General features: G+C 37.5%; 9 protein-coding genes across 18 annotated transcripts in view; 8 read left to right on the forward strand and 1 right to left on the reverse strand.

Annotated features, from left to right (window-relative positions):
- Positions 1–541, forward strand: part of LOC104099539 (CASP-like protein PIMP1) — a 3,084-nt gene extending 2,543 nt beyond the window's left edge. Inside the window, exon 3 of the mRNA XM_009606566.2 lies at positions 227–541. Coding sequence (XP_009604861.2) covers positions 227–430 — 204 coding nt within the window. The 3' untranslated portion in view covers positions 431–541. The remainder of the gene's footprint in view (positions 1–226) is intronic.
- A 32,355-nt stretch (positions 542–32,896) lies between these two features.
- On the forward strand, positions 32,897–35,178 carry LOC104099536 (CASP-like protein PIMP1). The gene is made up of 3 exons (XM_009606562.4): positions 32,897–33,113; positions 34,548–34,683; positions 34,887–35,178. Exons 1-3 carry the CDS (start codon positions 32,926–32,928, stop codon positions 35,088–35,090), a joined length of 528 nt encoding a protein of 175 aa, XP_009604857.1. The 5' UTR covers positions 32,897–32,925; the 3' UTR covers positions 35,091–35,178.
- A 1,459-nt stretch (positions 35,179–36,637) lies between these two features.
- Positions 36,638–40,064, reverse strand: LOC104099535 (PHD finger protein MALE STERILITY 1). The gene is made up of 3 exons (XM_009606561.4): positions 39,761–40,064; positions 38,588–38,912; positions 36,638–38,112 (listed from the first exon to the last, which is right to left on the reverse strand). Exons 1-3 carry the CDS (start codon positions 40,059–40,061, stop codon positions 36,744–36,746), a joined length of 1,995 nt encoding a protein of 664 aa, XP_009604856.2. The 5' UTR covers positions 40,062–40,064; the 3' UTR covers positions 36,638–36,743.
- Positions 40,065–63,922: 23,858 nt separating this feature from the next.
- On the forward strand, positions 63,923–64,420 carry LOC138909365 (uncharacterized). The gene has a single exon (XM_070200561.1). It carries the CDS (start codon positions 63,923–63,925, stop codon positions 64,418–64,420), a length of 498 nt encoding a protein of 165 aa, XP_070056662.1.
- A 477-nt stretch (positions 64,421–64,897) lies between these two features.
- LOC104099534 (pentatricopeptide repeat-containing protein At1g03100, mitochondrial) lies at positions 64,898–78,984 on the forward strand. Of its 10 annotated transcripts, none has more exons than XM_009606558.4 (5): positions 64,898–65,004; positions 66,254–69,382; positions 77,956–78,013; positions 78,368–78,547; positions 78,637–78,984. In XM_009606558.4, the coding sequence occupies exon 2, from the start codon at positions 66,296–66,298 to the stop codon at positions 68,624–68,626; it is 2,331 nt and encodes a 776-aa protein (XP_009604853.1). In that variant the 5' UTR covers positions 64,898–65,004; positions 66,254–66,295; the 3' UTR covers positions 68,627–69,382; positions 77,956–78,013; positions 78,368–78,547; positions 78,637–78,984. The 10 variants fall into 10 exon arrangements, with proteins under 10 accessions (XP_009604853.1, XP_009604846.1, XP_070055754.1 ...); XM_009606551.4 differs by having other exon boundaries at positions 78,414–78,547; XM_009606552.4 differs by having other exon boundaries at positions 64,901–65,004; positions 66,260–69,382; positions 78,414–78,547.
- Positions 78,985–79,463: 479 nt separating this feature from the next.
- LOC104099533 (G-type lectin S-receptor-like serine/threonine-protein kinase At1g11330) lies at positions 79,464–83,832 on the forward strand. The gene is made up of 7 exons (XM_009606549.4): positions 79,464–81,240; positions 81,819–81,923; positions 82,006–82,148; positions 82,216–82,426; positions 82,715–82,952; positions 83,105–83,255; positions 83,359–83,832. The coding sequence occupies exons 1-7, from the start codon at positions 79,950–79,952 to the stop codon at positions 83,665–83,667; spliced, it is 2,448 nt and encodes an 815-aa protein (XP_009604844.3). The 5' UTR covers positions 79,464–79,949; the 3' UTR covers positions 83,668–83,832.
- A 26,129-nt stretch (positions 83,833–109,961) lies between these two features.
- LOC104102490 (protein BASIC PENTACYSTEINE2) lies at positions 109,962–112,423 on the forward strand. The gene is made up of 2 exons (XM_009610205.4): positions 109,962–110,116; positions 111,280–112,423. Exon 2 carries the CDS (start codon positions 111,287–111,289, stop codon positions 112,133–112,135), a length of 849 nt encoding a protein of 282 aa, XP_009608500.1. The 5' UTR covers positions 109,962–110,116; positions 111,280–111,286; the 3' UTR covers positions 112,136–112,423.
- Positions 112,424–139,844: 27,421 nt separating this feature from the next.
- Positions 139,845–141,309, forward strand: LOC104102491 (putative clathrin assembly protein At1g25240). Its single transcript, XM_009610206.4, has one exon. The coding sequence runs from the start codon at positions 140,056–140,058 to the stop codon at positions 141,229–141,231; it is 1,176 nt and encodes a 391-aa protein (XP_009608501.1). The 5' UTR covers positions 139,845–140,055; the 3' UTR covers positions 141,232–141,309.
- Positions 141,310–143,138: 1,829 nt separating this feature from the next.
- Positions 143,139–144,179, forward strand: part of LOC104102492 (IAA-alanine resistance protein 1) — an 8,470-nt gene continuing 7,429 nt past the window's right edge. Inside the window, exon 1 of the mRNA XM_009610207.4 lies at positions 143,139–143,775. Coding sequence (XP_009608502.1) covers positions 143,154–143,775 — 622 coding nt within the window. The 5' untranslated portion in view covers positions 143,139–143,153. The remainder of the gene's footprint in view (positions 143,776–144,179) is intronic.

Consider the following 144,179-nt stretch of genomic DNA (forward strand, 5'->3'; position numbering starts at 1 on the left):
TAGTAATATTTTATGAATTGACCAATTTTTATAATAAACTACTTATAAACGGACTGTTTCCCTAGATGTTATAACTGCGATTTATATAACTTAAGCCCTTACTTAAACATACAACTATTCAATGAGAACAATGAACTGCACCTCAATAGTTTAGTTGGGGCCCACAATACGAATCTTCAGCCTGAAACTAGTTGTATCAAATAATAATTTCGTGAAATTCATGCAGATTATACTTTGCCTACTAGCAACTGGAGCTGCTGCAATGTTAGGTGCAACCATGGATTTACTGAGAATTCGTTATGAAAATGACAACTCCAAAAAACATGACTTCTTGAACCTGATGTTCATTCCACCAGCATTCCTTTTGGCTGGATTTGTGGGCTCTGGAATATCTTCTGTCTTATCATCCTTTAGTCTCCATAAAGAATGAATAATTAAGATTGAAACAAATAGTGCTTCCCCTATATGTTCTTACAATTGTATTTTTACTAAAATCAGAATATATAGTGTGTATCCAAATTTACATGATTGTTGTTTTATATTGTATCCAAATTCAAATGTCTATTTGTTTTAAATTAATGTTCAATGCATATATTTGGTGAGATGTTCATTGCTGAGGCATATAGGAGCAACATTTTTGTTTCACTACTAGAAATTCGGCAAAGACCAACCAAGGTCGACCGACCAATTTTGGTCGGTCAAAAAACCGGCCAAAAAATCGACCAAAGTTGGTCGGTTTTTCAAAATATTTTATGTTTTAATTTTTTTTTACGAAACCGACCAACTTTGGTCAGTTTTCTTTGGCGCAAAAATGCGGGAAATTATTTTTGAGTCCCACGAAATTTATTTTTCAAGAAACCGACCAACTTTGATCGATTTTTCAATCAAAATAAATAAAGATTAATATTAAAAAACCGACCAAAATTGGTCGGTTAATTCGGCCGGTCATTTTAAAAAACCGACCAACTTTGGTCGGTAATTTTATTTTTTAATAAAACGATCAACTTTGGTCGGTTATTTTCATGCGAAAATACAATTAAAGAGTGTAAATCAAATAAAAGACAGTCTTACAACAAAATGCACCAATGGTCTAGTAGTAGAATAGTATCCTGTCACAGTACAGACCCCGGTTCGATTCCCAGATGGTGAATCTTTTGATTACATAATTAAGAAAACGACCAACTTTGGTCGGTATTTTTTGCAATATTTTTTTTTTGAATTTAATTGACCGACCAACATTGGTCGGTAATTTCTGACCAACTTTGGTCGGTATGCCTTTCCAACCGTCAAAATACCGTCCACACATAAATGATCGCATTTTGGTTGGTAATTGATCATAATCGACCAATTTTGGTCGGTGTTTAGCGTATTTCTAGTAGTGTTTGATAAAGTCGATATTCGGGTTAATTTGTGCACATTTACACTATTTCATTGACCTTGTTGCTTTCCGTCAACATATCGGATAACTCTATTGTGCTTACCAATCAAGGTTTAAGCAGATGAGAAAAATTTATCTAATCATTAATTAGAACTTTTATCTCCTATAATTTTTACCAATTCAATTAACCGCTTGTAACGAACCGACCGGTCGTTTTGAGCTTTAGTCTTCTGTTCGGTGGTTTAAGGTCTCGAGTAGCTTCATATTGTGTATAATGCTTGCGTTCATGGTCGGTTTTGGTTTTCGTGCATTTCGGAGTTGATACGGAAGGATGGTTCTCATTTTAGAAACTTAAGTGGTAACAGTTGAGCGGAGTTTAACTTTTGTGTACACGACTCGGAATGGAGTTTGATAATTCTAATAGCTTCGTATGGTAATTTTGAACTTAGGCGTGTGTCCGGATTTGGATTTGGAGGTCAGTAGGTTGATTTGATACTTTTTGGCGAAAGTTGGAAAGTTGAAGGTTTTGGAAGGTTGAAAGGGTTAACCGGGAGTTGACTTTGTCGATATCGGGTCCGTATTATGGTTCCAGGAGTTGGTATAGCTCCGTTGTATCATTTGGGACTTGCATACAAAATTTAAGGTCATTCTGAGTTGATTTGATATGATTCAGTGCGAGTTATAGAAGTTGAAAGTTCACTAGTTCATTAGGCTTGAAGTGAGGTACGATTCGTAGTTTTGATGTTGTTTGATGTGATTTCGGGCCTAGAGCAGCCTGAGTTGTGCTATGAAACTTGTTGGTATGTTCGGTCGGGGTCCCGGGAGCCTCGGGTGTTTTTCGGATGGACTACGGATCATTTATCTATGTTTTTGAACTGATGATTCTGATATCTGATGTTCTTCATCGCGTCCGCATAGAGATTTCATTGGAGGCTGGTATTTTGTTTTTCGCGGTCGCGAAGAGGCGACCGCATTCGCGAAGCTTGGAAGACATTTGTCTTCTCGTTCGCGTTCTAGGATACGCGATCGCGTATACGGATAGCTGGAAGAGGCATCGAGGATTTGTTATTCGCGTTCGCAAGTGTGCTGAAGATTTGTGAGTCACGTTCGCGATTTTATTTTCATGTTCGCGAAGAACGTTTGGGCAGCTGTTGAAATTTGTCTTCGCGATCACGATGGTCTTTCCGCGATCGCGATGAGTAAATACCTGGGTAGAAAATATAATAGTATTCTATTTCGAGGGTTTTGTTATTTTATCACTTTTTGAGTTAGAGAGCTCGGATTTGGGCAATTTTGGAGGGGATTTTCACGTGTTGGATTGGGGTAAGTATTCTTGACCCGTATTTGATTATATTTCACGATTCTATCTTTATTTTGTCATTAAATTAGTGATATTTTTAGTAAATATACTACTAGGTTGTCTACCTAGTAGCTGATATATATATATATATAAAACAATCCCAAAATGGGTCGAAGTCTTATAATGCGACCAAACAAAACTAAAATGAGTAAACAACCACTAGCTATGACAATAAGGAATGTAAACAAACTTGGTAAGCTATCTATTACATGGATATGAATGTAAGCTTCTATAGAAGAATGATGCAAGTGAATCCATACGCCAAAGGCAATAACCAAATTAGTAGCACCTCTAATACTCTTACCAGGCGCCAGGTTATGCATTCCAATGGACAAGAAGCCACTGGACAAGGCAGTATTGGATTCCAAACAAATGCATCTCTACATAGAAGTCATCCAGAAATCCCAGAAACATATGTAGCTTCTGTTATTCAACCATTCATTCTTGATATTGCAGCTTGGACCTCTCTCCAGCAGTATGTGAAGCTCTTGTTTGTTGTGTATCATACAACAATACAAACCAATCCAAACGAGCTAGCATGTGCATCACTACCATGGTGATGCATCTTAGAAAGCTTGCACCACTGCCTGTATTGCATTTCAAATCCATATAGTATCACACCATCTCCAGATTGAGCATGGTTACCTGCTAACACCTCTGAATGATAGTATAGTACACTCCAGTAGATAGCATTACACCCATAAGAATCCCATAATTTGATCCAGTTGCTAATAGTTGTTAATGAGGATGCCCACTTGCCCTAACAGTTCTATATGTTGCCAAACCACCCCAGACTGTGCATGATAAAATGCTAACATTAGTGGGAAGTCATTTAACAACACACTGAAATCAACAACATAAAAGCATGAGGGTATCTCACCTGATCATGTCTGGGCATAGAAGAGGTATATTTGATAACCAAGGGTATCTCACCTTTGCTAAATAATGTAGTGTCTTATTCACCTCATGCACAATCCTAGGAAATGATATTGTGCCTCCATTTATTTATAGTATTACTCCTCTTCCAAAACTCTCATGTGATCATAGTTGGTACTGCCTGAAACAAAGGCTTGAGTTTGGGACAACATTGAGCATTCCACCATGTCCTTACAGCTTGATGGACCTGCACCAAATTCACAACTATACCTGCTACTTGTAAAAAGGTCTTCCATACCCTGAATGCAGTAGAACTTATTAAGAACAAATGCTGAAAAGTCTCCTCTTGTGGTTGTAAACAACACAAACACTTAAAGACATTCAAGTAACCATTCCTCCTCCACAAATCATCAGTAAATATATTTCTTTTCCATAATCTCCATAGGAAGAAAGAGATTCTGAAAGGCAATCCTTTGGTCCACACATCTTGTATTCTGGATTTGTAGGTGCTCTATGTCTCAGAATTTCTCGTGCACTACTCACTGAAAACTTTCCTGAAAAAGTTGGCATCCACCTAGGTTTGTCCCAAAATTCATCATCATTTTGAAAGTACATCTCATGACTTATATGCTCGGCAATATCATATGGGAAAGACTGCTCCGGTAGTTGTTCATTCCAGCCATTCTCATTCCTTAATTCTGCTACTTCCTAAAGCTCTTCATTAATGTAAAAGTTTGGAGGGAGTACATGATACAAAGCATCAAGGCCTGTCCAATTCTCATGCCATACGTATGTAGAACCCCTATTCGTGTCCCAAAGTATTTCATGCTCCACCTCCTCCCTTGCTTCCAACATTTTCTTCCATACATGTGACCCCTCTCTAAATTAAATCACTGTGGGTATATCCTTCTTGCAGTATTTGTTCCACATGAAATTGAACCATAAAGATTTGGAGGTCCTGAACTGCCACCATAACTTAGCAAACAATGCTTTGGATACATCAAACAATGACCTAAAATCTAATCCACCCTCATCTTTAGGTAGATATAGGTTTTGCCATTTAGTCCAGTGCCTGCTCCTGCCTTCTTCCTTTGTACTCCAGAAGAACCTAGCAAATGTCATATGTAGAAGCTTCAGGATGTTGTCAGGTGGATCCAGCACTGAAAGAATGTGAGTAGGCATACTTTGAAGCACACTTGAGATCAATGTAGCCTTACCTCCATAAGACAGTAGCTTTCCTTTCCATGAGTGAAGTTTGGCTTTAACTGTCTTGATGAGATCATTGTAATAGTCTTTCCTCCTTCTTGTATAAAAAATAGGACAACCAAGGTAAGTAAATGGAGATTCACCTTTTGAGAATCCAGTGATTGCCCATACAAAATTGCATAAGGCTCCAGTCATATTAGCATGCATATAAAATGAGCTCTTAGCCTTATTAATCAACTAGCTAGATGTGTACTCATACTTGGTCAGCACCTTAACTATCTTCTCTAATGAGTATGGATCTGCAAAAGCAAAAGATGATAGTATCATCAGTATAGGCTAAGTGATTTAATGGATCAGTCTACTTAGGCATGCCATAACCCTTAAACCTCCTATCTTTAAACAGTTTATTCAAATATCTAGACAGTACCTCAGCTGAAAGAATGAACAAAGCTGGTGATAGAGGATCACCTTGCTTAATCTATTGTTGAGTGAAAGAAGCCTGAAGCTTGGCCATTAATCAACACTGATACTAATTATTAGCAATTAGATTCCAGACCATGTTGATAAAGCATTCTGCAAACCCCATTCTCCTCAACACATGCAGCAAATACTTCCAAGACACCCTATCATAGGCCTTTGCAATATCAAGCTTGATCACCACATTGGCAGGCTTACCCCTCAACCTTATATCAGTGACTATCTCCTATGTTAGTAAGATGTTATCAAAGATACTTCTCCCCTTAACAAATCCTAATTGATTGGAGGAGATCAAAGATGGAAGTATCTTCTCCAATCTATCATGCAACACCCTAAAGATCACCTTGTTTATAAAATTACTTAAGCTTATAGGTCTTAGATCAGAGAAGGTCTGGACCATATGTTTTTTAGGTAAAAGAACAAGGTTTATATGTGTTATAGATTTTGGCAAAGAACCTCCTCCACTGAACACCTACAGCATGTTGTATATATCATCACCTACTATGTCCCAGCATTCTTGATAGAATATGCTAGTGAAGCCATCAGGACTACTAGCACTCTCACCACTTAATGCAAAGAATGCCCCTTTGACCTCTTAAATAGTAGGAAATCTACAAAGTTCCAATTTTTGCTCAATAGACACCATAGCAGGAACATTGTTGAGTAGCTCAAAGTTTGAAGGATCATCTTCTTGTGTGAACTACTTCTGGAAAAATTCTATTGCAGCCTCAGCCATAAGATCTTGTGAATCAATCCAAGCACCATCTCTATTTTGAACTCTCTTCAACTACAGCTTATGCCATTTACCATTGACATAGTTATGAAAAAATCTAGTATTACTATCTCCTTTAGCAAACCATGCCATACCTGCTTTTTGCTTCCAATACCGCTTTTCAATACTTAAATACTTCTTCAACTCAGCTTGAACTTTTTGAAGTACTATTCTATTCTCCATAGTTTGTTCCTCCTCAAACAGTATCTCCTTCAGTCTCACTACATCCTCCCTAATAGCCAATTGCTTGAAGATATCCCCATAGGTCTCCTTGCTCAACTTTTGCTTGAACATAAGGAAAGGATCTCCAATGAAGTCATCCACCTAATTCTGCCTAACTATGTCACGACCCAAAATCCACAAAGGTCTTGATGGCGCCGGATACCACTGTCAGGCAAGCCAACAATAAATACTTAATTAGGTTCTCTTTTTTTTTTGTTACTGTTGAAATCATGTTTTCCTTAAATTTAAATCGTAAAAGATGAAGTTTACAAAAATAAATAATAATATCTTTAAAATTTCCAATACAGCACAACCCATAATCCTCCCAAAACCTGGTGTCACAAGTGCATGAGCATTAACTAGGAGTATAAAATAAAATACAACAGCTGTCCGGAATACAAAGTGGACAGGAAAAGAAAATACAATACTCTGAGGGAGACTCTGTTGGCTGCAAATCGTCGTAAAGAATGCAGCTCACCTAAGTCCCTGCCATCATCGCGCCTCTGTGCCCCCAAGGCCGCTAAACATATGTGTACCTGCACAAAAATGTGCAGCAAGTATAGCATGAGTACGTAAATCAATGCATACCCAGTAAGTATCCCGCCTAACTTCGAAGAAGTAGTGACGAAGGGTCGACTCGATCACTAGCTATGGGCTATAATTAATATAGCAATGATATGATTGAGCATGGATCACGTAGAACGACTGTAAGCCCGATATCATGAAATAAGTAAAAAATTTCTTTTGTTTACAAGATGTTTCCCAAATTCATGTTCATCATTATTAACAGTTTATATCTCCGGAAAATGAGGCAATATCAACTATTATAATTTCCGAAGCAATTAATACAATCATGCGCAAATCATGTCGAGGTCGTACGGCCCGATCCAACAATAAAAATAAACTGTGCACTGCCGAGGGTCGAACGGCACGAACCATAGATGCATCTATAAATTTTCCCACTCGCAAATCATACATGTGACGTGGTCCCCGCTCACGAATCATACATGCGACGCGGTCAAATATAAATTTAAGGAGATACCCCGCTCGTGAATCATACCTGCGACGCGACCAAATATAAGTTTAACATTTAAATCATATCTGTTTCTTGATTCTTTTTAAAATAAGGGAAATTCAACTTGAAGCTTTATAAGGAAATTACCCCGCTCGCGAATCATACATGCGACACAGTTACACATAGATTTCTTAAGCTATTATAATATTTCTCAATTCTTTTCGAAATTACGAAGTTCAAATGAAACCTTTTAAATTTTAAATTCTTCAAATTTCCATTCTTTCAAGACAATTATTACTCAACCTCAATCTTGCTTCTTCTTAAGGCAAACAATAACATAAATCAACAACAATGTTAACAAGGCATGATGTAAACCTAGACTACCCGGACATAGGCATAACTAGTAGCTACATACAGACTCTCGTCACCTCGTGCGTACATAGCCTCCACAATTAGAAATATATATTAATTAATTTTACCTATGGGATTAATTACCTCTTATAAGGTTAGAAAGGAGACTTACCTCGCTCGTAGCTACTTAACAGATTCCCAAGCCCTTCCGACGACTCAAACAGATGATCAACGCTCCAAAACTAGCCAATAAATATACAAACCCATAAAAATATACTTTAAAACTCATTATAATAAAAATCACCCTCGGGCCCACGTGCCCGGATTCCGAAATTTTTCGAAGATAAAGTTTACCCATAGCCTCACGAACTCAAATATATAATTTTATGCCCAATTCCATACTCAAATTCGTGGTAAAAAATCCAAAAATATCAAATTCTAGGTTTTCTACCAAAACCCCACAATTACTACTAATTTCCATATTTAAATCCTTATACAAACCATGTATTTAACTTATAATAAGTGGGAATCACTTACCTTGGCATTGATGACGAAGAATGAGCTCCAAACTCGCTCCAAGACCGGCTCTCATGGAGGAAACAAGGTAAAAATGAGCCAAGCCCTCGTTTTTAAAGAACACACTGCCCAGCCCCGTCCTTCGCACCTGCGGCTTCGCAGGTGCGAGAAACCTTCCGCTTCTGTGCCTGCTTCTGCTTCTGCGAGGCACTTTCCGCTTCTGCACTTACGCAGATGCGGCCAAAAGCTCTGCACCTGCGGTCATTCACCTGGCCAGCCTACTCCGCACCAGCGACTCTAATGTTGCTTCTGCGCCCTCTGCACCTGCGGTCAAAACCTCGCAGGTGCGAGTACACCAGATATCAGCAACCTCAACTCTTCTTCAAATTCCAAATTCGATCCGTTAACTACCCGGAATCCACCCGAGGCCCTCGGGACCTCAACCAAATATACCACCACGTCCCAAAACATGTTACAAACTTAGTCGAGCCTTCAAATCACATCAAACAATGTCGAATTCATGAATCGCACCCCATTCCAAGCTTAATAAAATTTAGAATTTCAACTTCTACATTCGATGCCGAAACCTATCAAATCACGTCCGATTAACCTCAAATTTTGCACACAAGTCATAATTGACATTACGGACCTACTCCAACTTCCGGAATCGGAATCCGACCCCTATATCAAAAAGTCCACTCCCAGTCAAACTTCTCAAAAATATCCAAATTTCCAACTTTCGCCAAATGACCCCAAAATGACCTACAGATCTCCAAATCCACTTCCGAACGCACTCCCAACACCAGAATTATCATACGGAGCTATTCCTAGGCTAGGAATCCCAAACGGACATTGATAACATTGAAATGCACTTCAACCCAAATTTATGAAACTCTTCCAAAATGCTAACTTCCACAATAGGTGTCGAAATGCTCCCGGGGCATCCAAAACCCGATCCGAACATATGCCCAAATCCGAAATCATCATACGACCTGCTGGAACCTTCAAATCTCGATTCCGAGGTCATTTACTCAAAATTCATACCTTAGCCAATTCCTCCAACTTAAGACTTCCGAAATTAGAATTTTCTCTCCAAATGAAGCTGCTCATGGCCTCAAAGTACCGAACGACGCGCTAGAGCTCAAAACGACCGGTCGGGTTGTTACATTCTCTCCCACTTAAACGTACAATCATCCTCGAACGTGATAAGAACTACTCTGGGGTTGTCCAAAATCACTGTTTAATACCTCGTGCACTTACCCGTGCTACCACAACTCAGTTGAGCACACTAGCTCGGGCCATTCTGAAGAATATCCTTTTTACTTAGCCAAATAAGCCTTTGAGTCTTATTCCAACATCCGGAATTCTCTTCCGGGCCTGTTCCCATCATACGAACACCGTGTCAATCACTACACGATGCACCGATACATGATTGCATACCTTTGCTGAATTCACACTATGCACTGCATAACTCACATGACCATAATAATATCCTCTGATAACCATAGCCGAAATTCTACGAATTTGATGCTCACAATGCACCTCATGACATAAATAAGTCTTGTTCTAACTCTTGCAATACCGCCATGATGAAAGAGATGTGTAGAAATTCATAACCAATTGCATAGTCAACAAATCATTGAATCTCTCCCTTTGACTAGAATCATCACCCCTTTATGAACCAAATAATGATATTTGCTCTTTAATATACTTCATATAATCCAATCGCACTGATCCCAGATCCAAAAATCTCGTCTCACCCAGTATAAGCTACTCAGGCAACAAGCCACCCCAGACATGACCAAAAGTCTCATATGATGCCGCAAAGTGCCACTAAGCTACAAACTCGAACGTGATACATAAGGAAAATAAATCTCTGGAAGGGACTACTCAACCCACACAACTAATTAGACAACCGAAAAGGTGTTATGAACCTTTCCTAGAAAATGGAAAACAAAACACACGAAAATAGATATAGGGGACTATAATCAACATCCCACTATTGCAGCGTGCAACCCGATCCAAACAACATACTCGCGGCGGCATGCCACCCGATCCACACATAAAATCTAAATAAAGATATACTTACCGAGCTAGAATGCTCATTACTACAAAATACCCGAATATCGGCCACAAGCACGCTAAGTGCATAATAACATCCCTGGGGAGACAGATAGCACCATACGCTACAAAACTAAAGCACAACTAAGGTGCGTTATATGATTTGAATCTCGAGAGCCATCCGGCTCACATAACATCATCACTATGCAGAACCTCAACACATAAGAAATTTACCAAGCCGTTTCACAACTCATACGGCACAATATAGTATTACATGAAATAGATGACGACGAAACGACATCCAACGTCTGAATACTCCTCCATAAGGAGCGCTATGCTGAAATGAACACATTCGTCCTGATATAGAGCCTACATTCATATTTAAATCCATCCACAAACCTCAAGTCGATTCTGATCGCACCGCACTAGGCTAATAACCTTACAAGAATCCATAATAACCCTTTTTCCCATAACACACAAGAACAACCATCATAACCGGAACAAACTTCCACAGTCCACAACCAAGTGAATCGAGCGCCTCCAGGCATAAACTCTCGAATCAACGATATTACCACAATCTTCATACTTAGTTTCAATCTTCACTCAATCAAGTGACTACATGCCACTCTTACATAATCTTTCCGTGGGACACGCTCCCACGACCTTCCGTACTAGGTAACAAGTCTGCACATCCATACCACCGGCCACACTAATGTTGTAAAGCATATCAAGAATCCGCAATCAGTACGTAAAGCCTCTTACACAGGGCACTGATCTTAGGTGACGCTGGACACAATACCAGCTTATTCTAAACATCTAAATTGCTCTTCCTACTCCTTCGAGCTCGTGACATCATTGTCAATACCAAACTGCAACCTCAATCCCTAATCTTTCAAATTTCATGCCGCTCACCGCACCTATCTTACCAATACACGAGGACCCAAGAATTGCATCATATCTCATAAGCCAGTAATAGGATACACACTTCACTTTGTAGAAACCTTTCACTTTACTCGTTTCAGGAGAATCATTGTAACATATGACTGAATTCTCATAACCTTAGAATACACAAATCCTCAAGTAGTGGTCTAAACCACCATAACTCTTCCGAGATCCATCTACACATAACATGCCATAATACTTGAATTCCTCCAAATAAAATCAATTACGACGGTCGTCAAGCCTCGCACGTACCGCCATAAATCACCTGCATAACTCAATACGCTGAAGGACTGATCATTGCCACCATCACGCCAATTCAACCATTGTTAGCCGACTCGTCCTTTCCCAATTTATTCTTAACTTGCCTTAGAAATAATAATAGCTCCAATTATTACATCATGAACCTAATTCGGCACTCATCCTGAGTAACCTTATTCTACGATACCACGTTGTCTCAAATCCGGTGAACCATCTCATACCCTCCTTGTGCGCATGTTCGCATCTTCAACTGTTACACCTATTCTGGAAAATCCCTCTATGAATCCGAAGTTATTTTCTTCCATTCCTCCAATGCTACACCGCAACCCGAAGATAACGTAGAACACTCCAAGCCCCTTTTATAATCTGTTGCAAAAGCTCGATACTTAATTATACTATAAGCTCGAAATCCTTAGGTACCGCACTTTAGCTTTTGAATCCACTAGGACCGTTGTTGAGAGTCACCCATTCCGACCTTGTCCCTGATATAATCAACTCCAAGGCTCTACTAGAACATGAACACTCTCTCAATAAGCACCCGGCTGAATCACTTTCCTTGTACATCATATCTACACAAAACATAAACTCTGAGTCTTCTCGAAGCCTGAACATGAATCGATAAGGCAAAATATAGCACATATTGATCAATTTCTCCGCTCGAATTACCCCTGATGTTCCCCTTTTTTAGTCGTAATAACCCATGAATATATCGATAACCAAAAATCTTACAAATAGACGACCATTCAATCCAACTGTAGGCGGTGGGACTCTCCCACTTAGCTTGAAGCTACCATTGCATAACTCTAGAACCCGCCAAGATTCTTTCTTCATCGTTGACATGATATTGCACAATCAACCCACCAAATTCCTCGAAATATTTCTGTTAAACTCTTCATAGCCACTCTGAATCACTAGCAACATGCACATATTCGACCTCTTCCTGAATAGTCAGTAGAAATTCTTCGTAGAAGCTTCGTCAACACCACGCGACTGCTAACCTGCTCATAGGAGATAACCCACCTGTGAAAATTACATGCCGGCATATTCCCACAACGTTGCACCGAGTACAATTACCATGAAGCCAACAAACCATCCTGAGCCTGTGCTCATCCACCAGCTATACAAGCCTATTCACTCCTCATTGGCATCAAATAAACGTGCGACAATACATTCCAACCCAAAGTCATGTTGTATCCTTTTTCATATTAAGCTACCCTCCTCCTGTCACACCCAATCTTCCTCAATATAGCAGTTGATATTCCAAATTAAACCTATAGACCTAGTCACTGTCCACCATGAATACCAATCACTCCAAACTTTCCTCAAGGCGTGTAGCTATCCTACCTCGTAACCCATATGCTACCTTGCCACTCTCTTACTTTGGTCAAACCCTCTCCTTTAAACAACTACTCGACTTCTGTTTCTCACACTTGGCCTTCTAGGAACTTAACCACCACAAGACACCTCCCACATGTCCTTCCTCATCCTTCGCTGCCTAGTTGTTGCCTTAAATCAAAATCTACCTCTGTAGCACTTGAACCGATAGACCACTATCAACTTTAAACCTTTCCGAAGATCATCTTCCTCGAGCCCATCAACATTAAAAATATCCACCGGATTCCGAAATTGTTACACTCCGCTACCTCTGACAACCGATTCTCTGGCACCATCTCACAGATCAAATTCTACCACACTCGAAAATACCAAGTCTCATTGCTCCATCAACCCATATGTGAACCTTCATAGGCCAATTTCCTTTCCTCCGCCGGAAATAAATACTGAACCTCTGAGTCATGCACTGAGTAAAACCCTTTCCAAGTCATTCATTATTCTGACTCATATACAAGCATCCTACCATTACACAAACGATGTGCAATAGCAACGCACAAATCGTCATGATATCAAAGCCAAATCTTGAACCTTCGGTAATACTGATGCTGAGCTGAAACGACAGAACGACCTTCCATAAGGCGACGACAATCGTCCAAAGCAATTACGTAGGGAGGAACATCCTGCACCACATCTGTAGTACCATTACAATTCCTCAAATTCCTGATTTATAACAAGCGCTTCACGTCACATAAGATTTAATGGGAAGGAAATGAAGGCATAAACCTCAAAGGAATCAAATCGCACGATGAGGAATCAAGAAGGGAAGTGCTCCTAACAGCCCTATATCCTCTCGAAGATAAGTACAGACGTCTCCATACCGATCCGCAAGATTCTACTAGACTTGCTCATGACTCATGAGACCTAAGTGAACCTAGTGTTCTAATACCAGGTTGTCACGACCCAAAATACATAAAGGTTGTGATGGCGCCGGACACCACTATCAGGCAAGCCAACAATAAATACTTAATTAGGTTCTCTTTTTTTTGTTACTTTTGAAATCATGTTTTTCCTTCAATTTAAATCGTAAAAGATGAAGTTTATAAAACTAAATAATAATATCTTTAAAATTTCTAATACAGCACAACCCATAATCCTCCCAAAATCCGGTGTCACAAGTGCATGAGCATTAACTAGGAGTGTAAAATAAAATACAACAGCTGTCCAAAATACAAAGTGGACAGGAAAAGAAAATACAATACTCTGAGGGAGACTCAGTTGGCTGCAAATCATCGTAAAGAGTGCGGCTCACCTAAGTCCCTACCATTATCACACTTATGCGCCCCCAAGGTCGCTAAACATATGTGTACCTGCACAAAAATGTGCAGCAAGTGTAGCATGAGTACGTAAATCAACACGTACTCAGTAAGTATCTCGCCTAACCTCGAAGAAGTAGTGACGAGGGGTCGACTCGGACACTTACTATGGGCTATAATTAATATACCAATGATATGATTAAGCATGGATCACGTAGAATGGATGTAAGCCCGATATCATGAAATAAGTAAACAATTCTTTTGCTAACAAGAAATTTCCCAAATTCATTTTCATCATTTTTAATAGTTTATATCTCAGGCCAATGAGGCAATATCAATTATTATAATTTTCGAATCAATTAATACAATCACGCGCAAATCATGTCGAGGTCGTACGGCCCGATCCAACAATAAAAATAAATTGTGCACTGCCGAGGGTCAAACGATGCAAACCATAGATGCATCTATAAATTTTTCCGCTCGTGAATCATACATGCAACGCGGGTCCCACTCGCGAATCATACATGCGACGCGGTCAAATATAAATTTAAGGAGATACCCCGCTCACGAATCATACCTGCGACGCGGCCAAATATAAATTTAACATTTAAATCAAATCTCTTTCGTGATTCTTTTTAAAATAAGGGAAATTCAAGTTGAAGCTTTTTAAGGAAATTACCCCGCTCGCGAATCATACATGCGATGCGGTTACACATAGATTCCTTAAGCTATTATAATATTTCTCAATTCTTTTCGAAATTACAAAGTTCAAATGAAACCTTTTAAATTTTAAATTCTTCAAATTTCCATTCTTTCAAGACAATTATTACTCACCCTCAATCTTGCTTCTTCTTAAGGGAAACAATAACATAAATCGACAGTAATGTTAACAAGGCATGATGTAAACCTAGACTACCAGGACATAGGCATAACTAGTAGCTACGTACGGACTCTCGTCACCTCGTGCGTATATATCCCCCACAATTAAAAACATATATTAATTAATTTTACCTATAGGGTTAATTCCCTCTTATAATGCTAGAAAGGAGATTTACCTCGCTCCGAAGCTCCTTAACCGGTTCCCAAGCCGACGACTCAAACCGATGATCAACGCTCCAAAACTAGCCAATAAATATACAAACACATAAAAATATACTCTAAAACGCATTTTAATCCAATTTGTAATAATTTCTAACCCCGATCGAAAAGTTGATAAAAATCACCCTCGGGCCCACATGCCCGGATTCCGAAATTTTTCGAAGATAAAGTTTACCCATAGCCTCACGAACTCAAATATATAATTTTTTGCACAATTCCATACTCAAATTCGTGGTAAAAAATCCAAAAATACCAAATTCTAGGTTTTCTACCAAAACCCCACAATTACTACTAATTTCAATGGTTAAATCCTTATACAAACCATGTATTTAACTTATAATAAGTGGGAATCACTTACCTTGGCATTGATGACGAAGAATGAGCTCCAAACTCGCTCCAAGACCGGCTCTCATGGAGGAAATGAGGTAAAAATGAGCCAAGCCCTCGTTTTTAAAGAACACACTGCCCAGCCCCATCCTTCGCACCTGCGGCTTCGCAGGTGCGAGAAACCTTCCGCTTCTGCGCTTGCGCAGATGCGGCCAAAAGCTCCGCGCCTGCAGTCCTTCACCTGGCCAGCCTGCTCTGCACCTGCGACTCTAATGTCGCTTCTGCGCCCTCCGCACCTGCGGTCAAAACCTCGCAGGTGCGGGTACACCAGATATCAGCTGCCTCAACTCTTCTTCAAATTTCAAATTCGATCTGTTAACCACCCGAAATCCACCCGAGGCCCTCGGGACCTTAACCAAATATGCCAACACGTCCCAAAACACCTTACGAACTTAGTCGAGCCTTAAAATCACATCAAACAATGTCGAATTCATGAATCGCACCTCATTCCAAGCTTAATGAAATTTAGAATTTCAACTTCTATATTCGATGCCGAAACCTATCAAATCAAGTCCGATTGACCTCAAACTTTGTACACAAGTCATAATTGACATTACGGACCTACTACAACTTCTGAAATTAGAATCCGGCCCCGATATCAAAAAGTCCACTCCCTGTCAAACTTCTCAAAATTATCCAAATTTCCAACTTTCGCCAAATGACCCCAAAATGACCTATGGACCTCCAATCCACTTTCGGACGCGCTCCCAATACCAGAATCTCCATACGGAGCTATACCTAGGCTCGAAATCCCAAACGGATATTGATAACATTGAAATTCACTTCAACCTAAATTTATGGAACTCTTCCAAAATGCTAACTTCCACAATATGCCGAAACGCTCCCGGGGCATCCAAAATCCGATCCGAACATACGCCCAAATCCAAAATCATCATACGAACCTGCTGGAACCTTCAAATCCCTATTCCGAGTTTGTTTACTCAAAATTCACACCTTAGCCAATTCCTCCAACGTAAGGCTTCCGAAATTAGAATTTTCTCTCCAAATCAACTTCGAACTTCCCGAAATTCAATTCCGACCATACGCATAAGTCATAATACCTGAAGTGAATTTGCTCATGGCCTCAAACTACTGAACGATACGCTAGAGCTCAAAATGACTGGTCGGGTCGTTACAAACTACCTCCTTAAATGTATCATGCTTTGTCTAGAAATTCAAGAACTTGAATTTGATGAATTGCATTGCCTTATCTCCACAGCTCATCAACATTAGAGCATGATCTGAGCCTGTTCTTATTAGATGCTCCATTTCAATACTTGGAAACAAGTTCTGAAATGGTAGATTTACAAAAATTCTATCCAACCTCTTGAAGATATATTCAGCATTGGGTCTCCTATTTCACCTTGTGAAAGGGCTCCCTTTGTATCCAAGATCAAACAGCCCACATGAGTTAACACAAAAAGAAAAATCTTCATACTCTGGAGGGTAAACTGACAGGCCTCCTATCTTCTTATCTTCTTTAAGAACCACATTGAAGTCTACACAAACCACCCAAGGCAAATCCATATCACTAGGAAGATAGTACAGATTGTCCCATAATTTTAATCTTTCAAGTATTGAATATTTAGCATACACAAAGGTCATCATAATGTGCTTACCAATATCTTGATGATACACCTTAATAGTCACATGTTGCTCAGTATCCATCAACAATTCCCAATCCACCACAACATCAAAGTACAACAATATTTTGCCATTGATATTTGATATTACAATTTCCATTCCTAACCTTCTCATGTACCTCTGAATATGTCTAGAGTTATGAAAGGTTCCATGAGTGCTACAATGAAGAAACCATGTTACCTTTGCATGTTGATCATCCTCTGAAAGGCATGTTGAGTATTAACAGACCTTATGTTCCAAACTAATGTCTTTATCATCATTTAGTTTGTGAGACTGCCTTTCTGAGCAAATTTCTTGTAGGTTGAGCTGCCTCTTTACTCTATATCTATTTTCGTCCTTCCCTACCACTCTTAGCACTGGCTCTAGCTAATAAGTCAGCTTCCCTAGCTACAACTTTGAAATTCCTTGCAGTTGACTCATCATCACCCTTATCTTCCAATTGCCTTTGCTCCACTAACGCTTCTTGAATGTCCACTGGGTGACATTATGTGTGATAAAGTCATGCGGGATATGATTTGGTGATTTCAAGATGACATTGATTTGAATATGCATTAGTTGCCAAATACCTGAAGCACATGACATTGGCATTGCTTCAATTGAACCATTATTTTTGGGGAAAATAGCTTGCTCAATTTGATCATGTGCCTTTATTGTTGCATACTTTAACACCATAGAGTTTTGTTCCATAACATCCAAAGCCTCTTGAATCACTTTAAATTGGAGGTTATATACAAAACCTAAGCTAGGGTTTATTGTAGCTGGTAGTGCAGGAATCACTATTTCATTAAGATCAAAAGTCTTCCCATCAGTTGTTTCATGGTCTGACCTTAATGTATACTCTAGGACCTTAACATTATCATCTCCAACCCTATCACCACCTAAAACCTCCACTGTATCATCTGAATTACAGCCAAAAACCTTGACAATTTTCTTAGGTTTTACTGTACCATCGGGTGTATTCTTCCCAGCTGCATCAATAACTAATCATCCATTGATTTTACCTCCTTCTACTAATCCTTTATCAACTCCAACTGGTTGCATTGCATGTTTCTTTCTTGTTCCTTCAAAATCTTCAACTCTAGTTCGTAGTAAACTAGGGTTTACTGTAGCAATCTGCCCTATATTGTCAGCTTGTGCTTTAATCATGCTACTCCTTTGATCCTTGGTCTGGGCATTAAAATTAGTTCTTGTAGTGTTCTCCATTAGCTCCACTTAATCACCCCATGAAGAACTAATATTATTTAAAGCTTTAGTGTTTTCAACTGCCTTTGATGAGTCTTGTGTCATTTGTTAAGGTACCTCCTGACAAGCCTGGTTCATGTTAACATTAAGCACTTCTTTAGGAGCCCTAAATCTCATATTTACCCAATCAATCATCCTCTCTTTACTTGTATCTACCCCAATCCCTGTAGAAGTAGGATTAGTGTTCCAGTTTTTGCCGCTATAATAGTCCCAGTTGCCCTAGGATTTGAGCTAGAAATTTGAGAATTGTCTAGTTGTGTCTTCTCCTGATCCTTATTGGATTCCTTCTCCAGTTGTTTCTTCTCTTTTTCATTGTAATTCCTATCCCCTTTGAAATCAGTGATCCTTTAAGTTGGTTGTTCTATTTCTTCAATCTCCAGTGTATCAAATTTATTCTTAGTTTCTATTGCATCATCAATGGCCTTCCTCTTCAATTTGTCATCCTCCTTCTTCTTTGTATTATCTATAATATGGCCTCTTATATATCTTTGATATTTATTATGTATTCGTTGCATCCATTCTTGTTTTGCGGGAATAGGAAGAGGCTTTCCAAGAACTTTCCACTTGTGAGCACCTTGGTGGTGTTAGCTGCAGTACCCACCACGTCTTTGCCTTTACTACTTTCATCAACTTCATCAAACTTCATGTGTAACTCAGGATGAATTACCCAGCAATCCAATTCATTATGCCCTTTCTTCTTACAAGTCATACAATACTTTGGCATGTAATCATATTAAAACTTCATCCACTTAAATTCCTCAGGACCAGATTCATCTTCCTCTTCTACTATTTTAATTCGTTGAGGAAACATAGCTAACAAATTAACCTCAACCTTAACTTTTGCACAATTAGGTCTAGTACCATTTTGAGTATCAAGATGACTAGTCAGTGGCCGGAGAAGCCACTAATGGCCTGTGGGAGCTTTGTGCTTGAGTCATCGCAAATCGCCTGTTGCCAGAGCTCTCTCCTCACGCATTTTTGGGGTTTTTGGTTTAAATTAGTGATTTGAATTGGAGAAATTGGGGATTTTTATAAAAACTTTCTAAAATGTAAGATGATGATTTGAAGGCCAATTTGATATCGAAATTGGATAATTTTGGTATGGTTGGACTCGTATCAGAATGCGTGTTCGAATTTTGTGAGTTTTGTCGGGTTCAGAGGTGCGAGCCTGGGGTTGACGTTTTGGGTTGACTTTTTTGTTTTCACTAAAAAATGAAGCTTTATTATCCGAAATTATTTCCTAATGCCTTTTTTATGATATTAAGTTATTTTCGTTAGATTCGAATCGTTCAGAGGTTGTTTTACACGAGAAGATCATTTTAGCGTATTGATTTAGTTTTATTGAAGTAAGTATCTTTCCTAACTTGTGTGGGGGAAATATCCCTTAGGATTTGGGCTGATTGTGTTATTTGAATTATGTGAAAGACGTGTACGCGAGGTGACGAGTGCGTACTCAAGCTTATATGTGGAAATTAACCAGTTTAGACTCTTAGGCTTCTTTCATGTATTTATTTGAAATTGTCAGCACATGTTATATCTTTTATTTATCAAATTTACTCTTATATGCTTTATTTGAAGTTGTTACCTCTTTTATTGTAATGTGACCTTCTTTATTGTTGAGTTATTCTTAATTGAAATTGTTGTTACATGATATCCTTTCGTTGTCGGGTTATTCTCATGTATTTAGACGTAGTTTCTAGTTCATGCCATCTCTTTTATTGTTAGCTTATGTTATACACTAGAATTTGAAGTTTGTCATTTCATGAAAATATCTTTATTATTGAGTTTATTCGTAAGCAATTAATTGAAGTTGAAGTCATTAAAAGTCATTAACCTATTTTAGTTGGAGTTGTTGTTAAATGGGGTATTGTTCATTGTTGAGTTACGTTCCCCGCTCATTTTATTGCTATTGAGATTTTGTACACATCGTGTTTGAGCAGTGGGCTATGTGTTATGGTGATATTGGTATTGTTGTTGTTAAGAGGTTGTGGCAATGTGCACTTGTGGTATTAGTTGATATGTCGTGTTGTTGTGAAGTTAGCATATGTGAATTTGTTATGTGAGTTGATTATTATTATGCGGAACATAAGGGTGGCATCTCACTGGTGTCGTTATGTGGAGCATAAGGGTGGCATCTCACTGTTGATGATTGTGATGAGTGATACAGGTAGCTAATAATATTGTTAGGGTAGAGTATAGTGGTTATCGGAGTGATATGGGTGGCTACTGATAGTGTCAGGGCAGAGTGGTACGGGAAGCGATCTAAGTGATATGGGTGGCTACTATGTTAAATGTCTGGGGGAGCGATAATGGTGGCTATTATGATATTATCAATATGGAGAGATAAAGGTGGCTATGTCAGGGATGATATGTGATGGCCTTGGGGCATTATGTTGATGATATTTGTGTGATGGTGTGATTTTTCTTGTGTATGTCATGCACCTTACATGACTTGTTGTGTTGCTTTCAATGAGCTACTTGATGTCTTTGATATTACTTGATGACTTGGACTATAGTAGTACACTCGTACAAACATACACTGTAGCATGCCACTTATACCAGTTCAGGAGTATGAGACTTGACATTCATTGATCATGCCCATATATTCTTGTATTATCTACTTTCATTTTGGTATTAAGCCTGTGACCATGCCGGGCGGATTGTGATTGTGAGCCCGTGATCACGCCGGGCAAATTAAAATATTGGCACTTGAGTTATTTGTGCGGTTATGATTAATAATGTGGGCACAATGTGCCGTGAGCATATGATTTGTGGTTTGAGACTCGTGACTTGTGTTTATGAGATGAGGTATCTCGGAGTAATTCTGTTGTGAAATTTGTGTTAGAATGGTTTGAGTATTCGGTTGTCATTGTTTTTCCTTAATTGGTTTCACTAGTACTTAACGGTGTTCGGTTTACTTTACGGTTATATCACATGTTTACTCTTTGTTGTCATTTACTATTCAGCCTACTGCCCCTCTCTAAGATGCAGAGAATCTAACCCTAGCCGACGTTTGTTTCACATAAGAAACATTAGGAAAAAACCTATTTTTTCTACAGCAGTAATGTTGTATTTACCAGTTATAAGTAGACTTATTAATAAGCTTATGAGTAATGGTGTATACCAGTTATAAGTAAACTTATTAATAAGCTTATGAGTCATCCGGACCCAATAATATTTTCCAACAACGAACATAATGTAATCGCTGATATGCCCCTAAACCGTTCCTCCATATTTAGTGTACACGAAATTTGACTCCTTTATTGCAAGTTGCAACTGCATAATTACGTAAGCACAGGCTCTAGAGACAGATCCAAAATTTCAAAAGGATGAGTGTACTGTTGTGAAAAAATATATCTAGAATTTGCATTTGACAAGGTTTAGCTTTAGTCTCTACCATGAACTCACTATACTTTTAAAATTATAGGTTCAAAATTATATTCTTTTTGAAATTTTAGTAATTTTCACATATATATATCTATACTTCGTATATATATATATATATATATATATATACTCCGTACCGAAATCAAGATCATTCAAAGTGGGATTTGAACCGCCAATTTCAATTGTAGAAGTGCACCCAATAATAATTACACCATAAGAGTCTTTGAGCATGAGTTCACACACATATATTTAAATAATTTTAAAAAAATATAATATTATTATATATAATTTAAAGAGAGGAGTATGAGATCACGTGAACCCATATTCATCAATGATACGCCTCTGTCTGACTCCATCTTAAGTCCAATTCTTCACATCTCAGAAGCAATTTCGTCATCATTATTTTATTTGTTTATTTATTCCTATTCCGATATTCCTAGACCAATTTCTTATGTGTCTTGTTCTTAGTCTTGGTTTTCTCAACTTGGACAAAAGACAAATATGAAAATCGAGAAAAAAAAAATGATTCTGGAAAGCGTGTGCGAGTGTGTAGCTAAGTTTAATTGAATTTATTACTATCGTTCAGATTACGTGTACGTATATAAAGAGAAAAAAAAGTACATATATAATAAGACTGCATTATTCTGATGGAAAATGTACATATATATAAAAACGTACAACGGCTTAATTAGTTTAGCAGCGCCACGATCCAAAATTCCGCCTTAGATATTGTGATGACACCTAATCTCTAAAATTAGTTAAGTCGATTACTTATAACAATTAAGCCAGTTTAATAATAATATTTTAAAACAGAGTTTAATATAAATGCCGAAATAAAGGTAAAATTAGCCTACGCGACAATAATCACAACAACCTCCCAAGATTAGGTAATACAGAGTCACGAACTCTAGCTGAATACATAGAAAGATTTCAGAAATTGAAATACAATACTGTTCGGATAACAAACTGACAGTACAATAAAAAGGGAAAGGACTCCAAGGGACTGCGACGACCAAGCAACTCAACCTTGAATCCTCGCGATCAAGAAGCTAACTCTGTCCGAATCCGATATCTCCAATATCTGAATCTGCACAAAAATATATAGAAATGTAGTATGAGTCACCACGGTCGGTACCCAGTAAGTATCAAGACTTACCTCGGTGGAGTAGTGACGAGGTACAAGTAAAGACACATGCTAGTTATAATAACATGTGCAGTAAATAAGTACAAAGTTAATGATGGAAGCAATAAGCAGTAAATGACAATAATGAATAAACATGTGATATAACCGTAAAGTAATTCGAACACCGTTAAGTACCAGTGAAACCAATTAAGGAAAAATAATGACAACTGAATACTCAAATAGTTCTAACACAAGTTTCACAATAGAATTATTTCGAGATACCTCATCTCATAAACACAAGTCACGAGTCTCAAACCATAAATCATATGCTCACGGCACCTTGTGCCCACATTATTAATCACAACCGCACGGACAACTCACGTGCCAATATCTCAATCCGTCCGGCATGATCACGGACTCACAATTACAATCCGCCCGACGTGGTCACAAGCTCAATACCAAAATGGAAGTAGATAATACAAGAATACATGGGCATGATCAATGAATGTCAAGTCTCATACTCCTGAACTGATATAAGTGGCATGCTACGGTGTATGCTTGTGCGAGTGTACTATTACAGTCCAAGTCAACAAGTAATATCAAAGACATAGAGTAGCTTATTGAAAGCAACACAACAAGTCACGTAAGGTGCATGACATACACAAGGAAAATCATACCATCACACGAATATCATCAACATAATGCCCCCAGGCCATCACATATCATCCATGACATAGCCACCCTTATATCTCTATATTGATAATATCATAATATCCACCCTTATCACTCCGCCCCGATATTTAACATAATAGCCACCTGTATTACTCCGATAGCCACCAGTATCGCTCCGCCCTGACAATAACAGTAGCCATCCGTATCACTCCGTCCTGAAAATATTATTAGCCACCCGTATCATTCCGCACAATGATTAACAATGAGATGCCACCCTTATGCTCCACATAACAACAACCAACTCACACAACAAATTCACATGTGCTAACATCACAACAACACGAGACATCAACTCGTACCACAAGTGCCCATAGGCCACAACCTCTTACCAACAACAATACCAATATCACAATATACACATAGCCCACGGCTCAAACACAATGTGTACAAAATTATAATTGTAACAAAATAAGCGGGGAAAGTAACTCAACAATGAACAATACCCCATTAAACTCCAACTCCAACTAAAATAGGTTAATGACTTTCAGTGACTTCAACTTCAATTAATTGCTTTAAGAATAAACTTAATAATGAACGTATTTCCATGAAATGACAAACTTCGAAGTCTAGTGTATAACATAAGCTAACAATGAAAGAGATGGCATGGACTAGAAACTACGTCTAAATGCATGAGAATAACCCGACAGCGAAAGGATATCACGTAACAACAATTTCATTTAAGAATAACTCAACAATAAAGAAGGTCACATTACAATAAAAGAGGTAACACCTTCAAATAAAGCATATAAGAGTAAGATTGACAAATAAAAGATATAACATGTGCTAACAATTTCAAATAAATACATGAAAGAAGACTAAGAGTCTAAACCGGTCAATTTTCACATATAAGCCCGAGTACGCACTCATCACACGTCTTTCACATAATTCAAATAACACAATCAACCCAAATCCTAAGGGGTAGTTTCCCCACACAAAGTGAGGCAAGATACTTACCTCAAAAAAGCTAAATCAATACTCTAAAATGACATTCTCGTGTGAAACAGCCTCTGGATGGCTCGAATCTAAAATAACTTAATATCATAAATAAAAGCCACAGAAAATAATTTCGGATAATAAAGTTTCGATCTTTAATAAAAACCAAAAAGTCAACCTTGCGCTTGCACCTCGGAATCCGGCAAAACTCACAAAATTCGAACACCCATTCCGATACGAATCCAACCATACCAAAATTATCCAATTCAGACATCAAAATCGGCCTTCATATCATCATCTTACATTTTAGAAAGTTTTTACAAAAATCCCCAATTCCTCCAATTCAAATCACTAATTTAATGATAAAATAAGGAATCTTTACACAAATAACTGTGTCACATTCATTGTTTACTTTTTTTAGCTATATACATAGATTATACATTCATTATATATAATTAGACACATATAATACACAAATTATGCTTACATTATACCTCCACCGGCTATTTTTAGTTTAAGCAGTTGGGTGTGCGGTTATTTGGATTAATTTTTCATAAAATAAAGATGGAATCATGAAATATAATTAAATTCGGGTCAAGAATACTTACCTCAATCCAACACATAAAAATCCCCTCCAAAATCTCCCAAATCCGAGCTATCTAACTCAAAAAGTGATAAAATAAAAAAATTCTCGAAATAGAGTACTTTTATATTTTCTGCCCCAGTGTTTACCCATCGGGATCGCAGAATGACCATCGTGACCGCGAAGACAAATTTCAACAACTGCCCAAACGTTCTTCGCGAACGCGAAATAAAGTCGCGAACGTGACTCACAAATCTCCAGCGCACTACGCGAACGCGATGCCTCTCACGCGAACGCGAATAACAAATCCTTGATGCTCCTTCCAGCTATCAGTATACACGATCGCGTATCCTAGAACAGAACGTGAATACAAAAGTCCTCCAAGCTTCGCGAACGCGGTCGCCTCTTCGCGACCGTGAAGAACAAAATACATGCCTCCACAGAAATCTCTATGCGAACACGATTGCTTCATCACTAGCGCGATGAAGAACATCAGATATCAGAACCATCAGTTCAAAAATATAGAAAAATGACCCGCAACCCATTCGAAACACACCCGAGGCTCCCGAGACTCCGCTAGAACATACCAACAAGTTCTATAACATAACGCGGACCTGCTCGAGTCTCCAAATCACATCAAACAATATCAAAACTATGAATCGCACCTCAATTCAAGCCTAATAAACTAGTGAACTTTCCTCTTTTATAACTCGCGTCAAATCATATTAAATCAACCCGGAATGACCCTAAATTTTGCATGCAAGTCCCAAATGACACAACGGAGCTGTACCAACTCCCGGAACCACAATCTGAATTCGATATAAACAAATTCAACTCCCGGTCAGCCCTTTCAACCTTCCAAACCTTCAACTTTTCAACTTTCACCAAAAAGCATCAAATCTACCTTCGGACCTCCAAATCTAAATCTGGACATACGCCTAAGTCCAAAATCACCATAAGAAGCTAGTAGAATACTCAAAATTCCATTCAAGAGTCGTTTACATAAAAGTTAAACTCTGGTCAACTCTTACTACTTAAGCTTCTAAAATGAGAACCATCCTTCCATATCAACTCCGAAACACACGAAAACCGAAACAGACCATATATGCAAGTCATAATACATAATATGAAGCTACTCGAGACCTTAAACCACCGAACGGAATGCTAAAGTTCAAAACGACCGGTTGGGTCGTTACATCCTCCCCCTCTTAAACAAACGTTTGTCCTCGAACGTGTCAAGAACCGTTCCGAAGCCACGCAATCACTAAATGAACTTGCCATAGATATACTTATGGGTGATCCCACATAAACCCAATCCACATAGGTCCGACAACACTATCTCAACTGAAGATTATTCCTTTCACCCATACTGATAAGCCTTAGAACCAAATTTTTCAATATCCGATCATTTCCCAAAGACCCGATTCACATATAACACACTGTATCAACCTCAACCAACTACAACAGCTCATGTATATGCCCACAAGGTTAACCACACGACGTAACACTTCACCTATATGCCCAAAGCAACAACTCTGATTGTAATAACTATCCATTACCAAACTCGGTACCGGTAAATAGCCTCATATCGACAAGAACCTTGTTAAAAACCTTCATAACACTAACAATAGTGCAAAAAATATGAAGACTTCATAACCACTCACCCAAATCAACAAGTCACACCCAACGCCATCTGGGCACAAACCTCGCAATCTTAACTCACAAGCACAACTTAAATATGACTAAATATGGAAAGAGAAACACATGAGAGAACTATCGAACAAGTCCAACTAGTACAAATCCCCATCGATATCATACTACGAATCTATTTCCCCACGGAAGAACAAAACATACAAACTAATCACAAGGACCTCATCCTAATATAACTCCACCGCAGAATATTGCCCGGTCCAAACATATCAATCCACATGGAAATACGAGGATCCTAACCTCAGCTATGAATCACAAGTAGAATACATATTACACCAACCAAAACCTTCAACTAACTTAATTTCGCAAAATAAAATCACAACATGTAACGAACTTCTCATACCGGTAGAGCACCTAAATCACAAATCGTAACCAAACCATCCAGAAATCACATCAAAACCTACCATAATGAGTAATAGAAAATTCATCCTAGTCTCATGACTCTTAGTAGTGAACAAACCAGAATGGTAGACACGAGCTACCGCTATTGAATTTCTCAATAGAGGTAAACACATAAACATAGTACAAGAATCACGAAACTCACCCATATATGAGGCAGACAGGAGGACTCGCACTGATAAATAAGACCGGATCAAAATAAGATTGATGCTCCTATATGACAAATCGAAACTATACCTGTAACGATACCATCTGGTGCAGCGGCCTCAGCCCTACCATGGAAAATATATCAACGGGTTGGGCCCCCTTTAGGGCGCCCTCTACCCGTCTGTCCTCCATGCCTAACTGGTTGTACATGTAGAGTAGCAATTGGAATGGAGCCCATAGCTTGAGTGCTCTGATGAAATCCACATCTCCCGAGCCTGGGACAATCTCTCATGATGTGCCTAGTATCACCACACTCATAACAACACCTCAACAGGCGTAGCTGCTGGTACTGAGTCTGTGCCGAGTAACTGGAATAACCACTGTAGGAACCTTGTGCAGGTGGAGCACTAAAAGATGACTGCCTCATATGAGTACCCTGAGGTCCCTGACTAACTGAGCACCGCAAGTAGTCTGAAGTGTGGACTGGACTGGCCAACTGCCTGAGCCTCCGCCGTGATAGGTCATAGATGAACAGTAGAATCCATTGAATCCTCCAAAACCTCGATTCCTCTTGGCCTTATTATCCTCCCTCTCTTCACCCTGAATACGCCTTAACCTCCTGGCAATATCCACAACCTACCTCTACCTCGACCCCGGTCTCTCGCAGCTCTAGCAGGGCGCGCAGATGTCTGCTCAGCTGATTCAGCAGTGTGTGTCCTTACTATCCGTGAGAGAATAGAGATACAAAGGCTCAAACTTCGAAATTAACAAATCTGCATGACAAGAATGAAAGAAGTGGAATTTTCCTAATAGATCTGCAGCCCCTTGAAGATAAGTACATACGTCTCCATATCGATCCGTAAGACTCTACTAAACTTGCTCGTGACTCATAGAACCTATGAATCTAGAGCTCTGATACCAACTTATCACAACCTAAAATCCCGCCTTAGGCGTCGTGATGGTACTTAGTCTCTAAGACTAGGTAAGCCGATTACTTATAACAATTAAGTCAGTTTAACAATAATATTTTAAAACGGAGTTTACTATAAATACCAAAATAAAGGTAAAATAAGCCTACGCGGCAATAATCACAACAACCTCCCAGGACTAGGTAATACAAAGTCACGAATGCTAGCTGAATACATAGAAAGATCTTAAAAATTAAAATACAATACTATTCGGATAAAAAAATTGACAGTACAATAAAAAGGGAAAGGACTCAAAGGGACTGCGACGACCAAGCAGCTCAACCTTGAATCCTCGTGATCAAGAAGCTAACTCTGCCTGAGCCCGATATCTCCAATACGTGAATCTGCATAATAATATGTAGAAGTGTAATATGAGTTCACCACGGTCGGTACCCAGTAAGTATCAAGACTAACCTCGATGGAGTATAAAGCTAATAATGGAAGTGATTGTTGCAAATTCCACTTCCGCTAAGGAGAAACCCGTGAGTTTCCTGTCTAACATTTATGGGCTAAATACTACATTCATGATAAGAAAGTGTTGAATATCTATCACGATCCAAAATCCCACCACAGGCGTCATGATTGCACCTAGTCTCTAAGACTAGGTAAGCCGATTTCTATTACATTTTGAAGCCATTTTTTTTAAATCTAACAATAGAAATAATTACAATACACAACCTCCCAAGACTGGTAGTACTGAGTCACGAACTCTAACTGAATATATGGAATGATCACGAGGCCCGAATATACAATACTGTTTGATTATAAATTAACAGTACAATAAAATGAAAAGACTCCAAGGGACTGCGACGGTCAAGCAGCTCTACCTTGAATCCTTATGATCGCGCTTTAACTCTACTCAAGTTCGATATCTTCAATACCTGGATCTGCACAAAAATGTGCAGAAGTGTAGAGTGAGCACACCACAGCGGTGCCTAGTAAGTATCAAGACTAACCTCAATGGAGTAGAGATGAGGTACAGTCAAGACACTCACTAGTCTAATAACCTGTGCAATATAATATACAAAATAATAGGAAACAAATAATAATAAAGGCAAGATAAAACAACCAGTGATATGCGTAACAGACAACAAGAACACCATTAATATCACTCAACAATTAATAAACACAATTACACCCAATTAAATCAAGCCCTTCAAATAAATGTCTTTCACATAGTTTTTTCAGATAACTCTTTTTCAAATATAATTCTCTCAAATAATTATTTTTTTTTTCAAATATAATTCTTTCAATAAATCTTTCCAAATACAATTTCCTCAAATAAATATCTTTCAAAATACAATTCTTTTATATGATACTTTCTAAGTAAAAATCCCTTCAAATAAATATTTTGAATATAATTCTTTCAATTAAAAAGTGACCATGTGACACCTCATTTCAAAATCATCAAAATACGGGTCTCAGCTCATTTTTATATTTTTCATAAATACGGGTCTCAGCCCATTTTTATATTTTCACGGCACCTCGTGCCCATAATTAAATCATCATATTTGCACGGCAACTCGTGCCCTCATTTCATATCACAACTGCACGGACAATTCACGTGCCAAATATCATTATCATTTCATCACAGCACCTCGTGCCCATATTTTATATCGCAACTGCACGGACAATTCACGTGCCAATATCCCCATTTCATATCACAATACACGGCACCTCGTGCCCACATTTCATTTTATAAACCGTCTGACAATAGCTACAGGCTCCCAATTTCAACAAAATCAGATTATTATCAATTTACTAACAACAAGACATGTTGCACAAGGTATAAAAATAAACACAAGAAAATCACAACATCACATGAAAATTTTCAACACCACAACCCCACATCATCACATAGCGTCCCTGACAATAGCCACCCTTATCGCTCCTATTGCCACCCTTATCGCTCATATAGCCACCCTTATCGCTCCGCCCAGACAATATCAATAGCCACCCTTATCGCTCATATTGCCACCCTTATCGCTCCTATAGCCACCCTTATCACTCCGCCCAGGCAATATCAATAGCCAACAAACACAACAGTGAAATGCCACCCTTATAACCACATAATATCAATGGTGAAATGTCACCCTTATCTCCCCAATATAACAACTCACACAACACAACAATTTACACGGGAAATTATCACAACAACATAACAAAAATTAATTCATATCACAATTTGCCCAATGGCCACAACCAAATTTCAAAGCTACAACCAAGTCAATTAATTTCACAGCAAATAGCCAAATGCTCTACACAATATGTACAACACCCAAAAATAATTAATAGAGATAGAAATTACTCAACATAAAGCAAAGTCTTCATAAAAGATCAAATTTTCAACAATTATATAAACACCTCTTCTTAAGCTCATTTAATTAATTATTTGCAGAGGAAAAAATCCAAAATAAAATTAAATTCCAATAATTATCAAGCCAGCAAATTCACGAAATTTCATAAATAATCAAATAACAATCACATCATATTGTCATATAACAACAGAGTCAACAACAACGGTTTAGGCACGACAAGTAGATGATAAAATATATGCCAATAATTATTCAATTTGCTACACAATATGCTCAAGACTTTAGCTCAATAAAATTTGCACATATAAACCAAGTACGTACTCGTCACCTCGCGTACATAGTTTTCAATTACCCAAGTTGCACATAAGACTCAATGCCTAAGGGAAATTTCCCCCACTCGAAGTTAAGCAAGACACTTACCTTTTTGAAGTTAGGTCGATATTTCAAAATAGCCTTCTTGCTTGAATTGACCTCCGGACAGCTCAAATCTATTCAAATTAATTGTATAACTTCATTAAAATTTATCGAAAATAATTCTGGATAATAATACGTCGACTTAAAATTTTATTCCAAAAAAGTCAATAAAAGTCAACGCGGGACCCGTCTCTCGGAACCCGACATAATTTTCATGAAATCCAAACACCCATTCCGATACGAGTTCAACCATACCAATTCTATCGAATTCCAATAACAAATCGACCTCCAAATCTTAAATTTAAACCAAGAGGATTTTCTAAATTTTTCAACCCAATTCACTAATTTAGTGATAAAAACAACAATAGATTTATGTAATTTAACCAAAATCAAGTTAGGAATTCTTACCCCAATGTTTTTCTTGAAAAACTCTCGAAAAATCGCCTCACCCGAGCTTCCTTGGTCCAAAAATAGAAGAATGACATGAATTTGGACTTATTCTGCTGCCCAGGGGTTTGTTTTTCGCGTTCGCGAGACTCCCCTCGCGTTCGCGAAGAACAAATTCTTCAAATGTCATTTTCAAACTCTTCTCAGACAGCCTTTAGTATAATGGTCATAACTTTTTATACAAAACTCCAAATGATAAGTGGTTTGACTTTCTGACAACTAGACTCCAAGGGCTATAACTTTTATTTGTTGCTCATCTCTCAATTCCTTATATATTACGAGATATAAGCTTCCAAAGTCATCCCTGTGCAACAGAGATTTCCAAACTCTTCCCGGACAACCTATAGTATATCCACCATAACTTTTTGTATGCAACTCTAAATGACAAATAGTTTACCTTTCTAAAAACTAGACATAAAGGGCTACAACTTTCTTTTTTAGATCATCTCCAAATTCCTTATAGATTACGAGATATGAACTTCTAAAGTCAGCCGACGAACAGTAAAATTTCCTTCTTCGCGAACGCGAGAAACTCTTCGCGAACGCGAAGAACAAAGTCCTAACAGCAAAATCCTTCTTTTGACATTACGAAGCTATTTCAATTTCCAGAATCGGATTTCGGCCCCGATATCAAAATGTCAACCCCTCGGTCAAACTTTTTAAAAATTTATTTTGCGCCATTTCAAGCCAAATTTCTCTACGGACCTCCAAATAATTTTTCGGACACGCTCCTAAGTCCATAATCACCATACAGAGCTATTGACATCATCAAAATTCCATTCCGGAGTCGTCTTCACACAGTTCCGACTACGGTAAAAATTCTAAGACTTAAGCTTCCATCTCAGGGACTAAGTGTCCCAAATCTCTCCGAATCATCCGTAAATCAAACTCGACCGCACACGCGGGTCATAATACATATTGCGAGGCTGCTCAAGACCTTAAGTCACTGAACGAAGCGTAAATTTTTAAAACGACAAGTCGGATCGTTACAATACCCCTAATCTCTACACTTGGCAAGGTTCAAATAACTTTTGCTCCAATTAGCGTACGTAGCCGGCAAAGAAAATAAAATAACATAGTATTTGAAAGCTATCTATTTGTAAATCCAAGAATCCAACAACAAAAGGACTAAGAAAGCAAAAATAACAAAAAAGACAGTACGTACTTTTAGATTTAATCGATGTTGCAGGTTCAAAATATACTCAATTAGAAAAAGTTAACATATAAAACACTCAATATTGGGACTCGTTTTAGAGAGTATAAAAGGACCATTAGATTAAAGAAGGGATATGTTAGAAAGGCTTTGAGTTTAGGAAAATGTCTAATTATCCTCAGTATAACCTTGATGAAAAACCTTCCTCTTCATCAAAAATACCATTGATTACATTAGGTGCAAGGGTGGTAACTCTAGCTACTCTTCTGGTATCATGGGGTGTGTTGCAGACTAGTGAAGTGACTTTTGACAATGGAGCTAGACTTACCTACGATTATTATCGCTCATACAGGTATATTCCCCCTCTCGTCACGATGACTGTTTTAAAATTCAAATATTTCATTGAGCGGTGGGTAGAATTCTTTTCAAATAATTTAACTATATGATGGAGTGTTGTAAGTAGTAGAGCGGCCTTCTGCCGCGATCCACTAATTAAACTTAGTCATTTGTCGCTCGGATTAAAAAAGAGAAAATGATCCTCTATAGTCCCTCAAAATTTTAACGGCTCATGTTTTTCTTCATTGATCCGAAATGTCCCTCCGATCCAAGCATATTATATTTAATAGCCCGAAATATCTATTTTGTATATTTTTTTATATAGTGATAGTTTATTTTGTATATTTTTTATATAGTGATAGTCTATTTTGTATATTTTTTATATAGTGACACTCTATTGTATATAAATTGTACATTGACCGTCTATTTTGTATAGTGACATCTATTTTGTATATTTTTTATATAGTGACAGTCTTTTTTGTATATATTGTATAGTGACATTCATTTTGTATGTTTTTTGTATAGTGACAGTCTATTTAGTATATAAATTGTATAGTGATAGTCTATTTTTTTATATAGTGACAGTCTTTGTATATATTTTTTGTATAGTGACAAATCTTTTTGTATATTGAATGACTACACATTTATAAAATCAGTCATTACATAATTGATGTGATGCATCTTACTGTAATTTTTAATTATTTATAGTCTGTTAGTGTATCTAGGAATTGTAACAAATGGAGTATACTCCATGGATCCTATGTTTGAACTTACGTAGTATTATATAAGTAAAATTTTCAGTTTCTAATTAAAAAAAAAAAAAAAAAAAAAAAGGAGTACACTTCACAATTCTTAAAAAGAAAGATGCAAAACAAGCAAAAACAGAATATTGATTTTTATTTTTTTTGGCAACTAAAAATTTTCATCATCAATGGAGTAATGTACAGTAAAACATCCCGTCATGTATAGCGAAATTTTCTTCTTTTTTTTTTTTTTGTGTAACCATATCTTGACTAAAAATAAAATTTATTAAGTGCATGTAATATCAATCTTACTACGGGAACTATCAAATTGAGAAAGTAAAGACTAATATTTATGATGGGTTATAATTGGATGGTGGAGTTGGACGTAGCAAAAAGGCAGAATGAAAAAGATAAGGTGGGTTAGCGAATATTTTGTTGTAGCTAATGCAATAAGTTTTTGACTATAACTTGCAATCAAATATAATGGGCTAGCGGTTGTCTTAAGTTTGCCGAATGGTCAATTATGTCAGAACCTCAAAAAAAAAAAAGTTCCCTCTCCCATCGATGTTATAGTATTAAAGTAAGGATATTTGAAACTATTTGAGGACGTATCATTAAATGTATAATACATATTATATTTTTTTATAGTATAGCAATTAGACAAGTACTTACTAGAATGATTCTTCTTTTTTCTTTTTCTTTTGCAGCTATACGCTTTTTGCTGTGATAGCAGGAGCTGTCTACAATCTATTGCACATTCCTTTTGCAATATATTTCCTCATAAGAAAGAAGCGATTGATAAACCACAAGGTTTTTCGCCAGATTGAACTCTATGGCGACAAGGTTAACAACAATTTCCACTAATTTCGTTCATCTATATAGCTATCAAGAAATAAGAAAATGAAAAGTGAGTCTTATTCATGTTCTCCTAAAAGACTTAATTTATATATATGGATAGCATAAAGATTTTTTAGACCTTTAGCGTATTTATATATATACTACAAGTATCGTATTGATTTTAAATTAATTTCTTGAAATTCATGCAGATTATCTTCGGCATAGTAGCAACAGGAGCTGGTACAGCATTAGGTGCAACAATGGATCTACAGAAAATTGTTTACAACGACGATAACTCAAAATATCATGACTTCTTGAACTTGATGTACATCCCATCTGCATTTGTTTGGGCTGGATTTGTGACTTGTGGAATATCTTCTATATTATCATCTTTGAGTTTCCATAAAGAGTGAATGAACAAGAATATTATGGAAACAAAATGCTTCCCCTATTTGTAGAGACAATTCTAGTTTTAAATAATGTAGTGTATCCATTTTTACATGTTTGTTGCTATGCAGGTATTGCCATTTCATTTTTGTTATTATCAGCAATTTCTTTTAGTTAGTTACTGATATAGTTTTTGTACAGTACGACATCCAAAATAACGAAGAGATGTGTATATTCTATAGCCCAAGGAATCTATAATCAGGGAAAATATGAATATATACCCCCTTTGTCCCAATGTTTGTCGCACACCTCAAATTTTTAAGAGTCAAACTTTTTAATTTTGACCGTGAATTTGGATATAGAATCATTAAGTTTTTTGAAGTAAATAAATTACATATTTGAAAACTGCCTATAAAGTACTCTAAGTTACGATAGTTATTAATTCAAAATATATAAAGGATATATGAAAAATTTACGATAAAAAAATACGATAAAAAAAAATTACGATCATTTTGACTCTCGAAATTAGAACTCTGCCCGTAAATTGGGACATAGGGGTAGCTTTTTAGGTACGGTCAAGACTCAAGTGTTTGTACACGTGGGTAAGTAGATATCAACATATATATCTTTTCTTCACTTGTGTCATTTTCTGCATTCATCCTAATAACTTTTATCTCCATTAGCTGAAAAAATGTTGGTTAATTTATCAGTCAAGGATTAAATTTTATACACTAATAATATAATTATCTTTTTTTGCATCATCAAAGTTAGCTTAATATGTCATAACAGGTTATTTACTTGGTTAACTAAAAATTGTCATTTTATTAACCTGAACATGACATTTAAGTTCTAACTGTTAAACATAACTTAAACTAGTCATTCAATTGGATTTTTAAAAAAAATGGATAAAGGACATTTGGACGTGGCGATGTCCCCGATATTATTTGTGAGAAGAAAGGAGGAGGTAGGATGTGATCTTTCTAATAAGAGCTTATATAATGCATCCAAAGAGGTATGGCCTAGTGATTAATAGAATAGGTTAGAGAATTTGAGGTCTTATGTTCAAATCTAATAGACACAAAAATACTAGATGATTTTTTTATCGATAGCTGTGTTGGTATGAGATAGTAGATAACTCTTGAAATTAATCGAGCCAGGTGAAAGAAATATTTATATAAATGATGAAAGACAAAACTAAAATGACTGGAAAAACAGACAAGTAAACTATATAGTCCGCGCAAAAGCTATTGAGTACGTTAGCTTGTGATCCAGATCGGTCATTGTATCTATAAATATTTGACTGTAAACTTAGTTATTATTGTCTATTAACTTGACGTTACTATAGGAGCCTATAAATTTTAAAATCCCAGCTAGATCAGCCTATTTAGATAAGCTTTAAATGGATATCCTAATATATAATTGGTGGAGATCCCATCTGTTTACATAGAACTTGTACATGACAAACAAGATATATAGATCTAGAAGATTATGACAACTATTCTCAATTTCTCATTACTTAGTTTTTTTATTTCAACAAAACATGCAATAGTATGAAATGGAGTAGTATTATAACTCCCATATCCATAAACCAGTTCTTCCTACTCAAATAGTAGTAAATGCATAAATAGTTCTGACATATATTAACTACTATTTCAAAAGAACTTTTGCTTATAGATTAGCTAAGGCAGTGAAGGAAATTGTAGGATATCTTGCTCACACTTACTACAAAGGAATATATCTGGAATAGCTTCTTGGTTTGGGATATTAACACAACGAGTGTGTTGCCAAACTTCACAAATATCACAACAAACCATCCTTTCACCATCTTCGTCTTTTGTCCCACAAAGGCAATCCACAACAATATTATCCTTAATTCCTTCAAATATCCCTATATTATTATGATCAATATTGGACATAACCCCTCCTAAAACAATCTTGTTTCCAGGTTTCATCACATTAAAAACCAATTCTGTACCAATAATAGGACTCAAATTGTTAATTGATCTTATGGCAAAGTTCCTTAGTCCCCAATAGATATTCCCAAATGTTCTTTCCACTTCAATCATTAGCTCATCAAATGTGACATCTTTTCTTAATATGAAGCACTCAAATGGGGTCATTACTTTTTCTTCAACCCCAAATCCATTCTTGGTTACCAACATAATTGCACAATAAATCTTTGATTTATCAACTTCAATTCTTGAATCGGACTCCCCTTTATATTCCTTGAGGAAGTATTTCGCGTCCAAGATTATTCGAGAAGTTGTTGGGATTGCAGCAAAGATGCCTGTGTAATTAGGCATTCCCTTGATCTCTTTTAGGATATTCTTGTACAAGAAATATATGTCCTTCATAAGTTGAACCCATGTAATTTTGTATTGTTGATTCCCTTTTGAGTCATTAACCCAAAAACCTTGATCATGCTTAGGGAATGCTTTAGATATGTCCTCTAAACAATATTCCAAAACTTTGGTTACTGGATTTAAGCATCGACGAACTAAATACTTCCCAACAATATGATTTCCCAATGACTTGAGCACGAAATCTAGTAATCCAGTGTCACCAATGTAAGCACGAGCAGCATCACGAACCTCTTGCCTAGAAATCCACCGCGATTCAGCTCTTTTTAGGGCTTCCACAACAACCCTAATAGCCATCTCAACGCGTTTAGGTGACCATCTACATGTGTTATCTACCAATAGCCCAGGGTAACACGAGCTAAGGTTACTTTCTTTTGGAATTCGCGATTTGAGCTCCAGCATGAAATGAAAGGTGTCACAAAGTGTGACTAATGTGTGACCTGATAACATTTGGTACCTTGATAACACTGTTAATATCTCATGATTATTTATGTGATGTGCTAATAAGGCTAATGGCATGTTTTGTATGGCATTGATTGCACTTTGATATGTTTCTTGAGTTACTCCAAAGCTTCCACGGCCAAATCTATAGCCCCAATGTCCAAACCATGGCTCACCATAGGCCACTGTGTTGAGTAGCCTTAGATCCATGCCTTTCTTCTGTGAGATATCCCTTAAGCTCACTTTCCTTCAAAATAAATAAAATATTAGAAAAATTATTTCTGCATCTGATCTCAAATATTAGTCGTTTTGGTAATTTAAATTTGTTTTAAAAGTTTGACGTTTTAGAAAAATAAGAAATCATTTAGTATTACTGTTTGTTGATTTGTCCTTATTGTATTAATTAAGTGAAACGTTTGAAAAAAGATAAAGAGTAATTTAGACAAATATTTATATGATTAAGACAGAGGAGTGTGTAAAAGCCTTAAAAGACAGATAATATGAATAAGAGAATATCATAAACTTGGAATATTATGTAAAGGTTAAACCTCTTGCTTAATTTATCAGAATATACATCTCTCATAAAATTAGACACAAGCTTTTATTTAGTCGTTGAGAATTGACTCTATCTAAAGATAATTTGAACTTTTACTTGACATCACCCATATGGACAAAAAAATCTAAATTGTATGTCCCGTCAAATAGGTTCGCGGATAACAAACCTTGCACGTAGTCCAATGCAAAGGCGATCCCAGAAGTCCATGATAGAGTGGCCAGGCAAGTCAGAACCAGTCTCCAAACCATTGATACATAGCAAATGCCCAAAACCATTAGAGTGAAACACACCATGCATTATATGACCCTCTAATTCAATCAAATTCGACGACTTACTTCTAATTTCTCCTACTACTGCACCACCATTTGTATTATAAGTGTTTTGGTTACTGCCAGCTCCTTGATTATCATACCTCAAACAAGCTGCTACTGTGTCCTTTGAAGGCAACAGGAAATGGTACTTCTTGTTGCAGATCAGATGGTTTCCCCAGCCTGTGCTACATTTTAATTACTACAACCATGAGAATATAAAAACAACCTACCTAAAATAAGAACACAAGATTACAAAGATCTTCTTCCTTGATGCTAGCAACTCTTTTTTCTCATATTATTTGACATAATTAGGAACTAGTCTAATTACTTTAATACCCTTTGTTATATAAGAATCTTTACAATATAATACCCGAAAAATAATTTATTGGTAACCATCTATAATAATTGAGATTAGCAACCTAAAAAATACGTATTTTGTGGTGAAATTAAAAAATACGTATTCAAATAAGTGTGATTCACTTAATTGTTTTTCCTACGTGTATATATGGGGACAGATCACGTCCATTTTTCACCAGACACAAACCTAACAATGAAGTTACATGTTACGAAGTATTTCTATTCTTAAGTACGTTTACTATTGTATCATTTGCAATATACATATATAGTTGACAACATAAAGACTTTTTGCACTATAAGTGTTAAGGGCAGAGCCAGCATATCCGTTACAGGTTCGATCGAACCCAATAGCTTTGGTTCAAACCCTATATTTTATCTTGAAAAATTCATTGAATATATACAAATTTTTAATTTAGAATCCAGTAACTTAAAGAGATTAGAATTCCGAACCTATAAAATTCAAATTTTAACTTCGCCTCTTATGAGTATACCTTAACATATTATAGCAGGTTAGCTACTATTTTTTTATCTACTATGTTTTTATCAGGTTAGTCATGATAAATATTTCCTGAATCAAGAAAGTTAAACAAACTGTTACAATATAATTACACAATGATCAAATAAAGTTGAAAAACAAACAGTAGTTCTCAGATATGGAAGTTTGTATATACCTATATATTGACAGTGTTTGCAATGAGGATTGAGGGACAATTCAACTGGTTCTTCAACAACAAACAGGAATATATGCATCGGCGGATGTCGATGAACTTCCAGCTGAAATGACCAGATAGCCATGGCATGATCACCATTTTCTTCTGGCTGTGCAAATTCCAAAAGAAGTTTAACATTTTGTTCAAAGTTACACTCTATGAACTCTGTAGGAAACCCTTGTTCACCAAAAGTCTTGAACTTAAAAACCCTTTGGTCATTTCTCTTCCTTTTCTTTGATCCACTTAGATCTAAATTCGACATCTTAATTTTCTCCTTCATGTACAAACAAAGAGGAACCAAAATAACATGAATTTCAAGAAAATTTAAAGGGAGTTAGTAGTTACCACTTACCAACCTCTCTAGCTAGCTTAGGTTAAAAAAATTAAAGGAAACTAATAAAAAGGATCACATGTACTTTGCCAAAAGGACTAAATTTATAAAAGATTTTTACAAGCCTGTTGATAAGCATGAAATGTTTGTAGAAATTGGAATTGTTGCAAATCTATCGCAGAAAGCAAGAGTTACTTACATGCATGCAATTAAAAAATAAAGCCATGCTTTTGGCCATGACAAATCTTAACCATTTAAATTGCTTTGTGTCCCGGCAAATTCTAAGGTCAGTTGAGGCACGCTGAAAGTTACGTTATTTAGTATGAAAAATAACACAATATTACTGGCCAACTACTTAGCTAAGTCCTTTAATTTTAAGTAAGATTTTAGAGTTTAAACTCTTAATCGAGACATATAATCACTATCAAATTAAACACTTATTGTTCATGCAAAGCAAACCGTGAGGTATATGTTGGAGGTATTATGCGCAATAATAAAGGTGAATGAATCGTTGGATTATAAAATTTATAAATAAAAAAAAGTCCGGTAAAATACTCTTACTGACACTACTAAAAAGATAAGGATTAGCGACAGACAAAATATGTAGCTAAACAGAAAAATCTGTCACTAATTATATTTACCACTAATCAACAACAACTTTTCAAGAAATTATGTTAGCTACAAGCGTTTTAGCGACGAACTTCATAACTAATTTCAGCTTTTTTGGTAGTGTGTATTTTGACGAACCACCTAGGTTATACTTAAAAGAATGGGATAATGTACCAGCTAGACTCTCCTTATGTAATACTTCAATTTAATATCTATAATATTATCTTTTTTATGTAATATGAATAGTGTTCCAAAAAGCTATACATATAATAGTCCTTCTAAGTGAATGAGTTTAATTTGGAGTATGAGTGTTAAAGCATCTTATTTGCACCATGAATTCAGACATAACTTGTTTAATACAAAATAAAATTTATAACCTCAGAACTTTCAAAAAAGGTACTGTAGATAATAAACATTACTGTAACAAAGTATTTAAGAAATCATAAAGGATAAGATAAATTGTTTCACCCTCTAAATAGTTTTGAGATAAAATGTGTCAAAGTATATCTTTCGGACTTCTCTGGAAGGGAAAAAAAAGAGTTTTACACAGTAGCTGCCCCAAAATAATAATCGATAAATGTATATTTTTTATATATATTAATGTATCTATATATATATATATATATATATATATATATATATATATTTATTTATTTATTTATTTATTTTGGGGGAGGGGGGAGGGGTGACTGTAAGTGTATATTTGTTTATATATTTAGCTAACGGCTATAATTATTTTAGGTTGATATGCCAAATGTGCTCAAAGCCCAAAAAAATAGCAGACTATTAAAAACATAATACAAAAGATTAGCATTAATTAATAAATAACAAATATGGCAGTAAAATATTTATACATATAGCGTATTTCATTCAATTCAAATCGGCAAGAATCAAGCTGCTTAAAAAGGCAGTCCTAGTATTTAATATCTTTCCCTATTTTTCTCTCCATTCCATAACATGTTTTATATTTTCATTGGAAACCAATCCATTCCATAACATATTTTTTCCTTTCCATACATGGACCTTTTTATATAATGTAATGTAGCGAAATTATACATCTTTATATTGTGATGAAATAAAATACATATATTTCATGAAAAAAAATATAATGTATGTTTGTGGTATATATATATATTATAAATCATGTATTTTTTAGAAAAATTCATGTATATATGCATAGGTTGTTTATACACGTCTTTATATTTAAATATATATCATCGATCCATTTTATAATAGATTTTTTTCCTTTTTATACATGAACCTTTTTATTCAACTTAATCCTAGCAAAATTATATATCCATATATTCTAGTGAAGTAAAATACATATATTTCGTGAAAAATATATAATGTATGTTTGTGGTATATTATAAATCATGTATTTTTTTTTAGGAAAAATCATGTATATATGCATATGTTATTTATACACTTATTTATATTTAAATAGATATTATTAATATACCATTTATATTCTGCACTAATATAACGTGCATATTTGTATAAATTATCAGTATATAAACAGTATATGTGACATATTTGTTTTTCCTTCTATATACATATTAGTGGCATGTTATTATTTTAGATTAAATTTTATGTAAGGTATTTTCTAGCAATATACTTTGAATAATATCAATATAATAATGTATTATGATGTGTGTGTGTGTGTATATATATATATATATATATATATATATATATATATATATATATATATATATATATATATATATATATATATATATAAGTTATATATGTGGTACAAATACATATAAAAAATATATACGACATATTGATGAAATATTTACATTATAAATTATCACAATATAATATACTTAAAATATATTAAAAGTATATTTTGAGTTAAAATAAAATTGTACAGAAAAAGGTTTAAAACTCAACAAATAAATGAAATTCTCATTGTGTAGAGGGAATTATTTTTGAAATATTCTTCTTTCAGAATCTTTTATATATTTGGGTAAGTGTTATTTATGGAAGAGAAAAAAATTATGAAAGACTTGGAAAAGGAAATGTAGTAAAAAGTGTCCACCGCAATCGAAAATATCCAGTAATTTTGACAAGCACATGAAGACCACAACCGTCAATGAGCACCCTAGATGCAGCAGAACCAAAGAAATACACCTCAAAGACATAGTACCAACGCCAAAACTCCAATTATGGGTGGAAGACAAAGCACTATGAATATCTCGAAGCCCTCATTTGCGGCCACAGTTCATACCAGTCTGGCAAGTACCTCCGACTCTAAGAAGCAAGTGGAAATCAGACATGAACTCATCTTGGTAAGCCTGCTGTCTTTTTCAGTGATGAGGACTATTTTATGAATTTAGCCGAAGATTGCAAATGGACAATAATAGAGAAATTTACCAAAGGAAGACCAAACATGGAGGAGATGAGAAAACTTTTCATCAGCCAATTCCATCTCAAAGGACCTGTTAAGATTGCATACAAAGATCATAAATGTATTTATATTGATTTCAATAACGAGGACGATTATAATCATATTTATCTTAAGCCATACTTAGTTCTTGGAGGTCACCACATGAAAATACTCAAATGGACTACAGATTTCAAACCGGAAGTTGAAACTTCCATTGTACCTGTTTGGATACTTATACACCAACTGCCTTAGCATCTATTTATATGGGAGATAGTTTCAAGAATGATTTCAGCTGTTGGACATGCAATTGCACCTGACCAAGACACATACTCCAAATCTAGGGGTAATGTGGCTATGGTTAAGGTTGAAATAGATCTTCTTAAGCCTAAATTAAATGAACTTTGGCTAGGTTTTAAAAGGCTCGATGGCAGTGAAGATGGAGAATGGCTTCAGATAGAGTATGAAGATGTCCCAAGTTATTGCAACTATTGCAAACTTCATGGGCATAATGAAATCCAATGTTGGACAAAGGCCAGGGATGAGAGAATTAAGAAACAGATGGAGGAAGTGCAGAGCAATCCTGTAATCATTACTCATGTACCAAATGTTAATAGTGATGGCTTTCAGAATGTGACCAAAAAGAAAGGAAAAAGTTCAGGTAAAAAGACTGTGGGTTTTGTTAATGAGAATATGGTTAACATAAATACAACTCAAAATTCAAAGACAAGTTCTATCCAAAATGTTAGGGAGGCTTCAAACCAAAATGACAGGGAGAAGAACACTTCAGGAACACAAGAGAATAGGGTTCCTTCTTCTTGAGAACAAGGGAACAAAACCGCAGCAAGTATCGCAACAAATAAGGAGATTCAAGAAGAAATAGTGGAAATTATTTATATAAAAGGAGGTCGGATTGGGAATGCAACAAATCAGTGTTCTACACAAAGGTAATTGGGTCCAGTTGAAGTATCAGTGAGGCAACAGGAGCAGAATGCTAAAAGTAGTAAATCCAAATCAATTAGTAATAAGAATCCAGAAGTCCATGCAGTTCAAAAGTCACATGACAAAATTATAATACAAAAGGCATCTCAAACCATCAACCATACGATCCAGACTGATCATCAATCTGTAGGAGATCAGCAACTTACCATGTCACCAACTAGCCAAGATTCCCTTACTATTGTACCAGAATCACCTAGTGAGGAAGGTAACACCACTAGGGTTCATGATCATGGTGAGGAGTTTTCGGATGCATCAAATAAGGGTAAAGAATACTTGTCATCTGGGGAAGAAGATAATGATGACGAATATGAGAGCATAGAGGGAGATACCTCCAGTGATGATCAGGGAAAGGAAATAACTAATAAATTGGTAGAGCCTTTTTCATCTCAACAAAGCCAGGAGGAACTTTATGATGTTAATGTGGATCAGGAATTTGGTGATATTACAGAACAACATCATCTATCTCCAAGGGATATTACTAATGTCAGAGAAAGAGGAGGGGGGAGACAAAGAGGTAGAGGTAGAGGCATAAATAGCCAAAGTATTCATAATACCAGGGCTCAGGCCAAGTCAGCTAAGACCATTTCATCATCAACTTTCCATGATTAAGTCAATAGTGTGGAACATTAGGGGTGTTAGGACCCTTGGTGCCTTTGAAAGGTTAAAATCACTTAAGTTGTCCAACAAAATTTCTTTTATTGCCTTGTTGGAACCCCTTTCCAACATAAGAAAAATTCAAATATAAGAGAATGCTTTATTCTAAGTTTTATTTTGCTAGTGAAAATAACAAGATTTGGATCTTCTCTGATGAATTTGTAGAATGCGAAGTGGTGGATGAAGATGAACAAGTCATCACTTGTGAGCTAGGAACGCCTGAGGGTATTCAATGCTTGGTGTCAATTGTTTATGCTAAATGCCAACACCAATTGAGACTACCACTATGGGATACTATTAGGGGTATTGCAACTTCTTATTACCTTCCATGGGCAGTAATTGGTGATTTCAAATGTATTACAGATACAGCTGAGAAGAAAGGTGGTCTTCCCCACAAAGCTTATAAAAGTATTCCTTTCTAGAATTGTATGGTAGATCGTTGCCTTACAGATGCTGGTTATAATGGTTCTATATATACTTGGTACAATGGTAGGTCTCCAAAATATATAATCTGGAAGAGATTGGATAGAGCATTACTGAATTATGAATGGCTGGACATATTCCCTAAGACACAAGTGTCACATTTGAGTAGGGTTGGCTTTGATCATTCCCCCTTATTGGTTACCACTGAAAAACAGCATAGGCAAGAAAAAATATACTTCAAATTTTTGAATCTATGGACCGAACATCCTGAGTTCCTAGGGGTGGTAAACAATGCATGGAATAAGGAAGAACAGGGAGGGCCTTTTTGGAGTTTCCATTTGAAGATGAAGAATATTGTTGCAGCTTTGTCTATGTGGCCTAAAGATAAAATATGGGACATCTTTGCCCGGACTAAAGAGCTGGAGAAACAAGTGTTAATATGTGAAGAGAGATGCTTAAACTCCAATACCATTCAAGATGGGGAACAACTAAATAAGAAGAATGTTGAGACGATTAGACACTTGAAGTTAGATGAGTCTTTCTGGAGGCAAAAAGCTGGTTTGAGATGGGTTGCTTAGGGTGATTTCAACACCAAGTTGTTTCATTCCTCTGTCAATAGGAGGAGGAGGAAACTTCTGCTACACAGAATTCAAAAGGGTAATGGATCTTGTGCAATTGGGGAGGAGGAAATTTCTACAAAAGCCACGAAATTCTATCAAAACCTTTTCAAGAAGGCCGATCAAAATATTAACCAAGCAATATTCAATACTATCCTTAAATTGATTGAATAGTCAGATAACAAGGCCTTGATTACTTTACCTACCGAGGAGGAAATTAAAGAAGTAATTTTTTCTTTGTATGTTGATTCATCTCCAGGACCTGATGGCTTCTCTGCTAAGTTCTACCAAACATGTTGGGGTATTATCAAAGGGGACCTTGTTAGGATGATTAGAGCTTTTTTCTCTGAGAATTCCATTCCTAAATCTATCACCCATACATGTCTTGTTCTCCTTCCTAAGATTGATAATCCCAAAATCATGTCTAATCTTAGGCCTATTAATTTAGGAAATATGTCTTGTAAGATTATTTCTAAGCTTCTAAACAACAGACTCTCTCCGTTGCTGCCTAAACTCATCTCTTATAACTAGTTTGGTTTTATAAAGGGTAGGTCTATTAGTGAAAATATTATGTTAGCTCAGGGACTTGTTCATAACATCTCCAAACCTAATCTGTGGGGTGGAGGTGGGGTGGGGGGGAATGTGGTTTTTAAATTAGATATGTCAAAAACTTATGATAGGGTGTCATGGGAATTCTTATGTCTTTCTCTTAGAGTTATGAGATTCAGGGAGGGGTGGATAGATATGATATGGAGATTGGTATCAAATATCTGGTACTCAATCAACATAAATGGAACTAGGTCAGGTTTTTCTAACTCATCTAGAGGGCTTAGATAGGGTGACTCATGTCTCCCTCTCTATTTGTTATTTGTGCAGAGCTTCTGTCAAGATTCATGAATAAGTTGCCTGAAAATGCTAATTTCAAGCCTTCTACTGTTGACAAGCATAGTCCAGTGATAACACACCTGTCATATGCTGATAATACCATTCTCTTCACATCTGGAGATTTGGAATCCATTAGATTAATGATGCTCAACTTGAAGATTTATGAAGAGACCTCTCGACAACTCATAAATAAGGAGAAATCTTTTTTTTCTGGTTGCTCCAAAGGCATCACAAAATTTCATAGAGGAGATTAAGATGATCACATGTTTTTAACATAAACATTTTCCAATGACATATTTGGGGGCACCAATTTATGTAGAAAGGAAGAAAGTGTGTTACTTTAATGATACGCCTACCAAAGTGACCAATAGAGTGAAGGGATGGAACAACAAATGTAATGACTCGACCGGTCATTTTGAACATTTGTACTTCGCTAAGTTGTTTGAGGGCATGACTAGCTCTGTATAATGTATTTTAACTTTTGTGAATCGTCGGTTTTTGTTTGCAGGTATTTCGGAATCAAATTGGAAGAAAGAATTTTATTGTTGAAGCTTTAAATTTGGAGAGTTGACCAAGTTTGACTTTTTAGCATTTGACCTCGGATTGGAATTCTGATGATTCCATTAGCTCCGTTAGGTGATTTTGGAGTTAGGAGCGCATCTGGAATGTGATTTGGAGGTCCGTAGTGGAATTAGGCTTGAATTGGCGGAAGTTGGAATTTCGGCAATTTCGGTCGGCAGTGCAAAATTTGATATCGGGTTCGGAATAGAATTCTGGAAGTTGGAGTAGGTTCGTAGTGTCATTTGTGATGTGTGTGCAAAATTTGAGGTTATTCAGACGTGGTTTGGTTGGTTTCGTCATCGGTTGTCGAATTTGTAAGTTTAGAAGTTTTTAGGCTTGAATCCGAGGGTAATTTGGTGTTTTGATGTTGTTTTGAGTGATTCGAAGGTTCGACTAAGTTCGTATGGTGTTTTGGAATTGTTTGGTATGTTTGGGTGAGGTCCCGGAGGCCTCGGGTGTGTTTCGGGATGAGTTTTGAGTGAGTCTGGGCATTTACAGAACTCAGGTATGGTTCTGGTGCTTGGAATTTCGCGGACCGTGCTTGGAAGTTCTGCAGATCTACTGGTTCAACTTCAGAAGCCTATATATTTTGATCTACAAGGAATTTTGAGATGATGCAAAATCGAAAGTTGTAGCCCTTCGTGTCTAGTTTCTAGAAAGGTAAAGAAGTCATCATTTGGACATCTGTAGAGAAAGTTATGGCCAAAATACTAAAGTCTGGCAGTACAGCCATCAAAAGCGCGGCCGCGCTCAAAATTTTGCGGACCGCAAAGTGGGAGGCTAGAGGTGCACTTTATAAACGGGGTTTAGGGCATTATTTCATATTTTGGACCTAGGGAGCTCGGTTTGTGGCGATGTTTCATGAGTTTTTCCAGAAATTCATTGGGGTAAGTGAGTCTAACTCGAATTGGTTAATATACATGAATATATCAATGATTACATCATCTGATTAGTACTTTGAGGTGAAAGTTTGGGAAAAATTATAGAAACTTCATAAAATGAATTTTAGGGATTTGAATGTCGATTCGAAGTCGGATTTGAGTGAAACTAATATGGTTGGATTCATGAGTGAATGGGTGTTCTTAATTTTTGACTTTTACCTGATTTTGAGATGTGGGCTCGGGGGTCGGGTTTGAGCCAATTTCGAGTTTTGGGCTAATTTGATAGTTTTTCTTGTGGAATTCATTTCATTAGTGTATATTGATGGTATTGTACTGATTGTGAATAGATTCAGAGTATTTGGAGGCCGAGTCGTAAGGCAAGAGTATTTCGAGGTAGAGATTTGATCAGTTTGAGGTAAGTAACGATTGTAAATCTAGTCGTGAGGGTATGAAACCCTAGATTTTGTATCATTCTACTATTTGGAGGTAACGCACATGCTAGGTGACGGGCGTGTGGGCGTGCACTGTTGGGGATTATAACTTGGTCCATCTCGTAGCAACTATAAAGTTGTATATTTTATTGAAACTATATGATACTTATATGTTTTAGAAAGAGTTTCTGTAAATTGGGCTGAATGCCATATTTTGGGCCTTGTGCCAGTGCTGTGTGGACCCTTAGGAGCCTTTTCTTACTATCATCTCACTGTTTTCGATTGAAAATCTATACTCAGTCATGGTTATACTTGTTTACTGCATAACTCAGTTTTTATTACTCGATTTTGATGCATAAATGTTGTTTTGGGTTGAATACCCTGTTTTCACTGAAATGCCCGAGTGGCTTGAGAGGTTTATGACTGAGTGAAGCTGAGGGCTTGATTTGTAAGGATACTTATGGGATCGGGCTGCACGCCGCAACATGTTTGATATAGGCCGAGGGCCTGAGTGATTTATGCCATGATTTGGCTTGATATAGCGCTTGGGCTGAAGGAGCCCCTCCGGAGTCTGTACATATCCCCAGTGAGCGCAGGTACCTACTGAATGCCGAGTGCCGAGTGTCGAGTGCCGAGTGACTGGGAGGCATGAGTGATTGTGAGGTATGCCCGAGTGGCATGAGAGACTGTCAGGTGTGCCCGAGAGGCATGAGTGATTGTGTGGAATTGATTCAGCTTGAAACATAACTCTTTGAATTTCTTCCATGCATTTGTATGCGTACATGAGCGCTCGGTATCAGTTGTGCATAGCCGGCTTGTGATTCTATGAACGAGGTTCGAGATGTGTATTACGTGTTTTGGTGATGGGCTAGTCTGGAGGAATTTAGGTCAGGTTTAGACCGCAGCTTAAGCTCAGTAGCTTCAGTTGTAACTTATATAATTGGACCCATATGTCCGGTGATGACCCTACAGTAGAATGTGTGGCTCGATGAGCAGTGGAATGGTGGTATGATGGGTATGATGTGACTGCGGGATGTGTTAAGACGATTTGAATGTGACGAGAAGTGTTTTCTTGAAATAAAAAGGAAGGCCATTGGGTGCTTGATTTTAATTTTGATGTGACGTACGGTCTCGAGTGTGAATGTTTTGAAGGATCTTTCACGTTGTTAAATTTTGGGGCAAATTAAATTCCCATGTCTGTCAATGAGTTGGACTCAAGAAGAGTAAGTGGTTGTGTAGTAATGGTGGTCGCCTATGGGTATTTTGATGTTGATGGCTCGATAAAGATAATCTTAGAAGAGACTTAGAGTTGGTAACATTCTATTGGTTCTGGTACGATAGAGATTGGGCTGCAAAGTATGAGGGAAGACATGACGGGAAGCATTTTGCGGTGGTTGAAGTACTAGCGGGTCAAGTAGGAGAAGTAGAGGTTGAGAAATTTCTTAAAGGAGATGATTTAACTGAAGTAAGAGTGGCAGATTAGCATATGAATTCACTGGTTGGGTAGTCGTGTGCCTTGAAAAAGTGTAGAATGGTTGGGAATCATGTTAGTATGTGATTTGACCTGCAAACTCTATTTGGAGTGATGGTTACTGTACAAAGGAATATTTAATATGGCATAAAGGAGTGTGTTTGAAATGAAGAGAGGCGTGAAGATCTGATTATCGTGTCAGGTGCAATATGACTTGAGTTCGAAAGGTATTGTTGAACGTATAGTTGATGTCAATAGGGAAAGTGCAGACTTATACAAATGGTGGGCTAGCATGAACTCAGGAGGATTTACGGATTTCGTGGTCGTTGCACTCAGTGCAATATCATTGGGAGATGTCGGTAAGGAATTCCACAGGTGGGTTATCTCCTGTGTGCAGCTAGCGGTGGCATAATGTTGATGAAGCTTTTGCGAGGAATATTACTTACTACCCGGTAGGAGGTCGCGTGTGTGATTGTGGATGGCAATTCAGAATGTTCATGAAAAGCTTAATAAAAGATTTCGAGAAGTCCGGCGGGTTAACGGTGCGAGATCTTGGTAATTGAGAAGGAGAAATCCTAGCGGGTTCTAATTTTATATAATTGCAGCTTAAGGCTAAGCGGGGGAGTCTGCTATCGACGAGATGATTGCACGGTTATGTGTTGTATTAGTTTCGGTTCGGGGTATACTGGTGAATCAGTTATGACGTGCAGAGGTCGAGATCGTGGATGACTCGGGTAAAGGAATTTTTGGACTTAAGTTGTATTACACTCTATGGTTATAGGAGGGCCATAAAATAATTGAGTGGTTATTCATGAAGAATGTAGTGTACATGGAGCGGGACTTTGCTCGGTTGCATAGGAGTGTGGGTTATTCTTTATTTCCCTTGGGTGTTGGTGTACTAATGGGGCACAGGTCATTTCGGTCCGTTTGGTCGGTTAATTCGAGATTTGAGTAGAGTGGACGACTCTCAAGAATGGTTCCAATTGATTCAAGATTTATATATATGGCTAGAAAACTGGGAGTTGCATTGAACGGCGTTGAGACTCGTTGCATTTTATATCATTGTGAATTATGCATTTCAGTATCAAGAAGGTGAATGAAACAGTTTTAGGTTCACATAAGGTCTCATCGGAGTAAGCATTTTGGTTGTGGAACCTTTGGGATACATAAAAAGGAAATTCAGCGGCTTATAAGCCTTAGGGCGGTGTGATTCTATGCTAGAGTTTGTGGGGCAAGTTTTAGTTAAGGATAGTAGTGTTCTAACAAGGAAAAGGTAGCAATTTGAAGGCAATTTGGAAAGGACTTGGAGAAATAGGACAGCTTGGTAGTAGGTTGGGTTAGCACAGTAATAGGTATGATCGGTTCTTTGGGTACTTATGACGTGGCTAGTATCTACAGGGGTTTCGTGGCAATGCTCTCGGATTTGGAAACCTGTGTGTCTTGGTGGAGTTAGAGGAATTCAGTTCAGATAGCTTGGTTATGTGCAAATGGATTTCAAAGTGTTCTTGATGGTTTCTACCACGGTTTGAAACGGATATTTTCTATCGGTGTACGGAACGTGTTGTGTGTTATGATTTCCTCCTAGAAAGAAGCAAGAAGGAGGTTTCTGACTAATAAGGTATGTAATTTGCTAGTGACTCAGAGTTGATAATGGAATTCTTATGCGTGTCACATAATAGCATAATAGATGTGGTGTGGTTTGCGGGAATAGGATTTACATGTACAAGATCACAGTTCACTTTTGAAGGGAAGGACATAAATTTTTAGGCAGCATGGACGGTTTTAGATGACTAGGTAAATGATATTACTATTTGGTATGGCGTGATGAGAGTGTATATTTCAAAAGGGGCAGCGTGTTTTGATTTATGGGTACCTCGCTGGTATTACGGCACTATCCCGGTTGATCGACTACTAATATTTAAATTTTTGCCAGGTGGCACGAAAGAATTTTTAAAGTATTTCTCGTGGGATGATTGTGTATGAGAGAGGTGTTAGGCATTCAGGCAGTGGAGGTGGAATCAAATATGGTGATTTGTGTGTTCTATGAAATTAAAGATTGGGAGTTCTCAGGAGCAGATTGTTTTATGGTTATGGACTGTGAAGTTGTGGCCGGAGCTAGCCATATGATAGAATGTGTTATGATTAAGTCATTGTGAACTTTCGGTGGTTATTTATCTATTGGTGGCTGACCAGAGTTGATTTGGGGCCCATTGGTATGCCCAATTAGGATGTGTATTCTACACCGAGCAGGATTGGTTGGCTCCATACTGCTATTGTTGAAGGATGCACCATTCGGTTAATGTGAAGCTTATTCGTGTTCTGAAATGATCTGTGAGTTACTCTTCTATGCTACGAGGAGTTGTGATTCGTTGGTTACATGCACATTATGGTGCGGTAATTGAATTTGAGTATTTGAGTTATGGTTACGGCTTTTGGTACATCTTGTTCAGACTTATACGGTATGTAGATGCGAACTTCTGATCTTATAGGAAATTTCGGATGTTGGAAATTTGATTCGAAGGCTTGTGGGCTAGGTTGAATTGAGAAATTTCACTTATGCTGTGCTATCAGACCTGTATGGGATAGGGTGACGTAGGATCACCCTCGGGTATGTGCATGGAAAAGTGACACAGAGATTTGATGGCTTTTGGAACAACTCTGGGCACGTTCGAGGACGAACGTATGTTTAAGTGGGGGAGGATGTAACGACCCAACCGGTCGTTTTGAACATTTGCACTTCGCTTGGTTGTTTAAGGGCATGAGTAGCTTCGTATGATGTACTTTGACTTATGTGAATCGTCGGTGTTGGTTTGCAGGTATTTCGGAATCGAATTGGAAGAAAGAATTTCATTATTGAAGTTCTAAATTTGGAGAGTTGACCAAGTTTGACTTTTTAGCATTTGACCTCGGATTGGAATTCTGATGGTTCTATTAGCTTTGTTAGGTGATTTTGGAGTAAGGAGCGCGTCCGGAATATGATTTGGAGGTCCGTAGTGGAATTAAGCTTGAATTGGCGAAAGTTAGAATTTCGACGATTTTAGTCGGCAGTGAAAAATTTGATATCGGGGTCGGAATGAAATTCTGGAAGTTGGAGTAGGTTCGTAGTGTCATGTGTGATGTGTGTGCAAAATTTTAGGTCATTCGGACGTGGTTTGGTTGGTTTCGTCATCGGTTATCGAATTTGTAAGTTTAGGAGTTTTTAGGCTTGAATCCGAGGGTAATTTGGTGTTTTGATGTTGTTTTGAGTGATTCGAAGGTTCGACTAAGTTCGTATGGTATTTTAGGATTGTTTGGTATGTTTGGGTGAGGTCACGGGGGCCTCGGGTGTGTTTCGGGATGAGTTTTGAGTGAGTCCAGGCATTTACGGAACTCAAGTATGGTTCTGGTGCTTGGAATTTCGCGGACCGCGCTTGGAAGTTCTGCAGATCCACTGGTTCGATTTCGGAAGCCTATATCTTTTGATCTACAAGGAATTGTGAGATGATTCAAAAACAAAAGTTGTAGCCCTTCTGTCGAGTTTTCAGAAAGGTAAAGAAGTCGTCATTTGGATATTGGTACAGAAAGTTATGGCTAAAATACTAAAGCCTGGTAGTACAGCCATCAAAAGCGCGGCCGCGCTCAAACTTTTGCGGACCGCAAAGTGGGAGGCCAGAGGTGCACTTTATAAACAGGGTTTAGGGCATTATTTCACATTTTGGACCTAGGGAGCTCAGCTTGTGGCGATGTTTTATGAGTTTTTCAAGAAATTCATCGGGGTAAGTGATTCTAACTCGAATTTGGTTAATATACATGAATATATCAATAATTTCATCATGTGATTAGTACTTTGAGGTGGAAATTTGGGAAAAATTATAGAAACTTCATAAAATGAATTTTGGGAATTTGAATGTCGATTCGAAGTCGGATTTGAGTAAAACTAATATGGTTGGATTCGTGAGTGAATGGGTGTTCGTTATTTGTGACTTTACCTGATTCTGAGACGTGGGCCCGGGGGCCGGGTTTGAGTCAATTTTGGATTTTTAGCTAATTTGATAGCTTTTCTTGTGGAATTCATTCCATTAGCGTATATTGATGGTATTGTACTGATTGTGAATAGAATCAGAGCATTTGGAGGCTGAGTCGAGAGGCAAGAGCATTTCGGGGTAGGGATTTGATCGGTTTGAGGTAAGTAACGATTGTAAATCTAGTCCTGAGGGTATGAAACCCCGAATTTTATATCATTCTACTATTTTGAGGTGACGCACATGCTAGGTGACGGGCGTGTGGGTGTGCACTGTTGGGGATTGTGACTTGGTCTGTCCCGTAGCAACTATAAAGTTGCATATTTTGTTGAAAATATATGATACTTATATGTTTTAGAAAGAGTTTCTGTAAATTGGGCTGAATGTCATGTTTTGGGCCTTGTGCCAGTGCTGTGTGGACCCTTAGGAGCCTTTTCTTACTATCCTCTCACTCTTTTTGATTGAAAATCTATACTCAATCATGGTTATACCTGTTTACTGCATAACTCAGTTTTTATTACTCGGTTTTGATGCATAAATGTTGTTTTGGGTTGAATACCTTGTTTTTACTGAAATGCCCGAGTGGCTTGAGAGGTTTATGACTGAGTGAAGCCGAGGGCCTGATTTGTGAGGATATTTATGGGATCGGTCTGCACGCCGCATCATGTTTGATATAGGCCGAGGGCCTGAGTGATTTATGCCATGATTTGGCTTAATATAGCGCTTGGCCTGAAAGAGCCCCTCCAGAGTCTATACACATCCCCAGTGAGTGCAGGTACCTACTGAGTGCGAGTGTCGAATGTCGCGTGTCGAGTGTGGAGTGACTGGGAAGCATGAGTGATTGTGAGGTATACCCGAGTGGCATGAGTGATTGTGAGGTATGCGAGTGGCATGAGTGACTGTGAGGTATGCCCGAGAGGCATGAGTGACTGTGAGGTTTGCCCGAGGGCCTGTATATGAGTAATGTTTTGCCCGAGGGGTTGTTTATGATTTCATCACTTTTGCTCACCTTTGCATTGAGCCTCTGTTTGAAAACTGTTGAAAAATATCTTTAAATGATTTTACTGGAACTGGGTTTAAACGAGATGATTTGATTCAAATACTGATTTTGTATGTTGTATTTTACTGAGATTTCATGATATGAACTTTATATGCTTATTTCTCGTCACTACTGCTCAGTCTTTATTTATTGTTGCTACTTACTGAGTTGGCGTACTCACGTCACCTTGTGTGCAGATTCAGGCGTATTTGGATATGGTAGCGGCTGTTGACTATTCCGGTTGCAGATTATTCCCGGGGATAGCAAGGTAGCTGCCTGGCGATCGTAGCCCTGCTATTCTCCCTCTTATCTTTCTTTAGTTGTATTTAGCTATTTTCCAGGCTGAGTTAGTCTTAATATTGTTAGACAGATTGTAGTAGATGCTCATGATTAGTGACACCCCGATGTCGGGCTTTTCTTTTCCGTATTTTTGTTTTGATTTGAACTCATTTACGAAGATTTTGACGCTAAATAGCCTTGAAATTATCCTTGAAATGAAATATCAATTTGTTTTGGAATGAGTCGTCTTGCCTAGTTCCACGATAGGCGCCATCATGACAGGTTAGGTTTTTAGGTCGTGACAGATTAGTATCAGAGCTTTAGGTTACATAGGTCTCACGAGTCATGAGCAGGTTTAGTAGAGTTTAGTAGATCGGTACGGAGACGTCTGTACTTATCTTCGAGAGGCTGCAGAACCCTTAGGAAAATTTCACTTTCTTGTATTCTATCGTGCGGAATTGATTCAGCTTGAAACAAAACTCTTTGAATTCCTTCCACGTATTCGTATGCGTACATGAGCACTCGGTATCAGTTGTGCATTGCCAGCTTGTGATTCTATGAACGAGGTTCGAGATGTGTATTATGTGTTTTGGTGATGGGCTAGTCTGGAGGAATTTAGGCCAGGTTTAGACCGCAGCTTAAGTTTGGTAGCTTCAGTTGTAACTTGTACAATTGGAACCATATGTCCGGTGATGACCCTACAGTAGAATTTGTGGCTCGATGAGCGGTGGAATGACGGTATGATGGGTATGATGTGACCGCGGGATGTGTTAAGACGATTCGAATGTGACGAGAAGTATTTTCTTGAAATAAAAAGGAAGGCCATTGGGTGCTTGATTTTCATTTTGATGTGACGTACGGTCTCGAGTGTGAATGTTTTGAAGGATCTTTCACGTTGTTAAATTTTGGGGCAAATTAAATTCTCATGTTTGTCAATGAGTTGGACTCAAGAAGAGTAAGTGGTTGTGTAGTAATGGTGGTTGCGAAAGGGTATTTTGATGTTGATGGCTCGAGAAAGATGATCTTCGAAGAGACTTAGAGTCGGTAACATTCTATTAGTTCTGGTACGACAGAGATTGGGCAGCAAAGTATGAGGGAAGACATGATGGGAAGCGTTTCGCGGTGGTTGAAGTATTAGCGGGTCAAGTAGGAGAAGTAGAGGTTGAGAAATTTCTTAAAGGAGATGATTTAACTGGAGTAAGAGTGGCAGATTAGCATATGAATTCACTGGTAGGGTAGTCGTGCGCCTTGAGAAAGTGTAGAATGATTTGGAATCGTGTTAGTGTGTGATTTGGCCTGCAGACTCTATTTAGAGTGATGGTTACCGTCCAAAGGATTATTTAATATGGCATAAAAGAGTGTGTTTGAAATAAAGAGAGGCGTGAAGATCTGATTATCGTGTTAGGTGCAATATGACTTGAGTTCGGAAGGTATTGTTGAACATACAGTTGATGTCAATAGGGAAAGTGCAGACTTATACAAATGGTGGGCGAGCATGAACTTAGGAGAATTTACGGATTTCGTGGTCGTTGCACTCAGTGCAGTGTCATTGGGAGATGTCGGTAAGGAATTCCATATGTGGGTTATCTCCTGTGTGCAACTAGCAGTGGCGTGATGTTGATGAAGCTTTTGCGAGGAATATTACTTGCTACCCGGTAGGAGGTCGCGTGTGTGATTGTGGTTGGCAATTCAGATTGTTCATGAAAAGCTTAATAAAATATTTCGAGAAGTCTGGCGAGTTAACGGTGCGAGATCTTGGTAATTGAGAAGGAGAAATCCTTGTGGGTTCTAATTTTATATAATTGCAGCTTAAGACTAAGTGGGGGAGTCTGCTATCGACGAGTTGATTGCACGGTTATGTGTCGTATTAGTTTCGGTTCGGGGTATACTGGTAAATCAGTTATGACTTACAGAGGTCGAGATCGAGGATGACTCGGGTAAAAAATTTCTGGACACAAGTTGTATTACACTCTATGGTTATAGGAGGACCATAAAATAATTGAGTGATTATTCACGAAGAATGTAGTGTACATGGAGCGGGAATTTGCTCGGTTGCGTAGGAGTGTGGGTTATTCTTTATTTCCCTTGGGTGTTGGTGTGCTAATGGGGCACAGGTCATTTCGGTCCGTTTGGTCATTTAATTCGAGATTTGAGTAGAGTGGACGACTCTCAAGAATGGTTCCAATTGATTCAAGATTTATATATATGGCTAGAAAACTGGAAGTTGCATTGAACGGCGTCGAGACTCGTGGCATTTTATATCATATTGATTTATGCATTTCAGTATCAAGAAGGTGAAGAAAATAGTTTTAGGTTCACATAAGGTCTCATCGGAGTAAACGTTTTGGTTGTGGAATCTTTGGGATACATAAAAAGGGAATTCAGTGGCTTATAAGCCTTAGGGCGGTGTGATTCTATGCTAGAGTTCGTGGGGCAAGTTGTAGTTAAGGATAGTAGTGTTCTAACAAGGAAAAGGTAGCAATTTGAAAGCAATTTGGAAAGGACTTGGAGAAATAGGACAGCTTGGTAGTAGATTGGGTTAGCACAGTAATAGGTATGATCGATTCTTTGGGTGCTTATGACGTGGCTAGTATCTACAGGGGTTTCGTGGCAATGCTCTCGGATTTGGCAACATGTGTGGCTTGGTGGAGTTAGAGGAATTCAGTTGAGATAGCTTGGTTATGTGCAAATGGATTTCAAAGTGTTCATGATGGTTTCTACCATGGTTTGAACCAGATATTTTCTATCGGTGTACGGAACGTGTTGTGTGTTATGATTTCCTCCTAGAAAGAAGCAAGAAGGAGGTTTCTGACTAATAAGGTATGTAATTTGCTAGTGACTCAGAGTTGATAATGGAATTCTTATGCGTGTCACATGATGGCATAATAGATGTGGTGTGTTGTGCGGGAATAGGATTTACATGTACAAGATCACAGTTCAGTTTTGAAGGGAAGGACATAAATTTTTAGGCAACATGGACGGTTTTAGATGACTAGGTAAATGATATTACTATTTGGTATGGCTTGATGAGAGTGTACATTTCAGAAGGGGCAGCGTGTTTTGATTTATGGGTACCTCGCTGGTATTGAGGCACTATCCCGGTTGATCGACTACTGATATTCAAATTTTTTCCAGGTGGCACGAAAGAATTTTTAAAGTATTTCTCATGGGATGATTGTGTATTAGAGAGGTGTTAGGCATTCAGGCAGTGGAGGTGGAATCAAATATGGTGATTCGTGTGTTCTATGGAATTGAATATTGGAAGTTCTCAGAGAGATTGTTTCATGGTTGTGGACTGTGAAGTTGTGGCCGGAGCTAGCCAGATGATAGAATGTGTTATGATTCAGTCATTGTGGACTTTCGGAGGTTATTTATCTCTTGGTGGCTGACCATAGTTGATTTGGGGCCTATTGGTAGGCCCATTAGATTTGAGCGCGAATAATATAGGATATTGCTTGGTTGATGGCGTATTGGTCATGTTCTTTCGGGTTTTGTGTGGCATGGTGTCGTTTGCTTCTACGTGGTTATAGTAATACACTTTGGGTACTTGATGTCGAATTGCGCATGGTTATTGATTTTAGCAGGGTGTCTTGAGGTATTTCATATGGACCAGTATTTGGACAGGGTCGCGTATTGCAGCAGAGTTATGTGGAAATATGATCCTTTGTGTAAGATTCGTGTGTTATAGTTCTGCAGTGTATGATGGGTTCTTAGCATTGCGTCGGGGTGGTACCCGTCGAGCTTGCAGAACGGTTCTCCTGTTTGGGTCATTGTTACGATTAGGTACATTTGGAATGTTGCTATTTGGTGCACGGATTGCATGGGTTGTGGCTTTAGATTGTATTTATGTGTCATGTCACTAGAGTGGTCGTGTTGGATGAGACGAGGTCATTGGGCCTAGAATGGATACTATCGGATTTGATTGTGGTATAATTGGGAGGATAATATCGGAAGTCGGCTTTGAAATTGGCTATAGTTCTTGTAGAAGGAACAAGAGCTCCATGACATGTTGGTCTAATAAATGGTTATGAATTTGGTATGTTTCTTTCATCATTGGCAGTGTACGAAGGTTTTAGAATGAGGTTTTTTCTGATATGAGGTTTATTACCGGCACTGGATTGATTTGAGCCGATATTGTGATTAGAAATCATTGCTTCGAGCATTCGAGCTATGCGGTAATTGAATTTGAGTATTTGAGTTATGGTTACGGCTTTTGGTACAGCTTGTTCATACTTATACGGTATGTAGATGCGAACTTCTGATCTTATAGGAAATTTCGGATGTTGGAAATTTGATTCGAAGGCTGGTGGGCTAGGTTGAATTGAGAAATTTTACTTATGCTGTGCTATCGGACCTGTATGGGATAGGGTGACGTGGGATCACCCTCGGGTATGTGTATGGAAAAGTGACACAGCGATTTGATGGCTTTTGGAACAACTCTGGGCACGTTCGAGGACGAACGTAATTTTAAGTGGGGGAGGATGTAACGACCCAATTAGTCGTTTTGAACATTTGCACTTCGCTTGGTTGTTTGAGGGCATGAGTAGCTTCGTATGATGTACTTTGACTTATGTGAATCGTCAGTTTTGGTTTGCAGGTATTTCGGAATCGAATTGGAAGAAAGAATTTCATTGTTGAAGTTTTAAATTTGGAGAGTTGACCAAGTTTGACTTTTTAGCATTTGAACTCGGATTGGAATTCTGATGGTTCCATTAGCTTTGTTAGGTGATTTTGGAGTTAGGAGCGCGTCCGGAATGTGATTTGGAGGTCCGTAGTGGAATTAAGCTTGAATTGGCGAAAGTTGGAATTTCGACGATTTCAGTCGGCAGTGAAAAATTTGATATCGGGGTCGGAATGGAATTCTGGAAGTTGGAGTAGGTTCATAGTGTCATGTGTGATGTGTGTGCAAAATTTGAGGTCATTTGGACGTGGTTTGGTTGGTTTCATCATCGGTTGTCGAATTTATAAGTTTAGGAGTTCTTAGGCTTGAATCCTAGGGTAATTTGGTGTTTTGATGTTATTTTTAGTGATTCGAAGGTTCAACTAATTTCGTATGGTGTTTTAGGATTAGTTTGTATGTTTGGGTGAGGTCCCGGGGGGCTCGGGTGTGTTTCGGGATGAGTTTTGAGCGAGTTAGGGCATTTCCGGAACTCGGGTATGGTTCTGGTGCTTGGAATTTCGCGGACCGCAGCAGAATTTCGTGGACCGCGCTTGGAAGTTTTGCATATCCACTAGTTCGAATTCGGAAGCCTATATCTTTTGATCTACAAGGAATTTTGAGATGATTCAAAAACAAAAGTTGTAGCCCTTCGTGTCTAGTTGCTAGAAAGGTAAAGAAGCCATTATTTGGACATCTATAGAGAAAGTTATGGCCAAAATACTAAAGCCTAATAGTGCAGCCACCAAAAGCGCGGCCGCACTCAAAATTTCGCGGACCGCGAAGTGGGAGGCCAGAGGTGCACTTTATAAACGAGGTTTAGGGCATTATTTCACATTTTAGACTTAGGGAGCTCGGTTTGTGGAGATATTTCGTGGGTTTTTCAAAAATTCATCAGGTTAAGTGATTCTAACTCGAATTTGGTTAATATACATGAATATATCAATGATTTCATCATCTGATTAGTACTTTGAGGTGAAAATTTGGGAAAAATTGTAGAAATTTCATAAAATAAATTTTTGGGATTTGAATGTCGATTCGAAGTCGTATTTGAGTGAAACTAGTATGGTTGGATTCGTGAGTGAATGGGTGTTCGTAATTTGTGACTTTTACCCAATTCCGAGACGTGGGCTCGGGGGCCGAGTATGAGCCAATTTCGGGTTTTGGTGACAGGCGTGTGGGCCCGGGGCCCGGGGGCTAGGTGACGAACGTGTGGGCATGCACTGTTGGGGATTGTGACTTGGTCCGTTCCGTAGCAACTATAAAGTTGTATATTTTGTTGAAACTATATGATACTTATATGTTTTAGAAAAAGTTTCTATAAATTGGGCTGTATGCCATGTTTTGGGCCTTGTGCCAATGCTGTGTGGACCCTTAGGGGCCTTTTCTTACTATCCTCTCACTATTTTCGATTGAAAATCTATACTCAGTCATGGTTATACATGTTTACTGCATAACTCAGTTTTTATTACTCTGTTTTGATGCATAAATGTTGTTTTGGGTTGAATACCCTATTTTCACTGAAATGCCTGAGTGGCTTGAGAGGTTTATAACTGAGTGAGGCCGAGGGCCTGATTTGTGAGGATATTTATGGGATCGGGCTGCACGCCGCAACATGTTTGATATAGGCCGAGGGCCTGAGTGATTTATGCCATGATTTGGCTTGATATAACGCTTGGGCTGAAGGAGCCCCTCCAGAGTCTGTACACACACCCAGCGAGCGCAGGTACCTACTGAGTGCGAGTGCCGAGTGCTGAGTGACTGGGAGGCATGAGTGATTGTGATGTATGCCCGAGTGACACGTGTGATTGTGAGGTATGCCCGAGTGGCATGAGTGACTGTGAGGTATGCCCGAGAGGCATGAGTGACTGCGAGGTATGCCCGAGAGGCAAGAGTCACTGTGAGGTTTTCCCGAGGGGCTATATATGAGTGATGTTTTTTCTGAGGGGCTGTTTATGATTTCATCACTTTTGCTCACCTTTGCATTGAGCCTCTGTTTGAAAACTGTTGAAAAATATCTTTAAATGATTTTATTGGAACTGGGTTTAAACGGGATGATTTGATTCAAATATTGATTTTGTATGTTGTATTTTACTGAGATTTCATGATATGAACTTTATATGCTTATTGCTCGTCACTACTGCTCAGTCTTTATTTATTGTTGTTACTTACTGAGTTGGCGTACTCACGTTACTCCCTGCACCTTGTGTGCAGATTCAGGCGTATTTGGACACGGTAGCGACTGTTGACTATTCCGGTTGCAGATTTTTCCCGGGGATAGCAAGGTAGTTGCCTGGCGATCGCAGCCCTACTCTTCTCCCTCTTATCTTTCTTTAGTTGTATTTAGCTATTTTTCAGGCTGAGTTAGTCTTGATATTGTTAGACAGATTATAGTAAATGCTTATGACTAGTGACACCCCGATGTCGGGCTTTTCTTTTCCGCATTTTTATTTTGATTTGAACTCCTTTACGAAGGTTTTTATGCTAAATAACCTTGAAATTATCCTTGAAATGAAAATATCGGTTTGTTTTGGAATGAGTCGGCTTGCCTAGTTCCACGATAGGTACCATCACGATATGTTAGGTTTTTGGGTCGTGACAATAAACTTATATCTGCCGGAGGAAGAGCTATTTTGATCAAATCAGTATTATAGTCTATATCTATGCACATCATGGCTGCAATAAACCCTCCTAAGACCACACACATTCACATTGAAAAGGTGATCAGTAACTTTTTCTGGGGAGAGTTTGAAGGCAGACCAAAGCACCATTGGTTTTCTGGGGAGAGTTTGAAGGTGGTGCTGGCTTTTGATCTATACATGATATTTGTCTCACTTTTGCTGCTAAAAATTGGTGGGGATTGAGAACATAACATTCCTTGTGGAGAAAGTATATTGAGGCAAAGTACTGCAAAAGGATACATCTTGTGGCTAAGAAGTGGAGGCACACGGGCAATCTCACATATGGAGGATACTTATGGAGATTAAACATGTGGTGGAACCCCTTATCCTTTGGAAGCCTAATGCAGATGATTGGTCTGGACTGGGACTGCTAGCTAAATTTGTGGCTCAAGGACCCAAGCCAGCCAAAATGCAATTAAAACATGTCTATGATGGTGAGACATGAAACTTTCCGGAGGTTTGACAAGTTCTACCAAATTACATTTTGGAGCAGATCAAGAAAGTCTCAATTGGTGGAGATAACCAACTGGATAGGCCTATTTGAAAACCGTCCAATGATGATAATTTCTCTTGTAAAACTGCTTTTCATGTGTTGAGACAAACTGGAATCTCTCCATGACCTCACAAAGAATACGACATAAAAAACTCCCCTTTAAGGTATCCTTCTTCATGATGAGGCTTTTGAGAGGGAGATTACCAACTGATGAAGTGATAAGAAGGTTCGACATTCAAGGCCCTTCTAAATGCTATTGTTGTAGAGATGCACAAGAAGACTATATTGCTCACATCTTTTTTTCAAGTTAGAAAGCTCATTGTGTATGGAAACATTTCAGCCAGAGCGTAGGTATTACTATCTCAAGCAACTTAAAACAGACATTGATGAAACGGTGGTTCATAAAGCCTTAGAATGAGGCGCACAATTTTGTTCTCTAATGTGTTCCTTCAATTATCTATTGGGAGTTGTAGAAACAAAGGTGTGCAACTAAATATGAAGGTTCATATGCTTCTATACAAAGCTTGCTAGATCAAGTGCAATCGCTGATAATCATGCTTTTTAAAGTTCATTACAAAGGAATTAAATGGCAAGATGACTGGCTGGAATTTGCAGGTTCGTGGAAGGTGTTAAACCTTCAATGAAAGCTCTCAAGGTGATGTGGTTACTTCCTCCTTCAGGTAGACTAAAAACTTAACACAGATGAGAGTAGTAATGTTATGAAAAGAGTGGTCGGTATTGGGGGGATTGTTAGGGATAACAGTGGAAAGCGTGTCATGGCATATGCCAAAGCTCTTCACTTCTGCACTAACAATACGGCTGAAACACAAGCTGCACTTTTTGGAATTGAGTGGATTGCCTTCAATAGGATTCACAATGTAATTCTAGAAATGGACTCTTTATTGATTGTTAATATGCTTACTGGATCTTCTTCACCTTTTTGGGAGATTCATGATGATATTCTAAAGATGAAAAAGATTATTCAGAGTCATCAAATTGAAGTCCAACACTGCTATAGAGAAGAAAATTCAGTGGCAGACACACTTTCAAAATATGGTGCTACATTGAATATTTTACCTATTGCTACCATCTTCTTCAATGTCCAAGATATGTCTAGGAAGATTGTGGGGGTATATCAAATGGATAGGAGGAAAATGCCTTTATTTAGATTTAGGAGATCAAAAATGAAGAACCAGCAGCTAGATGGAGTAGGATGATAGTTAGATTGTATATATATATGCTGTTTTTGTATATTTTTTGTAAGCTCAAAAGTCATAGCATCACAAACACAGCTGGCCATTTTGGTGTTAACTGATATTGGATTGGGCATGTCCAGTCCTTTCTACTTCACAGAGGAACATCGGCATTTGGTTCCTTTTGTTGTAAAAAAAAAGGTTGGGTGCTAAATGCATTTTGTTATTAAAAATTTTTTTTAAAAATATAGAGGAATCCTTAGTTAATGGAGTTATCAACATGAAAATGCTAAAAAAAATAAAAAAGAATGCTATTTTTGGAATAAACAAAGCCTACTATCATTTATGAGAATAGTTTTTAAAAAGGGAGCAATCATGTGAAATCTCAAAAAAGAGAGTAATAACATTTGACGCCCAATTGGATGATAGGCCCAACTTCCAGTTGATGTTTGGCCCAACAAGAACTTTTCTTGCGAGGCCCAATGTGAAGTTTATGTCTGAGTCTTCTTTCTTCTTCTGCCAAGTTTAGCGACGCTCTCCGTCTCCGGCGAAATTTGCTTCTCTCCGGCAAAAACATCGAGCTGTGAGTTACCTTTTTGTCCTCTGTGGTAATCCCTTTTTCCAATCCTCTTTAGTTGTAAATATTCTTAATAGAAAATTTTAAAAAGAAAAAAGAGAATGCCATTAAAAGGTGCAATTTTTATCATTATATTTTTAGTTTTGCAGCATTATTTTTACTGGTAACACAAGAATCTGTGAACTGGGTTTTTCCCGTTCTTGGTGTTTATTGTTAGTTACTGCATAAAGAGTATCAACTTCAATTTCTGATTTTTCCAATTTAATATGCATTTTAGCTTTCCATGTTAATTAGTATTCTGGGATATTCTTAATTGAAAAAAGAAATAAAAAAAGGAGGATAAGGCCATAAAGGTGTAAACTTTATCATTATATTGCTGGTTTTCAACATGCTTTTTAATAGTAAAACAAGAATTTAAAATTTAGCCGCACCCAGTGTTTACACCGAACCATACTAATTTACTATGGTTAGTTGATAGATTAAGGTTAGATGCATTTTAATTAAGTACTATATTTTAGTGATAAGCCTGTATGTGAAGACATCTATTATATATTCATCGGGTGCGGGTTTGGGGTTGTCATGATTAGTGTATACTATCACTGCATAAAGGGAGATTCCATTTTGATTTATACTTTTTTTTTATTGATTTTTAAAAGTTAATTTTGCAATCTTGTTTACTTCCTATATTGGTTACTCTCAAATCTTCTTAATATTAAAAGGAAAAATGGGAATTAGGTTATTTAAAGGTGTAATATTAATCATTTTTATTGCAAGCTTTCAGCATGCTTTTTAATGGTAGAACAAGAATTTTGAATTGGGGTTGCCAAGCTCAGGGTATACTTTCACTGCATAAAGAAATTGTCAACTCCAATTTGTATGCTTCGTTATGATATTTGCAAGTTAATATGCAATTTTATTTGGTTCCGATGTTTTTATGTTTACTGATATCTTCTTAAAATAAGTAGGAAACAAGAATAATGCCATAAAAGTGCAATATTTATCATCATTTTGCGAGTTTTAGCCACTTGGATTGAAACGGTATATTTCAAGTCATTTAGGAGATCTTTTAATTATTCGTACAACCAAATTCAATCTCTAACCATCTCAAATCGTAGCATCTGAAATCCATGAAATCAACATATCCCAAACATCTAAATCAGTAATCCACTCCTGAGTTAAGGTTAGCATGTCAGGGAAGTTGGTATATTGATTTTGAACCAAAAGAAAAGGAACTTGGTAATTAATCTCTAACATTGTGATTCTTTTAATTATTCGGCAAGATTCAGCATGAAGTGAGGAACTAGGAATGCTACTTGGAGAAAATGATCGCTCTCAGGAAGTTGAACCTCAGGATAGCAGCTTGCCCTTTTCCTTTGCTCCGGTTGTTTGCTTTCAATGGTCATTATGTAGTTTTCAAACACGCAATTCAGTCTGGTTGGAGTAGTGAGTTTGTCAATCGGTTAGGTGGCTTCAGTCGGGGAAACATAGAGATTCAGAGTGGAGTCAAACGCAATGCGTTTGCTCAGATTGCTCCATTTTCTACTGTTGCTGGGACAATCTTAGTCCAGGCTCAAGACCTTGGTAAAATGTCTGAGGAGTTGGAAAATGTGATTGATGAAGATAAACTTGATGATGCATGGGTTTTGTATGAGCGGCACATACAAATGGCCGGGTTTCCTAGAAAATCAATTGTTAATAAACTTGTAGCAGCTTTTGCCGAAAGCTCAGATTTTGGACAGCTGGAGAGGGCTTATGCTTTGGTTGAACAGGTATTTGAGGAGAACAAGCATGACTTGCTTGGGAGGAATACTCTTATCTATCTTGCTTTAGCCCTTGCTAAATGTGGATTACCTATTCCTGCATCTACTCTTGTAAGGAAGCTTGTCGAAACGGAAAAGTATCCACCTGTGAGTGCTTGGTCTGCAATCCTGGCTTATATGTCACAAACCTCTGATGGAGCATACCTTGCTGTTGAATTGGTTCTTGAAATAGGTTACTTGTTCCAAGATGGAAGAGTTGATCCCCGTAAAAAGAGCAACGAACCTCTACTTTCCATGAAGCCTAATACTACTTGTTTTAATATTGCTTTAGCTGGATGTCTTCTGTTTGGAACTACTAGAAAAGCAGAGCAGCTTCTTGACATGATGCCCCGAATTAACTTGAAAGCTGATGCTACCTTACTAATCATAATGGCTCATATTTACGAGAAGAATGGACGAAGGGAGGAGCTCAAGAAGCTTAAGAGAGACATGGAAGAGGCCCCTAATGTGACTGAGATGCAGTTCCGTCAGTTCTATAATTGTTTGCTTTCGTGCTACTTAAAATTTGGAGATCTTGAATCTGCATCCCACATGGTTTTAGAAATGCTTCGGAAGGCAGAGAAAGCTAAAAATTCTCTTGGTGTAGCTAATTTGCTGCTTGGAGCTTCTAGAAGTGGCAATGCATCACTTGCAAATGTTCCCCTCGATGATGCATTTGATCGAAATCCGGATGGATCAGAAAACTTAGTATCGTACGAAGATCTCTGTAGAGACAGAAAGTTTTTAAAGCTGCAGATTATTGCTAAAAACTTACTTGATGTCTTGGTAATTAAGTTGCAGAAGCAAATCGAATTTATTACCAGTGAACGTGGTATTCTCCAGCCTACTGAGAAATTATACGTTAAATTGGTAAAAGCTTTCTTAGAAGCTGGGAGAACAAAAGATCTTGCAGAATTTCTTATTAAGGCAGAGAAGGAAGATTCTCCGGTTTCAGTTGATGATTCTTCCTTGGTTCATGTGATAAACTCTTGTATTTCACTTGGATGGTTAGATCAGGCACACGACCTACTGGATGAAATGCGCTTGGCTGGCGTTAGAACTGGTTCATCTGTTTATTCATCTCTTTTGAAAGCATACTGTAAAGAGAACCGAGCTGGGGAAGTTGCATCTCTGCTTAGAGATGCTCGTAAAGCTGGGGTTCAGGTAGATGCAAGCTGTTACGAAGTATTGATCCAGTCCAGGGCGCTTCAGAAGGACACTCAAGGGGCCCTTGATCTGTTCAAAGAGATGAAAGAGTCTAAGATACCAAGAACGGGTCATCAAGAATTTGAGAAATTGGTCAAAGGGTCTGCAGAAGGAGGTGACGCTAGTTTAGTGATGATGCTTTTGCATGAAATCAAGGAAGGACAAAAAGTAGATTATGGAGTTCATGACTGGAATAACGTAATTCACTTTTTCTGCAAAAAGAGGTTGTTGCAAGATGCTGAAAAGGCTTTTAAGAAGATGAGGATTTTGGGACATGCTCCAAATGCACAGACTTTTCATTCTCTGGTTACAGGTTATGCCGCCATTGGTGGAAAATATGTGGAGGTGACGGAACTATGGGCCGAAATGAAGTCTCTTGCTTTTTCTAGTGGAATGAAGTTTGATCAGGAACTGTTAGATGCTGTGCTTTATACATTTGTTAGAGGTGGTTTCTTTGTTCGAGCGAATGAAGTTGTGGAGATGATGGAGAAACGTAATATGTTTATTGACAAGTACAAGTATCGTACCCTTTTCTTAAAGTACCACAAAACACTCTACAAGGGAAAGGCTCCGAAATTCCAGTCAGAAACACAGATGAAAAAGAGAGAGGCAGCATTGAACTTTAAGAGATGGGCTGGGTTATGCTGAAGCGTCAATTGTCTGTAGCCTCAAGGATATGATCCTGCAATATTGGAACTTATTACTCCGATAATTCCTAAATGGGATGTCAGCGAACTGAATGGAGTTCCATGTTGATCCATATGCCTAGTTTTGACGCAATGAGCTTTCTTTACGATGAGTTAATTAACATGGCGGTTTCGCCTAGAACGTGAACTATGGAGGAGGATGGATTTGATGTAGGAGCAGAGTGGAATTTGGAGCAGGGTATCCCTATCCATCGCTTGATGCTAGCAGATCAAGGCATCTCCGTGGTTTTATTTGTCATTATCATTTTTTGATCATCCAATCCTTGTTATCATAAATGCCTTGCAAATAAGTCTTATTGGTGAGATGCATCCTGCTTTCTCTTTGCATGCTTTTGAGGAAAGCGTCTTAATGATGGTTGATTTAGTCATGATTGAAGATCATCTGTTTATTTTGTGCTCTGGATTTATTTCGGCCCCGATGTTCAGAGTGAAGCATTTATTTTGCTTTACGATAAGAAATCCGTTCATTTAATTGTACAGATGCATTAATCTTCTATCGAATGGCTTATGCCTGAGGTGCCTACATTATTTAACATCCAAAAGAAGGGCTTAGTTTCTGCTAAATCGGTTGGCACTGCCATTACTTTTCTGCTACTCATCATGATTCATTTAAGGGAACCTTACTGAAGTACATGCAAAATTGCTGAACTGAAGTATTTGATTCATAAGATGATTCTGCAAGCACCAATAGTGACAGGTAAAAGAGAATTCTCTCGAATTTTAATACTGTTGGAAACTGTATTTGTCTGGAGCGCTTTGCATAATAACTTTCTCATTTCTATTGCTTCCTCATTTTCTTTTTCAATGATGTGATCTGCACTTGCCATTTCATGAATTTTATGTGTTCGTTCAAGTTCCCATAGCCACTTACAGTCAGCTATCATCTTATCTTACATTAAAAGCATTAGTCAACCTTATCAAAGAGTTAATAGCATTAGTTTACAATAAAGGTGACAGGGGGCCGGTCCGATCCGGTTCGGGTTGAAGAAAAATGTGACCGGCCGGTCACCAATCCGGGCCGGTACCGGTTTTTTCCAGCCGGTTTTACCGGGTCCGGCCCATCCGGTGATTTAATGAACCGGAACGGTTACGGGCCAAAGGGGCCGGGCCGGGCCAATTTTTTTTTTTTATTTATATAACTACCGTAATTTATATTAAGATAAAGTAAAAATATAAAACAAAAAAACAATCTTATAAAAAGAGTGTTTGAATAAAGGATGCAAAGGCTTTAAAATCCTTATATTTGAATATTTCATTAAAATTTTAGATAATAGAATACAATGAAGATGGAAAAAAACTTATAATTTGCAAGTTCTTTTTGTATTTCAAACTTGTAAATTAAAGTTTACATTTAACAACTAAATTAACGAAAAAGAGTAAATTCAAAGTTTAATTATTAAATATAAATCCAGAACTTCAAAGGTTTTGCATTGCCTTAGTAAGTTCTTCATAATCAATATGAACTTCTTGGCCATCTTCTGGAGTGTTAAATTCAGATGGGTGACCATGTGTTAATATATCTCCAAGTTCCCCATCTTCTGGTTTATCAACATCTTCACGTCCCTGATTTCTTCGTTCCGATCTAATCCAATCTCTGAAACATACTAAAACTTCCAAAGCATTGCTTCCCAATGAGTGACGGGTGTCTCCTAGTTGTTGTCTTGCTTTACTAAATGCACTCTCTGATGCAACAGTTGAAATTGACACATTCAGCACGTCCCGAGCTATAGCGGAAAGAACATGAAATTGCTTTTCATTCTCATGCCACCATCCCAACGGTGAAAAGAAAACTCAACAGTAGAAAAGAAATTTCAGCTATATGTACTAAAGCCATAGTAACAGTAGAGTAATATACTCCAGAAAACTCAACAGTAGCTATATAAAATTTATGTAAAAATTGAACAACATCATTAATGGCCTCCCAAGTATAAGTTGTTAACATACGGTTTGGATCAGTACAATGCGCATTAGCAACTTCAGTTTTTGGCAATCTATATTTATAGCAACATTTTAAAAATAAGTATGTATAATTCCATCTAGTTTTCTATTTCCCCGATTACCCCGATTAGTAACCTTATTACAAACTCTTTTTGCAGTATTAAACACATTGTGAAAATTTAACTACTAACAAAAATTAAATATGCAAATAAAATAGTAAATAAGAGAAAGAGTTGGAGGGAGTGCACCAAATTTCGCAATAAATTAAACACTTGACGATCTTCGCAACTCCAATGTTACCACAAAGAAACGTCAATTGTTCAAAGTTCAAACTTCAAACTTCAAATAATACGATAAATTAAATTCCAAAAAAAATGAGAGCCAAATAGTTTCTTGCAACTTAGGTGAAGAATGAGAGAATGACAATTGCGAATTTAAGTTTGAGAAATGAGAGATGAGTGAAGAAATGAAGAAGAGGGGGGTGTATTTATAGTTTTTCAAAGGGCTAAATTAGTAATTACTAAAAGTGTTATTTTTTAAAAAAATTACCCAAAAAGGGCTATTCTTGCAAATTATCCGTTGGACAATGGTCAAATTGGAAGCTGACCGTTGCCAACGGTCAAATGAATTTAAAAAAAAAAAATTCAGAAAATAGCCGTTGAACCGGTTCGGGCCGGGCCGGTTAACCGGTTCAACAATGATTTTCCTTGACCGGGTTTGACCGGTCCGGTTAACCGGTAAGGAAAATGTAAACGTCCCAACCCCTTACCCCCCAAACCCAGCCCTACCCCGCCTCCTACCACTGGTCCGGTCCGGTTTAATACCGGTTTGGGCCGGTCCGGAACCGGGTCAACCCGGCCCGTTAAACATGTATGATTTACAAGAATAATCCAAGCCCTCCAGATTTTGACGTTAACATGTGTTCCCATCTGAAAGTATGCTGGAGAAACTAGAGGTCTCTATTCCATAGGCCTGTTATTTATGTCATATTGAAGCTTAAATGATATGTTGACTATATGGTTTATACACTTCAGTTGTTTGTCTTTTAGTTTCAGGCTGTGCCTTGAGGCTCATGTGATTTTTAAGATGAAGTCTTATGTCATTTGTGTTTTGTCGTATCGGTGGTTGTGAAAAGCTTGATTTAGAACAATGTTGCTTCCCTATTTGAACTGATAACAATTATTGATATCAAAATAATGATACTTAGTAGTTTATATTTCAGTAGTTAAAGGATTTTGACTCGAACTTTAGTTGCTGTGAGAAAGCATGGGAGAAACTATGTTATTGATATTGGATAATAAATACAATACAAGGAGATATTATTCATCTTCCAATGTAGGACAAGACTACACTATACATATCTGTAAACTAACACTCCCCCTCAAGCCGGTGCATACACATCATATGTACCGAGCTTGTTACACATGTAGCTAATACGAGAACCAGTAAGAGACTTAGTGAAAATATCTGCTAGTTGATCATTCGACTTTACAAACTTTGTAACATCTCCTGAAAGTATTTTTTCTCTGACAAAGTGGCAGTCGATCTCAATGTGTTTAGTCTTCTCATGGAACACTGGATTTGACGCAATATGAAGAGCAACTTGGTTATCACACACTAGTTCCATCTTGTTGATTTCTCCGAACTTTAACTCCTTGAGCAACTACTTGACCCAAACTAACTCACACGTCGCTATAGCCATGGCCCGATATTCGGCTTCGGCGCTAGATCGAGCAACTACATTCTGTTTCTTGCTCTTCCACGAGACCAAGTTACCTCCTACTAGAACACAGTGATCCTGCCCAATCAACATCTGTGTACCCAACAATCTGCTCGTGGCCTCGATCCTCGAATAGTAATCTTTTGCCTGGAGCTGACTTTATATACCGAAGAATGCGAACAACTGCATTCCAGTGACTATCACAAAGAGAATCCATAAACTGACTTACAACACTCACCGGAAAAGAAATGTCAGGTCTAATCACTGTGAGGTAATTCAATTTGCCAACCAACCTCTTATATCTCGTAGGGTCTCTAAGAGGCTCCCCCTGTCCAGGCAGAAGCTTAGCATTCGGATCCATATAAGAGTCAATAGGTCTGCAACCCATCATTCCAGTCTGCTCAAGAATGTCTAAGGCATACTTCCGCTGTGAAATAACAATACCTGAGCTAGACTGAGCGACCTCAATACCTAGAAAATACTTCAATCTGCCCAAATCCTTAGTCTGGAAGTGCTGAAAGAGATGTTGCTTCAGATTAGTAATACCATCCTGATCATTGCCAGTAATAACAATATCATCAACATAAATCACTAGATAAATACACAGAATAGGAGCAGAATGCCGATAAAACACAGAGTGATCAGCCTCACTACGAGTCATGCCGAACTCCTGAATAATTGTGCTGAACTTACCAAATCAAGCTCGAGGGGACCGTTTCAAACCATATAGTGACCTGCGCAATCTGCACACATAACCATTAAACTCCCCCTGAGCAACAAAACCAGGTGGTTGCTCCATATAAGCTTCTTCCTCAAGATCACCGTGGAGAAAAACATTCTTAATGTCTAACTGATAAAGAGGCCAATGACGTACAACATCCATGGACAAAAAGAGACGAACAGGTGCTACTTTAGCCACGGGAGAGAAAGTATCACTATAATCAAGCCTAAAAATCTGAGTATATCCTTTTGCAACAAGACGAGCCTTAAGCCGATCAACCTGGCCATCCGGGCCGACTTTGACTGCATAAACCCAACGATAACCAACAGTAAATTTACCTGCAGGAAGAGGAACAAGCTCCCAAGTGCCACTCGCATGTAAAGCAGACATCTCGTCAATCATAGCATGTCGCCATCCTGGATGAGATAGTGCCTCACCTGTAGACTTAGGGATAGAAACAGTGAACAAAGAAATTATAAAAGCATAATGAGGTGACGACATGCGATGATAACTTAAACCGACATAGTGGGGATTAGGATTAAGTGTGGATCGTACACCTTTGCGGAGTGCAATTGGTTGACTAAGAGGAGACAAGTCCGCAGTAGGTGCAGAATCTGATGCGGGGCGTGAATCACCTGGGCTTGATGCTGGATGTGGACGACGATGATAAGTCAAGAGTGGTGGAGCTGCAGAAGGTTGAACTGGATTATGTGGAGGAACTGGAGCTATAGGTGGTGGAGCTACAACTGGAGCTGTAGGTGGTGGAGCTACAAGTGGAGTGACTGAATCTCCAAAAGATGAAACTGGTAGTACCTCAGAAATATCTAAGTGATGACCTGAACCTGTGAAGTATGATTGAGTTTCAAAGAAGGTAACATCAGCGGACATAAGGTACCGCTGGAGGTCAGGAGAGTAGCGTCGATACCCCTTTTGTGTTCTCGAGAAACCTAGAAATACGCACTTAAGAGCACGAGGAGCTAACTTATCTATTCCTGGAGTAAGGTTATGGACAAAACAAGTGCTTCCAAAGATACGGGGTGGAAGAGAGAACAAAGGTAAGTGGGGAAACATGACAGAGAATGGAACTTGATTCTGGATAGCTGAAGATGGCATACGATTAATAAGATAGCAAGATGTAAGAACTGCATCCCCCCAAATACGCAACGGAGCATGAGATTGTATGAGTAGGGTACGGGCAGTTTCAATAAGATGTTTATTCTTTCTTTCAGCTACCCCATTTTGTTGAGATGTGTACGGACAAGATGTTTGATGAATAATCCCATGAGATTTCATAAACTGCTGAAATGGGGAAGACAAATACTCTCGGGCATTATCACTATGAAATGTGCGAATAGAAACCCCAAATTGATTTTGAATTTCAGTGTGGAAGGTCTGGAAAATAGAAAACAACTCAGATCGATTTTTTATCAAAAATATCCAAGTGCACCTGGAATAATCATCAATGAAACTGACAAAGTAGCGGAATCTCAAGGTGGAACTGACCCGACTAGGACCCCAAACATCTGAATGGACTAAAGTAAAAGGTGACTCTGCTCGATTATCAAGACGCCGAGGGAAATGGGAGCGAGTATGCTTACCGAGCTGACATGACTCACACTCTAGAGCTAACAAGTGAGATAAACCAGATATCATTTTCTGAAGTTTTGACAAACTGGGATGTCCCAACCGTTTGTGTAATAAATCTGGTGAATCAGTAACATGACAAGTTGTAGAAGGAAGACAAGATGTGAGTCCATGTGATTTAGCAACGATAAGGTAATAAAGTCCGTTTGATTCACGCCCGGTACGAATGATCCACCCTGTACTGTGTTTCTGTATAAAAACAAGGTCATCAAGAAATAAAACAACGCATTTAAATGATTTGGCTAAGCGACTAACAACTATGAGATTAAAAGGACTATTGGGAACATAAAGGACTGAATATAAAGGTAAGGAAGGAAGTAGGCGTGCTTGACCTATTGCAGTTGCCATGGTTTGAGACCCATTGACCATTGTGAATTTTGGAAGAGATTGAGAATACGAAATAGTAGTGAAAAGAGATTTGTTACCAGAAATATGATCTGATTTACCTGAATCAATGACCCAAGACTTAGAGGATGAAGATTGGGAGAAACAAGTCACGCTATTACCTGTTTGAACAACAGAAGCTATCTCAGAAGATGTCTGCTTACATGCTTTGTACTGAAGGAACTCAATATGAAGGAACTCAATATAATTTGCTAAAGAAACCATCCGACTATTCAAAGCATCGGTTCCCATGTCGCTACGAGATGTCTGCTTACATGCTTTGTACTGAAGGAACTCAATATAATCTGCTAAAGAAACCATCCGACTATTCAAAGCATCGGTTCCCATGTCACTACAATTTGTAGTAGTAGGGTTAACTTGAAATAGTGAAAATAAGTAACTCCTGTGAAAAAACTGAAGAAAAAAACTTGAAAAACACTGTTTACAGCAGGAAAACAGAACGTTGTTCTGCGCCGGAAGCACTGTTCACGCTGGAAACACTGTAGCTCGCCGGAATCTACTGTAGTTGACGGAAAAACTCAAAGTGATCGGAATGAAACAAAACCAGTGAGGGTGGAATCGGAATTACCAGGCGATCCTACTGTTCAACTGGAACTTTTTCAAAATTTGGTCGGAACAGTGCTCACGCGCCGGCGCGTGGGTCAGATCTCGTCGGAATTTTGTTTTTCCAAGCGCGTGAGGGCCCGTGGATGTGTGTTTTCAGGTGCGGTTGACTGAGGTTTGGTCGCCGGAGCCTGAGGAGTCTTATGGTGGTGTTGGTTTTTGCACAACACCAACAAAAAGTGATTTGCTTACGGACAGCCTTCTAAGTCGCCGGAAAATTGCACGGCGAAGAGGTCTTTCTTCCCGGAAGTCGCTGGAATGATGCACAGCGACGGATTTCTCACTAATGCTCTGATACTATGTGAGAAAGCAATAACAACAACAACGACCCAGGAAAATCCCACTAGTGGGGTCTGGGGAGGGTAGTGTGTACGCAGACCTTACCCCTATCCCGAGGAGTAGAGAGGCTGTCTCCGAAAGACCCTCGACTCAAGAAGAAGAAAAGAAAAGAAAAGAAAAGAAGAGAAAAGAGACAATATCAGTACCACCAACAGATACCATAAGAAAAAATTAACAACATCATGAAAGCCAGAAAATAGGTGCAGAGCAAAAGCGGTAACCATTAAATAGAGTCGGCTCTATGAAAAACAAAAGAGTAGTAAGACACAACATTGCCACTAGCTGTCTCAGACAAAAACCCTACCAAGCTAGCCTCACAAATGTACGAACTAAGGAAAGACTCAACTACCTCCTAACCTACAACCCTAATACTCGACCTCCACAGCTCCCTATCAAGGGCTATGTCCTCGGAAATCTGAAGCCTTGCTATGTCATGCCTGATTACCTCTCCCCAATACTTTTTAGGCCGCCCTCTACCTCTTCTCGAGCCTTCCAAGGCCAGCCGCTCACACCTCCTTACCGGAGCGTCTGGGCTTCTCCTCTGAACGTGCCCGAACCATCTAAGCCTCGCTTCCCGCATCTTGTTATCAATGGGAGCCACGCCCACCTTCTCCCGAATATCATCATTCCTGATCTTATCCATCCTAGTGTGCCCGCACATCCACCTCAACATCCTCATCTCTGCTACTTTCATCTTCTGGATATGTGAGTTCTTAACAGGTCAACACTCAGCCCCATACATCATGGCCGGTCTAACCACCGCTCTATAAAACTTACCTTTGAGTATCGGTGGCACTCTCTTGTCACACAGGACTCCAGATGCTAACCTCCACTTCATTCACCCCACTCCAATACGGTGTGTGACATCCTCGTCGATCTCCCCTCCCCCTTGAATAACCGATCGAAGGTACTTGAAACTGCCTCTACTCGGGATGACCTGTGATTCAAGCCTTACATCCACGTCCACTTCCCTCGACTCATCGCTGAACTTGCACTCCAGGTATTCCGTCTTTGTCCTGCTCAGCTTGAAACCCTTAGACTCAAGAGCTTGTCTCTAGGCCTCCAGCCTCTCGTTAACACCGGCTCGCGACTCATCAATCAGAACTATGTCATCAGCGAATAACATACACCATGGCACCTCCCCTTGAATATGATGTGTTAACGCGTCCATCACCAGGGCAAATAAGAACGGGCTGAGCACAGAACCTTGGTGCAATCCCATAACAACCGGGAAATGCTCAGAGTCGCCTCCTACTGTCCTAACCCGAGTCTTAGTCCCATGTGAGAAAGCACGGGAGAAAATATATTATTGATATTGGATAATAAATACAATACACGATGTCGCTATTTATAGCTATACACTACAAGGAGATATTACTCCTCTTCCAATGTGGGACAAGACTACACTATACATATCTGTAAACTAACAGTTGCGTTTGACTTGGTGGGACTACATATTTTGCCTAAATCCATCAGTTGCTAAGCTAATCCTTACTGTAAACGTATGTCGGTCTTATGATAATTCAGGTATGATTCCTCTTGCATGGGAGAGTGTACATCAAAAGTTAAAAGAACATGATTTGATTCTAAGCGTGAAATTTGATAATAATAATCTTGCTACAGAAGATTGAGAGGAACTATCTGAATATCAACAGAAGAAAAGTCTTATCTCAGATTTAGAGTATGGGAGGGTGTAAAATCAATTAGTTTAGTACTATAGATTTTGATATTTTTTGCCCTTGAAAATGGCATAAGAGAAACATTTGCTCCATTGTTAATTCATTCTTTTTTAGGTTGAACAGTTTTCTTGTGGTTTTCTCTCTAATATTAGTCTACATCAAACTAATCAAATTGGATCACAATCTGACAAAACATGTCTACTTCATTTTTTTCCAACAAGCTCAACTCCTCAGAAATCCAACACAGCTTCTAGGTGGAGCTACAGCATACTGATTCTGGTGAGTTTTGATAGAAAACTGAGACTTATTCTTTTACTTTTAGCAGGTAAACTTTGTACATTATCTGGTGATTTGTGATTGAAAGACTGAAAGGCTTATACTTTTAAGTTTACAACTCGTTACAAATCCAACACAGCTTCTAATTTGAGCGACAGTATACTGATTTTGGTGACTTTTGATTGAATATAGATATTTCGAGAATGTATGTAATACTGAAAGATCTGAAAACTTTGATACTTTAAGAAGTAAACTTTCTACGGACTGGTGATATTTTATTGGAACACTGAAAGGCCTATACTTTTAATATGTGAACTTCTTGCTGAGTCTTGTTTACATCTTGTTTACTGCTTTCAGATATATTTATTTGGGGGTTTATGGTGCTGAGTCTCTTCTTTGCCAGGCAACGGCGAGAGATCATTATAAAAATGGAAGAAATAGCTGCCTTGGCTAGAGACAGCGCGCTGAATCATGAGGGCCTCCTGCAATTTATCTAGTAGATCTGCTGGAGTTTAGCATTCTTCGCCTTGTTCTTTGGTGTGTTTCTAAGCTTTAATCCCTATCAGAATTGTTTATGATCCTATCAAATATATGTAAGATTTACTTCTGGTTATGGTTTTGTGCAGGTAAGACGGTTCGAAACATGGTTTCATAGAGAAGTTATTGTGAAGTGATATGGTTAAACATCGAAGTGTAATTTGATATCTCCTAATTATTGTGCAATATTTGTGCTCTATTTCAGCTAATTACTAGAGGGATTCTGTAGTTTAGTTAAACTTTCCTCTCATACTTGTTATGTTCTAAGGATTAGTTGGCTCTAATTTATTGTTGTATGTATTTTGAGTTAGGTATGAACAATGAAGGTGTTACATTGTTGTGTTGTATTGCCTTTGAAGACTTTGATCATTTAATGTAACTATTTTTTGTGCGTGTGAATTCATTAATATAGTTTAACGGAGAGTGCGAAAGGAAAATGATGCTTCAACTTTTAACTATATTTATATTTCTTTGATTTTTTCATGATGGTGGTGTCCGGGTCAGCTTGCATGCACCTCGATTAATTCATCGGGTACTTTACTACCTCCCACCAGAATAGGTACATAGTAACTCTACACAACATCAAGACTTGTTCAGATAGGAAGAAATCACCTCATATTTTTTTACATACAAATAACAAGAATCATAAAATCCTCTTCTCGCAAACTTATAACTATCAAGCCTTTTAAATGTTTTGGTATAGACATCATTCTTTACTTCACTTTGTTTTGTGCTAGGGGATAAGGGAGGAGAATATTGGAATTTATCCCTTCATCTTTTAATGTGTGAAAGTACTTTCGGGACATCCCACTAAAAAATCTCAATCAAAAGTGTGAAAATATGAAAATTGTAGTTTGACAGGGAAAACTTCTCTATTATAAAAGTATTTTCTTCTTTAAAGAGAAAATGTGTTGCAACTTGCAACTTCTAATAAATTTGAGTAGTAGACCATCCAAGGAAAGTCAAAATTTCTAAAAGTCATTAGTGCCAAAAAGAGGTGGATAAAGAAAAAGCTAAGTAGCAAACAACTCCCATTTCCTTGATAAAGTACTTGAAAATCATGAAAAATTCTCAAGTCTTTATTCATTCTGTTTCTTGTCCTTATTTTAAAGACTGGAATTTTAAGCCTTTATTTTATGGTATGATTCAAACATCAAAGGAGAAGCAAACAACTCCCATTTCATCGACATTGCCCAGTTCTGATCCCATTGAAAAGGACACATTTTGCATTGTTTATTTTAAGAGTCATTTTCTCATAGGCCTGATTGAAAATCTCTGAGGTTGACAAATTAAAAGTCAAATTTGGCAGCTTGTTTTAACAACCTTATAGTGCTTTGGCACAGATAGTTGAGCCAAAAGAAGTCTTACAATGTGGTAATAGGAAGCCTTAGAATACCAAAAAATGACCATTAGCAGCAGAAATGTGCAACATTTTGCTCATGTAATTCTTGTTATTCTTCACTGTTTCTATACAGGATTTTGCACAGAAGTAGATAGCATTACTAGCACTCAATCTCTGAGAGATCCTGGGATTTTATCGTCTCCAGATGGCGTCTTCAAGTTGGGATTTTTCAGTCCTCTAAACAGCACTAATAGGTATGTTGGCATATGGTACAATTTTTCTGAAACAATTGTCATTTGGGTGGCTAATAGAGACAAACCTTTAAGTGATTCTTCTGGGGTTGTGGAGATATCTAGCGATGGAAATGTTGTTGTTACGAACGGAGAGGAGGAGATTCTTTGGTCATCAAATACTTCAACAACCTCTCAGGTAAACTCAATTGCCTTTCTCCAAGAATCTGGTAACTTTGTTCTGGTAGATCGTCTGAACAATGCGACCACAATATGGCAAAGTTTTGAACATCCTTCTGATTCACTTGTCCCTGAAATGAGAATAAGTGAAAACACTAGGACAGGCGAAAGGATAGAAGTAAAATCTTGGAGAAGCCCTTGGGATCCTGCTTTTGGAAACTTTTCTTTAGGCATGAAATCTGAAATCATTCCTCAGGTATATATTTGGAATGGTAACCGTCCCTATTGGCGAAGTGGTCAATGGAATGGCCAGATTTTCATTGGAGTTCAGGATATGTATTCTGTGTCCGTTGATGGATTTAGTGTAGTGAATGATCGCGAAGGTACTGTATATCTTACTGGACCTGTTGGTTTTAATTTCTTAACGAAATTCATCTTGGATTGGAAAGGAAACATAGTTCAATCATTTTGGGACGAGAATGGGACAAATTGGAAGGTATTATGGTCAGCTCCCAATAATGATTGTGAAGTTTATGGAACGTGTGGTCCATTTGGGAGCTGCAACTATTTGGAGTCTCCGATTTGTTCTTGTCTGAAAGGTTTCGAGCCAAAGCATAGGGAAGAATGGGAAAAGGGGAATTGGACTAGCGGTTGTGTTAGGAGGAGAGCTTTGCAATGTGAAGTGAAGAATAACTTAGGGAATTCAAGTAAAGAAGATGGATTTCTAAAGATGGAGTTCATGAAATTGCCTGATTTTGCAGAGAGGTCATCTACTGCAGAAGACCAATGTAGAAGCCAATGCTTGCGTAGTTGTTCCTGCATTGCGTATGCATATGACTCAGGTATCGGCTGTATGTCGTGGAGTAACAACTTGATTGACATTCAGCGGTTCCAAAGCTGGGGGAAAGATCTCTATATTCGCATGGCACATTCAGAGCTTGGTATGTATTCTGGTGCTCAATATCCTCTCAGCCCATTTTAGTTAGGGAGAATGACACAAATAGGATACTTTTGTGTCACTCTTATTTTTTGACCCCGGTAATAATAGTTTTGGGAAAATATCCTGGTGCCTGATTTTAAAGCATGCATGCTAGAAATCCAGCAAGTTATGGTGATTGTCAGGATTTATGGCAAATCCTGACGATCACCAGAATTTTCAGCCACATTGTTGAAAAAATCTGGTGTTCGTCAGTAATTTTCCACAAATCCTGACAGATTGCCAGAATTTTTTCACCATTGTGGCTGAATCCTGGTGCTTCAAAATTCTGGCAATTGCCAGAACCGCTTCCCAAAATTCTGACCAGCTTGCTTCAAAATTCTGGCCGGAGGTTATTTCCCCACGACTTTTCTTAAGGGGGTCAAAAGTTCCATGCAGCATAATCCTTTTCCAGCCATTGTAGCTTAATCTATCATTTAAGATGCCATTGACTTAATAGAATTCCATGTATATACTTTTAAGTTTGTGGCTTCAGTAAAGAACTGATACTGGTTCACCTTTTGTGTTTGCTCTACATTGCAGATCATCATAAAGACATAAAGAAAATTGTAATTCCAGTAATCGTTGGTACTCTTACACTCTGTGCTTGTCTGCTCCTTTTCTGTATAAGGATGGTCAGACGTAGAGGTAAAAAAGACTAAAAAGTTTGTATTATACAATTAGAAACATTTTGTTAGCTGCAGTTAACTTGTATCCCTTCTGATATTAGGAGTGAAGAGCAAGGAGGTAGTTTTACTTGGTAACAGAATGGAAGAATTACCAGTCTTCAACTTCGAAACGCTTGCAAATGCAACAGCCCGATTTTGTGAGAATAATAAGCTTGGTCAGGGCGGTTTTGGTCCAGTTTACAGGGTACGATTTTCATCTCTCTCGATCACTTTCCAAATTTCAGTAGCTGAAATTGGTACTTGCCTTTCAGGGAAAATTGGAAGATGGGAAAGAAATAGCAGTCAAGAGGCTTTCAAAAGCCTCTGGACAAGGGCTAGAAGAGTTCATGAATGAAGTGTTGGTGATCTCTAAAGTCCAACATAGAAACCTTGTTAGACTCTTGGGATGTTTTGTGGATAAAGAGGAGAAGATGTTAATTTATGAATATTTGCCAAAGAAAAGCTTGGATGTGTTTCTCTTTGGTTAGTAGTTACTCTTCAAATCTTTTTACTTCTCGTACGCAGTTCTTAAATGAAGGGGAGCCTAGGCGTAACTGCTAAAGTTGCTGCTATGTGACCAGAAGGTCACGGGTTTGAGACGTGGAAACAGCCTCTTGCAGAAATGTAGGTTAAGGCTGCGTACAATAGACCTTTGTGGTCCGGTCCTTCCTCGGACCCCGCGCATAGCGGGAGCTAAATGCAACACCTTTCGTACGCAGTTCTTAATCTTCTTCTCAGCATTCTCTATTCATCTTTTACAAACATTCTTAGATGAAGTATACCAAGGAGTTTTGGATTGGAGGAAACGCTCCATTATCATCGAAGGGGTTGGCCGAGGACTCCTTTATCTTCACAGAGATTCAAGATTGAAAATAATCCATAGAGATTTAAAGCCAAGTAACATTTTGCTCGATAACAACTTCAATCCAAAGATTTCAGATTTTGGCATGGCTAGGATTTTCGGATCTGACCAAGATCAAGCAAACACAAAGAGAGTAGTTGGTACTTAGTAAGTGGATATTGATCAATATATACCATAACTTCACATGATTTCTCCCACAAAATGACCATATTCAACATTTACTAACTATTATTTCTGGTTTTTGAAAGGTTATCTGGTTAATGTAACATTTCTATACTAACTCAATGACATTTTTTCAGTGGATACATGGCCCCGGAATATGCAATGGAAGGAAGATTCTCTGAGAAATCGGATGTTTTTAGCTTTGGAGTTTTAGTGTTAGAGATCATAAGTGGCCGAAAAAGTACAAGTTCTTGGAGTGAGACATCCTCTTTGAGCCTTTTGGGATATGTAAGACTCCTCTTATGTGCTAATATTCAAAAAACTAATATATGTCATTGCTATTTGTGCTTCTTTAAATTTGCTGTGTTTTTTTTTTTTTTACTGTTTTCAGGCATGGAAGTTGTGGAAAGAAGAAGATTTATCAATTTTTATCGATCCAGTTATATTGAATCCGAGCATGGAAATGGAGATCAGAAAATGCATACAAATTGGTTTACTGTGTGTTCAAGAATTTGCTGAAGACAGGCCAAGTATTTCATCTATTCTTGCCATGCTTACTAGTGAAAATACAAGTCTGCCAACACCCTTACAGCCTGCTTTTACTGAAAGACAAGTTAGTTTCTTCACAGTGTGTAACAAGAATAGAGAAAATGAGTGGAGTTTGAACCATACAAGTATCACAACTCTTACCGGTAGATAACAAGAACATGAATATGTGAAATTACTTTTGTAAGGAATATACAATTTATGAGATTTCATTTGTATAAGTACATGATAATCCATCCATCTCAATTTGTGTGACACTTCTTTTACGGCCAGACCTCTCTATAACAACATGTATATATAATAGTCATTCACTATAAAAGTCATATTTTTTTCGGAACCGATTTTTATATTATGTTATAATGTATGTCCTCTATAACAACACTTCACTATAGCAGCCAAAAAATATCGGAATAAACAAGGTTGTTATAGAGAGATTTGACTGTATTTTGATAATGTTTGACACGATTCATTTTTTATGCAACTTCCATAAGTTTCAATAATTCAAATTCATCGAACCGCTCAAATATTAAAGTTTGCTATGACATTTCCTCCTTATCAGGTAGGGGTAAGACCTGCGCACACACTTCCCTCCCCACACCCCACTTGTGGGATTACACTAGGCCTATTATTGTTGTTATTATTGTTGTTGTTGCCATGACATTTCCTCTATTGGACTAACTTTTCAACCTTTAATATAGTCTTATCTTAACACAATATACTTAAGTCAAAATAACATGTTAAATATTCGTGTTCAATCAAATATAATAATTTGAACGGCAAAGGGCCAAATACACCTCTCTACTTTCGAAAATGGTCTAACAATACCCCTCGTTATACTATTGGGTTATCTATACCCCTGCAGTCATACTTTGGGTTCAAATATACCCCTCATTTAAACGGAGGGACACATGTCATCTTTCTGTTGATCAATTCTAACTATCTCCTAATTAATTAAAAAGATCCATTACCCATACCCGAAAAATAATATTTTTTTTTTTTTGTAAAAACTGGAAAAAATTGAAATTATTTTTACTAAAAACTGAAAAAAAAAATATTTTTTTTCAGTTTTTAAAAAAAAAACTGCTTTAGAAAAAACTGAAAAATATTTTCTAAAACAATGCTTTTGTAAAAACTGGAAAAAAAAAGCTGAAAATCAATTTTCTAAAGTAATTTTTTTTGTAAAAACTGAACTTTTTTACTAAAAACTGAAAAAAACGAAAAAATATATTTTTTTTCCCCAGTTTTTACAAAAAAAACTGCTTTAAAAAAAGCTGAAAAATATTTTCTAAAACAATATTTTTGTAAAAACTAGAAAACAAACTAAAAAGTAATTTTCTAAAGCAATATTTTTGTAAAAACTGAAAAAATAAATATTTTTTTTTTCATTTTTTAGTTAAAAATATTTCAGTTTTTTCCAGTTTTTAAATGTTTTAAAAAATTGCCTTTTTAGTTTTTACAAAAATATTATTTTAGAAAATATTTTTCAGTTTTTTTAAAGCAGTTTTTTTGTAAAAACTGGAAAAAAAATATTTTTGTTTTTTTTTTTTCAGTTTTTAGTAAAAAACAAATTTAGTTTTTTCCAGTTTTTGCAAAAAAAAAAAAATTATTTTTCGGGTATGGATAATGTGTCTTTTTAATTAATTAGGAGATATTTTAGAATTGGCCTACAGGACGATGACACGTGTCCCTCCGTTTAAATGAGGGGTATATTTGAACCCAAAGTATGAATGCATGGGTATAGATAACTCAATAGTATAACGAGGGGTATTATTAAACCATTTTCGAAAATAGAGGACTATATTTGGCCCTTTGTCATAATTTGAAATGGAACAATGCCACACTACAATGGGAGTAACCATATGGGTAATATAGGTTTGCAAGTGGAATTAGGGCAATTATAGTACTAATAGTGTATTGTAGGGTCGGTAGAAATACTTTTTCAATTAAGATTGTATATCGATTGAGTAGCAACAAACATTATCCATATAGTAGCGGATCAAAGTATGCAACGAATGCAAGTCATGCATCGTACCATATTTTCTCAAGAGAAACTTTCTATTTTTTCTACTCTAACTATCAAGTTAAGTCAAGTTACAATGCGATTAAATAAAATTACAAGTAGAAGTGAACTAATATTTTGATCATTCAAAACATCAATTAAAATGTGAATGGAGTGACATCTCAAGAAAGAGAATTGAAGTGGATAAATAAACAAAAAGGCTTCAAAGAATCAACAAAAAAAGAAGGATTTTTTCTCCTTTAATTTACGAAAGAAGAAAGTAAGGATTATCTCCAAATAGTTTCCTTAACTCTAAATTGTTTATCTTAGTTTAACTTATGATATAAATCTCCTACACAATGGTTTTGTTTATGATAGAATAGAAGAAAGATTGAGTGAAATTTTATGTATTTGCTGATGATTAACGTCTGTACAAGCTATTGTATAAATACATAGAGAAAAGAATCTATTGTATAACTACCTAGCCAGCTATACATTTCTTATTAGCTGCATTGTAACTAACTGAAGGATAAATCAAAGAATAATTTAATTTATATATACACAAATTAATATGTGTAGGTTTTGTCCCTTCTACTTCCTTCTAGTAGGCCCAAAGAATGTTGTTCCAATTTGGGCCCAAAGTTGTTACGACCAAATTGAGAAGAGAAGCCTGAACCCAAATATTGATCACCCGATAGATCTATTTCCTTGTCGCCATCAGATTATCACATACAATTGCATCTCCTCCGTTCATTGACATTAAAACTTAACTTCTTTCTTTCAGACACAAATCTTCGAACTCAACCTAAATATGAGAACTATCCATAATCATCGTCAATGAACCTTTGTTTCTCCATTGATACACCTTCATTTCTACTAGTATCAACACCAAAATTTGTATCATCACCAACACCCCCTTCAAGTTGGAGGGGGAGAAAGAATCCCCAACTTGACCGACAGATTGTGATGAATGGGTCTGGTGAGAGAGTTATTAAAGAGATCGACGAGTTGAGAGTAAGATCGGATATAAGTGTCACGACTCCAAGTTTCTTCCGTAGGATGTCGTAACGGCACCTAATCTCTAGGACTAGGTAAGCCTATCAATATGCAGAATAAGTGAAATAATAATTTAGAGTCTCAAAACTTCAGCAACTACATAAATAAAATATGTAACTCAATATGTACAACTCCCAAAACCTGGTGAAATATAAGTCGCAAGCTCTAAGAAGAGTACCGAACAAATCCTATACATCACTATCTATAATAGGGAAATAAAATAAGAAAAAACAGGATAGAAGGGGACTCCGAGGCCTGCGGACGCGGGCAGGTATACCTAGGAGTCTCCAAAGCAAACTAGGCTCACTAGTGTCGAGACTGATAGGAAGTACCTGGATCTGCACGAAATGATGTGCAGAAGCGTAGCATGATTACACCACAACGGTACCCCATAAGTGCCAAGCCTAACCTCTATAGAATAGTGATGGGGTCCGGTCAAGGCCCTACTGGAGATAATAAGAAATAAGATGAAAGATATAACGATATAATGATAATGACAATGGAAGTGAAACAACAAGGAATTTACCAAAAGTTAACAACACAGAATTAAGGTAGTTAATACAACATGGAAGGAAATAAGGATTAACATGTTAAGAAAAACAAACAACCAAGATAAATACAGCGAATAGAGAAAGATCAATAAGGGCCACTACCGAGGTACTCCCTCGTAGTCCCAAATCATAAAAAGTAACTCACAATCTTTCCTTATATCACCGTGGGAGCCTTTATATTTAGTTTTGAAAATTATTTTCCCCCAAATAGCATCCCGTGTTTTAGCCCACCTTATCACACCGCATGGCTTCTAGTAGTTCTCCTACTAGCCATGCGTATCAAGCCCACTTTATCTCACCGCATTCGTTTCAACACTCAGATCTTATACCACCGCATACATATCAATATCATAACGTATCAAAAATTGCATCTTAAATGCCCGATATCACAATTTGCTAGAAAAATCAAACAATAACAGAATTTTACAATAAAGAGCCCACGGCTCAACCACAATGTACACAAAGTCTAAACAATAATAACTGGAAGAATAACTCAATAGAATAATATTTCACAACTTAGCACTTTGCCTCAATAGGAATTGCGGCCTTTGCAACTCAATACCAGTTTCAACAACAAGATGTTTCAAGGAATAGCAATTTCAAGTAAATATTTAACAGTAAAATAGTAAATACGGAATAAGAAAACAAGAATTTTAACTAAACAAGTAGAGCAATTAGCAAGTAAGAGATAGTACAAGTAGACATGTGAAATTAGACTAAATATGATGACTATAACATGTTAAAGTAATTCAATTAAGGCATGATATGAATCTACATAGCTAAAAATTGAAAATTTCAATATTAAGCCCGTGTATGCACTCGTGTACACACTCGTCACCTTGGGTACATGGCTTTCACATATCACAATTATCACAACAATACCAAAATCCTAAGAAGAAATTTCCCCACACAAGGTTAGACAAGTCACTTACATCAAACCACGTTAAATCAATCAACTAAAAGGCCTTTTCCTCGATTTTCCAACTCCAAACGGCTCGAATCTAGGCAAAACAATTACACACTATAAATATAACTATAGGAAAGTAATTTAAACAATGAAATTACGATCTTTACAAAGAATTGAAAAATCGCCCCAAAAAGTCAACCCGGGCCCGCGTCTCGGAACCAGACTAAAATTATAAAATTCGAACACCCATTCGTTATCAAGTCCAATCCTACAAGAATTAATCAAATCCGACCTCAATTTGCCTTTCAAAACTCGAAAATTTAGCCTAAGGAGTTTCTACCATTTCCCCCGAATTTCTAACTCCAAAGCACTAATTAAATGAAGAAATTATCAATAGATTCATATGAATTAATCAAAAATGAGTTAGAATTCCTTACCCCAAAGTTCTCTATGAAAATCCCTCAAATTTTTTCCTCAAACCGAGCTCTCTAAGTCCCAAAATGAATTATGAATCAAAACCCTCGAATCTCATATTTCTGCCCAGCGATCCATGCATCTACGGCCTTTGTGCCGCTTCTGCGATGCCACACCTGCCGAAAAACCATCGCAGGTGCGGAAAACACTTAAGTCCACAATTTCCTCTTTTGCGGACCATGGCTCGCACCAGCGAGCCCGCTTCTGCGGAGAACCTCACCACTTCTGCGACCATAGCCCAGGCCAGCCTTGCCCGCATCTACGATCTTCTCTCCGCACCTGCGGACTCGCAGATGCAGATAACTCCTGAAACCTGCGCTCCCAGCTAGGCTAAGCCAAATCCGCTTCTGCGACCAGTTGCTCACTTTTGCTAGCCTGCACCTATGGCCAAACCTTTTGCAGGTGCGATGACACCAGAACAGCCCAGCTTTAGCAGAATTCAACAAGTCCAAATTGTTTCGGATTATATCCGAATCATACCTAGGGGCCCCGGGACCCCATTCGAGTGTACCAACAAGTTCCAAAACACATAACGGACCTAATCGAGGCCTAAAATCACATCAAACAACGTCAATTCTACGAATCGCAACCCAAATTCAAGTCTTTGAACTATGATCTTTCAAATTCTGAATCTAATGCTGATTCATACCAAATCAACTCCGATTGATTTCAAAATTCGCAGAGAGGTCATAAAATGACATTACGGACCTATTCCAACTTTGGAAATCGGGATCCGACCCCGATATCAATAAAGTCAACTCCCAGTCAAACTTTCCAAAATTTTCCAACTTTCGTCAAATCACGCTGAAACGGCCTACGAACCTCCAAATCAACATCCGGACACGCTCCTAAGACAAAAATCACCATACGGAGCTATTAGAACCATCAAAACTCCATTCCGGAGTCATCTTCACACAAGTCAAACTATGGTCAACTCCTACGACTTAAACCTCCAACTTAGGGACTATGTGTCCTATTTCACTTTAAAACTCACCTGAAACCAAAACCAAACACCCCGGAAAGTTACATAACCACAACATAACATAGAAAAAGCATAAATTAGGGAATCGGGACTAAAATAATAGAAATGATCGGTTGGGTCGTTACATCCTCCCCCACATAAAATAAATGTTTGTCCTCGAACGAGTATAGAGACATACCTGAAGTGGTGAAAAGATGAGGATACCGACTATACATATCATGCTTAGTCTCCCAAGTCTCCTCATCGACCGACTGACCCCTCCATTGAATCAATGTTCTTCGACCTCAACTTTCGAACTCGCCTGTCCAAAATGGCCACCGACTCTTCAACATAAGACAAATCCTTGTCCAACTGGACTGAGATGAAATCCAACATATGAGACGGATCGCCATGATACTTTCGGAGCATAGAAACATGGAATACTGGATGAACTGCATCTAGACTGGGTGGTAATGCAAGTCTGTAAGCCATCTCTCCAATCCTTTCAAGAATCTCAAAGGGTCCGCTATACATAGGGCTCAGCTTGCCCTTCTTCCCGAACCTCATAACACCCTTCATGGGAGAAACCCGGAGCATGACCCGCTCCCTAACCATGAATGCAACATCGCGAACCTTCCGATCCTCATAACTCTTATGTCTGGATTGGGCTATGCGAAGCCGATCTTGAATCAATTTAACCTTTTTCAAAGCATCCTGAACCAAGTCTGTACCCAATAGTCTAGCCTTACCCGGTTCAAACCAACCCACCGGAGACTGACACCATCTCCTATACAAAGCCTCATATGGAGCCACCTGAATGATCAACTGGTAACTGTTGTCGTAGGCAAACCCTGTGAGTGGCAAGAACTGATCCCAAAACCCCTGAACTCCATCACACACTCACGAAGCATATCCTCCAATATCTAAATAGTGCGCTCGGACTGTCCGTCTGTCTGAGGGTGAAATATTGTACTCAACTCCACCTGCTTGCCTAACTCATATTGAACAGCTCTCCAAAACCACGATGTAAACTACGTACCCCGATCAGAGATGATGGATATCGGCACAAAATAAAGCCTGACAATCTCGCGAATATAAACCTGAACCAGTTGCTCTGAAGAATAAGTAGTCGAAACTGGAATGAAATGAGCCAACTTGGTCAACCTATCCACAATCACCCATACTGCATCGAACTTCCTCCGAGTTTATGGGAGCCCAACAACAAAATTCATAGTGATCCGCTCTCATTTCCACTCTAGAATCTCTAACCTCTAAAGCAATCCACCTGGCCGCTGATGCTCATAATTCACCTACTGACAGTTTAGGCACCGAGCTACATATTCCACTATGTCCTTCTTCATCTGCCTCCATCAATAGTGCTGCCTCAAGTCCTGATACATCTTCGCGGCACTAGGATGAATGGAGTACCGCGAACTGTGAGCCTCCTGGAGGATCAACTCATGCAAACCATCCACATTGGGCACATAAAGCCTGCCATGCATCTGCATTACACTGTCATCCCCAATAGTGATCTCCTTGGCATCGCCGTGCTGAAATGTGTCCTTGAGGACAAGCAGATGGGGGTCGTCAAACTGACGCTTTCTGATACGATCATAAAGAGAAGATCAAGAAACCACACAAGCTAAAACTCGGCTCAGCTCTGAAATATCCAATCTAACAAACTTGTTGGCCAAGGCCTGAACATCCAAGGCTAATGGCCTCTCTGCTACCGGTAGATATGCTAAACTGCCTAAGCTCTCCGCCTTGCGACTCAAGGCATCGACCACCATATTGGCCTTCCCGAGATGATATAGACTGGTGATATCATAGTCATTAAGTAACTCTAACCACCTACGCCGCCTCAAGTTAAGATCCTTCTGTTTGAACATATGTTGTAGACTCCGATGGTCGGTGTAGACCTCACAAGGAACACCGTACAAATAGTGCCACCAAATCTTCAGGGCATGAACAATAACTGCTAACTCAAGGTCATGGACAAGATAGTTCTTCTCATGGGCCTTCAGCTGTCTAGACACGTAGGCAATCACCTTACCGTCCTGCATCAACACCATGCCGAGATCGATACGCGACGCATCACAGTACACAGTATAAGGTCCTTAACTCGAAGGCAACACCAACACTGGGGCTTTAGTCAAAGCTATCTTGATCTTTTGAAATCTCTCCTCACACTCCTCATTCCACCTGAACGGCTCACCCTTCTGGGTCAATCTGGTTATAGGTGCAGCAATAGATGAGAAACCCTCTACAAATCGACGGTAATACCCTGCCAAACCAAGAAACATTCGGATCTCAGTAGCTGAAGACGGTATGGGCTAACTCTGCACTGCTTAATCTTCTTCAGATCTACCTTGATCCCCTCACTCGACACTACATAACCCAAAAATGCCACCGAATCAAGCTAGAATTCACACTTTTAAAATTTTGAACTTCTTTTCTCTTAAGGTCTGAAACACGGTCCTCGGGTGCTGCTCATTATCCTCTCGGCTCCGGGAGTACACCAGAATGTCATCAATAAACACAATGAAGAATGAGTCGAGATAAGGCCGAAATACACCGTTCATCAAGTGCATGAATGTTGGTGGGGCATTGGTCAGCCCAAAAGACATCACAAGGAACTTGTAATGACTATACCGAGTCCTGAAGGCAGTCTTCGGGATATCTGGCTCCCGAATCTTCAACTGATGATAGCCTGAATGTAAGTCAATCTTGAAAAACACTCTGGAACCCTGTAGCTGATCAAATAGGTCATCAATATGTGGCAATGGATACATGTTCTTCATTGTAACCTTGTTCAACTGACGATAATCAATGCACATGCGCATAGAACCATCCTTCTTCTTTACAAACAAGACCGTAGCACCCCAAGGTGATACACTAGGCCGAATGAAACCCTTATCAAGCAACTCTTGCAACTGCTCCTATAACTCCTTCAACTCTGGTGGGGCCATACGATATGGAGGAATAGAAATGGGCTGAGTGCCCGGTAACAAATCAATACTAAAATCGATATCCCTGTCGGGCGGCATGCCCGGAAGGTCTGCCGGGAATACATCCGGATAATCCCTCACTATCGAAACTTACTCAACGGTAGGAGTATCAACACTGACATCTCTTATATATGCTAGATACGCATCACATCCCTTCTTAACCATTCGCCGAGCCTTTAGAAATGAGATAACCCTGCTAGGAACATAATCTAAAGTACCTCTCCACTCTAACCATGGCAACCGGGCATAGCCAACATCACGGTCTTGGCATGACAGTCAAGAATAGCATGATAGGGCGACATCCAGTCCATACCTAAAATAACATAAAAATCTACCATACTGAGCAATAATAGATCAACTTGGGTCTCAAAACTACTAAGAACAACTAAACATGACTGATACACACGATCAACAATAAGGGAATCTCCCACAGGTGTGGACACACAGACAGGAGAACTCAAAAAATCACGGTATACACCCAAATATGGAGTAAAGTAAGATGACACATAGGAATAAGTGGAGCTTGGATCAAATAAGACTGATGCATCTCTATGACAAATCAGAATAATACATGTGATGACTGAGTCGGATGCAACTGCCTCCATCCTAGCAGGAAGAGCATAATATCTGGCCTGGACTCCCCCTTAGGGCGACCTCTACCTGCCCGACCCCCACCTCTAGTTGGCTCCGCTGGTGGAGTGGCAACTGGTGCGGTAATCATGGCTTGAGAAGTCTAAGGACGCGGTGGAATACTTGGAGCCTGAGTAGTATGTGGAGGTGCACCCCTCCTGAGTCTGGGGAAATCCCTCACCATATGACGAGTGTTACCACACTCAAAACAAGCTCGGCGTGGCTGTTGTGGCTAGTTCGGGCCTGATCGGCTGGACTGACTGCTGAAAGCACCCCGTGCAGGAGGTGCACTAAATAATGGCGGTGCATAATAGGGAGTCTGTGGCCTAGAAGTGGCCTAAACACCGCTGAAAGTTGGAAGTTCTGAATGAACAGGGCGACTTACATAGCCCCTACCATGACGAGCTACAACTGGGGCACGGGTACCACTATATGTGCCAGAATCTTGAGGCCTCTTGTCCTCCCTGCACTCTCTCTCTCTCCCGGGACCATATACCCTCCAACCTCCTAGAGATCTCCACTACCTGCTGGTATGCGATGTCCATCTCCAACTCTCAGTGTCACGCCCCAAAATCGGGGAGCGCGACCGGCGCTTAACCGAGTGAACCCGGCCGAGCAAGCCTATTAGATTTTCTTCTACCCAAACTCATCCATGAATGGAGATAATACATATTTTTGATAATTAGACAAAAGGGTGTTCCTGTCTACAATGCCAATTCACTTACCAATAGTTTCATCATTTTTAGAGTCTCAAATGGAACAAGTAATACAACCACAACATAGCATAGTTTGACTTTTCTAGCACCAATCCACAACCCACACTATGTATGCGGAGCCTCTAATAGATACAAAAGAGTACAATGATAATGTCGGCAACAAGGCCCCGGCTATACCTCAAATAGAATACACAAAGTACAAAAGATACATGACCCCGAGATAAAGTGGGGCTCACCAAGTCAGCTGGAAAGAAGGTGTACTGCTATCACTAATCAGTGTCTCCTGCTGTGGAACTACTTGCATCCATTGAAGATGCAGCGCCCCCAAAAAAGGGGACGTTAGTACATATGGAATAGTACTAGTATGAATGACAAAACACCCTTTCAATAGAATGATAAATAATATAAACAAGAATATCATAATATCAATGGAAGCCTTAAACAACATCAAACCTCAGTTTAGGATCAAGACAGTGTTCAAATTAATTTCCATATCTCACATTGAGAGATTTTTAGTATCGATATACCATTGTTCACAATACTATTATTCACAATACCAATACCACCGTACTCTCAGCACGGAGTCCGATCATGACCCGATCGTCTAGGTTATCTCATTAAAGACATTAACCACAATTACTCTCAATATCAATACCACTGTATTTAACACGGAGTCCGATCACGACCTGATCGGCTAGGCTATCCATTAGGGACATCAACCACAATCATAATTTTAATTACAATTTCCCGCACAATCACCACCATGTGTACGGCCTGGTGTCCGATCACGACCCGATCGGCTAGGCTGTCTTATTCGAGACATCAACCTTTTTATATCAATCATCGCATTTCATACTTCTTTCACATCTTTTCAGTTCATTGGCACTAGTGGCCACAATTATAAAATCATTATTGGAACGTTAGCCGTATTTAGTATTCTATGCTCGCATTTTCAATTTCAAACATCATCATCATCAACAACAACAAATACAATTCAATTCAAGGTTTTGTAGTACACATGTGAGCAATTAAGAGTCTTAGGCACATAAAGATACTTCACAAAATTTGGCATAATAGCCTTCGTTTGAACTTGACTTGAAGTCGAAACATTATTAAAACGCAACCCATAATTTGAACACACTCTCAATTGATAACATAACATGAATATAGTATTTGGGATACTTATTGAACATATATCTTTCGACACAAACTTACTCGGAATATCCAATTTATAATAATCCGCTCGGGTCTTACATAATTTACATGAATACTGTGGGATTCAATTCTAAGAGAAGAGTTTAGCCAACACACCTCAATTGAGCTTCCTTAACTCTAAAATTTTTCGGAATTCTTAGCAACTTCAACCTATTTTAGAAATATAACAAATTGACCCAAAATTAGGAAGATGATCATGGTTTTAGCTCATTTGAGCATTTTATCAAACACTAGGTGTGTATTAAGGTTTCAAGGTTCTTTTATGGAGGATCTCATCATCCCACAACCCATTCTTTACCATTCTTAGCTCAACAATCTTCTTACACCCTTTGATAACACATGCATGCAAAATAAACAACTTTCATGCCCAAAAATTATCTTGTTAATTACCCTTTTTCAGAAAATTTTGAAATTAGGGGTTAGGGTGTAGAATTTTACCTCTAGGATGAAGACCTTGTGGGTTATCCTTTTTAATCTTTCAAGATTCGAGCAAGAATTGAAGAACAATTATTGAGGAACACCTTGTCACTCTAGGGCACTCTCTCTCACTCTAAAATGTCAAATTTTAGCTCAAAAATTGCCCAAAGCGTGTATTTAACGAAGTAGGGTTGGGTTTTAAAAACCCAAAAATGGAGCTCCGGAACAAGGTCTGCGATCGCATAATTGATATACGGTATGCATATCGGCCGCATAATTGATGTCCAAAACTGGCAAATATTTGCCTGGGTCTGCGGTCACTATACCGCCCGCAGACCTGTTCTACGGTCGCATAATGAACCGCAGAACAGTTCTACGGTCGCATAGTCGACCGTAGAATGGCGTCCAAAATTGACCCGTACCTGCCTCACTCTGCGGCCATTATGCGGTCCGCAGAGTGATTCTGCGATCGCATAATGGACCGCAGAGATGCATTTCTCTGCCAAAAAGTTTCTTTTACTTTTCAGTACATTGTTCAACCCAATAATGCTAAATCTGATAACCATCAGCACCACGAAACATTATTTTTTTGTAAAAATTTTACGGGGCCTGACACTTGGGCCATGCTAAATCTGATACCAGGGTTGAGCCCCTCGATAAATTGACGGAATCACTCTCTAATAGTAGCAACCAAAGTTGGTGCATGCCTGTATAAATCACTGAACCAGACCGCATACTTCGATACGGTCATAGAACCCTAGCGCAACTGCTTTAACTATGCGCGCCATGCATCTCTGAGACTCTGGGGAACAAACTCCTCAAGAACATATCCGAGAACTTAGCCCAAGTGAGTGAAGCTGCCTCGGCCGGACTACCCAACTCATATGCTCACCACCACTGATAAGCCGATCCCTTAAGCTTGAACGTTGTGAAAACAACCCTACTAGACTCCACAATACCCATAGTATAGAGGATACAATGTCACTCCTCAAGATAACCCCGGACATCCTCTGATGCCAAACCGTTGAAAGTAGGAGGGTGGTACTTCTTGTACCTCTTGAGCCTGAGTTACTCCCCCTCAAGTTGCTGCCCTAACCTCGGGCTGAACTGGAGTGACCGACTGCACTGGTATGACCTCTAGGACCTAGTCAACCTGGACCCGCTGCTCTAGGGTACGGGCGGCGAGAGTCTGTGCTCCTCCCTCGACCTGAGATATGGCAGGAGCAAGTGGGATCAACCCTGCCTGAGCTAAAGTGCCGAACATACTCAGAAACTAGGCGAGAGTCTCCTGGAGTGCTGGGGCAGTAACAGGCGTCTCAGATTCCTGCTCTCCAACTGGAGCTACTAGTGGCTCCTCTATAGCAGCTCGTGCAGGTACTCTGGCTGCACCACGTGGACGTCCCCGGCCTCTACCCCGGCCCCAGCCTCTCGCGGCTCTAGTAGGGGGTGCGGGTGTCTGGTCATCCGATCCGATTGTGCTTCTCCTCACCATCTATGAGAGAATAAAAAGACAAAAGTTTAGAATCTCGAAGTCAACAATTTCGCACGATAAGGAATCAAAGAAGTGAAGATTTTCCCAACAGTTCTATAGCCTCCCGAAGATAAGTATAAATGTCTCAGTACCGATCCGCGAGACTTTACTAAACCTACTTGTGACTCATAATACCTAAGAACCTAGAGCTCTGATACCAACTTTTCACGGCCTCAAGTTACCTCACGGCCCCAAGTTACCTCCGTAGGATATCGTGATGACACCTAGTCTCTAGGACTAGGTAAGCCTATCAACATGCAGAATAAATTAAATAATAATTTAGAGTCTCAAAACTTCATCAACTACATAAATAAAATCTGTAACTCAATATGTACAACTCCCAAAACCTAGGATAGAAGCTCTAAGTAACAATACCGAACTAATCCTATACATCACTGTCTATAATAGGGTAATAAAATAAGGAAAACAAGATAGAAGGAGACTCTAAATCCTGCGGACGCGGGCAGGTGTACCTTGAAGTCTCGAAAGCAAACTCAGCTCACTAGTGCCGGGACTGATAGGAAGTACCTGGATCTTCACAAAAAGATGTGCAGAAGCGTAGTATGAGTACACCATAACGGTACCTATTAAGTGCCAAGCCTAACCTCGGTAGAGTAGTGACGAGATCAGGTCAAGGCCCTACTGGAGATAATAAAAAATAAGACGAAAGATATAACGATATAATAATAATGAAAATGGAAGTGAAACAATAAGGAATTTACCAAAAGTTAACAACATAAAATCAAGGCAGTTAATACAACATGGAAGGAAACAAGGATTAACATGTTAAGGAAAACAAATAACCAAGACAAATACAGCGAATAGAAAAAGATCAACAAGGGCCACTACCGAGGTACTCCCTCGTAGTCCCAAATCATAAAAAGTAACTCACAGTCTTTCCTTAAATCACTGCGGGAGCCTTTACATTTAGTTTTGAAAATTAATTTTTCCCAAATATCATCCAGTGTTTTAGCCCACCTTATTACATCGCATGGCTTCTAGTAGTTCCCCTACTAGCCACGCATATCAAGCCCACCTTATCTCACCGTATGTGTTTCAATACCCAGATCTTATACCACCATATACGTATCAATATCACAACGTATCACAAATCGCACCTTAAATGCCCGATATCATAATTTGCTAGAGTAACCAAACAATAACAGAATTTCACAATATAGAGCCTGCGACTCAACCACAATGTACACAAAGTCTCAACAATAATAACCGGAAGAATAAATCAATAGAATGATATTTCACAACTTAATACTTTGCCTCAATAGGAATTACGGCATTTGCAACTCAATACTAGTTTAAACAACAAGATGTTTCAAGGAATAGCAATTTCAAGTAAAAATTCAATAGTTAAATAGTGAATATGGAATAAGGAAACAAGAATTTTAACTAAACAAGTATAGCAATTAGCAAGTAAGAGATAGGACAAGTAGACATGTGAAATTAGACTAAATATGATGACTATAACATGTTAAAGTAATTCAATTAAAGTATGATAGGAATCTACATAGCTAAAAACCGAAAATTTCAACATTTAGCCCGTGTACACACTCATCACCTTGCGTACACGGCTTTCACATATCACAATTATCACAACAATAACAAATCCTAAGGGAAAATTCTCCCACACAAGGTTAGACAAGTCACTTACCTCAAACCATGCTAAATCAATCAACTAGAAGGCCTTTCCCTCAATTTTCCAACTCTGAACGGCTCAAATCTAGACAAAATAATTATATACTATAAATATAACTATAGGAAACTAATTTAAATAATGAAATTACGATCTTTGCAAAGAATTGAAAATTTGTCCCAAAAAGTCAACTCGAGCCCGCGTCTCCGAACCCGACCAAAATTATAAAATTCAAACACCCATTCGATATCGAGTCCAACCCTACAAGAATTACTCAAATCTGACCTCAATTCGCTTTTCAAAACTCAAAATTTTAGCCTAAGGAGTTTATACCATTTTTCACGAATTTTCAACTCCAAAGCACTAATTAAATGAAGAAATTATCAATAAATTCATGTGAATTAATCAAAAATGAGTAAAAATTCCTTACCCCAAAGTTCTCTATGAAAATCCCTCAAACGTTCGCCTCAAACCGAGCTCTCTAAGTCCCAAAATGAATTATGAATCAAAACCCTCGAATCTCATATTTCTGCCTAGCGATCCACGCATCTGCGACGCCGCACCTGCGGAAAAACCATCGCAGGTGCAAAAAACACTTAAGTCCACAATTTCCGCTTCTACGGACCATGGCTCGCACCTGCGAGCCCGCTTATGCGGAGAACCCCTCCGCTTCTGCGACCATAGCCCAGACCAGTCTTGTCCGCATATGCGATCTCCTCTCCGCACCTACGCTCCCAGCTGGGCTAAGACAAATTCGCTTCTGCGACCAGTTACTCGATTTTGTGAGCCCGCACCTGCGGCCAAATCTTCCGCAGGTGCGATGACACTAGTACAACCCAGCTTCAGCACAATTTAACAAGTCCAAATTATTCTAGATTCGATCTGAGACCCCATCCGAGCGTACAAACAAGTTCCAAAACACACAACGGACCTTTTCGAGGCCTAAAATCACATCAAACAACGTAAATTCTATGAATCGCAACACAAATTCAAGCTTACAAATTATGAACTTCCAAATTCCGAGTTTGATGCCGATTCATACCAAATCAACTCTGATTGACTTCAAAATTCGTACACAAGTCATAAATAATATTATGGACCTATTCCAACTTTCGAAATTAGGACCCGAACCCGATATCAATAAAGTCAACTCCCGGTCATACTTTCCAAAATCTTCCAACTTTTCAACTTTCGCCAAATCACGCCGAAATGACCTACGGACCTCCAAATGAACATCCAGACACGTTTCTAAGATCAAAATTATCATACGGAGCTATAGGATCCATAAAAACTTCATTCTAGAGTCATCTTCACATAAGTCAAACTACGGTCAACTCCTACGACTTAAACCTCTAACTTAGAGACTTTATGTCCCATTTTACTCCGAAACTCACCCGAAACCAAAAGCAAATACCCCGGCAAGTTACATAAGTACAACATAACATAAAAGAAGCATAAATTAGGGGGTCGGAGCTAAAATACTTGAAATGACCGGCCAGGTCGTTGCAATAAGAAAGGAAAATCAGACCGACAAGAAATTGTTGCCTCAGGAAATGATAGTCGAGCTCAACATGTTTCATTCATTCATAAAACACAGGGTTTTTGGCGATGTGTATTGTATCCTGACTATCATAATGAAGTGGTATTGGAAGGGATATAGGGACAAAGAGATCGTTGAAGAGACAAACTAACTAGGTGAGTTGTGCCACCACTTGTCTCATAGATCTTTATCCCGCTTCGGCTGAGCTAAATGAAATTGATGTCCGTTTTTTTGATTTTCAGGAAATGGGAGAAGAACCAAGTGAAATATAGAAGCCCTTGACAAATTTGCGTGAGTCTGGGCAAGACCCCCAATCAGAATCACAAAATGCTAGTAGTTTAAAGGAGGAAGAGGAAGACATAAGAGGCCCAGATCTGGATCTTTCAACAAATATATAAGCACACTAAGTGCAGCTCGAAGGTGTGGCTAGCAAGGGTCTTGCATGCACTGGCTCAAGTGCTGGATTGTGAAGAAGGGATCGGGTCTGGTATGTGTTAAATAGTTGAGCTTCCCTAGAAGATGACATTACAAAGTGAGATCAGCAATAGAGTCACCTGTTTTAGCAAGAAGCTTCATTGTATGATATAGGGGACAGGAAACAAGAGGCAAGTGAGAGGGATCAAATTCTTGCAAAAGGTCCAAGGAGAACTACTGCTGGCAAAGGATTAAACCTTGAGCTTCTCTGATAGCTTTCATACCAAGAAAAAAATGTAAATCACCTAGATCTTTAATTATGAACTCTTGATGAAGAAAATCTTTCAATGTATTTAATATAGCATTGTCATTGCCTGTTAACAAAATATCATCTACATAGACTGCAACTACATAAATAGATGAGTATGTCTTCTTAAAAAATAGTGAATAATCGTTTAAGAGAGTGAGTGAAACTCTTGAAATTGAGATCAGTTATGAGCTTGGCATACCATTGTCTGGATGCCTGTCGAAGTCCATAAAGTGACTTCTTCAGTTTGCATACATGATTATGAGTAGGACTAACCTCGGTTGAAAATTTTATATAGACCTCCTCATTTAAATCTCCATGTAAAAATACATTGCTTACATCTAACAGATAAAGTCCATACCCTTTATTTACTGATGTAGCCAAAATACACCTGATAATGGTCATTTTGACCACCGGTGAAAATGTTTTAGTAAAATTTATCTCTTCTTGTTGTATGTCACCTCTAATGACCAATCTAGCCTTCAGTCTTTTTATTCTTCCATCTGAGTATTGCTTTGTTACATCCCGTACCTTAGCATAAGGATGTGCCGTAGTAAATCCACATGAGTTCGAAGGGATTATGTCTATTAGGAGGTTATAGAGGGTTTAAGACATTATTATTATGAGACCCTGTAAGTTTACAACCTTGATACCGTTAGATGTTATGTTAGTGTGATATTTTCTTTTAAGTGGAGTATTTTAGTAAAAGTTTTATAAGTATAATTTTGGATAGTTACCATTATTACTACTTTCGGATATGGTAAATTATACACATAATATGAGAAAGTTTATAAATAAGATTTTCTTTATTGTAAAAAAATAGAAGTTATTTTCTCACAAAAGAAGGTTATGTTTTTACCATTTTTAGAATTAAGCGTACGAAAATTTGTACTCTTTATACGAGATTAGCAAAATTAAAAGTTAAAAAAATATATGTATTTTTACATGGATGTTTTAACGAAATAATAGTATATGTATTGATTTTATATGGTACCATGATTTATTATTTTAATATTATAATAGTAGTACTTTAAGACGAGGACAAGACTATCTTTGAAGTTATAAGTGCTTATGATATTTATAACAAGTGATAAGTAAAGTCACGAAGGTAAGAGGGTAAACGAGTTGAAAAAAATGAGGTTGGTCGAAGTTTGACATTTGGAGATAAAATACGGTTCAAGCTGTAATACCCCGTATTTATGGACTAGTAATACACCACATGATCATGATAGCAAGATGTATAAAATGTGTTAAAAATAAGTAGTATGATAAGTAGTTTGAGATAATTCTTAATTATATGAATAATTGGATAATTATTAATTTTAGTGGGAGATTAACTAATTAATTAATATATTTGGATAAGAACTTCAACGTGGCAGTAACATATGATCCACTAAGTGACTATTAAATCACTTTGCAAGGTGGCAAAGTTACCTTTATCTCATTTTGATTGAGAAATGTTATCAAAAAAGGCAAAAAGAGATGTACAGCCTTTGATCTCTTTTCTTGTAGTAAGAAACATCTATTTCGTTAGTCCGTTCTTCCTTCTAGATACTTTCACATACTTTTTGTTTTCTGCTTTGTTATATTTAGTTGATCGATTATTCACAAAAAAGTATGCTTCTGTATGTTCTTCATTCTTCAAAGTTTCTTCATTACTTGCTGACATTCCAAGAGAATGGAATAGTAGAGGACTAGGAATATGTGACACATAAAACAATAATAAGTTGGTGAAATGGCGGAGTGCTACAGGATTGATATAAGACCAGCATTCTTAGATTGGAGTAAATGTTGAGACTCTAAGCTCCACAAGATTAGCCTAGATTAGAACTGATCGCATTCTATTAAGAACTAAGAACCAAAGTACATTTCATTGTAAAGATAGCACTGTTGCTAGAGGGAACTCAAAACTGACGAGATTGAGAGTTCAAATTCTATCTACTTGGCAAATTAGACACTTCCTAACTAGTCAGGATCAAGACATTGGATTGGGATTCAAGCAACTACACTCGAAGACCTTACCAAGTGCATTTTCTTTGGATAATATCGCAATAATGATACGTAAACGTAATGATATTCCATAAGTGGTTCTACTCTTAACAGTTAAGGATGTCTATGTTATTCCCGTAAAGTAATATTCAAGCATGTCTAAATTTGTATCTAGTTCCCTATTGAGGTATTTGATAGAGATGTTAATGTTTATAATACAGAGATACATGTACATGCATCTTCATGCATTTACTACCGTGTTACGGCCGGTCGAGCAGTTACTACCGGTTGGGCAGTCATGCATATTCATTTACCACCGAGCTACGGCCGGTCGGACAATTATATATTTACCACCGGGCTACGGCCAGTCGGGCAGTTACACATTTACCACTGAGCTACGGCCAGTTGTGCAGTCATGCATTTACCACCGTGCGAAGGTCGGTCGAGCAGTTACCGCTGATTAATTGGGTAGTCATGCATCATACGATATGGATAATAGTCTCAAAGAGAAGCATTGTATATATGTAAATATAATAAGTATGCATATACGGTGGCACTTTAGAGATTCAGGTTGATTCTTATATGTTTTTAATTAATGTTGACTTACTGTTATGTTTCAGTTCTGCCTTACATACTCAGTACATTATTCGTACTGACGTCCTTTTGTTGGGAACGCTGTATTCATGCCTGCAGGTATAGATAATCAGTTTGACGAGCCCTCATAGTAGACGAGATTGGCATTCAGCAAAGGATCGGTAAGACTCCACCTCATTCGAAGTGCAGTCGAGTCGATGAGTCATCGTGTCAGAGTTTTTCTACAAACTTATGGGTAGGTCGATACCCTGTCCCATTTGATGTCAAATAATCTTAGAGGCTTTGTAGACAGAGGTTCATTTTGTACAGTATGTCATAGGCCTTGACGGCCCAAATGTATTCATATTTTATGAAAGATGGTTCATTGATACAGCGTTTGCCCACTTATAGTTATACATTATGAGTTGTGGCCATGTTGGCCCTTGATAGTTACAGAAGAAAAAACAAATGAGTTACAGAGAAGTTCGCTCGAGCTAGTACGGCACCGGGTGCCAGCCACGCCTCCCCAGGTTGGGGCGTGACATGCTTGATCTTATACAGGCATTTACATGGCAATGCCTTTCTACCTGGGGGTAATTCAACTACATCCCGGATTTTATTGAGCTCAAGAGCCTCAGTTTTCTTTGCCATTGCTTCCTACCAACCTGGATGATGAGCAGCATGTGCATAACTGATAGGCTCTTAGATATTAGACAAAGAATTAAGCATATGTTGGTTAGAAGAGGTTAGACCACTAAAGGACACACATTTAGGAGTGACTGGAGCTAGGAAACATGACTTAGTCACATATATAAGATAAAGTGCATTACAAACCTAGTCCTTTAGATAGGCACGTGTTATATGGCTCTGGTGGATTTCCTGATAAGAGATTCCATCATAAGTTCTGAAATATGAGTAGGGGAACAAAAGCTAGGAAGGGTAGACTGTAACTAAATATGAACCTGGGGAAGAATTGATAGACAAAGGAGTATGTGGATAAGAGGAAGAGATATGAAACATAGAAGAGTAGGTAGTAGTGAATGGTGTAGAGGATATAACAGGGGAAATATGAGGTGGAGGAATGATAGGTGAGGAATCATAAAAAGGATTAATGGTGGTAACTTTAGCAAAGGGCATATAAGGATTAGGAGAAGAAGTAGAGTTCACATAAGTAAATGGAAAAAATTCTTCATGAAAAATGACATCCCTAGAGACAAATTTCTTAAGAGTCCTCATATTGATCACCTTATATCCTTTCTTCCTATGTGGAACCTTAAAAATACACAAGGTATAGCCCTTGGCTCAAACTTTGGTATATTATGTGATATAGTGGAGACAAAACATAATCAACAAAAATACTTATGGTTTGTATAGCCGGGTTTGGTTTTGAACATAACTTCATAAGGGATTTTGAAGTGTAATATCTTTGAAAGCAACCTGTTAATTAAGTAAGTTGATGTTAATAAATAGTCTCCCCAATATGTGATAGGTAAATGTGATTGGTATATTAAGAGTCTGAATGTTTCTAGTAAGTGTCTATGTTTTCTTTCCATGACTTTATTTTATTGTGGTGTATAAATACGTGAGGTTTGGTGTATGATCCCTTATGAGTAAAAATAATCCCACTATCCAATTCAAGGGCATTATCTCACCTTATAATCTTCACTTTGGTGTGAAACTGTCTCTCTACCGTGTTTAAATAAGATTTCAAAACTGTGAAGGCATTAGACTTAGTGCTTAATAAATAAGTCCAGGTACCTATGCTAAAGTCATCAACAATGGTGACAAAATATTTATAACTCAAATATTGATTTTGTTGAAATAGAACTTGAGGGAAAAGGGAGTTTAGATTGCATTTTCATAGGACAAATAACACATGGAGTAGAAAATTTAGAACAAGAAGGCATTGAAACTGAATAAATATTTCCCATATTACTCAAAGGCATGTGGCCTAACCTATAGTGCCACAACTTTTCTTTTACATTGGAATCAGAAAGACTAAAACACTTAAAATAGGAATAGAACTAGATTTCTATCTAGATACAAAGGTATTTCTAGACTTAGGTAAACTCCTAGAAGCTGCAGCTAAAACTCCTGGCTTGAGGATGTAGAGACCTCCATTTTTTTTACCAATCTCTAGAGGGCTCTTCAATGAAGGGACATGCAGCAGAAAATAAGAAAATGAGTAAAAATGACATACTTATGAAGTTGTGTACACAACGTGTGTATAGATAACAGATTAAACCTGAAAGAGGGCACATACAAGACATTATGTAGTACTACATTAGGTAAAATTGATACTGAACCTGAGTGTGTAACTTTAGCTCAATATGAATTAGGAAGTTTAACTGTGAGAGGTTTAGGTAAAACCTTATATTCTGTGAGAAATTGTTTGTTGAAAGTCATATGCTCAATTGATCCACTATCTAATATCCAAGACTCATTATCAATTTGAATGAAACAGATATGAGAGTTGAAAATTTTGGCTATACCGGCACAACTGAGGTTTGCAGAAGCATCAGAAGTGGAAGCTGGTTGTTGTCCTATATTTGCCTGATGGAGAAGCTGCAGAGCTGAGTTACATTTTCCTGTGTAAGTGTCTGAATCCCTACATTGTGTGGTGTTACTTGATCTGCTTCTTCACTTGAGTTGAATGTAACATTTGCCTGCACAACTCCCTGAAATTTTCTTTGTTTTGTGAACTTAAAGTCTGTGGGAAATTCATGAATCTTGTAGCACTTTTCAATATTGTAGCCTGGTTTCTTGCAATAAGCACAGATCAATGAGTTTCTCTTTGCATCAAAACCTTCCTTGTTACCTCTCTACTCATTGTATGTCTTACCCCCTGCCTGATTAAGAGCAATGGAGGAGGCTGAGTCTCCTGGGTAAGTATGGCTAGCTTGGATTTTCCTATGTTTTTCATCCTGCATTACCAATGCATATGCCTGTCCAATGAAAGGGAGTGGAGAGGACATCAATATGTTGCTCCTAACTCCTATGAAAGACTCATTCAATCCCATAAAGAATTGCAAAAGTCTTTCATTCTGATGAGCCTTCTAGTTCTTTGCCTTGGCTCTACAGTCACATTCACACACACATGCAGAGAAGGTATTGAGAGCATCTAGCTCATCCTATGAGCTCTTCATTTTAGTGAAGTAAGTAGACACACTTGAACTTCCTTGCACCACATAACTTAGTTCCTTCTGTAGTTGGAAGAGCTTAGCTGCATTAGTTTGACCAAATCTATGTTTCAGGTCACTCCAAAGGTCTTTTACACTCTGGAGATATAGCACACTCTCTACTATTTCCTTTGAAAGTGAATTAAGAAGCCATAAAAGCACCATGTCATTGATCTGGCCCAAGCCTTTTGAAAACCTGAGTCTGCAACTGGAACAGCTAGGGATCCATCAATGAACTCTTAGCTTGTTCTTTGCTGATTAAGCTATCACCACAGCTCTTCTTCAGTCTTCATAGCCCTTGCCATCAAACTGAAGAAATTAGATTCATGCCTGGATAATCTGAAGGGTAAAGATAGTAAGAGTATGTTGAATCAACAACACCACTAGCCATATAACCTGCTGGGACAAATCCAACTCCAACATGAGTGGAAGAAACAAACTTAAGGATTGCTATGAGATTCAGTGCCCATTGCAGAGAAGAACAGGAGAATAGAGATCTAAAGGATTTGTAAAAGATGAAAGAAAATGTAGGTCGCAAGTAATTCAAACATGCTCTAATATCATGATAAAATAGAAGAAAGATTGAGAGAAATTTTCTATATTTTCTGATGATTAACGCCTGTGCAAGCTATTATATAAATATGCATAAATGAATCTATTGTATAACTACATAGCCAACTGTACATTCTTATTAGCCGTATTGTAACTGACTAAAGGATAAGTCAAAGAATAATTTAATTTATATATACAGAAATTAAAATATGTAGCTTCTGTTTCCTTCTACTTCCTTCTAGTAGGTCCAAAGAATATTGTTCCAATTTGGGTTTAAAGTTGTCAAGACCAAAATGAGAAGAGAAGCCTGAACCCAAACATCTGATGATCCGATAGATCCATTTCTTCGTAGCCGTCATATTATCCCATTCAATTGCATCTCTTCCGTTCATTGACATTAAAACCTAACTTCTTTCTTTCAGACACAAACCTTCAAACTCGACCTAAATAAGAGAACTATCCAGAATCATCGTCAATGAACCTTTGCTTCTCCATCGATACACCTTCATTTCTACTAGTATCAACTCCAAAATTTGTATCATCACCAACAGTTTCTATCTTACTTAGTATACATCTCCTCCTTCAAATTTTGTATTTTTTTTCTTTTGTTTATCGATCTATATTATAAATATAAAGTTGGGAATTAGCAAGGTGATGTGGCACCTTTATTTCCACAACAATTATAATTATCCTTTTTTTTTTTTTTTTTTTTTGCATTTTAACTGCCTTTCTCATTCAGTTATTACTTTTAAAAAGTCTAAAATTCTGTATTAAATAATAAACAATTGTTATGTCTTTTACCGGGGAGTCCAAAACGTTACATCAAAGCCCGATAAAAGAGCTGTCCCTGGGATCTCTCTTTTCTTCACCACACTACTTTCCCCCAAATAGAAGACGGCAAATCCCAATAATGTTATTCCTTGGGAGTAATCTTTTTTGATTTTATATATTTTTACTGAATGTCTTTCCATTTGCTTTACCATTTTAGTTAATGTGGGTTCACCACTCATACTCAATTTTTTTGTCCATTTAAATAGTTTAATGCAATTGCAGGTACAATAAAGAAATTAAGTGTGCCACTATTATTCAAGGTGCTTATTTTGACGTCCAATGGGATGCTTCATTCTTTTCATCTTTGCTTATATTATTGACGTTAATCAGCTATTTATGATATAAATATGTAAGTAAAGGTGGTATATATCATGTTATGTAACTGCTGCCTTTTGCTATTGATGCCCATAATGCAAGGGTTTAACTTTAATATATGTTGGAAGAGCTCAAATGGAACAATCATAAACATTCTAAATGGTGATTTTAAAATATTTGCTTTATTTTTCCTGGTTGATGGCATCTCTAAACTATGGCTTACCTGAAAATAGTATCTGACCAAACATGCATCAACATGTCCGAGGTATTGTTGAGTCTTATACTTACTGTTGTCATCCTTTATTTAGTTTATTTGAACATATATGATAAGTTGTATAATTGGCTTTTTTCATCTTTTCTATCAGGTTGGTCTGAACATTTATATGGACATATTTATGGAGATCAATATCGGCAACTGAAATAGTTTTTCTCAGAATTAGCTTTGACAAAGTTAATCCTTTAATTGTTTTGTACCTATTTGATCGTAATGCTACATGTTTATTTGTATTCTACTCTGATTTTGTTATGATTAGGAATATTGTCCTAATCCAATTAGAAAATATTTTTTTCTTAAACGCAATCCTTTCTGCAATGCCGGTCGAGTAGATGTATCCATGTATAACAGAGATGAGGGTTTGTTTAGATAATAGATGTTATTCATTAAAGTTAACTAACGAAATTTCTTAGACTTCTACACACTATTCTGGTATCACTTTTTTTCTATTAGTGTTAAAATAGCCATTTTCCCATTTTATTTGATGTAAAACATTTGAATCATACTACCAAAAGATATAAAAAAGAAAAAGATATTTTATCTTTTGTTCTCATTTTTTTTCTTTTGCTTTGACAATCATTTTCCCACTGATGTGCTATATTGCATGCATTCACGATGGAATTTGAAAAGATTAAACTAATTCATAACATAGATGTTTGAACTAATTATATATATATTTTTTATCTCACACCACGCGAAGCGCGATTAATTCACTAGTTAACAATAAATTGAAACATAGTGCATAACCACTCATTGATATATATAGTTAGAAGTCAGAACTAGACAATATGACATACTACAATTATGTAAAGTCGTTGTTTTTTATAAAATATAAATATACCAAAACAACTAGGAGAAATATATATATTTTTAGCCGATTCAAAAAATAATAGTCAATAAAATATATAGTTATATATATATATATATATATATATATATATATATATATATATATATATATATATATATACTGTTGGCTAGTGAATATAATTAGTTTTAGCTGATCGACTAATTTTATATAATCAAACATTTTTTTTTAATTTTCATTTGGTATTCGATATTTGCCTAGTTTGAATTTGCTTAGAAAAATCCCACTCTGAATATAAAATGCTACCTACTAAAGGTAGCAAAATTAGTTATCTATAGATGGAAACAATAAAATCTAAAGTTCTTGGAAAGAAAAAGTAATGTTTTGTTTCAAATTTGTCAAGTGGGGTACCCCTAGTCGAACAGAGATAGGATAAGAATTGGGATTCCGAGTTTTATTAATTTATATAAATTACACTTCAAGGTATCAAGTAGTAAACGTAAAGATAATATTCGGCTGTTTTTATTTTACTAATTTTATTAATTAATGCCTTCATTGGAAGTTTTAGAAAAAAATCATAGAAGGGTCTCTCTCTCTCTCTGCTCTCTTTCTTAAAAGGGTTTCTGTCATCTCTCTCCTCTCCCCTCCTCTCTCTCTTCCTTTCTCTCTCCTGAAGGAAAAAAAAACCTAAGAACTGTTTACCAACAAGTAAGTTTCTCTCTCTCCTCTCTCCTCTCTCTATCTCTCTCTATTTCTCTTTCTCTCTCTCTCTCCCTTTCTTTAAAAATCTGAACTTTTCTCTCTGTCTCTCTCTTTCCTCATTTGATTTTTAAAAAAAAATAGAAATACTGTCTTTTTGCATGCCATTTTCATTCTGATAGTTTATTTTGAGCTTTCTGTTTATAATTTTTGGATCTGGTTTTTGTGCCTCTATTTTCTTATCAGATCTATGTTGAAAACCACAAAGATTCAATTTTTATTTATGGGTTTGCTAGTGGATTCTATGTTGAGGAATTTTGAGTACCCATTTTCTTTTTCTTTTTTTCCCTTCAAATATTCGTGTTGGAAACCATAAAGATTTAATTTTTATTGGTGGATTTTATATTGATGAATTTTGAATACCCAATTTTGGTATTTTCCAAATATTTGTGACCGAAAAGTTTCTATTTTTATTTGTGGGTTTTTATTTCTAGTGGATTTGATCCTATGTTGATGATTTTTGAGTACCCATTTTTGAGTTTATCGAATCTTGTATTTAATTGTTTGATAGTTGATTTGGAGATCCCTAAAGATTCTAACTTTATTTGTGGGTTTTCATTTCTAGTGATTGCAATGTTGAATTTGATGAGTTTTGAGTGCCTAATTTGTTTTGGGTTCAAATATTTGAGTTGGGGTTATCAAGATCTGTTAAATTTTCCAATTAGTAATTTCATTGCTGTTGAAATGGTGATGAAATGTATGTTGCCGGACTCTTTAAAATGCTGCCGTGCCCGTGTCGGATCCTCCAAAAATGCACTACTTTGGAGGATCCGACACACACCCGGCAATATTTTCGGAGAGTCTGAGCAAAATAGGATGAAATTGTGTCTGAATTGGAATGTTGACCAGGGGTATGGCTAGATATCCCATTTGCTACTGGCATTGACTGGTTTACTTTAGGCTTGAGTTTCTGGATCTGCTCATATTGTGTTTTGGCTTTGTATGCTATTTCCTGTTTTATTTCAATCTTGATGGTTCTCTTATGTTTGATATGTTGCTGTTGTGTGTATTTGAAGTATATGGAGATTAGAAGGTTAATGCACTTCTGTTTGGAATTTCTAATTGTGGCAACAAAATTAATGTTAAGTGGTGTTGTTTGCATTCATCTGTAGCTTATTGATGGATGACGACGGTTTGAACATGAGGAACTGGGGTTATTATGAACCTTCCCTTAAAGGGCATCTAGGTCTTCAGCTGATGTCCTCGGTGGTTGATCGAGATACGAAACCTTTCCTAACTAGGCGTGAGAATCCAATTATGCTTGGCGCTAATGGGATGTACCATTCTCGGGATTCCATCGTTCCAGAAGCACCTTTATCTCACATAGATTATGTAAGGGACAGTTGGATAAATCACAGAGACAAATTTCTTCATATGTTTCCGGGGAACCCTTACACTACAGTTCTCCCCGAAACTTCTGCGAGTCATTCCATGCAAATGGTACAGCAACCTGACGTAACTGAGGATGTGAGGGTGAATGCAGAGGAACCAAGTGTCAAGAACGAAAGTGGTCCTTCAAAGAGGAAGACAGGTGGTGCCACTCCTAAAGCTCCTAAAGCGAAGAAGTTAAAGAAAGGCTCATCCGTACCTAAGGAAAATGGGAACCCCCGTGTTCAACGAGCAAAACCAGCAAAGAAGAGCATGGACATTGTAATAAATGGAATTGACATGGACATTTCTGGCATTCCTATACCAGTTTGTTCCTGCACTGGTGCTCCTCAGCAATGTTATCGATGGGGATGTGGGGGCTGGCAGTCAGCTTGTTGCACCACTAGTATATCAATGTATCCGCTGCCAATGAGTACTAAAAGACGCGGAGCAAGGATTGCTGGAAGAAAGATGAGCCAGGGTGCATTCAAGAAGGTTTTAGAGAAACTTGCTGCAGAAGGATACAGTTTTGCTAATCCAATTGATCTGAGGACTCACTGGGCTAAACATGGTACCAACAAGTTTGTGACAATCAGGTAGAATTGCATAAAGGGTACCACCACAGACCGCCAATGCATCTTGTTTGTTTACTTGTATATCCCTGGGGCCGTTTGCAGAGGTTTACTTGGTACCTTTTTGTATTCCGTGACAAACACATGTTTAGACTCTGATATTTAAATTCCCAGCAACAGTTGTTTAATCTTTCATTTTGTTGGTTTGGTGGCTGGCACTCTGTTCTGGCCACCAACAGTAGGATGTTGAAAATTTCTTTTCTTGTTCGGATGTTTTTTAAGATGAGCACGTTCAATCCATTTATTTTTACTCTTATCAGTTATCTTTTTCGAATACCTGCTTATCCATAAAGGAAAAAGATTCTCTTTTGAAGACATTTCACTCTGTTTGATTTTCTTTTCTTTTTTCCTTTAATCTTATAATTATAATAGTTTTCTGTCATGAGTGATTTATTCAGATGAATTTCTTTAATTGCTTTTGCAACATTCTGCTGAAGATCTTCTATAGATGACTTGCCCAATCCTCTTGAAATGTCATGGATTATTTTTTCCTCCCGTGGTTTGCGGTTCATGGTTGGGGGATTGGATGGTGGTGATTTGCTGATTTGTGGCTAGATTGTTTGGCTCTAATGTTGCTCTTTCTGTGAAATATATATCAGTTAAGTTCTTTATCTCTTCGGAATTCTTATCGCAGATGTTCTTGGTCTAGCATTTTGATAGTCTGAGATGCATAAATGACAGGCTGTTGGTGACAATTTGTAGTGTTACTCCTGTGCCTTCTCTTATTAGGCTTTGTGTGGACTATACTGTTCTTTCCTTATCATTCTGTCTTAATTCTATAAAGCTTATTACTCACCCTAAAGTTTAAGCAGTAAAGTTTACTCATAAAGGTCGCATTTTTTTTTTTATAAATGCTGATGAATCTAAATTTTACAATTTCAAAAATATTACTCACCACCTTTTAATTCATGGGTAGTATAAGGTTTCTTAATTAGAGGAGACTGGAGTCTGCAAACTCCAACTTTCCAAACATGAATTCAGGTTTAGGCTGTCTAGCTTCTCTTTTGGTGGAAGTTAATCATTTCCTCTGCCTGTTAGAGGCTTGATTACCTTTTGCAATCAACTTTCATGTATATGTTTTCTAGTTTTCATGTGCATTTTCCGTTATGGTAAGCTTCATGATGTCTGAAACAAGCCTAGCAATTAGGTATTTAAATGTTGTACAATATTCTGATGTTGTTCCAAATTATCTTCTTATTAAACTGTTGTTGCCTTTTTGGGAAAGACTTCTGTTTTCTTTATATCCAATCCAAGTGAAGACTGTGAGTCATAATCATTTCATAGTAAATCTTTGAACAGTTGGTGTTGGAGCTGTCTTGTATTCTTTAAGGCTTGTCTGAAAATTATTCATAGTTCGAAAGAGAATGCAGCCATTGTGTGTAGATAAGATTCAAGATGTGCAATTCTTGCCTGCCAACTCAGGGGTCGTTTAGTTGGGAAACAAGTTAATTATGTTATCCCACCCTCTCATAGGGATAAAAATAACATTACAATCTATCCCGGGATCCGCAATTTTATCCTCAACCAAACGTAGGATAAACTCATCTCAAATTTAATTTCGAAATAAACTCATCTCAAATTTAATTTCGAAATAAACTCATCTCAAATTTAATTTCGGGATTAATTACAGTTCTTGGCACTGAGCTATATGTTTGCTCTTCAGCTCATATATAGTACTTACTAGTTTATAAAGGTTATCTCATTGCAGATGTTCTTGGTTTAGCATTTTGGTAGCCTGAGATGCATAAATGATAGGTACTAGTTTATAAAGGTTATCTCATTGCAGATGTTCTTGGTTTAGCATTTGGTAGCCTGAGATGCATAAATGATAGGTTGCTGGCAAGTCTGAGTACTTTTTCGGTAGAGAGCGCTTTACCTCTGTTAGTAGGCTTACCTAGTGCAAATTCGAATTAATTGTACTAGTAGTCTAGCTAGGAATACCGGATGGATACACCGAAATTTGAAAGAAAAAAAAAAATAATAATAATAAAGATAAGACTATTGGTGGCAATTTGTGGTTATAGTCCAGTAAAAGCTTATTCGCACCCGTTATTTACACCAAATTAGTGAATGCAAGACATATATATTTCTTATCACTTAGCCATGATTAAATGATATGTTTTCTCAATTTCAATTTTAACTTTTCAAGTTAAATTGCTTGGTTTGGTGTAAATATGGAATTCTTCCTGCTGTTTATACAAGCCAATGGATGTAAGACATGTATTTTCATACAACTTTTTCACTTAACCAATGATTAAATGACCTATTTTTTTCTCACTTTAATTTTGGACTGTTCAAGTTAAATTACTTGGTTTGTTATAAATATCATATGCGATTAAATATAATTAGAAGGAGAAATTGAAGATATTTTTGGTTCCTTGAGCAGTTCTTTTTTTCAAGAGACTCTTATCAATAATTTTATAGTTAAACATCTTTATTGAATTTTATTACTTAGCTAATAAAGGGAGTCGCAATTACTCATGTATATAAGGGCATTATTTTTGGAGTCAATTGTTATTACACGTTAACTAAATTCTTCAAAATACGGATAAATTTGCATTTTCATTACCTCAAGGTGTATTTTACCTATTTTGGATAGATTAGTCAATTAGTGAGTGTAAATTATCTTTGTACATATTTCAAATGAATCATTTGTCTCTAGATTACACTTTAAGGCTCTTTTCAAGAATAATTAAAAAAAGTTTATCCTACTAATTAAAACCGTGTACATATGGATAATGTTTAACTGTCAATCGAGAACTTTTCTTCTTCTTTTTTCCCATTAAGCTGAGGGTTTGGCAAAGACAATTTTAACCTTTATAATAAATAATAATTTTTAAGGAAAATAAAGTATATATTTTTTGGACGAATCAGGACCATTTACTATGCCAAACCTAAAATATCCAATATTATAACATATACCTCGAATTAGATTCCTGTAAAAAGATAAGAAAAACTTACCTTTCTTTAATTTAATTTTGCCCTGTATTTGGGTTCCATTATCAGCCAACTTCATTTCCCTCTATTTTCTAAGTACTTCCCAAAATGTTTGACTGGTATAGCAAAAATAGGAAAATAAATATTCCTTCGATTTATGTGGTATGATAATGTCTACCTGAACAAAATTGAAATTTTAATTTTGTTGATAAAGTTAATTTATTTCAAAAGATATTTTGGACTAGTACGTGGCTTCTTGCATAAAGTCATATGTTCATGTGACAATATCTTCAAGAAAAGGCTAGACCCTTAAACTTGTCTATTATTTTCATCTAGACCCTTAAACTAACCTCATGACCCATTAGGCACTCCATCTTTACACAAAGTGTGCCTATCAGACACAAGAAGCTAAAGTAGTACAGGAAGGAATATGCGTGTCGTTCAACCTTATGTGACATGGCAAAAAACCAATGAAAAACCGACGTGTGGCTCTTACCCAGAAAAAACTTTGAAGCAATGTCCTTTTTAACTGTTGAGCATTAAAAAGGAGAGCAATTATGTATTTGTTTTTTTCAACTCTATTCCCCTGTTCATCTTCTTCCTTAGTTGCTCTCAAATCTCAAATTAGTTTATAGCTTATTCTGTTAGCTTATAATTTTTTTCTCTATCGTCATCTTTCTCACACAAATTTCTTTCCCTTTTTAAGACTTTCCTCTATTAAACCAGATTGAAGATTATCTCCGCCGGGATCGTCGTGTGTTATTCACCAAATTATGATCAAGTTCTATATATTCTGGCCAAAGTTTCATCCTCTAACTCAATTAACAATACCATGTTATGGAATAACAAACAACTAACTAAGAGAAACACTTTTGGGAGTTAGTTTTTTGGGAATAAACCAATAAACCTCACATCACTAGCCCCAAAGAGAACAACAAGAATTTGTCAACAATTGTGAAAGTAAAACGAAAATTTAAAAGTGTGATTAGCTAAAAAAAATTCTTTCTTTATTGCTAGGTATATACTTCGCATTCTCTGTGCAACTTTGTGTGCTGGGCTTCTGTTTGTGTGTTTGTTTTGGTGAAGTTATGGTATTGTTGAGTGATGACTCATGGTCATACTTATGTTGGTTTGTAAGTTTTGAGAGAAATTTTCTGTTTTGAGGAAAATAAAATGAGTGCAAGAAGAGAAAAATCAATGGGACTAGTCGTGCTTCTTAACAGAAATTGAGATGAGGGAATCTGGTTGTGAAAAAGAATATCAGGAGGGTGACTAGGCTCGTTTTATGGATGAAGAAATGGAGTTTTCCTGTAAACAATGAGGGAGAGTACAGTGAGGTATGAGGTAATGGCGGTAGCTTCATTGGTGAAGAAGAAAACCATTTTAGTTTTTTTTTAAACTGGTTGACGCGCTCAAAATAGGTGAGATTCACCTTCTATGCCATGTCAGTTTCTTATGTCTGATAGGCACAATTTGTGTAAAGATGGAGTGCCTAATGGGTCATGAGGTTAGTTTAATTGTCTAGATGAAAAAAAGAGACAAATTTAAGGGATGTCTATGTATTTAGCCTCAAGAAAACTTAGCCAATTGTCATACTAAATAACAAGTGGCTTCTTGCTTGAAGCCTTGTGGCCAGTGCCGCCGTAGGCAGGATTAATGCTAAGGGGTTCAAAAGAAAAGAAATGTGGCAAGTGGAATTTGAACAAATGACCTTACAAAGGTTTTAAACCCACTTGACCACTAAACTATACTTTTGGGATGTGTTAAGGGGATTCAAAATATAATATATAGAGATACAAAATAAATTTTACCTTATATGCACAATATAATTTTTTGACAAAGGAGTTCGGGTGAACCCCTTCCGCCCTTCTAGATCCGCCCCTACTTCTTGCCAAATACTCTTAGAAGATTGTTGCATGGCAAGATTTTTACAAGTGGAAAGAAGACAACATGCACTCTTGAACAAATGACAAAGCTCAAAATACTTGGCATACAACCTTGGACAAGTATCAAGTGGCTACTTCCCTTAAGGCTATCATTATCACCCGTAAATAGTCATTTCTTATAGTGATTCTTATTTGTACATTCTTTGGTTACATGACTTACTGGTGTATTATTTAACTTTGTTGATTCTTGTATCATCTAAATAAATAGAGGTATGATTGTTTAATCTTAAAAAAATATTTTACATTGCTGAAATAGTTTATTAGGACAGTGGCCAGCACGAATTAAGTCAATTCGTGTATTTCTGCTCATAAATAATATTATTACAGTATTATTATTTTTATTTTCCCGTACTCATTTTCTTACAATCTAAGAAACTATATCAAGTAACACCACTACAAAATTTTTTGAAAATGCTACCAATTTTGATGTTGTCCCCGCACCTACTGTTCCAGTTGTCTAACCAGATATCCATGGTGTTGTAAATCCGTTATTGCATTTACAACTTGAACAGACACTGATATCAAAATACATACCTCAATGCAAGAGAACAGTTGGGATAAATGACAATCTCGTTAAGTCAAAATTAAATTTAACTAAAGCAGATAATATAATTATTGCGGTCATTTTTCAAATAAATAATGTGGCAAATGTGAGAGATTGGATGATAGACTCTGGTTCTATTAGGCACGTTTGTGCAAACAAAATAATTTTTTGTCTTACATCCAAATTGAGGAAGGAGAAGAAACTATTTATCTTGCTAACTCAAGAAAGACTCGCGTTCTTGGAAAGGGAAAAATTCTTCACAAACTCACATCTGGTAAAACTCTAACATTGAGTAATGTGTTCCATATTCCTAATATCTAAACTAATTTTGTTTATGTGGGATTATTAGGAAAAGTTGGAGTGAAGGTCTCTTTCGAGAATGATGAGGTCGTATTGACCAAAAATACTATTTTATGGGTAATGGATATTGGAACCATGATTTATTTGTGCTTAATATTTCCGATACTAGTAATAAAAATGTATTTTCTTCTGCTTATATGGTTGAGTTAATTTTTTATGGCTTGCTACACTAGGATATGTTAATGTCGCGTCTATAAAGAAAACGCAATCACTAGGATTAATATATGATTTAGACTCAAATAATATTGACAAGTGTGAAATATGTGTTGAAGCTAAAAGTATTAAAAGGACTTATTTTTTGGTAAATAGAGAAACTGAATTATTATCCTTGATTCACACTAATTTAGGCAATTTAAAGCAGATTATGGAGATGGTAAAAGATATTATATGACTTTTATTGATGATTTTTCTAGATTTACTAAGTTGTATATGCTTAGAAATAAAGATGATGTCTTTAATATTTTTATTTCTTATAAAACTGAGGTTGAAAATCAACTTAGTAGAAAAATCAAGAGATTAGATATGATAGAGGTGGAGAATATTTATCTTTAAATGATTATTGTAAAAAGAATAAAATTATTCATGAAGTAAGTTTGCCTTATTCACCTGAGTCTAGTGGATTAGCTGAAAGGAAAAATAGAATATTGAAAGAGATGATGAACTCCATGTTAGTTATCTCTAATGCTCTTGATAATTTGTGGGGTGAAACTATATATCTGTATGTCACTTACAAAATAGAATACCATATAGAAGAACTGGCAAAACTCTGTATGAATTGTGGAAGTGTTATAAACCTAACTTGAAATATTTAAAATTGTGGGGTTCTCATGCTATAGTTCTTTTGCCTGAACCTAGAAAGAGAAAATAGGTTCTAAAATTATTGATTGCATGCTTATTGGATATGTTGAACATAATGCTGCATATAAATTTCTTGTTTTAAAAAGTGATGTGCTTGATTGCAATACTATAATTAAGATAAAGAATGTTGAGTTCTTTGAATATATTTATCCAATGTCAGAAAAAATTTCTCATACACCTGTTGAAACAAATAATGAAATTACATCTAACGAGGAATTGAGAAGGAGTAAAAGGCATATGAAAAAATATTTTTCTTATGGAAATGATTTCAAACTTTTCTTGTCGATAATGAACCATCAAATTATTTTGAAGCCATATCTTCTTCCGAAACTAATTATTGGAAATAGGCAATAAAAGTTGAAATTGATTTTATTTTGAAAAATAAAATGTGGATTTTAATAGATTACCTTTTGGTACAAAACCTATTGGTTGTAAATCGATTTTCAAAAAGAAATTTAATTCTGATGGATCTTTAGATAAAAATAAAGCTTGTTTAGTAGCAAAAGGATTTTCTCAAAACAAAATATAGATTTTTTTGATACATTTGTACCAATGGCTAGAATTTCTTCCATACGAGTTTTAATTGCATTAACTTCAATTCATAAGTTTTTTATCCATTAAATGGATGTCAAAATTACTTTTTTTAAATGGTGATTTAGAAGAAAAAATTTATGTGGTTCAACCTGAAGGTTGTGTCATTCATGTACAAAAAAATAAAGTTTATAAATTAATTAAATCTCTTTATGGCCTTAAACCAGCTCCTAAGCAGTGGTATGAGAAAATTGAACAAGTCCTAATGAGAGACGGTTTTTCTTCAATTGAGGTGGATAAATGTGTTTATACTAAAGTGGTAGTTAATGAGTATGTGATAATATGTTTATATATTAATAACATGCTTATATTTGATACATAGTTAAATATTGTGCAAAGTACTAAATTATTTTTGTCTGCTAATTGTGATATGAAAGATTTGGGTGAAATAAATACAATATTGGAAGTTAAAGTTACAAGGAGTGAAGATGTCATAATGTTTTCACAAGAACATTATGTTGAGAGACTTCTAAAGAAGTTTGAATATTTTAATAGTACACATGTGAGCACTCCTTATGACGCTAACTCTCAATTGAAAAAGAATAACCGTAATTCAGTTGCTCAGTCTAAATATGCTCAGATTATTGAGAGTCTGATGCATTTAATTAATTTTACAAGGCCTGATATAACTTATGTTGTGTGTAGACTGAGTAGATATACTCACAATCTTATTAGAGAGCATTGGTCTGCATTAGTTAGACTAATGAAATATTTAAGAAAAAACATAAATTATGGTATCCTGTGTAGTGGATTTCTTTCTACTTTCGGAGGGTACAATGATGCAAACTCGATCTCTGATTTAGATGAGACAAAATACACTAGTAGTTATATATTCACCCTTGGTGGTGGTGCAATATCATGAAAATCAGCTAAAAAAAGATCATTGCTAGATCGACTATGGAATCAGAGTTTGTAGCTCTAGAGTTAGCTGGTTTTGAGGCTGATTGGCTAAGAAACTTCTTAGCTAATATTCCTTTAATAAAGGACGTAATGCCTCACGTGTCTATGCATTGTAATTTTCAAGCGGCAATAGTTATTGCAAAGAATAAATCTTATAATTATAAAAATAGACACATGAAATTGATACATGATGTCATATAGCAGCTGCTGAGAGATGGAATAAATTCAATTGACTATGTGAAGTTAGAAATTAATTTGGCTGATCCTTTGACTAAAGCAGTGGGAAGAAAATTAATTCTTCAAACTTTAAAAGAGATGGGGTTAAGGCCGTCATGTTGTCAATAGAGATGGTAACCCAACCTATGTGATTGAAGATTCCATGAAGTAGGTTTATATGGAAAATAAGAAGTCGATATTGACACTAAAGCACTAAAAGAGTGCTTGACTGCTACTAATTAAGAGGCTGAGTTATAACTCTTAATGAATTCATATTCCTTATGGATGATGTATTTAAAAGAAGTATACACTTGGTGAATTCACCTATATGAGAGTGGAGTGGGTCCGCTCCTATGAGATTTTGGCCTAGTCTCTAGAGCTCTTATGAATAACCAGGCATGCGCATGGCCTAGTGGCACAAAATCGCGTTGAACAACAAAAATTGTGATTGATAAAATCTCACTTACAATAAGAATTATTGATTCATAGAACTATTATATTTCACCAGTAATCCTGTGAGTTAAATTTTATCGGTGTAAGTTTGATTTATAGTTCAAAAGATATCAAACCTATTGCATTTGGACCACACAAATCCAGCAAGTCTTACTTTCATATTCTTTACTCTTGCATTTCTAAAATGTCTTTTGATACGGGAGATTGTTGATAAAGTTAATTTATTTCAAAAGATATTTTGGACTAGTATATGGCTTCTTGGATAAAGTCATATGTCCATGTGGTAATATTTTCAAGGAAACTTAACCAATTGTCATGCTAAATAACAAGTGGCTTCTTGCATGAAGCCTTATGACAAACTTAGAAGATTGGTGCATGGCAAGATTTTTACAAGTGAAAAGAAGACTACATGTACTCTTGGATAAATGGCAAAGCTCAATATACTTGGCATACATGCTTGGACAAGTGTCAAGTTGTCACACCCCTTTTCTACCCCAAAAAGATAATGTGTGTTGATTGTGGGTTAAAGAGTTTTTCCAATTAAAGTGACAAACTTGAGTAGGGATTATTTTATTGTTGAGAGTCGCCACTTGGAATTGATTTTTTTTGGGTGTTCCAAGTCACCTTTTATTTGAATCCCTAGTCAAAGGAAGGTTTGACTATATTATTATTGATCTGCGAAAACAAAGTTCAGGTAAGGAATTCTGTTGACCAGGGAGAAGGTGTAAGGCATTTTCCGAGTCCCGTGATTCTAGCACGGTCGCTTTATTGACTTAAAACTTGGCTTGAATTAATTTTGGACAAACTGTGATTTGTATGATTTTCATATTTTACCTATCCGCTTTTAATACTTGCTTTATTAGAATTGATAAAGAATAACAAGATATCGTAACCATACTACGCAAGCGAATGCGTAGTCATGACAAGGATTATTAGCACACTATGACTTTTGAAAAAATTACTACATTTGAGAAAATTAATTTTTTTTTGAAATTTATTAAAAGTTAACTATCACGCTACGCAAGCGAATCAGCAATTTTAGCAAAGAATTAACTAAAGCTAATGGTTATGGTGTGAGATTATTGAACTAATTTATGAATGTTAAACTTCACGCTACGCAAGCGATTCCGTGAAGTTAAAAACACGCCTACTAATTGCCTAGCGTTTAAATTAATTCATTTGTTAAAATTATTTATTTAATAAAGAAACCTAGTATTTAAAAGACTGAGTCAAAACTTGTTTACTACTTTAAACTTGACAAATTCAAATTTTCAAGTAGCCTTTATGTTAAAAAAAATGGCCAGCAAATTTAAACCAAAGGTGATAGTGGCCTAAAATATTCTTAAAATTAATGTAAACCCAACTAGGACATGTAGCTAAAAATAATGCATTAATGAACTTGGACTTCTAGACATATAACTGAGAAACAAACATATGCATCAAGCTCAACCAAACACAAGTTCAAAATAGCAATAACACATTTAAGAAATTCTTTCACTGGTACTCTCCTCTCTCCTGCACACTCATCACATACTATTCCCCAACTTCATTTCAACTTAACCAAGAAGAGAAGTATTACTATCAGTTATTTTTAGCAATAAGAGAAAAATTAAAATAATTAAACCACAAATACATAAAACCAAGGCAAAAGGAAACTAAACTCTACATAATAATTCTAAAAGATGTTTCTTTTCCTTAACTAGATACACTTAACATAATATTATTTGAGCTACACATGTAAAGAAAAATGGAAGATCAACCAAATATTACAGATGTACATGCTGAAATATGACTATATGAATAACATGTTAAACATTCATTTATTCCAGTAAAGCACATCAAGCATATCCATAGAGCTGAAAAAGAGTCATATCCTCATCCATTGAATATAAAAATCTGCATTGCAAAGTTTAAAAAAATACCTGGATTGCAAAAATAAATACAGCAGTGAAGAAATAGAGCTCAACAGGAAAAAAAAAATAGCAGCAAACACAAGCAGAAAATAGCAGCAGTTTCATTTTTAAACAGCCCGAAAACCTTAGAAGAAACCCAAAACCAGCTCTAAAGAAGACTTATACTTTTCTAAAAGTTTACACTCTAAAATTTACTCACAAAGCTCACCATTTCAGCTTACTAAAGGGTGCTTTAGTTGCTGATTATTTACTCTCCAAGTTGTATTTTTAGGGTGTAAAGACTGCCCAACAAATGTGTGATCCTCGTCCTCAAGTGAGGAAATAGCAGCCCCTTAAATAGGCAAATAAAGTATCTTTTTTGGGATAGATTTTGGTTCACCAAAAATCTGTCCAAAAGACTGACTTTGTGTGCTAAACACTGTTCAAGATCTGTCCCAAAGATGAAAGGACAGCCTGAAAATCTGCTGTGTCAGAAGCAAGGAGAAAAAAATATCATTCCAGCCACCCTACTAGTAAAAGTAGGCTACTATTACCCTATTTTGTGATAAAATAAATTAAACTTCAGATTTTAACCATCAACAACAAACTAATTGCTCAACACAAATCAAACTTGATCAACTATGAACTGACAAAGCATAAACGAGACTAAAAACGTAATTGAACTAAGTATTCAAACCAACTTGATTGGAATGAATTCGATTTGTGCAAACTAATTACTAAACAAACAACTAAATTCACAAACTAATGCTCAAAACAGAACGAGCATCGTTAACAATCGGACAACGACTAACTATGTGAACGATTTAACTAATACACTAAAGATCATGTTTAAATCAATAACAAATCCAACAAACCACTAAACTAAATAGAGATAACTAATTAAATAAACCTAACTTGAAACTCTAATTAACAAGAAATAACCAAAACAGAAAAATCAAAAATCAGAAACTAATCTACTAATATAAAAAATCAGAAATTAATTAAAGAGATGACGATTATACCTAACAAGTATGCTTGAAGCTGTTCGAGCCACGAGAATACGCCGGAGATGCTAAAAGGCGACTGTCCGACTCCGAAACACACGTTTATTTCGGGTAGATGCTAGAACTAAATGAGTTTCAGCATCTCGCCAAAAGAAACGAGTGTCTTTGAGTCGAAAAATAGCTAAGATGAGGGTTCAAGGCATTTTGGCGGTGTTGAGGCAGTGGAGCCACGGCGTCAGTGAGGAGCGGGCCGGTGGCGGCGGGGATTTTGGGGGTGAAATGGGTAGGAAAAGATAGGTCTCGTGGAGCTCTATCCATTAATGTATGTGTTGTAGGGTGGTGTTGGCCGGAGCTTCAAGAATTTAGACCAAAAAGTGGCGGCTAAAGTTTCCTAGATCTAAAATTCAAGGAGTTGGGGGGGGAGGGGTTGAAGGAATTGGTTTGGAGATATGGGAAGAGGAGGTTGTGGAGATTATATGGTGTTAATTTGGAGGTGTTTGGAGGTGGTCCGCCGCCGGTGGGTGATTTTCGGCGGCAGCGGCAGAGAGAAGAGAGAAAGAGTTATGGGAGAAATGAGGGAATTTTTCAGATTTTTGAGGCTTTAAATATCTCTTGAGAGATCAAATATGGACCATTAGATCAATGGATGATCAATGGGTGAGATTTGATCTTGGATCACTTAATGAAACGACGTAGTTTTGATGCAAAACTACGTCGTTTCAGACCCTTTCAAGGGCAGGCCCTTATCTTGCACTTTTGGCCACTTTCTTTTTCAAATTTGGCCCAATTTCTTTCTTAATCCTACTTATTAAACTAAATTTATACAAATAAATAAATTAATTAAGTAACTTATTCAAATAATCAACTAACTAGATTAATTCACCAATTGAATAGTTAGTTAATTCCTAAAATACATAAATAAAGAAAGAACTATTTTTTTGGTATTTTCATGATAGGAAATATGAAATTAGAGACACAAAAATTGGGAAAAATAATTAAAGCAACAAAACACTAATGACTTTAGGAGGTGTTAAAATAATACAAAAATTAGGTATTCACAGCTGCCCCTCTTTGCTCGAGAACATGAAGAGTTTTCCTGCAAAGAAAAGTGAATGCCCTGGCTAATTTTTGATCACATATCACTCCAATGAAAGTATTTTTTTTAAAAATGGTGACCGAACCCTGCTTCCGAGGTTGCCTACATATCCTTGTTTAGAGGAATCAGGTCAGTGTAGTTCTGAAAAAAATTGGTAGCTGAGACTACCAGACACTAGATTTAAGATTGTTGTTGTTGTTGTTGTTGTTGTTGTTGTTGTTGTTGTTGTTGTTGTTACTGTTACTTGTTGCTTACATCAAAAGAAAAAGAGAAAGAACTACATATGTTTGCAAACTAAGAGTTACAAAATTCCTAATCTATATGTCTTGTGGAGTCAAATCTTGATTCTTGACCTGCTCGCTTGTGTTGACCTTAGATTGGATCTTAATGCTCTTTGAGGAAAAGATCATGGCTCATTCTCGATTGCTTGCTTTCCGGATCAGAATTCGAGAAAATGAAACTCGAGAAGTTGGATTGCTGACACATTATCCAAGCTAACTCCAACTATCTTGTGACCAAAAATCTTCTTTATTCTGATGAGAAAGCTAAAACTGCAAGCTTTAATCGTCACTTGTGCTATGCGGTGGGGCCTGCAAAGCCATCAAAGACGAACAAAATGAATAAAAAATTTCTGCCCCAGTTTGGCACTAGGAAAATTTTGTGAGTTAGAGAAAGCTATAAAGTATCTAATTTGTTGAAATGAAGACAACGGGAGTATTATAAACTAACTATGTGAGGATATGCAACCACGGGGGGAAGTAACTTATGTTACCAGAGGAAATGGAATTAGAGGATGGTACCTTGTATTACTGAAGGGAATGTAACCAGGGGTTGGTACCCTGTATTACCGAAAGAAAATGTAATCAGGGGTTGGTACCCTATATTACCAAAATGAGTGTAACCAAGGGTTGGTACCCTGTATTACCGAAAGGAATGTAACCAGGGGTTGGTACCCTGTATTACCGAAATAAGTGTAACCAGGAGTTGGTACCTTGTATTACATAAAGGAGTGTAACTAGGGGTTAGCACCCTGTATTACTGAAAAGAGTGTAACCAGGAGTTGGTACCCTATATTACTGAAAGGAGTGTAACATAGGCTGGCACCCTATATTACTGAAAGAAGTGTAACCAGGGGTTGGCACCCTGCATTACTGGGAAAGAATGTAACCAGGGGTTGGTACCATGTATTACTGAAAGAAGTGTAATCAGGGGTTGGCACCCTGTATTACTGAGAAGGAATGTAATCAGGGGTTGGTACCCTATATTACCGAAATGAGTGTAATCAGGGGTTGGTACTCTGTATTACATAAAGGAGTGTAACCAGGGGTTGGCACCATGTAATACTAAAATGTGTGTAACTAGGGGTTGGTACCATGTATTACTGAAATGAGTGTAACTAGGGGTTGACACCCTGTATTACTGAAAGGAGCATAACCAGGGGCTGACACCCTGTATTACTAAAAGGATGCTGAATCCCCTATGCAAAAAGATTCTACCTAGGTTAAATTACAAAAAGCAAACATGGGCGAAGGGTACTTCTACCCGAAAACATGAGCTCGAATCCTCTAGGAGAAAAAGTTTTACCTGGGTTAAGCTACGTATAACAGCCTGAGCCAAGAGTACTTCTACTCAAAAATATGAGCTGGATCCCCCTAGGCGAAATGATTCTACCTGAGTTAATCTACTGTAAAACATATAAGCGAAGAGTACTTCTACCCGGAACTATGAGCTAAAATCTCCCTAGGCAAAAAGGTTCTACCTGGTTTAAGCTATGAAAATGGGAGGTATGGATAGTAATGATGCACGCTGCAAAGAAAGGAAAGTGGAAATTTTGAGGAAACTTACCTTTGGTGACATTCGCCCTTTGAGAATCGCCATTCTGCACTGCTTTGATCCTGCTTCAAATAAAGAAAAAATTGTGAGTTTTTAAAGTGGTTGTCGGTTTGTGGCCTTGATGCCCTGAGTAGTTTGAATTCATCCATCCGCTGTCGAAGAACTGATTTTGCCAGTGTGGTACCGAGGTTTCCGGATACTCTGTATCGCTTTCTAGAGATATTGTCTTTCTGACGTTGCCCCTGGCTGTTTCATACCCGGATGTCCATAATACTGCTAATCCCTGCCCCTAAGGCAAGGCAATTTTCCTTTAAAATCAAACTTAGTTGTCTTGCACCCAAAACCAATTTCTGTCTGTAGTGTTTATCAACTTTTCCCATGAAGCAAGTCTTGCTTAGGCGACCTTTTCAGTTTCTTTGAGACACTTTGTCTGCCTTATCAAAAGAGATCATAGATGGATTCCTGCCTTCGTCAATGCCGTATATGCTCCAAATTGTGCTCGGTATTATGGGAAAACTGTAGCTAGTTTTGCAGCCATTTTTTGCTTTGCTTTTGATTCAAGATTAGACCGAAAGGGAATCTAAGAAAAATTATAGAAAAGAATAGAAGAGCAATTGGAAGTGAAAAAGGAATTGTGTCTAAATAAAAGGTGTCCCTTTCGGGGAGAGAAATAAGGAGACTTATCTGGAGATATGTGACGACTTCAATGAATCATGATATGCATTTTGGACTGGACGCCTGATCTGTCTGAGCTGTCTAATTCTAAAAATACGTCACAAATATTCATCTTGAAACTGCCTTGGTTGTGCTCATGCCGCAGCATCGAAGACCCTCATTCGGCTAGTAGCGCCCTTTGCGGGTTTTCGCTAACTGACCTCTCTCATTTCTCTAATCATTGTTGCCTTATGGTGCCCATCTGTTTTTCACAATAAAACTCTCGCATTTCTCTGCTCACTGTCTCCTTACAGTGCCCATACGGGTTTTCACCGATAAGACTCTCTCATTTCTTCTTTTCTTTCTTTCTTTTTATTTTTTTAATTTTTTTTTTTACTAAGATACGACATGCGGAAGGTTGAACAATGCCCCTGGCATGGGGACTTCAAGTATTCTAAAATATCGATTAGAAGTTCTTAACAGGAAAAGGCGAAAAGAACCTTGAACTGAATTACAACTTTTGGAACTATTTCTATAGAAAAAACCGTAAGATAAAAACAAACTTCTTCCCCAGTTTTGGAGTACTGGGAATATGAATTTTTTGTTGCGATGTGACCGAACCCAGGGTAAGGCTGCCTACGTATCCTTTCGGAATCAGGTCAGACGTAGTTCAATGACTCAGAAAATTTGTTGTTTGACTTTTTTTTTGTAAGTGCAGAGGTTCCAAAAAGTGGAAAACAAGGAAGAAAAATACAGCTTAAAAGGGGTAACAAAAGGGTGATACTTGTGTGGAATAGCGAGCAATGGTAGCCTTCGTCATCTCGATCTAAGAAAATCATGCGTGAAAGTTCCACAGTGGGTATATATCAGACATAATATTTTTTGACTGCATCTGCATTAATAGTCATGTCTGGTACCCGTCCTTCTTCATCTACCAAGTGCAAGGCCCCTTTTGGTAACACTTTCTTGATGATGTAGGGTCCTTTCCAGTTTGGGACGAACTTTTCTTTAGCTTCTACTTGGTGTGGAAGAACGCGTTTCAGAACGAGTTAGCCTATCCCGAAGTGCCTTGGATGCACTTTTTTGTTGTAAGCGCGTGCCATTCTTTGCTGGTATAACTGGCCAAAGCACACTACTGCTAGCCATTTTTCATCAATCATCATTAGTTGTTCTAATCAGGCCTTTACCCATTCTGTATCTTCAATCTCCGACTCCACAATGATCCGAAGAGAGGGAATTTTGACTTCAGCCGGTATTACAGCTTCCGTTCCATATACCAACAGATAAGGAGTTGCACCAACAGATGTGCGAGCAGTCATGCGGTATCCCAAAAGAGCAAAAGACAACTTTTCATGCCATTGTCTGGAAACTTGGATCATTTTCCTAAGAATCTTCTTGATGTTCTTGTTCGCCGCTTCAACGGCTCCATTGGCTTTTGGCTGGTAAGGGGTAGAATAGAATGCATAATTTTAAATTGCTCGCATACCTCCTTCATCAAATGACTATTGAGATTGGCTGCATTATCAGTGATAATGGTATTTGGGATACCAAAGCGGCAGATGATGTTGGAATGAACAAAGTCTACCACTTCTTTCTTGGTGACTACTTTGAAAGTGATTGCCTCCACCCACTTGGTGAAGTAATCAATTGCAACCAAAATGAATATATGCCCATTTGAAGCCTTTGGCTAAATTGGCCCAATAACATCCATTCCCCAAGCAACGAAAGGCCAAAGAGAGGACATGGGATGCAACTCCGAAGGTGGCGAGTGAATCAGGTCACCATGAATCTGGCATTGGTGACATTTGCGAACAAAACTGAAGCAATCTCGCTCCATTGTAAGCCAATAATACCCTGCCCGCAAAATCTTCTTCGCCAAAATATATCCATTCATGTGAGGTCCGCATACCCCCAAATGCACTTCACTCATGATCCGCTCAGCTTCTATGGCATTTATGTATCTCAACAAGTTCAAATCTGGGGTCCTTTGGTACAAAATTTCCCCATTCAGGAAGAAACCGCTGGCGAGCCGCCTTATAGTTCTTTTTGGATCTCCCTTGGCATGCTCTGGGTATTCTCTTATTTTTATGAATTGTTTTATGTCATGATACCATGGTTCACTATCTGGTTCTGTTTCAATTGTATTACAGTAACCGTGTTGATTTCGAACTTGGATTTCTAGTGGATCGATATGAGTGTTTCCCGGATAAGGGAGCATCAAGGCTAAAGTAGCCAAAGCATACGCTAGCTCGTTGTGAAACCTGGGAATGTACCTGAAGTCGATGGATTTGAATCTTTTGCTCAAATTTTGTACACGTTGTTTGTATGGAATAAGCTTGATGTCTCGAGTCTCCCATTCGCCTTGGGCTTGCTGGATAAGCAAGTCAGAATCTCCCATAACCAATAGTTCATGCACATCCAGATCGAGGGGCATTTTCAAACCCATGATACAGGCTTCGTATTCTGCCGTATTATTGGTACAGAAGAACCGAAGCCAGGCTGTTGTAGGGTAATACTTTCCAATAGGTGAGATGAGGATTGCCCCGATCCCAACTCCTTTTATATTAACAGCTCCATCAAAATACATTTTCCATACAGGGTTGTCGTCTGGAACTACTTCCTATATTGAGTTGACCTCCTATTCTGGGAAGTATGTGGTAAGTAGCTTGTACTCATTATCAACTGGATTCTCTGCCAAATGATCGGCCAAATCCTGTGCTTTCATCGCGGTGCGAGTGACATAGACGATTTCGAACTCTGTGAGCAGGATTTGCCATTTTGCGAGCCTGCCGGTGGGCATTGGCTTTTGGAAGATATACTTCAGAGGATCCATTCTGGATATGAGGTAAGTAGTATAGGCCAAAAGATAATGTCTCCATTTCTGAGCGACCCAAGTCAAGGCACAACATATCCTTTCTAAAAGGGTGTACTTAATCTCATAATTGGTGAACTTCCTGCTCAAATAATATATTGCTTGTTCCTTTTTGCCTGTTGCATCATATTGCCCCAGAACGCATCCAAAGGAATTATCCATCACCGATAGATATAAAAAGAAAGGCCTACCAGGTTCAGGTGGGACCAGTAAAGGGGGTTTTGACAGATAATCTTTGATGCTGTCAAAAGCATTTTGGCAATCGTCCGTCCACTTGATAGCATCATCCTTTTTCAGCAACTTAAAGATGGGATCGCACGTGGTTGTGAGCTGAGCAATGAACCTATTGATGTAGTTCAACCTCCCGAGCAAACTCATGACTTCCTTTTTGTTCTCCGAGGGTGGCAGATCTCGAATGGACTTTATCTTAGATGGATCCAATTTGATGCCTCTCCGGCTGACTATAAAACTGAGGAGTTTCCCAGATGGAACCCCAAATGCACACTTGGCTGGATTAAGTTTAAGGTCATACCTTTGAAGCCGTTCAAAGAACTTTTTCAAATCGCGCACGTGATCAGCCAGTGTCTTTGATTTTATGATGACATCATCGACAAATACTTCAAGCTCTTTGTGCATCATGTCGTGGAAAATGGTAGTCATGGCTCTCATGTAAGTTGCCCCTGCATTCATCAAACCGAATGGCATGAACCTGTAACAATAAGTACCCCATGGAGTGGTGAAAGCGGTCTTTTCTGCGTCATCCTCATCCATTAGAATCTAGTGATACCCAGCATAGCAATCCACGAACGACTGTATCTCATACTTTGCACAATTATCTACAAGCATGTGGATGTTTGGTAAAGGAAAAATTATCCTTCGGACTTGCTTTTTTCAGGTCTCTGTAGTCAACACAGACTCTAGTTTTCCATCTTTCTTTGGCACGAGCAAAACATTTTCCACCCAGGTGGTGTATCGTACGGCTCTGACAACATTGGCGCTCAATTTCTTCATTATTTCCTCTTTGATTTTATCACTCATGTCCGTTTTAAATTTACGTTGCTTCTATTGGACTGGTGGAAAATCAGGATACGTGGGAAGCTTATGAACCACTAAATCAGTGCTTAAACCCGGCATATCATCATAAGACCAAGCAAACACATCTCTATACTCAAATAAAAGTTGAATCAAGGCATCTCTAGTTTTTTATTCAGTGTGAATGCTTATCTTTGTTTCTCTGACTTCTTCATGACCTCCGATATTAATTAGCTCAGTTTCCGATATTAATTGGCTCAGTTTCATTGAGGTTGGGCCTAGGCTTGTTTTCAGATTGTTCAAACTCTCTTTTTATTTCCTCAACAACCTTATCTTCATTATATTCGACCTCTTGATGCATTATTTCAAAATTAGACAACCTTTTGAGATCTTGGCATGAATTCCGCATGCATGTCATATTATTAAAACCGGCATTAACAAAACTGAAATGGAAATAAAATGGCAGGAATTAGGAAAAGGAAAAGATACAAAATTTAATACGAAACTGAACTGCATTTCATTGAATTTAAAAGGATAGAAGGGTTAATGTCAAAATAAAACAATCATATTAAGATATTTGGATTACAACCCTGAAAGTAACCCAAAGTACAAAAGAAAGAAGCTGCAAAAGTCAACTACCAAGACTCCTTCCTTATGGGGAGATGAGTTGCTTCCCAGTTATTGAGCATGGTGTCTGGGACAATTAGTTGCATATCGTCACGACTAGTGCCTTCACCAGCTTGGATCATATTCACTTCAGAAAACATCTGGTTGAGGCCATGGCAAATTTCATCAATATTTGCATGCGCCGAGGAATTTTGACCCTGTTTGAATCGTGGCTTGACAAAAGTGTAGAAAATGTGAGGGATAGGTTGCTTCAAGACCCACCCATGCTTTTTGCGGTGCTTGGCTTTATCTTCGTCTACTTGTGTTGGCCCAAAGCCTAAACCCAAAGTACCCATGTTATTGAACGGAGAAATGGGTTCTGAAATTCCTTTCAATGATGCCCCCAAGCCTTTTCCTGGCTCATAAACTTGTCTCATCATAAGTGCAGCCACCATTACAGATGTGGCGGAGAGACGAGGATGCAGAATGGGCTTTCCTTCCTCAACATGGTCCACAACAACCACTTCGAAAGCCTGATAGACAATAGACTCACATCCTTCCTTGACCTTAATATATGGGATTAACAGGTCTTTATAAATGGATGACTCGTCTTCTCCGTGAACAATAATTTCTTGCCTATCGTGCTCGAATTTGAGCATCTGATGCAAGGTGGATGGCACAGCTTGGGCCGTATGGATCCATGGCCTTCCAAGAAGGAAGTTATAAGAAGTTTCCATGTCTACTACTTGGAAGACAATTTCAAAATCAACATGCCCAATCGTCATGGTGAGGTTGATTTCCCTAATGGTATCTCTCGCTGAGCCATCAAAATCCCGGATGCGAACATTGTTGGGTCGGATCCTGTCTGTATTGATCTTTATGCTTTGCAAGGTAGAGAGAGAGCATACATCTATACTCGAGCCTCCATCAACCATGACTCACTTCACATAATGCCCCTTACATTTGACAATCAGGTGCAAAGCCCTATTGTGACCGGCTCCCTCCTCAGGAAGTTCATCATCACTAAAGGATATTTTGTTCCCCTCAAAAAATCTATTGGCCATCTTCTCTAACTGATTCACGGTGGTATTCTCTGAGACATGTGCCTCGTTCAGGATTTTGATTAGTACACGGGCATGCTCACCTAAGTGAATGAGCAGAGATAACAGAGAGATTTGGGCAGGAGTCTTTCTCAGCTGGTCAATGATTGAGTAATCCTGAACTCTCATCCTTTTCAAAATCTCCTCCGCCTCTTCTTCAGTGACCAGTTTCTTTATTGGCATTTGGCCTTCTCTGATTTGCTTAGCCTTTCTCAACTCTTCTGGAGAGTAACACCTCCCTGATCGAGTCAAACCTCCAGTTTTCCCCAATTCTTCTATGATTTCCTTGACTTTGTAGGTTACTACAGTTTTGTTGTAGTTCTAAGGAATGGTTTTCGTATTTGTTATACGGTGTTGTGTGGAAGGCTTGATTATGATCGGCTCTATTATACATGTCGTACCATCCTGATTTTGCTTTGTGATGGGGTGACCTCCAAGGACGTATAACTTTGGGCTTGGAACATTGGAGCGAACTTCCAACCTCGAGATTTTTGGAACAAATAAAGTTGCCCTCTATGAGCTCTAGCCGCCTTTCACAATCAACAGTGCATCTCGGCTTGGACTTACTTCCAATTTGGTTCCCTCTTGAATCGTTACCACTGTCATTTCTGCTCGACCAACCTGCTTGTATTCACGATCTTGACCAATCATTCCCACAAAATGAACATCATTGTGTGCTGGCAACGGGTTATTGGTCACATTAGGAGGGTCCTCGCCATTCGTGAATACAATTAATTTTTCAACAATGAGTTTTTCTATGGCTCTTTTCAGGGTCCAACAGTCATCAGAGCTATGCCCCGGAGCACCTGAATGATATTCACATCTAGCATTTGCTTGAAATCCATGTGAATCGGGATGCATATGATGGGAAGCAATGGGTCCAATCATGTCTATTTGTTTCAACTTCTGGAACAGACTAGAGTATGTTTCAACCAATGGAGTAAATTTTTCCACCGGCCTCTGCTCTCGACCATAATCCTGCCTAGGACGAGCATTGTAGGGTGCCCGGAAATTTTGCTGCTGAGGTCAGGGAAATCATGGAGCTGGTGCCCGTACCTGTTGATTGGGAGGACGAGCATAGGATTGAGCATTAAACATTGTATATTGTGGCGGTCCCATATAGTACTGAGGAATTGGCAGGGGATAGTAATGTTGAGGGTAGCTGGATTGCCCCTGCTGAATTTGCACATAAGGGTGCGATGCCCCTCTTTGAACTTCCCTGGATCCTGAAGTCATCATGGACCCTTCATCTCTCTTCTTTCTATTTGCCAAACTTCTCGACCCATTTTGGATAGCTTGGGTGGTGGCTTTGAGAGCAGGTTGACTTACAATTCTGCTAGTCTTGAGGCCATTTTCGACCATTTCTCCTATTTTGATCGCTTCCACAAAAGGTCTACCCATTGTGGACATCATGTTCTGAAAGTAATCAGCCTCTTGGGCCTCCAGAAAAACAGTGATCAACTCGTGGTTATCCAAGGGTGGCTTACCTCTAGCCTCTTGCTCCCTCCACTTGATTGCATACTCCCTAAAGCTTTCAGTCGGCTTTTTCTTCATACTGGACATGGAATTGCGATCCGACGCAATATCAATATTGTATTGAAATTGTTTGACGAAGGCCTGAGCCATGTCGTCCCAGACATACCAGTGAGAGATATCTTGGCCAATGAACCATTCGGAGGCTACCCCCACAAGACTTTCCCCAAAATAAGCCATCAACAATTCTTCTTTTCCACATGCACCCCTCAGCTGGTTGCAATACCTTTCAAATGGGCGATAGGGTTGCCGTGTCCATCATACTTCTCAAATTTTGGGGTCTTGAACCTTGGTGGCAAATGGATGTGAGGGAACATGCATAAATCACTGAAAGAAACATTTTTCTGAGAACCTAATCCCTGTATGTTCTTTATGTTCTGTTCAAGACTTTTTATTTTCCTCGCCATCTCATCCGGCTCAACCGTCTTGTCAAGCTTTTCATTTTCCATTGGTGACTCATACTGAGGAGTCTGATTGTATGGAGCTGAGACCCCGAAAGCCATATTTGGAGAGTAGTATTGCCCATCATAAGCATGAGATGGTGGCTCGTTGATTGTCCTTGTCACAGGAGGTGGAGGCGGGATTGTGTATACCGGTGCGCCAGACATGACTAGAGGAGTGTTCCTGACCGGTGCGACTGGAGGTCGCACATTAGAGGTACCAGGAGCAGCTTGGAGGCTGTAGTTTGGCACATACCCTGGTGGTAGAATGTGGTCACTTGTTGCATGGAGCGGTGGTTGAGTAGCAAGGGGTACGGTGGAAGTTCCCTCTGAGGGACCCCGAGGTGGAGGCTGACCAGACACCCAAGCTTGATATACATCAAACAATTGTTGTCTCAATTTTCTTATTTCCTCTGACTCTTGTTCAACTGACTGACCCTGGGGGTCGTCATTGATCAGCTCGATCTCATCATTGTTGGCCATTACTACTGTTCCCTTAGATCTGGTGAAGTAATGGTGTGTTGCCAGTTTCACCACAAACCAACCACCTTAAGATTACTAAATAAGAGACATCAAACGTGTTAGGGTTAAGCATTTTATAGATATGAATCACACGTAATGTGCCATGCTCCTATCATTGTCACTATTTCTAACATGCTTTTGGAGGCTTCATGTTTCATTTTGGCTTATGAGGTTGCTTCTTATTGACGCTCTTATCTTCTTTTCTCTTTTCACTCACGCCTCATTTTGATCCCTCATCTTAGAATCATTGAAAAATATTTTGATCGAACCTTTTGTGGGCTGCCTACGTATCATGTTGCCGCATGGATCAGATCATTACATAGTTCAGGAGGAAATAATAACAATTTTGATTATTTTTTTTATTATTATTATTCAAATTGACTCTAAAGACATAAGTATGATTGAAATGCGACAAATATAAAATAAAAAATGCGACAAATGAAAAATGAAACTAAAAACTAATTGACTGCACTAAAACTTTAATCTTCAATGGCATTCTTGCTTGAACTGATATCATCAATGGTCTGCATCCCTTGGCCTCCACTCTCCCCCCAACATCTCGTACAAATTCTGAAACACTGTCGGCAATTGTGAAACGAGGGCACGTGCCTGTTGACCAACTTTCTCATTGTTTAGATGATGATGATCGTCATGAATATATGCTGCTTTCTCTGCCAATTGAAGTACTTGCTCTCTGGCTTGCCCCATATTCACGTGACAATTCTGCAACCATATCTGGGTAATGTTGAGGGTGTTACCCATCTAAGTCTCGCGTCCCTCGTATTCTTCAATACGACGGTTTAGCACAACTCTCTCAATCATCCACTGACGCCGCTCTACTTCAAAATCTGCATGTGATGATCTCACTTATGCCTTTTTATTTCTTCCAATTATGCGTGAAACTGACCCTTTGAACGTATCCAATGGGCCCTTTCTCTTTCAAATTGCTCTCTCTGCTGATCAAACTCCAATTGTTGTTAGTGCACATCCTCTTCAATGATACTCAAGTCTTCTTGCAGCTTATGCATTTCAGCATTTTTATTTGCCTCAACTCTTCTGACTAAACCAATAGTGATTGCCAATTCTTCTTCTAAGCGGGCCGCCTCATTTTTAGCATGCTTTAGATCTTTCTCCATGCCACGTAAGGCCGATTGATAATCTTTCTCAATATTTAAATGAATTTGGGCGACTTCGGCTTGCAGTTGGGCTTGTTGTTTGGATATGGTCATCCGGGAACGCTCCAATTCCTCTTTTAGCCTTTCTATAGCTCATTGATCATTTCTCTTCCTATTGGACCCTTCAGGCCTATCTCTAAGAGACGAAGGGTCATGAAACCAGGTAATATATTCAGGGATCACCTCTCCATGATCTCGGTCTTCTACCATATCATTCAACTCCGAGACTTTACTTGCATACCAAATTTTCATAATTTCTTCTTCGTCATGAGGTTGATCTTTACCAAAATCATAACAGAACTTGCTCATATCTCGTGTTGGTGGAACCTCCTATAGTCGTGCAAATTGGCGCATTACCCGAAGTGGAGCATTGGCCTGAACACCATCCAATCATATAAGTACAAAATAAGAATGGTATGCAGACTCACAAATGACCTCTTTAGAGGAAAACCAATTGTAGTTCCAAGTGATCCGTTTGGCAGACAGAGTAAGAAGTAGTTCTTTCCAGGCGCCAATCCCCTCTGGTAAGTCACATTCGTCAATTCTTTTCTGGTGATCATAAGTATGATTGGGCCATAGCTCACTAAAATCAGTGATCATAGGATGACGATAGAAATGCTCCAAAAACCATATCTGTAACAAAATGTTGCAACCATCAAAGTTTCGCGTGCACATTTTACATCTAGTTAAAGCACGAAAAATGCAAGAACGAATCATAGGGACCAAAGTATAATCATCCCTTTCTGAGGTTAGAGCCTCAACTACACCTGCCAAGCAGATGTCAATGCGTCCCTCCCTTTCCGGAAAAACTACATGTCCCAAAGTAACCATAAATGCAAACCTTCTATGTTTCCTTATCTTCCTTTGATTTCAATTTTCCTACATTCCTTTCGAAATTGCATTCTAGGCCATACAATTGAAACAAAAAGCCCAACTTGACCTACTTGCCTCCTAAACCTTCATATTGTCCGTAATTTATGTTCAAGAGCTTCAGAAACCTACCCTCATTCACATTTTTGGCACTATGGGCCTTTGGCGGCGAAGATTGCGGCCCTACCCCTGGAAATGGGAGATTTTCTCTAAGGTCGGGGTCATTTCACAGTCGGTAAAATGGAACATATTATTTTCAGGATCCAGTGCGGAATTAATTTTCAAGGTTGAGATATTTTTATTATTTTAAAGTTTAAAGCATAATTTTTGGAACAATTTAATTTCATTTATTTAGAGGGCCAGTGAAATTGGAATTTGATTACCTTACGGGAGAATTTTCTTAGTAATTGGAATTCATGAGTTTTGTCAAGTGAAATTGGTGACGAAAATGGAGAAGACATCGGTAATGGAGAAAGCGGATAAGGGAGAAAGAAAAGGGAAAAAAAGAGAAGAAAAGAAAAAGGAAGAAAGAAAAGAGAAAGGTAAAGAAAAAAAATACTAATAAAAAGGAAATAGTGTTTGTAATACACTTTAATACAATTAACGAAATAGCTAATTGGTTTGGGTGAATTTCGTTTCGAAAAGGGTATATATGAGCCAACTGTGTAACTCTAAGGGCATATATGGACCAACTATGTGACGATAAGGACATATTTGAGCTAAAGTATTAACGAATAGCAAATGTGCTCAATTTCACATAGTACAAGGGCATATTTGGACATTTGCCCTTAAATTATACGTACACTGGTAAAAATGGAGGGATACTATACTGGAGATGAGCCAAATCCATCATTTTTTATCTCCAAATTTTATTTCCAACTAAACCAAGAAAAAAGAAAGTAAAAGAAAAATGTAAGAGAGGGGAAAGAAGGAGCAAAAGGAGAGGGGAAAAGAATGAAAAGAAGTTGATTCTTTTTTTGGGGGGGGTCTTTTTTTCTACTTTTATATTTGATGTGTTTTATTTTACGTCGTCTTTTATGTTGCTGATTTGTCTATTTTACAACAAAATTACAGCATTCACGACTCCTTAATAATTGGCACACACTATGACAGCATAAGCTAAATCAACGCCACATAAGTATGATCAATGGTCAAAATTATTATTTAGCTTCGAATAGTGTTACCAAGTAAAGGTTTTTAGCTTCGAATGTTAGAATATATAATACCCTGTATCAAACAATTTTAAATCGACCAAAATATAAATAGTGTTAGTAGGGGTGTACAAACTAAACCGAAAAATCACACCAAATCGATTAAAAAACCCGACTAGGTTTGGTTTGATTTGGTTTGGTATTGAGTAAAAAAACCCGAACCAAACCGACATATAAATATATAGTTTTTATATATACTTTTGAGTTTTTATATATAATTTTCTTTAAAAATGTATAAAAATATTTGAGATTCTCTTGCGGGAGATAATATTTAATATTATATGAAGTGCTCCATATTTATTAACCTTAAATAATGGGTTGTATGATCACTTTCTCATCAAGTGTTACGTACTCAAATGCTTCAATCTCTTTGTTCTTCCATATTCATATCATATGTTAAGATCTGTTAAATTCTTATATCTTTTTCGAATGTAAAGTGATTATTATTATTTAGGTATCATATTAATTTTTATGTTTAATAACTAAATTCGGTTAACCTTGAAAGTGTACATCAACGAAAAATTATTGTCAGACGACTAAAAAAATAACTATTATGTGTTACTAAGAAAATTCTCTCATAAGAAGATTTTAATAGATAATATGTTTGTCAATTTTTTATATTTTTACTAAACATATATTTACTTATAAAAAATTTAACAAAGTAAGATTGAAATAATATTTAAGTAACAAAAAACTCGAAAATCCCGACAAAACCGAACCAATCCGGTCCATGTACTCCCTTAAGTGCTATATCACATCCCTTTGGTGCGAATGTGTATTAGTACATGCTGATTTTATAGAATTATTTTGATGAACTTCGATTGATCTGAAATTTTGTAGGTCCATAGGAAACGACTTAGTGATTAGTATACATCGCTTTGCCATGACTGAGGGGTTCATTTTATGGCGTTTCGTGGTTATGCAACACAAAATTTATGATTATATATATATATATATATATATATATATATATATATATATATATATATATATATATATATTAGTATATGCTGATTGACCCTTACTCGGACCCTGCGCGAATGCGGAATACTTCGTGTACCGGTCTGTGCTCCCTCCTTTACATATTAGAATAAAAGGAATACTAATGTAAAATAAATAAAAAACAAAAAAAAAAAAAACATGTAGAGCAATTGATTACCACCGCAAAAGCTCTACCAAAAAGAAAGAACATCAACAACAAGAAAAAAGAAGAAGAAAAAAAAAATCGAGGGGAAATCAAAGAATGAGGCTATGGAGAAAGGTTTCCGGATTGGTAAAAGATCAAAATAGCATATTCATTGCTAGCTTATCAAGAAGAACACCTCTCCGGAATCCAGACATCGAGGCTGCTGTTATTAAAGCAACAAGCCACGATGAATTCTCGATGAATATGAAGAACGTCGATCGTGTTTTTCGTTGGTTACGTTTATCATCTTGTAATCTCAAACCTTTAATTTGGGCTATCACGATTCGAATAGAGAAAACTCGAAGTTGGGTTGTTGCCATTAAAGTTTTAATCTTAATGCATGGTCTTTATAGCACTAGGCTTCCTTGTGTTCAAAGAATTGGTAGGTTACCTTTTGATCTTTCCAATTTCGAAGATGGTCATTCAAGAAAACATCAAATGCATGGGATTAACGCGTTCATTCGTGCTTATTTCGCGTTTCTTGATCAGAAATCGTCCCTCCTTTGCATGGAATTGCATGAAAAGAGAAGCAACAACAACATGATGATTATAATGCATAATCTCGACGTTGAAGAAAAAGAAAATTATTCTATCGTTCAAGATCTTGTTGTGGTTCAAAGATTGCAATCTTTGCTTGATGTGTTGCTTGAAATTAAGCCGTTATCGGATTCTGCTATTGTTCCTCTTGTTCTTGAAGCTATGGATTGTGTTATGACAGAAATTTTCGACCTGTATAGCAGGATTCGAAATGGGATTGCTCGAGTTTTATCAAAGATTAATTTATTTGGGAAAGTTGAAGCAACTATGGCTCTAAAGATCATTAAGAAGGCAAATATTCAAGCTGAAGAGTTGTCTCTATATTTCGAGTTTAATCGCGATATAGGGGTGAGAAATGCTGAAGTTTGTCCAATTGTAGAGCAAATCTCAAACGAAGATATCAAAGAAATTGAGGAAATTATCAATGGAGTTTCAGATACAGCACAAAAGAGTGATGAAATGGTTAGAGCAATTGTGGTGCATGAGAATTTTGGAGAAAAAAAGGACTTAAAAAGCAATTTAAGGACAATAATTACTGATCGTTGGGAGACTTTTGATGAAGAAAATGGTGGCTGTTCTGCTATAGTAAAATATATACCAAGAACAAATCCTTTTGAAGCCTCTTTGGTACCTACTAATTCTACTAATAATGTACCTATTAAACCTCAAGAATTACCGGATTTAATTAGCTTCTAGTAAATGGCTTCACCAAATGCAATGTCGAACAAAAGCTTATAGTCAAACAAGAGAAAAGAGGCATTATGTTACCTCCTATATATGCATATTTATATATATAAATATGTAGATTTATAGATTTTTCATAGTAATCAAAGGAAATGTTTTATATATGTTTTGAAAAAAGATTCTTTCTAACTTGTCTTTGAGAAAAGTACTTGAAACACGATTTGATTTTGGGTTAGATTTTGACAACGTTTGTAGTTTAAGAGGTTTTATCCTGAAAAAGAGCATATCACGAGTTTTCTTCCAAATATAAAAAACCATAGAATGGTAGATTGAATCTTCATACCTGTGGTTCCAATTTTTCAGTAACTTAGCTTCTTGTTATATGTTGAGCATATTATATGATGTTTATCACCCATATACACTTACGATTTCAACTTCTACTGATTGCTTCCAAGTATATCTAGACATGTTTGGTTCTATACACGTAGAGCTTATTCAAGTGAAGCACTCCCTATCAAGAATTTCTTCATTCTCAAGGCTGAACTCGAAATTTTTAATTAAGGGTAGATGAATCGTATCTATTCGACGACATTCCGTGGTGGTAAAATATTTATTCTTCATCTGATAATGAGAGTAGGGAATATGTCTTGTTGAAAGAATAATGAAGTCCGATTCCAATATTTCCTGAACACATAATTTAAAGAGATGGAAGCTACAAATAACAATTTTTATTTTTCATTTTCGCTTCGAGGAACAAAAATCATTTGTGCGAAGGAACTCGATTAATTGAAACAAATTTGTAGACCAGCAGTCAATGTCTCTTTAATTTGTTTATTTTGAATTTTGAATTTATTTAAGTTCAATTTATTCCAAATATAATCAATTTGACCATTGAAAAATGATATGGCTAGACATTTGGGCAAACGGCAACCCACCGTTCTTTGGTTCAGGTATTTATGAGTGTGTCTATTTCGAAAGCTTGTAATGTAAGGATTTACTCAATCAGCATATATTATTATTGATTTTAGCAAGTTATTTATCGTATTTTGTAAATTATGATTAGTTACACTAAACACCTTGTAACATCACTTATAGCTTGTTTGACCAAGCTTTTTTATGGCAAAAAGTGCTTTTTTTCTCAAAATTAAGGTGTTTGGCCAAACTTTTTTAAGGAAAAAAAGTGCTTTTGAGCAGAAGCAGAAAAAAGTAGCTTCTCCCAGAAGTATTTTTTTGAAAAGTATTTTTGAGAAAAATACACTTAAAAACACTTTTTAAAAGCTTGACCAAACACTAATTGTTACTCAAAAGTGCTTTCCAAATTAATTAGCCAAACACAAACTGCTTCTCACCAAAAATACTTTTTTAAAAAACACTTATCAAAATAAGGAAATTTTAGAAGTTTGGCCAAACAGACTATTAGTTACAAATACACTCCTATATATTTCTAAATCAAACACTTAATATTTCTATCTTAAAATTAGTTTAAGAAACTATTTTTTTTAGCGCTTATAAGTTTATACATATTATGAGATTTATGTGACAATAAAAATATATTATTAAAAGCAAAATATTTTTAAAGTTAAATTATATATGTGTTTATATATATTAGACCCAATCAATAAAGAAATAATGTCAGATACAATAGAATGAAATCGAGGAAGTCAAGTACTATACACTTTTTTTCTTGTGTGAGTATAGTATTTTACACCCTAACTAGCATATACTTCAAAGAAACTCTCATTACATACAATATCAAAAGGTTGTGATGGAGTTATTAGTATTCTCTCGCTCTTAATCTGAAGTTTGATATTTTATTATTGTTGCGGAATAATAAAAAAAATTCATTTGTCTACCAAAGTCTAATGATTAGTGATTTGACCCTAGCACCCAATTCTCATAATTAAAAGACAAAAACCATAGTACAATCACTCACTATGTTATCCTTAAATTCAGTACAACTTTTCTGCAATTCTCAGAGGTCCAAACTCCATTTTTGTTACACCCTTGAGGCCCCTCTTTCAAAGTCAAACTCCTTATACTATGGATGTAGTAACATTCGGCATTATAATAGGCATAATAATACTCTTCTTCTGCGCTGTTTGTGTCTTCACCATCGAAGGCACTTGCAAAAACCGCAATTCTTGATTCCAAACATACTTTCCCCAAACACGCCCTTATCACCCACTGTCTCTAAACCCTCCATAAATTTAGGGGTTTTACCTGATTTTGTTGTTGCCCAGATTGAAAAAATGTCAAAGATTGAATCTTTACTGAAACAGATCTGTTTCTGTTTAATCCTTTCTATTTCTTTAGGGTTAGTGATTTTTGGGTCTTCTGTATCAGCTGAAGTTCACCAATGTAACCATGGTCATGGGCATAACCATGACCATCAGGGGCATCATCATCATCATGGGTTGAGTGAAGTTAAGCAGAGGAAGCTTCCAGAAGAATTAGCAGAAGAAGAGGATCTAAAGCTGTTAGGATTTGGGTCCCATGATGACGTGGACGTGCATCATCATCATAATGGACACGGAGCCAAGGATCTTACTGGTCTTGGTATATATTATTTCATGTTTCTATTGTTTATCTGTGTCATTTTCATTTGTACTTGGAGTTTAGCTCAATGGCGCAGCCAGAAATTCATACTCGTATCACATGATTTGAATTCGTGACCTAAGGCAATTTTTGAAACCCCTTTACCTCTACAGTACACTAGAATTTTTACTTATGTTAAGGGGGTTCAATGAAAAAAGGGAAGTACAGTGCACTAAGCTCTCGCTATTTGCGGAGAAGTACAGTGCACTTACCTTGCATTTATGCAAGAGGTTATTTCTGCGGCTTGAACCTGTGACCCGCTTCCCATCATTCCCTTCGGTCGAGCAAATCCTGTTGTTCCGGTCCGAAAATCCCTAGGTCTGAGGTCGAGCAGCTACGCTCTCATTGGTCGAGGTTAGATCCGC

The sequence above is a fragment of the Nicotiana tomentosiformis genome, chromosome 4 (assembly GCF_000390325.3).
Source record: "Nicotiana tomentosiformis chromosome 4, ASM39032v3, whole genome shotgun sequence".
Taxonomy (NCBI): Eukaryota; Viridiplantae; Streptophyta; class Magnoliopsida; order Solanales; family Solanaceae; genus Nicotiana; species Nicotiana tomentosiformis.

Bases quoted from the DNA above. Each gene is read 5' to 3' on its own strand.
- LOC104099536 (XM_009606562.4), top strand. From the start codon at position 32,926: ATGTCTAATTATCCTCAGTATAACCTTGATGAAAAACCTTCCTCTTCA. The intron at 33,114-34,547 runs GTATATTCCCCC...TTTCTTTTGCAG, and splicing joins GATTATTATCGCTCATACAG to CTATACGCTTTTTGCTGTGA. The intron at 34,684-34,886 runs GTTAACAACAAT...AAATTCATGCAG, and splicing joins TTGAACTCTATGGCGACAAG to ATTATCTTCGGCATAGTAGC.
- LOC104099535 (XM_009606561.4), bottom strand. From the start codon at position 40,061: ATGTCGAATTTAGATCTAAGTGGATCAAAGAAAAGGAAGAGAAATGAC. The intron at 38,913-39,760 runs GTATATACAAAC...AATGTAGCACAG, and splicing joins CAAACACTGTCAATATATAG to GCTGGGGAAACCATCTGATC. The intron at 38,113-38,587 runs GTTTGTTATCCG...TTTATTTTGAAG, and splicing joins TGCATTGGACTACGTGCAAG to GAAAGTGAGCTTAAGGGATA.
- LOC138909365 (XM_070200561.1), top strand. From the start codon at position 63,923: ATGAAAAGAGTGGTCGGTATTGGGGGGATTGTTAGGGATAACAGTGGA.
- LOC104099534 (XM_009606558.4), top strand. From the start codon at position 66,296: ATGATCGCTCTCAGGAAGTTGAACCTCAGGATAGCAGCTTGCCCTTTT.
- LOC104099533 (XM_009606549.4), top strand. From the start codon at position 79,950: ATGACCATTAGCAGCAGAAATGTGCAACATTTTGCTCATGTAATTCTT. The intron at 82,149-82,215 runs GTACGATTTTCA...CTTGCCTTTCAG, and splicing joins GTTTTGGTCCAGTTTACAGG to GGAAAATTGGAAGATGGGAA. The intron at 82,427-82,714 runs GTTAGTAGTTAC...AAACATTCTTAG, and splicing joins CTTGGATGTGTTTCTCTTTG to ATGAAGTATACCAAGGAGTT.
- LOC104102490 (XM_009610205.4), top strand. From the start codon at position 111,287: ATGGATGACGACGGTTTGAACATGAGGAACTGGGGTTATTATGAACCT.
- LOC104102491 (XM_009610206.4), top strand. From the start codon at position 140,056: ATGAGGCTATGGAGAAAGGTTTCCGGATTGGTAAAAGATCAAAATAGC.